This window comes from Anas platyrhynchos, chromosome 9 (genome assembly GCF_047663525.1).
Source record: "Anas platyrhynchos isolate ZD024472 breed Pekin duck chromosome 9, IASCAAS_PekinDuck_T2T, whole genome shotgun sequence".
NCBI lineage: Eukaryota > Metazoa > Chordata > Aves > Anseriformes > Anatidae > Anas > Anas platyrhynchos.
In genome coordinates, this window is record NC_092595.1 from 10,200,854 (window position 1) to 10,306,157 (window position 105,304).

Consider the following 105,304-nt stretch of genomic DNA (forward strand, 5'->3'; position numbering starts at 1 on the left):
CTCTAACTGGGAGGCAAGGAAATACTTCTCCCGTTCTGTAGAAAACTTGCGTGCACAGTCTGAGGTTGTAAACATTTATTGCTCAGCCCTGAAAATCGGTCGTTCTGCGATGGAGGCAACGACAGGTCACAGTAAGGGCTGCCAGTTATTTGCCTTTAGCATGTAGTCTGCTGTACAAGTGCCTTGCATGGGTCAGATCTCCATCTGAGGATCTAGTTTGGAGCCACTACTACATCACTGTGCTGTACGCTCTGACACGCCACTGAAGAACAATAAAATCCCTCAAAGTAGGTGGTGAAGATAAAAATAGGAATGTACAAAAATGAAACAGACTCTGCATTTTATTTCCAATAAAAATTTAGATCCTAGACGGGTACAGCATCTGTAAAACACAAGAACAGAATCACATTAGATACCTTGTTATGGGACTGATTTTAAACAAGCTTCTCTTCAACTGCTATAAAAGCAACTCCCCCATTTACACAAGAGGTACAGGCTCCCCCACAGCTGTCAGCTCTCCAGCTCACTGAGAGGAAGAGGCTTCATGTGTCTGGTTTCAGGATTTAACCATGCTGCTCCTACTGTGCTTTTTCTAAGGCACAGGAGAAAGACAAATGAGGAATCAACATCTCCCTGTGATGCTTCTTTGGGCAAAATCACTAGGAAGGTAATTGTCCCTCAGTTAAAAACAAACTACGTATACAAGATGCAAGGAAAAGAAATAAAAATATATTTACAAGGGAGCTGAAGAGTCCAGGAGTTTTAAGAGCCTTTGGAGGCAGCCTGAACAAGCACACAAAACCCTTCACAACAACAAATCCTCTCAGCACAAGCAGCCAGCAATAAACCTCTCCTAGCTTTGCAAGGAATACACAACAGCAACAGAACACAATCAGAGTTCAGGCTTTCCCTCCCAGTCAGGGGGATTAAAATGCACCCCGAAAGCTGCCAATGAATGCCTCGTTGCTGAACCCGAACTACTCACCACTCGGATTCTGTGTCCAATGGCCTTGGCAGGGAGGTTGGAACGGAACTTGGCACGAACCATGCCGCTGTTCCCATGGGCACGGGTTACCTTCCCCCAGATCACTCGTGTCCTGTTGGGCTTGCCACCAGGGGTTGCGGTGTTGCTGAGGAAACAGAAAAGGTTTTGAACACACAAATTGCACCGTGCCTTCCAAATGGGGTAAGTGCTGCAGCTGGTAGATTGTCACAAGCTCCAAAGAACTCTTAACAAACCGTAAAGCTTAATAGGGAAAACATCGATATTAAGATCTGAGAACTCCTCAATTTCTATTCTGAAGAAAACACAACATTTTTTTTTCTAAGATTTTGCCAGAAACACCACACGCATGAGCCTAAGGCACTGGGACCGGCCACAACTACCTTAGAAGAAAAGCCACGTCATTTTCAAAATGATGCTGGTCACACAAACAGCCTGATAAGTTTTATTCAAGATAATTCTCAACTTCTGTATCAACAATTATGCTCAAAGAACAAAAAAAATAAGTGGAAAGCAATAAGCAACCACTCTGAAGACCTCCACCGATGCCAGCACAGCAGAAGCGCTCTGACATGGACATGCCAAAGCCAGGATAAACTCCTCCAACCTTCACAAAATATTCTGCCATTAAATATCCCAATAACAGTGTTCACCACAAGTTCATCACACCTCCATCTGCTCTATCAACCTGCCTTTAGTTTTTGCCAGACCCAAGCAAAGATTGCTTTTCTTCCTGTTTGCCCTTTAATACATCCTTTGTAACAGTGACTGATTATTATACATTAGGTTCATGATCTGAATGATGGACACATAGGTCAACTAATTAAAAAACAACAAACGACTTCAAACTTAAGAACAAACAAGGAAACTGCTCTACACAATACTGTATGGACATTGTTTGCAAGCTGAGCTTTCTCTTTTTGTTCTATCTCAAGATACCTAAGTAGACTGCTCACACCCCAGCATTTGCAAAACCTGGCATAGAAGTTGACAGATTTAGTTTAGCAGTAAAAATGACTTACTTTTTTGCTTTGTACACATAAGCACACCTCTTGCCCAAGTAGAACTCTGTCTCCTGGCGAGCATAGACCCCTTCAATTTTCAGAAGGGCGGTGTGCTCCCGCTGGTTTCGGAGGCCACGTTTGTAGCCAGCAAAAATGGCCTTAGACCACAACCTAAAGACATTGAAAATGTACAAATTAACTCAGTCCAAAACGTTAAAGATAAAGCCAAACAACGTGCTCATTCAGAACAAACTATTTCCACACCAATAGAAATTTAGCTGGAGGAAAAAAAACAGTTCTACCAATTCTACCAGTTACTGCAGTTCTACCAATTACTGCAAGTCTTTACATTCAAGGAAGAAAGCTAAGTAACTGGGACAGTAGTCTACACACGTATACCACATAGAGTTTCTTGTGCTGCAGTTAAGCATGAGCTGCTGCAGCCAAAGATATTAGCAGCAATTCATTTGCAGCCTCAAACTGCAGTTTATGCGGACAGGCAGAAATAGAGGCCTACAACTCAGCGCACATGTGCTGGACTAACACAAACTCAACAATTCTCTATGACAAAAACTTGTGTTATACGCTTAAACCAATGGCATGGCTTATTCCACAAAACATGACCGTGTCACAACTGTATACAGCAACCATAATACCATGGTATTAAGCTAAATAACCCAATTCTATCTTCCACACAAAATAAACTGCATATAAATATTAAAACAAAACCCTAAGATTCAGTGTTAATCCCTCCACTATCTGTGAACCCAATCCTCCCTGTATCTATAGAAGAACACATCAGTGCTACAGAACCTCCATTAATCAATGAAACACTAAGATCAAAACCAAGACTACTCCAACTAATATTAACAGTCAACAATCTACTGACAGGCGTGGGACAAAACAAACAGCTACAAGCAGTTCAAGGCAAGGATTTCAGAATACGCATACCCAATTGTGGCGGTCTGACAGACACCCAGGATACTCAGGTGTACTGGCTAGAGAAGCTGCCGTGGAAGACCAGAGCAAGCACAAAACACAACCCACTGCCCGCAGCTTTAGCCAAACACTCACAAACGCCCCGTTTTTAGCAGAACCTGCCAAATCACGCAGCGTGGGGCGGCTCACTCACCTCCCGCTCATGGTGTCCTCCTGCAGCCCTGGTCCCGGCAGGCCTAGAACGACACACACACACCCCGTCAGCCTCCCCCGGCCCTGCCCGACCGCTACCTCCACCCCCGGGGCCTGCCCCTGCCTCACAGCGGGGGTGCGGGGGAGCCCTCGGCCGCCTCCCGGCACCGGCCGCTCCAGGCCTCAGGCGGCCTCCCGGCACCATCCGCCGCGCATCGGCGCCATCCCGCCCGCTCCTCGTCCCGCACGGCGCCAGACGGAACGCCCCGGGGGCCCCGCACCCGCCGGCAGCCCGATGGCGGGGGCAGCCCCCCCCGGTCCCGGCCCGGTGCCGCCGCGGCCCCGCTCACCCCTATGGCTGCGCACCAAGATGGCGGCGAAAGGGAGAACCCCGCGCGCTGCCTGCCGGGATACTCTCCGAGAAGGCCCCCACCGGCGGGCGGCCCCAATAGAGCCTGAGTGAAAAAAATAAATAGAAGCGACCCCAACAGCGCGCGGACACCGGCCCCGGGTCTCCGAGTGTCCGGTTTGGCGTCCGTTTTATTTTACTGGGGGGGAAGAACGGAGGGGAGTCGCTATAACCGTTGTTCAGGCAGTCCCACGGGCAGCCCCGCAAGGCCCCCGGAGCCGGGCGGTTGCCATGGAGACGGGGCCGCGGGGCCCGGTGAGCGCCGGGCCTGGGCCGGGAGGGGGGGGGAGCGGGGTTTGTGTGTGTGTGAGCGGGGATAAAATATAAACAGGGCTTTTTCTTACAGATCGGAGTGGAGGAGGGATGGAGGATTGTGAATTCTCCGAATTCTTCTGTTAGCTTCTGTTTTGAGGAAGGAATAAAGCAAAGTTCGCTCAGGTACCAGTGAGGAGCGCCCACCGCTCAGATATTCCTGATTTAAGGCCCAGCTGCTGCCGCTGTGGGGATTCAGAATTTTATTTATTTATTTATTTATTTATTTTTTCAAAACTGAGCTGTCAGAGATGTGACATTCTCAGCTTTGAGTTTTCTCATTGGTGTTTGTTAGTATATTCTTAAATAACTAAAAGAAATGCTGCAAAAAAAAAAAATGCTGCCCTTGAAGCCACTTCAGTTTGTCAGGGAGGATGGGAGAAATGTGCCTCCACGAATCTCACACAGCAGAGGGAGTTGCAATCCCCAGAGGAACAAGGCCAGACCTTTTATCCAGTTGTTTTAAAAATTATGTCTTGATATGTTTTTCTTTCCCTTTAGATCAGCAGAGAAAGAATGTCAGCCTAAGCTCTTGGGGGAAGCTGAATCCCTCACATACCTCTCTTTTTATTAATAGAGCTTAGCGAAGGAGTTCAGCAAAGCTCAGAGATTAAGGTCAATGTCAATATCAGGATGGTCTGCGGGCACTGCGTTAATACTAAAATCCAGTGAGAGCACCTCGCTGCTTGTAGCATTTCTAAATGCCCCAGACAGTGGTTTCCTTCCCACTTCCAAGTCAACATAAGCCCAGGCAGAGCTTACTGGTTTGGCACAAGCATTTGCTGAGTGAGTATATGCCTGTTAGAGCAGCTGTAAGAGGAGATATGTAGGAGGAGCAAACCAGCAAGTTTTAGAGAAACATTCCTGCTGTGAAGTTTTCTTAACACACATTAACAGCTTGAGTTAACTCTCTGCTGGACAGAAGTTGTTCATGCAATAGGGGAAAAGCATTCCATCTGCCTTTACTTCCAGCTAAGTCACTTTTTCCTGTGAGAGCTGCAAGCGTTATTTCTACTTTGAAGAATGCTGTCATAGTCATCGGTGAAAGCTCTCTCACAACAATGCTTTTTTCTCCATATTTTTAGCATTAAGACTCCACATGAATTAGATTATTCACTGTTATTTAATCTCAATATGTAGATAATAGATTTCTTAAAAAGATAAAAATGTATGAGAAATTTAAAAAATCATTTTATTAGTGCCTGTTAGCTGGAAACAAATACATAAAATCTACACTTTTATTTCATTCTAACTGTTATGGTATTAACAGACATCTCATAGACCTTAACTAAAAAGTGACCGTATATTCCACTCCAGTGAAATTAATTTCATGCTGTAGTTGTAAATTACTCTATTTTCTTCAACAGAAACAACAAAGAGATAGAAAGACAAATGGTACCAGTTTCTGAACTCGCACAGCAAATATGCCTATTTTTTAAACATTTGTAAAGTTGCTTATGAAAAATCACTGATTCCCAGTGATCCAGGGCATGTCTGCATCTAAACCTTTTTGGTTTTTAGTAGACTACAGACATGTTTTATCCCGTTAGTCAGGTTAACAGGCATTGTCTGATGCATTTCCATGGTTTGCTTACAGATTGGGCTGTAATATTCTGCAGGCCTGGAGTATGTTTATGCAAGGGTTTTACAGATGGCAGAAACTCAGTCGTAGGAACAGCAGCCAAAATGTTAGTAGATGTCGATGCTTCCATTGCGATGACATGCGGGATCTCAGCCATCTCAGGCTCCCCCTGTGCTAGGTGCTCTACCAGAAATACCTGTTTTAGGAGCAGAGGGATTGTCTAATAGCTTACCAAAACTCATTAAAAGCCTCGGATAATTTCTCTTATTTTGTATGCACGTTTTCTTATGCATTTTTCTAAAAGGACCAATCTCACTTGGTTTAACGGTGAATTTCCACCATGCTCTAGATGCACTGTCACAATATTCCATCTGCAAGCAAGGCAGATGGAATATTGTAAATGCAGAAGGGATGCAGGTCTGTTCCATGTTTGAAAAGCAATTAAAATAAAACAAAATCGAACACAGAGCATTAAAGATAGTTTACTTAGTCCGGATATTGGTTCTGGTTTGACTTTCAAAGTCTTGAGGTGGTAACAATTCCTCCTGAGGAGTTTGGGATCATAAAAATGATAAGGCTACACAGTAATAATAGAGAGTAATTAGAACAGGAGTGTCTGCCAACTGAGATTTTATAAGAGGTGTGGTTTTTTTTTTTTTCCTTTTACAAAGGCAACTTCGTTCGGTTGTTTCCCAAAGTACAAAGTCCAGCATGAAGCACTTCTGCCCCCTCCGACTGACTGGTGAGGCCACCTCACCCAATTTGTGCAATCTGTGTTTATTCCTTTCTCATCTTGTCTACCCAGATCTGCTCTAGGAGGGACCAGGACCTGCTTTGTTCTGTGAAAGCTAAACATTCCTTGAATGCAGCCATTAGCAGAGCACAGCTCCTCTTATAAACAGTGTTTGAAAGACTATAAACAAAGCTAGGGAAGTGTATAAAAGGCTGCAAGTAAGGCTATTTCAGGTCTACCTTAGTTTATATTACAGTTACTAACATGATAGGGTAATTCTCATTGGCATCTCGTCTTTGTTCCTCTTAGCAAGAACACAGAGACTAAAGACATGGAAAAATTCACTCGGCTGGAAGCTCTGCTGTTTACTGCTGTGCTGGAGAATTGCGTTGATCAGCTCTCAATCCTTGGATGTATCATGCCGGTTCCATATGAGGGCAAGACAGACATCAGCTGCGTATGTGCCTCTTGTCCTCTCTCTTTTAAAAGTACCTCTAATTTTTCTCCTTGTCTTTTATATCTTCTATCAGTACTCTTTAAAAATCGGCTCAGGATTTTTTTTTCCTGCAAAGTGCCCCATGACTCTTTGGTGAAGAAACAATAAAAATGCACAGATGACGTTTTAATACATGTATTTACACTGCAACATCATTGAGATGCCTTTGTCAAGACTGTACAAAGAACCCCACTGACCCAAGATGAGGTTCCTGGGCTTGTAACATCTCAGTGGTTAGATGACAAGCAAAGGATTAGTGAAAAAGAAGTAAAACATATCTAGGGGCTTATATAGATACACGGGCATTTTAAAAATACAAATAAAGGGACTTGGAAAGTACCCCAAACCAGAGTAATTCTGTTACTCTAAGTGCATGCTAATCCTCCTCTAGTCCCCACAGACAATGAATTAAGAAAGATTCCACTTCAAAATGTATTAGTAACTCCCCATTCTTAATGACCATTATTAATTAGTTGATTTCTAAGAGGCATCATAGTTAAGTGGATTTGGGCAGAGGCGCGAAGAAGAAAAAGAAGCCATAATGCTCAGGCAGAGGTTTGTTGCTGGGGAGGAAAGTCTTTTAATATGTTACAGTGAATTTCAGGGCATGAACAACGCTTAGACTGTGCAATAGAGGGCACTCCTCCCCTTCCAAGAGTACGATGAGCCAGGCTCCCGTGTTTCCAAAGGATGCTTCTCCCTCACAGATATGGGTGTGAAACCTCTGATGAGCCGGCAGCAAGAACACACAGACAGAGCATGTCTCAAGGATGGCAGGAGTTGCTCTCCTTCACCTCCTTCAGAGGTTCATAGACATACATAAGTTACATTTAAATTATAGAGAAAATGCCTTATTTTTTCTCTCCAAGCACCGAGGCTCATTTTTACCAAGCGATTTCTTAAAACACAATTTTCCCACAGACTGTAAACCTCAGTTGTATTGCTAAAGATTCCAAAACAAATCGAGGAGGAAACAATTTAGAAACAAGATGATGACCTAAGGGAAGCTACCTGCTGAATCTAGTGCTCTTTAATTCACTGTTTCTCCCTGTTCTCAGTTTGCCTTTGTCTGTTATCACTGTATTTGTAGACCTGTACTTGCAAAGCACCTTACATGCTACTGGAGCTCTGTCAGTCAAACAGATCAATGACATTTTCGTAGATTGACATTTCATAGATTGACAATCTACATTTCAGTTGACATTTTTGAGAGGGTTAGTCACGGTGTTGGTCAGCACCTCACTGATTTTCTACATCAGGGACTCTGTGAATCGCTTCATGCAGTGCATACCCCAGAAGAAGGCAGCCTTTCTATTTGCTGATTTTGGAGCAAAAGGCTAGCAAAAGATAAACAGGTAGGAGAGTACACTGATGGCACCACATTCAGTTTACAAAGTCCTTGCTCTTCCGTAGTTATTTGGTAATTATTAGTGCTTAATTCCCTACTGTTTACAGACAACCCAGTTATAACCTGTTTTGAACTTTCCCAGACATTATAAACATCTATCAGAGCATTCATAAAATCTACATCATATTAAAAGTTTGTTTGCCTAAATTAGCTATTTCTGAAGTACAGCCTTCACTGAAAACTATTTTAAACTTTTTTTTTTTTCCTAATTAACTGTGTAATTTTAATTGCTCTGTATATACTTTGCATGGCATTCATTTAATGTAAATTCAACTGTCCAAAAAGTAAGCATGTAGCCAGCTAGACTCCTTCTGTAGTCAGTGGCGAGTTGGGCACTTCCAGAGGCTGGTTCATCTCCTCGTGAGCTGTATGTGTATTCAGGATGAAGCAGCCCTGTGCAGTGCCCTGCTCGCTGCCCCCACTGCCTGCAGTAGGATCACAGAACATGATCGGAGCCTTGCTGCACCAGGAGCTTCTTGGAATTACTGCTAGCATGCACCATGGCTGCTCTGACCGCTTGTTTTCACTCTGCCCTTGGTGCTGTGTTGGCACAAAGATTTTTGTGGTTGTGAAGTGATCTGGACTGAGAACTGGTGCTGTTAAAAATATTTTTTTTTTCCCCTTCTTTGCTGGAAAATGTTTCAGCTCAGTGAGTTCTCTTTTCCATTTCACCAAGCAGCCAGAGTGGAGAGTAGGCAGCTCTGGACTAGGATTAGGGCTGGAAATGACTGCATTATTTGGCTTCAGTGGTACTGCTATAAACTGTGGTGCTTAGCCACAGGCTAAGATGACATGCAAACTCTGAGATGTCTGTAGGTGAGCAAGAAAATTTTCTCTTTTAATGCCCCAGTGTATACACCTGCATTCTTACCCACAGCACGTTAAGCAGGGGAATTCCTAGAAGCAAGGCCTCAGTTGATTTTATATTGTGCTTTTTCTTTTTCAGGGCTTTTTTTGCTTGAAGAATTGTACACAGTTGGAAGATATCTTCCCATAAAAGATTGCTGCTAGTATTTTGTATTTCCTCTCTGAATTCACGTTATACCTCTTCTGCTGTTACTCTCACAAGCAGCAGCTAAGCAGATAGCTGATGCCTATCATTTATTTCCATGCATTGCAGCTCTTGTTCTAACAAAAATATTGTAGGCAAAGGTCCTGGTGACATAAAAGGGGAAATGGCAAAGATGGAAAGAAGGCTGAGGGGAAACAGACTAACAAGCTTCCCATACATAAAAGCTGCTGCAAAGAAGGAAGGAATATTTTTTTCTCTGTGTCTACAGATACTAGGACAAGAAGTCAGAGGTTCAGCTGCAGACAAGGACTTTCAGAAAAATCTTCCTTACAGTACAGATAGCTGTGACATGCTGGGACTGGCTGCAGACTGTGCAGTCTCCCTTGCTGGAGGTCTTTAAAAACATCTCAGACAAATGTCTACTTAGTATATCTGCATTCTTGTTTATTATTAATTGTTGCTCCTCTCACATAAATTTGCAGAGGATTTATTTCAACTGCCCAATGTGCAAGCAGGTCTCTTGTACTCCCTTTTAGATTGAGAGCCAGGAAATGAAAGAAATTGGAGACAACAAGAAGGAGCTGGACATTGACCATCAAGAGCTTACATCTGCAAGGCAAGGGGGTGGGGAAACGGTGACCTCCAAGCCTCTGAAAAGCACTGAGCACAAGCAGCAGCTGGGGAATTCTGTGGATCTGAAAAGAGCCCATCATATTTCCAACAAGGCCATGAAACACAGTGCTCTGCCTGCAGATACTCTCAGAAAAATTCAGGCTGACAGGTGAGTGAAGCACAGATATAATGGCTGTGGGGGATGCTCAGTGCTTTAAAGTTCTCAGTCTCTCTAAAAAGGAAAAATACAGGGTTCCCACTCTCCCACTTATAAATTACTGTTGTATACATTTTCTTCCTGGCAGGCAGTATGCAAGCGATGTAATTACTGCAACTATGAAAGAGATGCAGGAATCAGGAACATTTAACAGCCTAATAGAAGCTAATGGGAGAGAGAATGCAAAGAAGAACAAGTTTCATGACACCCTCATCAGGTCAGAGTTGACTTCAGTATTTTTCTGCTTCACTGCTCAGAGCCAAAGCCCATTCCCCCTCAGCAGATGCTATAAAAAGGAAATAAACAAAAACAAACAAAAACACTAAATCAAGATATAGAAAGGATGCCACTTTTTCAGCTTAAATTATCCTGACTGCTTTACAAATTGCACTTCTTTCCCGTTGAGAGAGAAATAACTGATGGTACTGATACTAATCACATTAGGGAATTGGCTCAGCTTGGACCACAGTGGACACCAGTGTCTGCATTAATGCAAATGCTGCTCCATAATCAATTAAAACATAATGTGATATAGGAGATCCCCGATCTTTAACTCCCTGTCCCCAGAGGAAGCCAGAGATGCAAATAATCTGCTCAAACCAGGGTCAGCAACACATGGCCTTTAGGTTAGATGATGCCCAGGAGGATCTGCTTTGACCCATATGCTAATGTGCTCCCTTTAACCACTGACAGCAAGGGGCTAGCACAGATGGCAGCAGAGGCAATTGTCTTTCAAGCACAAAACCCACCTCTTCCACTGTCTAAAACCAAGGGATTTATTGTTTATCCATGGAAGGGACAGAAAGCAAAAATGAAAGCAGCAATTGCTTGTGGAATCACTGATCAATACTGGAAAATGGAAAGGGGCAGACAAATCATAACTGGAATGGACATAATCATTTTATTCCAGTCCATAAACCATATCTAATCACTGTGCTGCCTGATCTACTATACATTCTTTTCATGGAATGAACTTGGTCTGTATTTCAATATACTATAACTTCCCTGGGTTTGTGTCAATATACTGGTCTGAAAGCAGTCTGCAGCAAGGCTGGAACTCCTAATCAGGAGCTTCAGTGCATCACAGTCACCCAGCTGAGGACTCTGAAAATGAAATGTGTGTTTGCATGTAAGGTTGGGAGTGGGTTCAAAGCCTCAGGCAGCAATTCTTTTTACTGGCTTTAACATCAAATGATAGGCATAAGAGCTTAGAAAAGCACTCAGGGTGAAATAAGATAGCAATGAAACCTAGAATATTACTGCATCCATTTTGTTTTAAACAGGTAAATACTTACGTAGGTTTTGATGTGGTTCCCCAGGGTTTTGGTTCATTCTGCCTCTCTCTCCCATCCTCCTTGCTCAGTCTATGCATCTTTTCTTTAAGGATTTACTTACCAAATCACTGGCTTTGGTGAGGAGCCTCTGCTTCTGACTTGCAGCTGTGCTGCCTCCTCAAGAATCGGAGTGAAGGGACGAATGCCTTTTCTGCTACCCAGCTACAGAAAGCAGCTATCTGCTGTTCTGAAGAAGCAGGGCAAGCTTTTGTGCATGCTGGTTTTAGTTCAGCTGTTACAAACTCACCAATTAGCAGGTTAAGTGGGGCAGTGTTCAGCTAGGTGCACTGATGTATCAGGAGATAGGAAATTCCCTATCTAGGTACACAACTCCTGCCTTTCTTGGTGTATTCAAGTGATTGTATTTTCCCATTTTCCTTCAGGGAGGAGGAAGGAAAGAAGGAGATAAAGTCACTCCAGAAACAGCTGCAAGATGTCAAGAAGGAAACTGAAACAGAACTTCAGGTGAGGTTACTTAACAGTGGGCATCACACAAAGGGGAAATCTACTAGCAGAGATCCTGGAAATGCATAAGGTGCACTGGGAAGTGTAGCAAGATGAAAAGAACACTAGAAAAAAAACGTGGGCATAACAGAGAGGAGAAAGAAGTCATTGAAGGAAATGGAAAGTTAGCAAGTTAGGAAAAAGAAACAAGGAAGAATAGTTGTGGAAAGTGAAGGAGAAACGAAGAATTAAGTTTATTTTTTTTTCCCTTACAGAATTGAACATCTAAACATCTAAAACATCTAACATCTAAAAAGATGTAAAGGTCAGACCCAGGACTGAAAAGGGAAGCTGTATATTTCAATATATACTTACTCCCACTGAAAGTGGGTTGGGAGACTATTTCTAGGCCCTGTGGGATAACCCAAATTCCCGTGACATCTGTGTGGCACTTAAATGAAATAAGCTGGATAGTTTGTCAGGCTCACAACACCATATTTTGTCTGTTTGTTTCTGCACAATGTCCTGTCTCACTCAGCTTCTGATGGCTCCTGGGAAGCTTCTTTTCTCCCTCTCCCCAAGCTCATGAATATGATGAAGTATTTTGCCTTCTGTGTAGCGCTTCACAAACCTCAGTGTCTGTGCACACGACATAGGTGTCCAGCTCTGGTTTAATACCTTCCCTGGGACCAGTATATGGGCTGTAATCATCCCTTCTCTCACTAGCAGCAATGTCCTGGCACTGCAGTCAGGCTTGGCATTTCTCTGTCTTGCCTTGCACCTCTCCTTGCTCTTGCAGTCTTCGGAAGGTGTGTAGCTCCCATGCTGAGGTGACCTTCTCTGTGTTTTTTTAATACCTTATGCTAATTGGGTTCTTGCGTTTTGCCTCATCAAGTGGGACCTGCACTCATTTGGGATTTTGTTTTTATGTTTCCAGCCTAAAAATCCTTTTCTGGGTTTCCTTATAGTTTCAGCTTTGATAACAAATCAAAGACAAGACTACTTTCAAGTACTGCTTTCCTCCTGTGCCAAAAATAATGGTGTCTCACTCCGTCTCCCGAGGGAGAATAATTTATTTTTGCTTAATATGGGATTTTCCCATCGGCAGTTTTACAGACACTTGCATGATTTGTCACCTTGCCAACTAATTAGAAGCAAAAATACAGCTTGCTGATTTTGGAGCACTTTGAACAATAATAACACACAGACCTGTAGACAAAAGCCTGCATGGCTGTCTCCAGTGCAGTGGATGAGAAAACAAAAGCAAGCAAATCTAATCATGGAACCAGAAAAACACGGTCATTGATTCACACATGTTGCTTGCATGTTTTTATTTTCAGTCTTACTAGTTCTTAATGAGATGCTAATTAATGCTGTATTAGCCTGCTCTGCTCATTTTTCTTTCTAATAGAACACAAGTCAAATGCTAAATGTTCTCACATTTCGTTTTCTTTCCTTTTGGAAATCACTGGTGTCTCAAAAGGAGCTGAGATGATCATTCTGTTTTTATTCCAGACTGTTTTGTTATGATGTTCCTCCGTAAAGGAACATCACCGATACCTGTAGTTTGGCTGCAGGAGTTCTGTTTGCTGCTACAGCTTTCGTTTCCGAGCTTGCAGAAAAATACTCACTTTCTCAGATCTCCTGGACAAGAGATGGCCATCATACAGATTTTGAAACAAGTTAATATTGTATAAAATTATATAGTTTATACAGGTTAACAAAAAAAAGGCGGGGGGGAGGGGAGAATGTAAACTTTTAACTTCCCACATTGCTGTTCTCACAGAGACTTTTTATGACCTGTAGTTTTTTTGTTAAATTCATGCCATAAATGTATGCAAGTTATGGTATAATTTTATAACACAATAATATTTCAGGCTACATACTAGACAGAAAACCAAGATGTTACATCATGGTGCCAGTGCAAATAGGTCCATTATTTTTTACTCTCTCAGAGCTCTGTTAAGACAACCAGCTCCGGTATCAGTGTGCCACTCAGTAGTGCTTTCAGCAGTGACTAAAATCTGTCACATTTCTTCCCTTAGCCTCCCCCAGGAAGACAAATCCATCAAATAACTGTTCAGGGGGAATATCTTAACTGCATATACCCCTAAACTGATGCATGTTTGTGCTGGAGAAACGTACGAGATGACTGTAGTGAAAGGCAAGAGGTTTGCGATGGCCCTGGGCTATTTCATCCCAGTGCTGGAACAGCCCCCGAGGCAGCTCAGCAGGAGCCAGAGCTGGTGCATTAGATCCAAACGTGGTGCCACAGGGGACAGGGTCTTTGACAAGGGTGCCACTGCCAACAGGTCTGGTCCCTCTGCCAGCAAACTGCCCCTCAGACATGGCACAGCCTTGTTGGTATTGAGGTGAGCTAGCGGAGGGCTGCAGAAGTCCTTATGGTAGGAGAATGGGTGACCCTCCAGCCCTGCTGTACTTTCAGCTGAAGCATTCCTCAGGGGGGTGCAGCACAGGGACATTCTGGCAGCTAGGACAGAGCTGTGTGTTTTCAGGGGATGCAAGTCCAGGCTGCAGCAGGTGTGTAGATCTAAGCATAACTCCAGGCTTTGCAGGCTGAGCTATCGCAGCTGCCAGTGGAAAGATTTGAGCTCATCCACACTCGGCGTGGAAGCAAGGAGGCAGGCAGCGGGGCGCCCTGCAGGCTCACTAACTGCCCCCACACAGCACAGCACCCCCTCCCCTGCTCCCTCCAAACGGTGGGCACCGGGTGAGCTGCTGGCAGCAGGGAGTTTACCCCAAGGCTGTAGGAATCACACAGACTCTTTGCTGCTGGTTGTTATTTCTGTAACCAGCTGTATTTTAAGGGACTGGAAATGCTAATTGCTGTGGAAGAACTGAGAGATGCAGGGGGCACTTGCAAGGCAGATAAATCAAAGTAAATGAAAACACATGAGCATGCGTACCCTTTCCAGCTCCAGTGCAGTTGCTTTTGCTGCCAAACAGCATCTGTGGGGCAGAATCCTATGGCACCAGAGAACAGCAGCAGACAGCCCTCTGAGCTGATGTCTGCGAGCTGAGAGATCAGAGAAAAAAAAAGCTTGTTTACCTGCTAGCAGAGCAGACTGGCTCTTAACAAGTATTTCCTGGGTTTTGATCTCGGTCTCTGCCAGTTTGGGGATAGTTTTGGATGCATGATGTATGATTTTGCATCTTTGGTTTGGCAGATTCGAAGCTGAAGTCATCCCAAATAAGCAGCCCAGAGGTTTACTGCATTAACCGTGAAAGCACGCAGTGTCCTGGCTGAGCCCTTTGCTAGAATAAACCAGAATGAATAAATATTAACTCGTTTTCCCCGTACCTGCCTCTGAACTTCAGGGACCAGCACGGTCCACAGATGGCGCCCACGGCTTGTGGGTGGCAGCAGCAGTCACAGCCCGCGATGTCACACCAAAAACGCCCCGGTTCTGCAGCTCCCGGCCCCCCAGCGGGGCTGCAGTAGCTGCCCACATGCCTGCAGGAGACTTTCCCTCTCCAAGTGAGTGCATTACTGTAAACCACCAGCGGGGTTTTGCATTTCACTTCCCGTCTGCTTCGGGTTGTGTAACCAAGCCCCCAGACTCCCCGCTTCTATCAGAGCTGTTTTACACCACCAAATCCAAACCACAAACATGCCGTGCAGCCAAGAAAACAAACAGAGCAGGCGGGCCCCTCTCCCAGCTGAGGCCTGGGGCTCTGAAATCAAAAGCTTTTTTTCCCCTATCAAAATAAAAATAAAAAAGAAAATAGCGTGGTGTTTGTGCTCTGCCCCACCTCTCCGAATACTTTGTAACCTAGGCTGAACCCTTCTTTTCTGGCCTGTTTCCAGATCCTTAGCAGATAGCAGCAAGACCCTGACTTCAGCAGCACTTGGTTTTGCAGAGCCTCAGTGCCACAAAACCTTGGGGTTTTTCATTAGCATCTCCCCGCTCTGTCTGCCAGCCCCTGGATTTAGCCGTGCTTCCACCACAACACAGCAAGACAACCTCAGGATAAAGTGGTGTAGTCACCTCCCACGTCTACTGAGAAGGAACACAACCACTCCCAATGCCTAGCAGAATTTCACATCAAGGAGAATAAAAGCCATTACCAGAAACCTTAATGGGGCATAAATAGGTCGTGTCTGTAGCTGTCTGCAGTCATATGATGATACGGCTGTTAAAAAAAATATCTGATCTTGGAAACCTTCACAAATTTTGAATGCATGACTTTTAAAACCACAGAACTGCACCAACCAAGGCCCTAATTGTCCTGGGCCTTATAAATATACTTTCCTCTTCCTAGCTATGTCCGACAAGGGGTGCAGAGGGAAGGATTTTCTTTTAACTGTTCCAAACTCTTCTTATAAGGAAACCTTTCCAAATGAGTCACGCTGCGAAGGCTTTCAAACGCAGCGCTATTGAGCTGGCTCCTTCCTGTGGCATTTTTCCATGTTTACACAGCTAAGGAATGCAAGGGTGCTTCAGAGACAAGATACGTGGGCTTCAACCCATTTAAATGCCAACACTTCGGTATTTCATCTTCAGCTGCAAGGTTTGGCTGATGAATGTCAAACCCGTCACAGCATGGCAGGAGAGCAAAGAGAGAGGCTGTAATGGAGCAACTGGGAGCCAGCCCAGAGGCATGACTGCTGCTCTTGCATAATTACACAGGGGACTTTGATGACCTTTTTAACTCGCAATGCAGTCTAGAGTTTTTCATTTTACGGGAGGTTCTTCCAAGTCCCAACCCTTGATTGATGAGCTTTTATCTGCTATTCAAATAAAATCATTAAAAAGGAGTACGGAAACTAACAATCCCAGATCAAGCAAATGCACTTTGCTGCCTGAGCACACACAAAAAGCTGGACAAATGGGGCACGTTGGCCTGGGGGTAAATTTCCCGGAGACACAACTCCCCCAGGAAAGCTCAGCTCCGCTGTGAAACAAGGTGTGGGGAGAGGCTGGGAGCTCACCGCCAGCTTTTCCTTGGCACTCCTTACTTACCCTGGGTGTGTGCTTTTATTAACAAAGTGGGCAGCATTTTCTTGATAAGATTTCAAGAAAGAACTGTTTAAACATATGAGTGAGTCAAGATTAGATTTTCACCTGTTCATAGGGCTGTATTTTTACAGTTGCTGTATAACTAAGAAAAAAAAATCACATCGCAAACCAAAAACCATCAATAAATCCAAGGAATAGACCATACTTTAAGAAATCAGACTTGGGCATATAGGGGGTTGAGGTATCATCCTCTTGTTACAGATGCCCACTCACTGAGACAGCCTAATCCAAGTAGTTAGCAAAGCCTCCCTTTAACAGTTGAAATTAGTGGGCTATTTTCATGCTTATAATAAGCATGTCTGAATCTCTTCCTGAACCAAAGCCCACCAGGCCTGGTTTCTTGTCCCACTCTGTTCACCACTCCACCTTCTCCGGGGGTTATCACTCCTCACTGATGAGTTTATTGCCTTCTTGTATGGGTTGTAAATCAAACTTCCATTTGAAGCACAGTTTAAAATGGGTCAACAGTCAGGGAAAGTGTGAAGCCTACAGCCTTTGATTCTTTTGCATTTATCAGGGAGTGGAGAGATTAAGAAACAGAGAGCTGATTTCAGTCTCCAGGCTTGCTTTTTTGCTTATTCTGTCTCCCCCCCTAGAACCGAGATAATACAATTCTCTACCTCAAAGAGGAGTTGCAAGAGTTGAAAGCCAAAACAGACATGGAGAAATGCTACGTAAAAAAACACACAGACCTCCAGGTCCACCAAACCCAGAAGAAGTGCAGCAATGCAGAAAATGGACTGAACAAGGAAATCGAGGTAAGCTCTTCCCCACAGCCCTTACTGAAAAGTACCTGCAGCTTGTGAGGAAAAAGTCAGCTCAGCGGGTTGTCTGTTGTTCAGGACAGGAGGACTCAGCACTGTGCTGGGAACAATTCTTGTCTCAGAAGGATCTTCTCCTAGGACTCTAGCGATGCTTCTGCTTGTCTGGTGCCCCATTTTTACACCACATTATCCTTTTTTTCTCTAAAACGATAACCATCCCCCTCCCTTGGAATCGCAGCTGAAGTATGGTGAGCTGCACAAGCAGCAGTTTTTCAGATCTGTAGGGGAGGGATTTACAATGAACTTTTTACTGAAAAAGCCAAAGAAAGAAAGAAAGAAAAGAAAGGAAGAAAGAAAAAAAGAAAGAAAGAATGAAAATAAGGCCAGTGTTTGGCCTCAGCATGGACAGGTAGCTGTCTTGGGGGCTTTCCTGGAGAAATGCTTGATCAGAGAACTTAGATGACGACAGGTGGTTGTCTGCCACCAGAACTATCATGTGGACTGTGGACGCAAAGCTTTCTAGATCAGACCTCAAACAGGTAAAACAAGGCTAAGTACTTTACTTATTTGGTTCCTTTAAAGGTGATTCAAGTCAAATGGATTTATTTTAAATATATTTCCCCATATTCATTTTAATGCTGCAAGTTCATGCTCCACTTGCATACAGTTACAGTGCTATTTAGCAACTTCAGCAGCTTAAACTCCTAGCATTGCTTGCAGCATGTTATGCTGGTAGAGCTGTTAGGTAGCCACAGGGTGAACTTCTGCCTCAGTCAGTTTGGGCACTGGGAAAAAGGCAAAAATGCGTGTGGACTGCACAGAGAGTTCCACGTGCATGTGCACCAGCTGGGCTCTGAGCAGCAAAGGTACACACACAGATGCAGTAACATCATCTCACATTTCTGTTGCATCAATCCCAGGACTTGAAGAAGGAAACTGATGAGGAGATTCGAGTCCACGTGGAGACTGAAAATTTCCTCAGGCAATACTATAAGGTGTGTTTGGCTTTTTATGTTAGTACCTGAAATATCAACCAATAACTATTACATCACTGATTAGTGTCTAAACAAAACCAGTTATTGCTCCATCACGATTGCTGCTGTTTGAATTACTGCTTCCCTTCAAGTCGGAATTAAGCTGGCTCTCCCTGATTTGTGATTTGCTAGATTGCACACATTTTCTTAAAATTAGAGTTCATATGATTGGGATTTTTTATCCTGTTGTTACAGATTTTCCCTCCCTCAGATAGCTGTATTCAGCTATCAGGGACTTTGTGTAGACCTTTGGCAGGAGCTGGGAATTCCACAACGCAGTGAAGAGTGCTCTTGCACTAAGTTAGGGCAACAAATCACACACCCAAGTGTTGCAGAGAGTGAAAGACAGAAGCTGCTAGAATAATTATGCCTTTTCTTAATCTGAGCAAGAATTGGGGTTGGATAATTGCTAGCTCATGATTATTGTACCTGATCTGAGCAGCTACCAACCATGAATGTCCCTGTGCGGCTGATCCAAAGGTTCAGAGATTTTCTGTCATCAACAGCAGTGCTCATAACAGCAAATAACATTGGTAAGCGTCATAAATGTCTCACATATGGCTGGAAGAAAACCTGTTCTTCTGCAGGGTACCTAGCATCACTGCCAGAGTGAAATTTAAGAAAAGAGATTCATATTTTTAAAATACGACTGCAGAAAAGTGCCGTATCTTCAGAGCAATTAAAGCATGAGCTCCCTATCCCAGGACCATAGTCTGACCAAGGTTTCAGAGTGAGATGACTTCCTACGTACATCCTACGCCTCTCTGTACTCAGCCAGCAGCTGCTGGTGGCTTTACGGTGGCCCACAGAGAAGAGGCTGACCATGCCCTCCACTTCCCTCGTGCGTCCAGCTGTGAGGTTGTGATGAGATTGATGCTTTTCCTCAGACTATTTTTCCATGCAGGCAATCATGGCTGTTGCTATGGAGAAGTTACTCATGAATGGGAGGAAATCATCTGGCACGATGTTTCAGAAACACCTGCCCTCCTATTAATGAGTGTGACAAAGCCAAGTTCACAACCTGAAAAAGCGTGAGCTGCTGACCCATGGGACCTTACTCTGGGTGCACTGAGTTTAATCCAGAAAGCAGCTAGGCAGTCATGCAGAGGATAAAAGGTTTCTCACTGTGACACTGTGTTTCCTAAACTCCCCTTCCTATGCGCACACACAAAGAATGGCTTCTGGTTGTCATTTACTGCACCAAGATTGTGCACAAAACTAACTCCCAGGGCTACTCCATTCTTTGTGCACCTCTGCAAGGCTGAGCCAGTCTCTTTTAACGTCCAGGCCAGTGCTGGGGCTTCCATGGTGTCCCCCAGGGAGTGCACCCCCTGTACGCTCCTTGTACCATGCTGAACGCTTCTCTGTCCCCATGCAGAAGGTGGAAGAGAAGCTGGAATACTGGGTGGACAAGTATGAAAATGACACAGATGCTAAAGACGCAGAACTTGAAGCCCTAAAAGAATCAAAGGCAAACAACCTGGAAATGCTGCAGAGGTTTGCCAGTGAGGTAAGGCGGCAGCAGCAGCTCAGCCATGCAAAACCACGTCCTGGCTTTTTCCTGTCATTCAGATAAGGAACAAGGACCACGGGGAAAAATCAGTAATCTAGAAGTGTAGGATGGGGTTATGAGCACAGGTCCTGGGAAGGCATGACATCAAGGAAGGATGGTGATGTTATCCCTGAGCTATTTTTGAATACCAGCAGGTAATTAGAAAACTATTGATAGCCTTTGTGAGGGGCAAAGGCACTGCCCCATCCCGTCAGTATGCCTCACCTTAGTTTGCTGCCGTAGCCAGAACAAGCTCGTTCCTTCTAGCGATGTGTGGGTATGACAAGCTGAGCCTGAAAGAAGCAGTTCCTTCCCCTCCTGGAGATGTGTGTTCACAGCTGCGCAGTGCTCTGTTATCAGGAGACCGATTCCAGTTAAAATCATTCCTACCCCACACCAGTTTCTTGGTTAACTGCTGGGCTTTGATCACAGACACACAGGCACATCAGAGCAGGCAGCACAGGGCAAAATGAAGTGTCTGGTAAAAAGGGCGCTAGAAGGAATTCACTTGTGATCATTCCTTATTGTCACTGGGCCTGAGATGCTGGGCTTGAGTTAGATGTTTCCCTGCTTGTGGGCTCATTTTTCACTCTGTACTGTCAGCTGGGTGTCCCAAGCCTTTCAATTCATCATCTGCTGCCTAGCCTGGGGGAGCACGGGTCCTTCCTACCGACATCTGTTGCCTGAGACACCAGCAGACAGCCATGTTACAGCACAGGATCGGGGGGTTAATTACACCCAGGCCACGAGCGGTTTCACTTTGGCAGCAGCTCTCAGTGCCTTTAGGAGCGGTGGTAATGAGCAACATTTGCCATCTGGATTCAGGAAAAGATCAAATAAAGGAGGTGGGGGAGGAAGGTCCAGGCTTACACATTACCCGTGGGCTGCCATGGAGCAGAGATGTCCCTGGCTGTTTTTTTTCATGTGGCTGCTGAACTACCCCTCTGCTACCTCGCAGTGCCAGATGTTTGAGGAAACCATCATCGCTGATCGGGCAGAAAAGGAGGCTAAAAGAAGAAAACTAGAGCGGGATGCCCTGGAACTGAAGAGCATCCTGAAGGTAAAGGGGAACGAAACTGAGGCAGTGCTGCTCCATCAGCAGCTGGGAGTTAATTATTTGCACCACAGGCTGCGTTCAGGCAGAAAATGGCCTGAGAAAGTTGGCTGGTACGGGGTGGCACAAGCAAGGGACAGATTAAAGCTGTCCCCGTCTACTGGGGCAGACACAAAGCCAGCAGCTGGCTGCAGAATGATTAAGAAGGGAACAACAGGAGAAAAGCCAGCCTCCTCGAATGATCTGGGGCTGTGCCCATCACAGCAGCCCCACTGCATGGGTGATACAAGAGGGGAGTCACGGGGCTGTTCCCCTACTCCTCCTCTTGCCCTCAGCTTATACACAGATGCCTTCAGTGTCATCAGCAGAGGCCCAGCTGCTGCTGCATGGGCCGGGGGTTTCCCCCTGCAGCTGGGAAGTGCAGGAGAGACACTCTGTCCATTTTACTGTACCCGGATTTCCCCTGCAACCGATTTCCCCTAAGACCTCTCTCTCCTACTTCCAGCTGCAGGCCTGGTGGAGAGGTACAATGGTCCGCAGATACCTTGGCCCCTACCAGAACCTCAAGAAGAATCGAGAGAAGCAGCTGTCAAAGCAGACAAACAAAAAGGAAAAACCTGGAGCAAAGAAAAAGAAATGATAAGTAAGAAACCCGGCCACAGACGCGCTCCGGGGCTGCTGCTGGGCAGGGCACTGCTCTCTGCGTGTCCATCAGGACAAAATAAACCACGTCATAGATCTTGGGCTATTCTGGAGAACGTGGTTTGTGAAGGTGAAGCTCCAGTGACCTGAAACTGTCTTTGTACAGCAGAGATGTTGCTTCCCCAGTAGTAGCTTTATGGAAACATTAAAGCTAGCGGGATGTAACCCTATGAACAGCTCCAGAACTCACCAGATGAGGTGCTCTGCACAGAGAGGCTCCTTTGCAGTCCTCCACAGCACTGGCCATGGAAGGGATGGTGTTTGCTGTGGCTCTGAGCGAGGCAGGGAAGGCATCACCCACATCTGGGCTCAAGCAGCGCTCTCCCCGGTGTCAGTGCCAGCATTAGGTCGGCCAGGGGAAAACTGCTGACACTTTGCAGTGTAAACACGAGGGCAGGCGAAGCAAGCAGGTTTCCATTCCCACAGCCCTGCAAAGTGTCAGCACCGAGACAGAAAAGCTCTCAGTGCCCTCCTACAGAGGGAAGCAACAATGGAAAAAGACAGCTGGCCGCACGGCCCAGAGGAGCTGCTCTGTCACAGCCGTACCCACCACGACTGCGACCTCCATGCAGGGATGTCAGGCAGGGAACAAAGCTGGTGGGGAGCAAAGTTCTGGGTTTGTGGGTTTTTTTTGTCCCTTTCTCCCGACACCACTGTCACTCACCCATGGCTGAGCCGGCTGCTTTCTGACACTCCCGCACAGGGAAGAGAGCTCAAACCATACAAACTCATCCCCATCTGTGCTTTTTGTGACCAGGCTGTGCTGGCCCCATCCAAACATCCTTGTGTCCAGGTTGAACCGTGCCAAAAGCTCTAAAGTTCAAGCAGGATTACTGAAATCACGAGCAAAGAGCCTTTGGCTCAGAACCCTGTCTGAAGGGAAGGGAAGGAAAGGGGCTGGTGCCTGACTATCAGGCTGAGCTGGTTATCAAGGGAGTGCTGAAACTGCAGACACTACACAAACTCTAGTTAGAAATATTGGCATTGCTGCTGGGGGCACTGCTGCTTAAACCACAATGCGTTCCCATTCCAACATGTACCAAATCCATGAAAATGCTCACTTGCTTTCCATGGTCCCCACGGGGAGGCAACAACAGGGGTTGCTGCCAGTCCCGTGCTGGCAGGAGCGAGCTAAGCCTGGGCTGACATCACCCATCTGCACCACGGCTCCTTGCAGAGGGCACTGCAGAGCCATCGGATGTTCCTAATTCTCAATCTCCTTCCTCATGCTTATGCCTTTGCTTGCTTTTCAGCACAGAACAAAATATAACTGAATTTGTGTAAGTCCTCCTCAGCCTCCGCAGCAAGCCCCAGTTCCTGATGGCAGGGTAACACAGCACTTGCACTCAGGGTACATCAGGTGCCCCAGAGCTGCAGTGAGCAAGCCCATAGCAAGTTACACGCTGCACTGGATCATGAAATAATTCAAAATTTCAGTTTCAGTACCTAGTGTCTTGAAGAGAAACGAAGCAACACCCCCAAACCACAAATTGCTTGGGCACAGCAAAGCACACTTCCAAACTTAGCCAGCTGTGAACCCTCATGTAATGGGAAGGGCTACTCTTTCAAAAATAATTTAACAAAAATCTGTATCAAAGTAACAGTGGGACTGGCTTTGCTGTTCTCATAAGGATGGGGGTACCAAAATCCCTGGAGTCCCAAGGCGAGCATCCTGGCTGCTGGGTGACGCTGCCCTGAGGTGGGCAGAGGCTTTTACCCTGACCTAACCCATGTGAGCTTACCCCTTCCAGGTGAGAGCAGCCCCCTCCTGCCTGCAGACTCCACTCATGCTGCCATCCATCTGGCTCCTCCGGGCCTTCTCCGCTGCATCGGTTGAGAGCCACTGCTCTCTGTATGAGCCTCTCCTTGCTGGGTCAGAAATCAGAGCTGGTCCCTGCTGCTTGGCTGTCCAGCTGCTGAATAAAGCTGAGCATCCCCAGTGACTGGAGCTGGGAGCACCATCTCACAACATGGCACTGCTCGTTTTTTCCAGCTGTGGAGAGACAGGATCACAGCACACAGCCGAGGTGTTTTCTGCAGGAAATCCCAGCGATCAGGAGCCCTTTGGACAGACTGGTTTCCAAGGAGGTGAGTGGAGGAGAAAGAAAGGCAGGAGACAGAAGCTAGGGGAGAAATGAAACCTGGAGAGAGCTGGGCACCCCTGAAGAAGGCAGGATGGGAGCTGAAGAGGAGCGAATATTTTGGCTAACAGGAACAAACCTTGCAGATAAAGGGGAGGGGACAGGCATGAAGCACAGTGACAAATTTTACAGACTGAACCAAGACAGGATAAAATCAAGCAGAAGATGAGAACTGCAAAGAGCACAAATACAGGCAGCAAACCGCCTATACCCTGAAGGTACATTTTACTGCTCGCTTTGAGAAGGTTTAAAAAAAAAACAAAAAAAACAACTTGATGATTTGGAGGGTGAATACACACACCTGGCACACAGGATGTGACATTCATTCATACAACAGAAGAACATCAGAAAAACATACTGCAGTTCATGTAAGTCTTAAAACTTTATTTCAAATTACCCATGGTTTCCTTTTATATTATTAATGTGCTAGAAGTTCACACTACTGGCAGAATACAGGCAATTTAAAATAAAGTGTACAATATTCAAACATATTTATACTTAACAGACTTAGAAATTATGGAATGTATTTACAGACATACAGCATGGGATGAAGCTTTAAAATCCTTTACTCTATTAATTACACGTTTACACTGTTTTCAGAAATAACAAAATTAGATTGCTTTGTAAAACATCACACTATTTATACAAAAGAATTTTTAATGTCCAAATTCACTGTAAAAGTCCTGTTTCTAAAACATTTTTTTCAAAAGGACCACTTACAAAAGGATAAAAATACTATTTGCTGTTGTGTCACTACCAAGCACAACAGAGGAGTTCTTGGTGCTGTAAAAAATTGTCTCTGATCTATTTTAAGCAGGCCACCGAAGCTCCCCCCCTTCACAAGGGGGAAGAATCAAATCCCAGTCGCTTTGACCTGATCATTTCAATGCCATCAGGGACTCCTGAGTGCCAGTGCCACTTGATTTCAAGCCTGTGAGGCTGCTGAGCCTCAAACACTGCTCAGTGCTCGGCATCGTTTTGAGGGAGGGTGGTGGAACAATGGGGTCAGTATACGGACACCGGCAAGCACGAAACACTCAGCTGGTTTCCTCCCACATCCTCCAACACAAATGCCCCAGAAAGGAAAAAACAATCGCCTCTTTAACACAAAATAGAATTTTATACACAGTTTCTTTAAAATATTCTTTTCACTGGACACAACAAAAATTGCACATAAATACACTAAAAAAAAAATCTCCCAACCTATTTTGTAAAATGAAACCGAAGTGTTTTTTTTTGTTTTGCTTTTGTTTTTGTTTGGTATAATAATTACTACAATGAAACTTCAGGTCTGGATTTTTGTCCTAAACATCTGGTCAACATTTAGTGTTTGCCAGCATGAACACACACGACTCTAAGGGTTAAACTAACATGACCAAATACATCTGAAACCGGCAGAGCGAACTGCTGCTTCTAACAAGGTAAGTGATGTTCGGACATACACACACCAGCCCAGTCCTGCAAACACTGCTTTTCACATGAATTCGGCTGCTGTGTGCATGCACTGCCCATGTACATGAATTGCTCTTTTAACCAGACAATAAAAGTGGCCGTTTCTTGCAGTTCAGACCTCATTAATTCCTAAAAGCTAGCATTAATGAAATGTCAAGCTTCCACCAACCTGAATACTGTTAAGTTTTAGTTTCTCTAAGTGCTGGAAGCCGGACTGAAGCAAACAACACACCCTCACAGTCCCCTGAAGGGAACGGTTTTCTTCAAACAGGAACATTTAAATAGCCTACGAAGGGTGCGCTATGAAAACGTAACGTGCCTCTGTACGATACAAATGACCTCATGGTGAAAACTAAGAGGAATTCACTGCCCCCCTCTTTCAAATTACATGAGACACGAAGACAAGAAACATTTGTGGGCTGTACTGTTTGCTGCGAGTGGCACGATCATCTGCACAACAAACTACAGCAGAGACTTCTGACACCTACGTAACCGTTCAACAATTACCAGCAGACCTTGCACGTGAAAACAAGGGAAACACAAGAGCTACTCGAGGAGGAAAGCAGGTCACTATGGGACTGCTCTCTGCTCTATGCATTGCAAGTTATTGGCATTTGCATTTCTTGCAGAGCTCAGGGCAACATGCTAGGTGGTATGAAAAGGTTTCCTTTCACACGTGCTTGCACCGTGATCAGCCAATGCCAATAAGAAGCAGCTGGAGTCATTGTGTGAACCGGGGATACAACACTCACCACAACGAGTCCTGAAAGCAAACCGTGAAGCAAAACAGTGGAAAGAAACTGAAAATCAAAAGGGGAAAAATCCAGCTACGAGCAGGTTTTGTCAGTGTTCCTGTGGCAGGTTTACTTCAGCAAAACTGGCTTTTAGCCAGCCACTCCCCAGTCCTTCTCCTTCCTTTGTCCCCATTCAATCCTCTTGGTGCACTCTGCTTCAGATGTACCTCCAACGCCTGATGTTGGTCCCAGACCCCGTACAACACGTTAGTGGCACGCTGTTCTGGGATACTGAAATGGGTCAGGAACTAGCAAAAGAACTGCAGAGGTGGAGAACTGCATTTTACAAGGTCTTTTTTGGGGAAAAACACGTGTTGTGAGTGATCTGGTAGTGAGCCTGGCCTGGTCACTGTGCCTAAAGCACAGGGCTGGTCTTTGTTTTGCAGGTCAGCTTTCAAGCAAAACGTAAAACTTGCCTGCTGCCTCTCCCATTCCTGTACACTGAATTTCCATTTTCTTGGTAAAGAAAGAGGAAGAAATTACTGGTAGTTTTGTAAACCAGTGCATCTGTGTGAATACTGTGATATGTAGAAGCTACCTTCTGCAGCATTGCTGTGTTAGCCGTATGCAGCCCACCGGTGGAAATTCCCTAACTTTGTTCTTAAAATGATGAATTTCTCAGTGGCTGGGACACTCACCAGTGCTGGCATGTCTGCATGGGAAGCTCCAGTCCCTTCCGAATGTATTATCTGATACTGGATTTCTAAGGACCTGCATGGCAGGCTGTAATTCTTCGCACTGCAGTGAAAACATGCACATGATTCTTGACAGTCATTTGAAAAAAACACTGAGTAACCAAATGCATCCTTACCTGACCAGGAGGGGAGATTTAAGTAGCTCTGGTTTTTTTTTATTTTTATTTTTTTATTTTTTAATTACTAAGATATTTCTTGTGGAGAAAACATGCAGTACTTTTTCCCTTGGAGAAAAAAAAATCCCCCTTCAAATATTAAGTAACGAGGACATGCCAACATGAGTGAAAGCTGCACAAGGTTTGATTCTTACGAAACACTGTGCAGATTAAGATTGTGTTGCAATATATATATATTTTAAATATATATATCTATATAATGGAAAGAGATGTTCTCTGGAGGCAAAGAAACTCCCTTTCTTTGAATCCCGTGGAGAAGGAATGAAATTTCATTCCCCTTGTGCCCATTGCAGCAACATCCTTTTTTTTTTTTATTTTTTTTAAAACAAATTAACTCCTGTAGGAACAGCTTTCCAAACTGTGTACACCAACGTCTTCAAACTACAAGGTCAGTTTCTACAGCTGGCTCCAACAGCTGGCCACTGCAAGTCCCTGCCCTCACAACAACCTGTTTTTTTTTTTTTTTTTTTTTTTCCCAGTAGGGGGCAAAAATATCAATAATAAAAACGTTATTGGAAACTGTTGTCATCTCCAAAAAAAATGGAGAAACGAAGCACAAACATTCCTGTCAGGAATCACGGGAACTCCTTTCCTTAGGACAGAGCTCTGTGTGTGGGGATGCACTGCATGGGCAGTAAAGTCTTGACGTCCTTCTGCTTAGCCAAGGTAACCCAAAAGGTCCCGGAGGTCTTTACACAGCAGACAGGTGGTGAAGCTGCTGCTGCTTTGGGGGTGCCAGCTCCAGGAGCGCCTGCACAGTCACAGCTACCTGTGTCAAACCTTTCTCTTCTAAAATATGCAGAGGCAAACATAATTGCTCCTGAATGGGGAACAAAACAAAAGACAAAAAACAAAATGGATGAAAAACACTCAACCGAAACAAAAAATTAAGCAAAAGGAGACTGAAATATGAAATGTTACGGACAGCTAGCACGCACACACACAAATGAAATGAAATTTCTACTGGTGAATACAGAACTGAACGTGGTTACTTAAAACAGGAGTTCTTGGGCTAATCGTTGTGTTTATTTATGTGGCATCATGCAGAAAACGTGTATGAATAATGAGAATTTGGAAAAGGATTATAGGAAAACTGTGAAACAGCAAAATCCTTTATCTCTGCCCACACTGAAATGGCAGCAGCTTGTGAAACCAAAATTCGACTGACTTAAGGAGAGGGAAAGCTTTGCTTCAACGTGAATCTGCAGAGGAGAGAAGGAACCACGGCTTCCTTTCCCAAACAGAATTGACTTGTTGAGAGTCATCACATAGCAAGCCTTGTTCAGCCACCAAGTGAATACCAATTTAAGGCAGAGAATGAAGTACTGATGTGTGCCATGGAAACACTGCAACAAGGCTAAGAGGAAATGTCACGCTTAAAATCAGTTCTCGTAAGGAGACGCTGCACATCTGAGATCCTTCTGTCCAGATGTACGGCCTGGTCTCCATTTCCCAAATTCTTTGGGAGACACGCAAAAAAAAATAGAAAGTACGGGTTGTTTTAAGAAGGAACCCCCCGACTTGCTTCTGTGTATTAGTAACTGTGATAACAGATGTAGAAAATGTAATTTCTCCTGTTCAAGGCAATGAGAAATCGGCAGTTTTTAAAGGCAAATATCCCTCCGATATTCTGTATGAGTTGCTACTGCCTTTTTTTTTTTTAAAACCTTTCAGAGGGCAGCCTACTGAACAGTCACTTGCACAACCATTCTGAAGAGTAAGAGTAATACACCGAGTGCAAAAAGAGGTTTCAAATCGTTTATTAAGAATTGTGCTATTCTCAGCATCAGGTGGATTTAAAGCCTCATCCTACACATAAGTCCTTGGCACACCTGGGCCATCCTCACCCCACAACAATCATCCAGGGACAGGATGCATGTCCAACAGTCCTCTGTATCTCTAGAAATAACCAAGTTGTGTCCTTCCTATAGAGCTGCAGAGATTTCCCTTTTCACACGTTATTTCCACTGCAATATGAATTTTCCACTCTTTGCGTCTTTACTGATATTTTTTGATATTAAATCCTTCAGAATAACAGCAGCCAATGCCTCCCGCACAGCTCAGAGTGGAGAAAAAGCAAATGAACACAGACAAATTCTTGCAGTAAGCCAGACGATCAAGCCGAAATGCATTTTCCTTTCAGCAAAATTGTTATTTTGAAAAAAAATGTGCTTTTTGAGAAATACTTGTAAACCAGAGCAAATATTTATCAGTTTTCTTATGTATGCAAATAGATAAGGGGGAGAAGCTTTGGAATGACTCCATACCACAGAGACAGCCGTGACAAACAAAATTTAAAGACTGGAAGGCACTGTTAGTGTAAGACCCCTTGCAGCTTTTATCACAGTGTTCATTAGAAGAAGTTAAGAAACATAGGAACCGAGTTCATTTCAGTTCACGCCAGTAAACAGTGCAAAAATAGCTTGTTGAAAAATAAAATCGTCTCTCCCCCTTGCCAAAGGTCCCCTCTTGCAGCAGAAATGTTTTGCTTGGACAGAACGCTTTGTGCCAGTCACAGTGTGGTTCAGGAAGAGGGCATTAACTCCTCTGCTCGCTCCTTTGTTAAATACTCATTTTATGTTACAAGAGCTTGTGAGATCCACGTACACAACACATCTTTACTGGTAGTGCCCTCGTTTGCAGCTAAACTCCTGCATATCTGAAACCGTGCTCCGGAGTTTGTGCCAGGTTAGTGCTGGAATGCTACCACCACTTGGACAGGGCTCACAGGCCAGTTACTGGATATTCAGGTATAACAAATTTATTGAAACAACATTCGGAACAGCCATTTCACCTAACACTTACCTGGAACTGAGCTCTGAACAGCGTGCCCTGAACCGACCTACACTCTGAGGAGACATGGTCTTTTCTACACAACACGAGGAGGGCCCTGAAGTTCAGAGGTGTCCCTGAGAAATGAGAGAGCCAGGATGCTTCTCCAGGGAGGGAAAAGCTTTGAGCGTTGTGGAAGACTACCTGAGTTTTGTAAAACAGCGAAGAGGGAACGGAATGTGCAGCCAGGACTTGTGTTTCTGTAGCTGTGTGATATACAAGTTTCTGAAAATGACTGGATAGGAGGAAAAAGGGAATGACCATAGTCTGGGGTCCCACAGCTGAGTGGCAACTCAAGAAGCCTTTGTTAAGTTTTAGTCGGAGCACCATAAAATGCTGCAGCAGTCCTGTGGCATCTGATAGAACCTTAAAGTTTTCTCCTGTGCCAGAAGAGCTCCCGCTGAGTTGACAGAGGAGCTCACTCTGAAAATTTCCTGCTTGACCTGTTCCAAAGCCCAAGTAGCTGAGGATTCACTGACAGTTATTTTAAAAATCCTGACTGAGAAGTAATACATTGGTCTACAAATGTGAAAGTCGTATCTCCTCAGAAGCAGGATAAGGAGCTGGGGTAAGAACAAACCCCAACGTCTTGTGGACAAAACTGATCAGACCATGTCTCCTAAGACTGTGAGATCTCATCAAGAACACTAATGTTGAGAAGAAAAACTTTGCATTTGTTAACATTTTTCATCAGATAATCCCAAAGCAATTCACCGAAGTGGTGCAATTCCTATTATACAGACAGGGAAACCCAGGCACAAACTGACTGCAGTGCTCCCAGTGCTACATCACTCGGCAGCAGTCAGACTACAGCACGCACCTACACGTCCCTACACCTCAGTCCCTTGCTCTAGCCCATGGACAGCACTTCCCCCCTTCGCGTTACATCTGCTAAATATCACACAGCAAATACAAATGTGAGTTATGTCACAGATGGAGGCGTGTCACCTCTGTCCCATAAGTGGGAAGGAAAGCGCTTCGCACGCGGGGTCTTGACAAAGCCCCAAATCCTTTAACCAAGCGCTGGAGGGAGGAAGCAGCGACACTATCCTTCAGCTAGAGAAAGAAGACCCAGCGATAGACCATACAGAGCGTTAGCATTAGAGTACAGTAAAACACCACAAAGCCCCAGAGCTGAATGGAAAGGGAGACAAGACTGGATTCTTCTGAATCTGTCCCCAGGGAAAGAAGAGTCTCAACTGTTCTTTTAACGCTGAGGTTTAGCTGAAGAATGTCAGAAGGGGAACAAAGATTGTCCTGTCCAGAGTGTGTGAGCAGGAAGGGAAAACAGACAGAAAAAAAAGGTCAGTTAGCCATAGCAACATCCACGGAGCAGTCAGACATCAGACATTTCAGATACATCCTACATGTTCAAGCAGCACGTGGCAGCAGGTTAATTCTCCAAAAGAATCTGTGTGACAAAGAACGTGCTCAATGCGACTACCTGGAGTTTAGTATCTGTCACCTGTGCACCTTACACATGTACCAATCTTTGCTGTTAAAAACACAGCAGTTTACATGTGCCTTAGGGAAAAACATTTTTTTCAGGGGAAACAGACTGCAGCTTTTTGGCACCGAGTACTCACACTGTATCTTAATTAACAGAAACAGTACAAGGCGTTATTTGTACGTAATTGATGCTCCGGTGCAGTACTCTACAGAAACATCTTTTACAAATTACTGTTTAATCTATTACTAATTAGTTTGTGTTCTATAACTATTCCCACTGGGTACCATTTCACAGAGGTAACTGCTGTAAATCAATGAAATTTAGATGCACATGCCAATCTGTTTAACTTTGGTTTCTTTTGATGCAAGAGCTCTAACTAGCAAACTCCTACAGAAATAGCTGCTTCACTGCGGTAATTACCACTTTCTAAAGTAGCTTTTTACATAAAGTAGCCTTCCTCTAAGAAGGTAAGTATTTCTACATAGATCCATACTTCCAGAAAGCCTTTTATTTTTGTAATCACAATTTAAATGAAAGGAAATACCTGCAGGCATCTTTTTAGCAAAGAAATGTATTAGGTTGCCATGCCATTCATTCATACAGATATCTTACCGTCTCATCTCAGTAGACATGTAACGGAGATATGTGAGAGCAACTTAGAATTCAGCTGGGGGTATTTCAGTAACTTTCCCTGGAGACATTCTCCTTGAACTCTTTCACGTGACAGCAGGAGAAATCAGAAAAATAGGAGGATCCTAGATAGTAGCTGTAGCAGCTGTAGCAGACTGGGTCTATAGGGGAATTCCTGCTGGAGTGTTATTTTGTTTTGTTTTTAAATTTGGGTCATTTCAGTGATCTGCTTTGTATTCTAGCCCGAAAAAAAAAAGTTAATCTACTTATCTGAGAGAGCTATAAATAGGGAAGCTGGGATGGAATTGAACAATTTTGCCCCAGAAGAATTTATATTGTACAGTCCCTCTGGGAAGCAAAGTCTCAACTTTCTTAGAGAAACCAAAATAGCGAAGAATCTCAGAGCACTAATGACCAGTTTTGACTCCCTCCAACGTTCCAATGCCATTCACCAGTGAGCCATGTCAAATTGCTAGACAGCTCAATAAATTTGCTATCCAAAAATCCCAATTGCTCAAATGCCTTCCAGCGAAACTATCAGATAGTACTGCATGACTGACTCGAGAGCATTGCTTTTAGAAACAGCAGGGCAATGAGTCACTGGATCTACTTTTCCCTTTCATAATACAGAAAAGAGCACCTACAGCAAAAACACTAATACTTAGCAGCATAAGAAACCAATCCAATTAATGCACTAGAAGAAAAATAAAGAAAAACATGACGTATCAAAATTATTTGTACTGAAACAGCTGCTGAATAAGACAAAGTTGAAAGGATAGGATAGCATAAAACATGATAGCTGGACTCAGATTATTTAATATGTTCCTACCTCTTAGCTATTCCAGTTTCAAAGGGAAAAGGAATACCAGAAGGTAAGAGTTCTACCACTGGTACGTAACAAGAAGAATTAGGATCTATGCAAAGATAGCTACCATTAGAGAAAGGCCAACAACAGTGTGACTTCTTGGTAAGACAGTACAGATGCTCGTGTTAAAGGATTATTCTGAAGGAAAGCCAAATGTTTTAGAATGGTAGTAACACATGCAGAACACCACCCAAATTTTATCCCACCTAGTATCTAATCTTGAGAAAACTTCATTGTCTTTATAGATGTACCTTGCAGTTCTAAAGCAAGCTCAAGCTGCAGCCAACTGTTAAGAACTTAAGGCACATCAGTAAGTGAATCAAACCTCTATATAAACTATTTCCAACTTTTTTTTATTCTAGAAGACAATGCAAGGTAAGTCTGATCTACAAAGTACAGCGCACCTCATGCCATCTAAACTTTTAATCAACTTATTTTCATAAACTTATTCAAAGAAGGTTTTAGAACTGCACCTGAAACGTAACATGAAAGTAACAGAAATATGTACCTGAGGCACTCCAATCCTTCTGCAAGCTTCCAAGAAATTCTCCACGTTTCGTCTGCATTTTGCCATCGTAAGTTTAGGCTGCAAAGGAGGCAGGCAGAGTGTTCTTAATTGGAAGGATTTCTTTATTTAAAGAAAACTCTTAATAGAACTCTTTGCCAAAAACATACCACACTGACAAACGTGTCTAATTCAAACCAGGCTCTGTTGCAGTTTCAAAATTTCAAAAATTTCCAAGCCAATTTATGAATGATAGATGTTCAAAAAAGGACAATTCTAACCTCTGCAATATGTTACAACAGGCTAACACTTTCAGTGACTACAATATGATAATTAAAAAAGCATTTTGAATGAAGCACACGTGTGTAGCTCCTGCGCTGTGATTTCTGAGTGATTTCATGGTATGAAGCAATCTGGAGTTTATTCTGGATCACTATATTATACAAATATTTCAAACTTTATTTCAACTAACAACAATAAAAAATGCAGGCTAGATGAAACCAGAGATTAATGGAATACAACCGAAACTGAGACTTGCTGCACATAAGCCTCCTGCAGGTGGGTTTGATACAGCTGCTTCAGTTGAACTCACTGGCATTTTTTTCAAGTCTTTTTTTTCTATATACTTAACTCTCACAACTACACAGACATACCACTGCAGAGGCTCAGTCTTCTTTCTATTCTTGAAGCTTATTCTTTTCTGATTAAAAAGACACAAGCTTCCTGTTCTTTTGTACAAGCTACCCAGTCTACGTAGCAGCAGGTGGCAGCTTCTACGAGTTCAGTATTTTTCCGTGAGGGAAACTTAGACTGGTGGTTTTTTTCCTCTGTCCCATCAGTGTGCCATATTTCCCCACCAAGAAAGCAGGTTAAAGGGTATTGCTGACTTCTTCTGAAGGATGAAAGGAATACAAAGATCCCAGTGTGAGGAAAGACATGATGCCTCTTCTGCTCCTGGAGCCGTCCAGCTACAGGCTGCCTCTTCCTTGAGATCTCTGACAAAGCCACGATTTAATTTGCAACACAGAATATGCCACAGCACATAAAACCAGGCCATTGAAAAGATATTCTTAATGACATGAGTCTTCTGAATAGCGGCTGTATGCCTCTTCTCTTAATGATTCCACGATCTGCCTAAAATGCTGGCGTGTCCAGCTCAATCATTCTCAAAATAATGAAGACAGCCGCTTGTTCACATAACTCCAAGCGAGAAGAACCGCAGTGATACAGTACGCAGCAGTGCCAGTTCAAATTCCAACACAAGAACTGACTCCAAAATAAGTAAAAGCAAACAACATGCTTGTTTCAACTTCTTGCCCCAGGAGAATTTTTTTTCCCTATTTACATAATTTTAAGAAAATGTGAAGGTGCATAACAGGCATTTTGTCTCTCCATACTACCTTCAAGCAGCTGATCCTAAATATTTTCACTGAACTTTGACTGCCAGAGATTTTTCTGGGGGGTTGAGATTAGGTAAATAATTTGTATGTCACAGTTCTTGACCTTTCTCTCATTTTGTGCTTTCCCCATGTGATTCAGAGTAATACACCTATAAATATATTATCATCATTGCTTTCCAGAAACACTGTAGTTAGACAGAGTATTTCCAACTTCTCTGTGTAGTTCTTTCCTTGCTCTGACCAGCCCCCAAATACAAAGTAAACTTTTTTTTTTCCTGTTATCACAAAGGTATGATTGGATTTACTTTGTTCCAGGAGATGGTGTTCTCCAAGCACGTGCAACTGTAGCTCAAGTGTGCTCTGCTGAAATTCCTAAGCAGAGAAATTTATCTTGCTGTGAAGTGGACATACATCAATTTGGCTTCTCTGCCCATTTGTGCTCTCGTGTGGTGGGATTGTAAGTATTGTAAAGAACGTTATGTTTCCCTGTTTTCCTGAACTGCTCAGACCTTTTGATCTTCTGAAATATCCTACTTCAGTTTTCACACTGAACTGTCTTTCATTTCATTAGTTTTCAAGTTAATGTAGCAAGGGCTTGAAAATCTTAATGTTTTCTTAAAATCTGTATTAGAAGTAACTTTACTTACATGAAACAAACCTGAACATAATGCATTTTTAACGAAGCTACAGACACTGTTCAGACAAAACAGTTATTTTTTGTCATGTATGATCACAGATGAGAATGATGAATTTAGCACTTGCCTGTATTACAGAACTTTGCAGGATGGCATTTTGGACATTTGTAAAATACTACCATTAGTACATACTTACAACAGCAGGTGAAGGGACATGAATGCTGGGAACAGACCGAGGACGCACATGATTAGCTAAATGGCACAGAACAACACCATCGGTGAGAGCTGCTCCAAGATCACTGGGCAGTGACACTTTCAACCGTGATTCAATATTCTGTGAAAAATGAATGTGGACACACAAAATGTAAGGGCTGTTTCCAGTTGTTTCACTCTGCAGAACATTTTATAAGAGGCAGAAGCATTTGCATTACAACACTGTCCATCCTCAGGACACTCCTGTAACACCAAGAAAGGTTCTGCACAGCACTGGGCCAGAGCTGAACACAGTCTGGGAGCAGCTGAGTTCCATGACGAACAGCTTTCACTGCACAGCACAGGGGATTAATACAACCTTTACTCAAAAATAACGGAAGTCAGAGTCTAAGAACAGTATTCCTAATCCCACACATTCTCAATGAATGGTTCTGCCAAGAGAACTTAAAATAATCGTGTTTGTGGGTTGGAGGACAACACAGCTAACAAAAGTCTCTGTAAAGAAAAAAACAAACTACTTTGTGCTAATAGTTTTAAAAACCAAGGTAGTTAACAGTTGTTTCAGGGAATTAATACAAATTCAAATCAGGCATTTCATCTTATGTCATATGTTGCGTGAGTTTCTCTGAGCTATGCTGTATCTTAAATTTTAAGAATACAAAAGAAGATTTAAGCTTACCCAGGAAGCAGAACAAGAGAGACTGCATACAAAGCATTCCAAGATAAGAGATCAAAGGCTCTACAAACATCATCAAGTTTTCTTTCATTTTACTTAAGAGAACTTTCTCTTCAGAGAAAGCAGATTGTCCTTACTTCAAAATTTGCAAAGAGAAGGAACTCTCTCTGTCCATCTGGGACGCTTATGGCTTTTAAAATTGGCATTAACAAACAGGAATTCTTTTTCCTTGAGAAAGCTCAAAGCATTAAAGCACTTCAGGGAAGCCCTTCAAGCTCACCAGAAACACGTCTGGGGCAAAGCAGAGCAGTACCTTAATGGCACTTGGTGTATTCACCACTGTACCTGGGCACAAAGCAGGGCCTACCGACCCTAAACAGACAAAAAGCACAAGCACAAGGAATGCTCATGCTACAGGTATTCTACACTTAACTAAGGATAGCTAAAGCAAGAAGCAATGGATGGAATCAGAACACACAAGGACACCACACTGTCAGCATTACTGGCAGCAGCCTCTGCATTCTGCTTGCTGTTCTGTGGGGGCTTTACAGCTGAGTTTTTAAAAACTGATTAAAAGGAAGACATTGTGGGAGCTTTCCAGACTTCCTAACAAGTGGGAAGGGTGATAAGGAAGAAAGTACATATTTATTTTAAAAGCAGAGATCATTGGCTGTTCAAAAGTGATAGTCAGGACTGTATATTCTAGAGCAATTAAGCTAACTTTATTCCCCCACAACAAAGCGACCACCACTGCATCCATCTGAAAGGAACACTCAGATCGCACGGTGCCATTTCATTTTGGTCAACCCCTCGCCATAAATGGTTCACTGAAATCAGTCCAAAACACAAGGGCAGCCTTAACATGATGGCATGCAACGAATGCATTTACCAAGACATCCACACACTGCTTTCTGTAAGCACTTACCTTACGGAGCTGCTCTATTAGCTCCAGCTCCTCTTCACGCTGTTTGGAGTTTTGTCTGACCCTGGGGTCTGCACAGTCATTAGCGGGAGACAAGGCGTGTGTAGAAGATGAAGTAACCACTGAAAAGTAGCATGAAGGAAAGAAGAACCAATAAGCATGGTTTGGCTGACTGTCCTTCCCTGCTGCACTACACAGCACACACAGTGTTCCAGAAGGGGTACAGTGTATTCCTTTTCTCAAATCTGTTTCTTTCATTAGCTTATTAATCTATCAAGCTAATGATCTACTAATCTAAATGAGGTGTTTCCATAACACAAGTTCCTTTTCATTTAGATTTTTTTGTTTCTATTGGCTAATAATCATTCACGAAAAGATGACAAGGTTTTGACAGATGAATTATGTTGAAAGAGTTCAGTCTTTCTACAGAAACGGCAATTTTGTTATGTGCTACTATATCGAGCTGCCCTCCCCACTTGTTGAAGGCTTGTGTGGCATGTCCTTAAGTGTAAGCACAGACCAGGAAGAACAAATTCCCACGTTTCCGCAAATATGATAAAAGAATATTTGGCAGCTCTAAATAAAAAACTGCTTATTCACAAAGTATTTAATGCTATGTGTCTATAAATGGAACTCGAAAACTAGTTTGACAATAACGACCTGAAATAATAGAACAGTGCAAACCCTAGGCAAGGCAGATATTAAGAAAATGTAGCAAAACTAGCTAATTTCTGAGCTATGTAACCTACCTTTGTTTGCTTCATCCCTGACAGCTGTTCGGAAAAGGAAACTCTCAGGTCGCTGGGAAGGGTTTCTATAGGAAGGCGGGGCTGCATGACCAGGATATGGAGGGGAAAGGTGGACTAAACAAACGCGGGAAGGCACAGGAAAGGAGGAAGAAGGAAACGGTTAGAGTTTAAATAGAAAATGGGTTCAGCAATGTGGTAAATTAAAAGAACAAAACAAAAATTTTAATATAATGACAAAATAAATTACATGCATGCATGATAAAAGCATAGAGCAGGAAAAGGCGCTTTCAAGGACACTTGCATGCAAAGCACATTCCACATACCACTTCCAACAACTGTTCTGACTGCTGCTGAATGCATCTGTGGGCCAAAGCTTGCAGGAAAGCCTAAAGCAGCCAAACCCTACGCTCTCCCTGAAGACATGCTTCACCCCTGCTGTCTCTTCCCTCTTGTGTTTCCAAGGAGACCCAAATAAGTGGGTAAACTACCAAGCACAGCAGTGCCACATCCAGAGATGGGAAGCTATGCTCCCTTCTTCTTACAGCACAAATATGCAAGCAGGCATTTTGATCTCTTTTTTTTTTTTCCCCTCTTTTTTTCCCAGAAACTTTACTGCCTTTCCCTGTTACCTGTCTGAGTGGTAGGTGATCCAGGAGAGATGGTAGATCTGTCATCACTCTGTGGATAAACAAGTAAAAGAGTATAAATGGTCCTAATCTGGAAAAGCTGTGAGCACATTTTCATTTGATAGGTTTTAAAATAGGCTCCATCCATCTAAATATGCTTCAGAAAAAAAAACAAACGTGAAAGAAACACAAACCACATTGTTCCCCACATCTCATCTCTGCAGAAAGCAATGAAGCTTTTTCTTTTGCAGAAATGGCACAATTGTTCTTCTCCAAGGAAAAAAAAAACAAAGATTAAACAGCACTGACAGTGCAATGACAGATCTATATTTACTCTTCCATCTAACCCAAAATTTCAAAGTATTCTTTGCAAAATGGACACAGAAAAGCAGATAATTAAATTAACATGCAGAACTTGCATAACAGCAACGCTGAAGAATACACAGCCTCTTTGACATCTTTGGTAATGCAAAACTGCTATTCACTGAACATCACTCTCCCTAGAGAAACACACTGTGGTTTACTACAGTGCTTAACATAGGCTGGTTACTTATGATGAATGCATTCAGTTTAGCAGTTTCCACAAAAGAGAAAGAAATAAAGGATACCTATATTCACTGATAAGGTGGTAAAGAATAGAACAAAAGCATTTTTGATAAACTCAACTTGGTCAAGAAAAAAAAATCATCTTGTAAATAAAAAGCAACATCAAAGACAACCAAGAACCCCTCGGAGCAGAGCTGGGTTACCATGTTTTTATAGCTTAGGCCTCCTCTAGACACAGCCTAAAGCTAAGATGAGGTAATACCTACTACAATTTAATCAGTTAAATCAGATTCATCCCCTACCTGAACTTTTGACTAGAAGCTGACAGACTAACACCTGCTAAAACAGATGTGTGGATCCAAGAGCTTTTTGTTGGCTTTATTGGTGAATGATAATAGCGAGAGATACCTTGAGAGGACTGAAGGTAGGAGCATTGGGCAGGCTAGTAGCACAGCTCTCCTGATTCAACCCTGAGAGAGACTGAATGCAGAAAGAAAGAGAAGGCAGTAGCAGCGTTAGCAAACGGCTGAAAGGTCACGTGCAAAGGTGGAATCGAGTAGACGAGTTAGAATGGAAAAAGTGGTCATCACGGTCACGTTCTCAGAAACATTCAGCAGGCAGAACACAGAAACAACACAAAATGACTCGCTGAGCTAAACTGCTTGCAGAGCTGAAGCCTTCCTATTCTCCTGAACTTTCTGGCTAACAAGCTTGGGAGATGAAACATTCCTTTTTAAACACAAAGTGACATCAGAAGCAGAACTAAATAATAAATAGGTAAGACCTTACTAAAGAAACACCTGTGCCATCAGACTCTAGACCCAAAAGAAAAGTTTACCCTGTAGCAGTTCGTCCTGAGCCACTATTCAAAGCAAAAGCTTTCTTTTTAATGTTTCAAGTATGCTATGGATTTTAGTAAGTTAATTTCTCATCAGTTTCGTAAAATTAGAGAAACTTGCATCTAATGGACTAAGGAATGCACATTTGCTCTGCCACAAACACTTAATCCTGATCTTTGCGAGTTACAGAGAAAGTAATAAAGATTCTGTGGGTGAAATTTAGCTCTTGGAGAAGACGTCAGTGCGAAGATTTACAGTGTTGTCCAAAATAAAGCACTGTCAAACTTCAATTCTAACCACTAGATTAAAAAACACCAAAACCAAACAAAAAACAACAAATAACTTTTAATGTTTCCAGAATGGGAGCTCCAGTGTGCCAATACTCATCTGTCACTGACAGGCGGATCTCGAAGGCCAAATTCTGCATCTCCATGAACCCTTCAGCCAACGCTGCTGTTAAGGTACATGCAAGTGGTGTGGCAGCACAACACGGAAAACAACAGCTACAATGAAAGCCCACATTTTAAAGATGTAACAGCTGCCCAGACCAAACTTACATCACGGAAAAGCCCAGCAAAGGATATGTGGGGTGCTTAAAGTCTCAAGCACTTCAAATAAAAAGCTAAGCCTTTCCTTTAAATTTTAATTTCTTCCCCTCTGGTTATTGCAAGCATACTTAAAACATTGACATCTGAGGACTGAATGACGCGAGAACGAACTGATACTTTCTGAAATAGCATTCAAATAGTGAAGTGGAAATTCGGCACAGGAAAAACACACCAAATGACACCTAGAAACTTCATAGACATCAACTACATGCTTTGGGGTGTTCGTATTTTCAAAGGTTTGCAACTATTCTGTCGCTTCAGAACAGCACAGCCAGGAAGGACTTGAAGGAGATGCTCTGCACAGGACAAGCCTTACACAAACATCTTCAGGTCCTATGTAGACTTAGTAGCTGATCCTGAAAACAGCCTCTTCTCTGTAGCAGTGCAAACATTTTTTATTGGTTTTTGTTTGAAGAGTTTCAAAATACCACTTCCACAAATAACACATTAGCAAGTATTTAAAACAATATAAAACAATATGCTGCTCTGTAACATTCATGTAACTGTTTATTCCTACATGAAAAGGACAGGACAACCTTGACACAGACTAACAAGTAGTTGTCACAATCCATGAAGCCACCAGCAGGCAAAGAAAGGGGGAACACAGCACACCATAGGGCAAGACAACCACAACAGCAACACACCGCATGCTCTTCACCTGTTTGCGAGTCCCTGGCCTTCTTTTAATGGTATTGGTGTTATTGTCAATCTCAAACACAAAGAGAGGCTCAAAGCCATTCTGTCAGGGACAGCAAGGGAAGAAAGGGAGGGAAGAGAGGAAGAAGTGAGGCAGAGAGCAACTGTAAGAGAAGGTAGCCACAATACAGAAGGAACCAGGATGCTGCAAATTCAGCCTCACAACGCTCTGCTGCACATGCTGAACTGCAGCTCTGAAGTCAGAGAAACCTCCCCACGCCAGAAACGACCGTAGATACAGGGGATGCCAAAGCAGTGCCCAACCACGACTCTGTGCTAACCAAATATAGGCATTTGAAGTGATTTTGATTATTAGTTGCCTAAATACACAAAGGGATGCCAACTGACAGAAAACTCCAGGGAACAGGTTAGTATAATTCACGTCCTGCTTACGTTACTCACACCGTTACTACTTGTAGCACACTGATGCCCCAAGGCCTTATCTTAAAATGTTTCAGAAATCCTCTGTTAACTGTGAAGATATTTGGGGAAAATGAGATTCATAAGCAATCGGGGTTGAAGACTTTAGCCAAGTCTGAAGCCTCAATGTTGCGTTAACAAAAAATTTCAATTGTAATGAATGAGCCTGCGCTGGTGAGAACAGCAAGCAGGATATGACTAATACAAGACTTTGAGGTCTGCTGCAAATTTTCTCAAGAGAGGCCATTGATTATATTTCTTCAGCAAAGTTTTAGCTAGCCTGGCTATTATAAATCAACACATGAAATCTGTCAGAGCGCACGCTGAAGTCCTATAACCAAAACCCATTTTGCATCAAATCACAAGCATGTTGAAGAAACATAGAAGTAAACTATTAATATTCACAGCAAGTATGCAAAGTCATTTTGTAAGTTGAAACAGACTGTCCCCAAAGTGTTTATAAGCAGAAAGAAACAGAGTAACATGTGCAAAGTGAATGCATTTTAATTTGTGATAAACGACAACATAGAAGACCACCAAAAGAAACATAATGTAAGATTCACAAAGGAGATTCACAACCTGAATTTTGCTTTTTAAGGAAGTTTCTGTAAAAGCTGTAACTGCACCAGAAAAGAGAAGAATCAAAATAAAGGAGAGCTCTCTTGCCTTTTACCTATTGGATTTTTTCTCCATTACATCTGAGCTGAATATGAGTTTTGGAGGAAAAAAAAAAAAAAAGTAACTGCTCAGTTTATAGAATTCTCATCTTTACTATAATTATATTATTCCTGCACCTTAAAACTGGAATAAACAGTGGAAAAACTATCGGTACACAACTTTATTATTATTTTTTTAAATTAGCCTATCTGCAAGTTTCTGTATCCAAAAGTTTCTGAAATTAATAGGTGAAGTTTATACCACTGCATGCAGTCTTTAGGCAGAGAGATAAAATAATCAAGAGGAAAGTATGTCAATGGAAAATGTGCACTGAGAACTGCCGTTAGCAAATGGTATTTTGCTATGAAATGCCCCTATACTTCGCTTCCCTAAAAAAAAAAATAAAATTATCCTAATAAATTAGATCTAGCTAAATTTCAAATCCATAAGGACAGGAGAAATGCCAAATGAAATGCAAAAATTAAAAAAGGTAAAAGAATTTCGATTCTTATAACAGAATCATTTTTTAAGGAAACTAATGAACATTTCCTTGTTGTTGACCAAGTTTTAATAATACATTTGTGGAAAAAAACCCCTACAAATTCATGACCTAGCCAGAGCTTAATGTTCTAGTTACAATAATCACCAGAAACAGCTGTTATGGTTATGTCATCATTAGGCACAGTATGTATTTCCACTACAATAGATCTGCAGATCATAATTCAGCAGTTCAGAAAACCAACGTTTCATATACTGAAACCACCATGTACAGGATGTGCAGTTTAGCACTGCTGAAAAGAGCAAGGAATTAAAAGCAAAATGAACACAGAATTGATCATTTTCAAATCCAGTTCGATCTTTCCCTATCAGCCTGGGAAGGGGCAAGGGAAGAGAGGGAGTGTGTATGTGCATGAGAGAGAGAAGTGCAAGGATATAACTTCAAGACACAAAAGAAATCAACATGGATGGAAGCCCAGTAAAATAATTTCTGAAAATTCTTAGTCACGTCTACAACCTAAAATTCAATATATTAATTTACAACAAAAACATGAGAATCACACAAACAAAAAGAAATGGGGTCCTTAAAATGTATCTTTAAAAGACATTCCAAAGATGAATTCACTGACAACAGAACATCAACATTTAACATGAACCACATCTACTCTTCTCCTGGTTCTTATAATCTAAATATCGAGCACATTTTTATATGCTGATTGTGCTTTCTCTAAAAAGGCACATGCATGATCACAACTAAATCTCTCCACAACATTATGAGCCTTCTTCTTCTCCCTCACAGTGCTGGTCATGTGATAGCAGGAAAACCAAAAAGTCTGAATAAAGAGACTGTAAACACCTTGACCAACATGTTCTGAAGAGATCTATCCTAACCAAGAGCACTGCCTAAAGAAAATTTAGGTAGATAGTGGATGTGCATAAATTAAGAAAACAAATCTCAGGCATGCAGTCATGCAACAGCAGGCAAATCAAGTGTATTTTTCTTTTATAGACAATGATTGTGGCATTAATTATGTTCTTTAATTATGCTACATCACTAAGGTGCCATAAAAGAAAAAATAGCATAAAACATGAAAGTGAGTACATAAATGTTTTTATTTTTACTAGTGCTCAACATCTTCATCAACAAATAGTAAGAGGGCATGAGGAATATTTCATGACTTTTAGTATTGACATACAGCAGTTTTTCCCTTTGCTATGATATGGTTACCATGACACTAAGCTTTTCTAAGGTCCAGGTGCAGGATGCAAACGAAGTTGAAGTAGAAGGCTGTATTCAAAGCATTAAAATTGTTTACTTGACGCTGAAGAGCTCATCAATTAGGAAGCAAGCTAAACGGAGAAGAAATCAAACTGGAACTACTAGAGGAGGATTTTGAATTTCATAAGCTGTTCTTCACTATCAGTTTCTTCTTCTCTAAACTTTAATTCTTTTACGAAAAACATCACTATATTATTATAACAAATAGCTGATGGTACAAATATCGATATATTCGAACTTTTTGAAGATAGTCATGTTTTATGCTATTTAGATTAGCTCTAAAATAGTTTGTCTAATCTGAGGCAACCATAACATGTAGCTATTTTTATGCTCTAGAATCTGCCAGATAAAAAGGCCATTGCGTGCAGGATCTTACCACTAACAAGGCACTATCATCAGTATGCTGAGACCTTCTGGATGGAAAGGGACACTGGGAGGCGGGAGAGATGGAGTAATGTCAGAAACAAACAGAATGACACAGTTGTGAACAGACAGACATTCAGGGACACGTACTGCTTGTTTATAGCATTTTGAGGCATTATTTCTGCAGTTCTATACAGTATACACAACCGTGTAGGAATATATAGCCACATGACCCATGAATTACAGTATATTCATATCACTTAAGGAATCAATTATTCTGCTCTGTGTTGTCTCAAGCAAATACAGACAACTACGTATTCACAATTCTTACTGTGGCAGAACAAAGGACTCTTTAAAAGAATCAATTAAGAACAGAAGAACATTAAGAAGGAAAAGAAGCAAAAACTATTTCAAATACCCCATGTTTCAGTAATTTTCAAACACAAAAAAAAGGTGAAAAATGCTTCTGAAGAGCTATTTGTAAGCGTTAGGCTATTAAAGGTTTTGATCTGATTAACACTGCCACATGAATTATCTTCCCCAGACAAAAGTGAGGATGGCAAGCAGTAGAAGAGCTATTACCAAACAGAAACTTGTTGCAGAGAACAAACAGATGTCATTGGCTCAGGTCTATATTATTATAGAAGGCTGAGCCTCATATAATTTTTATCCCCTATTTACTCGCTGCTTTTGACTATAAAACTACACTAAAAGAAACCTTTTTTTAAAAAAATAAATGTATAACCCTCAAAATAAAAATGGTCAATCTTTCTGGGATAATTGGTAATCACAGAATCACAGAATAATAGGGATTGGAAGGGAACTTGAAAGATCATCTAGTCCAATCCCCCTGCCGGAGCAGGAACACCTAGATCAGGTCACACAGGATATGAGAGGCAAATAGGAGAAAATTGAGCAATGAAGGAGAAACGACTGCAAAACAAAATCTTGTTTGAATACTCCCATTAGAAATTTAACTGCACTGCTTCCAAGCAGCATTTTAAAATGGAACATGAAATCTATTTTCTGTATAGAACATAGAAAACATACAAAAAACAACAAAACACTCAGCCAAGCAATCTACACGAACAGAAGGAAATACTAAATTGGTCCATAAGCAAAAAGAAAAAAAAAAAAAAAGACCAACTCAGGGTCTGTTAGATGTAAAAACCTATGTTATAAACCATTCCTGAAGAGTTCTCCACAATCAGGAAAATCTCTCTGATCTCTGATGGAGAGAGCTAAGAATTAAGGTACTGCCTAACCCAATTAATACTTATATTGGAGTCTTACCTCACTATCCAGAGGACTTTGCTTCTGGGTACTTAAAGATGCTTTTTGCTATAGAGAAAAAGGAAAAACAAAAGACAAATTTAAAAGGATGTGACAGAAAAACAAAAGCTCTGAACAGAACAGAGTAATTTAGAGTGTTTTAAAACACATGAAGTCCTAGTTTTTAAATAAAATATGTACTGGGGAAATTCAAGTTTCCACTGAGATGAAAACACTAATACTATTAGTCAAAAAATAGCTTTCATTCTGCATGAAAACAAAAACCCAAATTGTTTTTGCATATTAAAAGATGCATAATAAACCCAAAATATAACCCAAGGGAGTAATTTCATTGCTGAGAACAAAGTGCTCATGAATAACAAAGGCAACAGAAGAAGAAAAAGAAAAAAGGCTTGTCAATGAACAAAATGCATCCTAAAAATCTTAAGTCTGACTGAAAGACTGAGCTGAATCTTTAATAAAAGCACCTTTTCTGCAAAACATTGCCAGGAGTCTGAGATTAGTTGGTGATAATGAACATTTTTGTTTCAGGCAGCTAGAAACCTTTTTTTCTACAATTACAATTTCACAATTGTAATTTTACAATTACAACTATTTTCTGCAATATTCAAGTGTTAATGATCTTGCCAACTAATTTCCATTAAGAGAATCAGAAAAGATAAAGGTTTGGAATCAAGTAGGTACTAAAAGGAGGTACTTTAACAAAGTCAAGAACAGCTTCTCTCTGAATCTGTTTCGTTCTCATCCTTTCCTCCTCGTACTGAAGGGCTGCTAGCTGTGCCTCTCGACGTGTACGCTCTATGTGCCTGCGGTGCAGCTCGGGATCTGTACTGGGCACCTGGAACAAAACAGTGCACTATGCTGTTAAGACAGAACTACAGCAGGTAAGACAGAAGGGTTACAGAGCAATAGTCCACATCTTCTGGCTTACACAAGTTTGGTTTTGCACCAAGCTTAGCCAGAAGAATAGAACAGTACAGTTCAATGCGTTACCTGACTGTGATGACTTGGTAGAGAGAGAAGATAAGGTGAATCAGCTGGGGGCCTGACAAATGGAAAAAACAGAGAGTAAGTATATTTAAAACTTAAATTAAAAAAATAATTCATACATGTTCATCACTGACAACTCATATCTCATCAACTCTAGGAAAGTAACTATTTAGTAAGCTGCTTAACTGCTGCAATTATGATTTAAATTATTGTTACTGCTTGGTAGATTTTGTGCAGTCATTTCTACCTCTTCTCCCGAACTGTGATAAAAATCCTTCTGCAGCTAAGGATGTATCAAAGGGTTTGTACATTTGGCCTATTATATTGAGATATCCAGAATCTCAAAACTTATTTCTCCAGGAGCTGATTAACCAATATAGGAACTTTTCAGATGATCCTCATGTAGAGGAACAACTGGTTACAATAGCTGTTTAGCAGAAAAGAAAAAAAAAAAGTAGAAACTATGCGTTTCTTTTCCCTACCTCTCTGTCCTGTCCACACAACTCCTTAGTACTTGGTGATGCTCTCTGTCCTGCACCAAATTTAGAGTTTCAGGTCTTCGTAATTCATCAGTATCCCTGCAGGTAAACACCAGGTGGAAGGGGGATTGGCCAGTGATGCATTAACACTACTGTCAGGTGAGTTCTTCTCTAGACTACAGCTGTTTATGAAAGTAATTGCCTAGACAATTAGCTTCAGATAACCACAAAGGTGAAATTTAAGATGACTAAAGAAAATACATTGTGATGCCAAGTTAGATCACAATTACTACAGCTCATAATTTAATAAATGTAACTTGCTTCAGTAACAGAATGTTTTCAAAACACACAAAAAGGGAATTTCTCAAGATTATATTCTGGTGATTGCAGGCCTTATTTTTTTCAGGAAAGAAAAAATGTTTTTAAAACTTTATCATCCTCTGATATTTTCAGAACAAATCTCATTTCACCAATCAAATGATGACTTCCTAACCACCAGTGATGTAAGCCATCAAAGTCACAAGATAACAATAACTGAGCTGTCTCATACCTATCATACTAATAATAAAAGAGAAATTTTGCTGTAAGGTCTTAGCTAGAACGTAGCTGTGAGCACTGAAACAATTCCTAGGGTCTACAATTCCAGTCTACAACATGTTCCCTGCCATGCTGGTTTCATACAAGAAGGCAGATGGAAATCCAGTAGGTTACTCTGGTAGCCTAGGCTAAGCAACCCTTGCTCCTGAATCAGCCATGGAAGAGGGAAAGACTTCTCAATGCACTTTGAAAAACATTATTCCTGCTGCCTGTGTGCAGACTGATTCTACACCTACTCTCTGTGGAGAAGCTTAAAAGATGTGGAAGATGCATGCGCCACAGGTTTCCCCTGTTACTTGAGTTAGCACTGATGCACAACATGACAAATCCACTACTGCAGAGCTGTGAATAGACAGGACTGGGTTCAACGAAGTGCTAAGAAGCATATTCAGACTAGAGTACACACAGCTTTGTTGTATCAGAAACGAACCACAGTCTGTCCAGAGGCAAAAACCTTATTTACTGAACTGAATCAACTAATGTAAGTACTCTTAAGATGAAGCCTGCATTACATCCAACTCTTCAAGGGTTTTAATGGCTTCAGCATGCTGAAGAAAAAAAAAAAATAAAAAGAGGCTGCCTGCCAAGGCATTTGCAATGAATTATTGTGGAAGCAGTTTACAGCTTGTGGTTGGCACAAATGAAATATTTGACTAATATATGCTTAAATTTTTTTAATTTATTTTTTAAAAAGACTAGTTGTCATATGTCTGTTTTTCCATAATCTTGAGGGAAACATAACCTGTTTTTAGTGCCTCATTTCACTCTGCTGCACCAGAATAAGAACAATCTACAATTCCTTTAGGTCTTTAATTAATTACTTGCACATCAAGATCCACTGCCATTCCCATGTAAAATTTTGATAACAATGGACACCCTAAGTGAGATACAACTTCCTTTATCATTAAAATCTGTGTATGTAAACAGCAGCTCACTCCTGGCTAGCTAGCAGTCTCGTCTTATTTTCTGTAGATATTTCTTGGAATCCAGTGTTTGTCTAATTACTTCCATGTTGACCACAAATGTTCAAATAAGAAAAAAAATAAAAATCAGTCTTTCAAACCAAAAGCACTTCATTTGGGAAGAACACGTCAGACTGTTATATTATTTTATGCTTTACTCGTAGACACTAGAGGGTAAGGAATGCCAATATATGCTGAAGGAGTTACCCTCCACTATATCAATACAACTGCTATATTTACACACTGACTGTACATTTCAAAATCTCTACTAAAACACTGCCATAACTCTGGAGAAATTTAAACATTATTCTTGATTTCATTTTCTCTTTGAAGACTGTTTTTGAACGCCTATAAACTTACTGACTGCATAAATAATGACATACCTAAGGCTAGCAGTTCTCTCTCTCTTTTTAAACATTCCTAGTCCGATTGAACTGGTTTTCTGCTGATTCCTTCACATTCATTTTCACTCCACAGAATACTGAAATCCTTCAATAGTATATGTAGGGTTCTGCCAGTTTTGATTTTAGTTGCATTAGAAGAAGCTATACATTTGCCTATCTCCTGTTCTTTCAACCCAGACATCTCTTCTCAAACCTAATCACCTCATTTATATCCTGTCCGGCTCTGACCCATGTTTTATGGATAAGCACTAATCCTTCGACAAGCCAAGCAATCACTAAGAAGTATGGGCATACTTCAGAAAGGTCAACTTTGTTAAACTAAGTGACCATGCAGTTTTTCCATTGTCATCAGTGACTTCCAATCTAGCCCTTCTTCCCCTGATGTTTTAACCAATATACTTCAATCTAAGCACTGGTATAGAACAGTCAAGCCTTTTGGTTGTTGTCATTATTAGAATATGAATTCCAAATCTAGAGCAATAAATTATTTGTAAAGGACCATGTACATTTCTGGTGAAGCAACAGAAAACGTCATTAAAAAAAAAACATTCAGTAAATATCTGCTTTGCATTCATCATGAAACTTTGCACAAAATTACTGCTACCACATATTCTTACCTATTTTGGTGTAAATATCTGTTTTCTGTTTTTTGAAATTCTCTTACGGATACAGGCTTTACTGGGGAGCCCTATGCAGAATAACACAGAAGACTAAATTAGCCATGTATTCGTAACACTGTACATTAAAGTCATACATACATACAAAGTATTCAAAATACCCAACAAAGAACAACAAAACACAGCTCAAAGATTTTTGTTTCCAGCTAGGCAAGCTCACTTTTTTTTTCCTCTGCTATTTAAAGAAATTAATTTCAAGACTTAATATGCTTACTGTTTAAATGAGTTTTAAAACCTCCACTATTAAGGATAATGCAGAGAAGTAAACGTAGGTAGAAAATAATTAACATCACTTAGAAGAAATGGAGAATTAAGCTCTGAAGAAGGCATATAGAACTGTAGAGCAATGTAGTCTGGAAACTCAGAAGTACAGGACACAATAGCTGATGCCCTAAAGACAGGTCACAGGTGAATAAAAAAGCAAAAAAAAAATGGTAAGGAAAAGAACACCTATGGCTTCATTTGAGCTATTAAGTCATTTATCCTACTGGGAACAGAGACATACATGTATTCCTCTTCTCCTGATACCCGCTAACATAGGGAAATGGAAGCTTCAAGATCAACTTGTCAATTTTCACTCTTGCCCATATGGATATTGTTATGTTGCATACAGCTAGACTACTACCTAGGTTAGAGTTTTTGATTGTTTGTCTTTTCAGAGAAACTGCAAAAAGCTTAATTTTTATGAATAGGTTGAACCCTATGAAAAATTTTTTTTTGATGTTGATCAATGCCTTTTCATTATGTACACTGAAGAGTCCTTGAGAACTTGTGAGATTTACAAAACAAATGCATCTCCAATAGATATTTGTGTCACTGATTTTTAACACAGTGAACAGTACCATAAAGTGGACAAAACAGGCACAAGGCTCCTATGTGAATACTAAAGACCCATGGCTCCTTCTTTCCCCAAAGAGCAAATATCTTTTTGCTTCAAAACACAAAACAATATGAAAGGACAAGTTTGAATTGCAGCATAATAGCTACTGTTTAAGCGTATCAACCACAAGGATTTTCTCAGACAGGTTGTTCATGTAGCATATACAATGAGCCACTGAATTGTGAAGCTGTGTACACAGGCAGTAAGACTCATAGAAAGAAACATTATATAGCTGAAAATCCACTTCTGTAGTTCGATTTCTGAGGATACTCTCCAATGTCTACCATCCAAGCGGTGGGCATTGGTGACTTAACAGGGAACAGTCTTCTCTGTGTGTTTGTTCACAGCAGTGGCTACTACAACTGGAACAAAGACAGTTTCCAGTTTTGGTGATTCACACAATTTCAAAGCAACTTTAGTGAATTTTGATCAAGTGCACGCTAATCCTTGTGCAGTTAGAAAGCAATGAAAGGACGTGAACAAAAGAAAAATGACGGTAACTTCACAGAAATCATTGCCTTTGTCTGCTCTTGGACTTCATCTGGCTATAGTAAGCTGCCAATAAAAGCAGCTATTATTACCATGCTATATTGTGAATGTGCAAAGTAATTAAGTTCTTCGTCCCTATGTTGCAGGGAGATGGGTGCATGTGTTGTGACTCTCAGGAATTATATTACAGTTACTGTGATTTCTGAAATGCAGCATTCCAGTACAAGTATTGCATACCATCTTAAATAGAAAGACTCTTGAGAACAAAAAAAGAAGGATACTGTTTAGACTTGTTGGGAAACAAGAACAGAGGCTTCTTTGCCCCCCCTCTTTTTTTTTTTGCCTGTGTGTGAAAGAAGAAAATAGGGCAATGTCTGCAGCCACTCATGCCTGCTTCCAGATATTTGAAAAAGCAGTCCGGATAACTTTCCAACCTGTCTAGCAATGCTTTCATATATTGCTCATTTAACTGTACACTTCTACTCACTGAGAACAATTTAGTGCCAGATTTATCTTGAACTACTGACGATAGCTTTTGTTCAAAAAGGTGACTATATACATATCCGAGTCTGTAACCTGTGGTGACACTTCAGAGCCTTGCTCAAAATGGAGAAATTGTTTTCTGTAAACAGCAGGCTTTCTGAAAAGTCTGAGTATTGACGTTAGTCTAAACTTAAAATGGATGCTTAAGACAGTAAGTTTAGTGGCAAATAACTCATAATCAATACGAACAGCCAGATTAACGGAGTTCCAAAATTCCTGAAGTATGTCTAAGCTGATAACAGTGAACTTTTTCCCCTTAAAAAAAGACATCTATTCAGCAAGTAATTCACCAAGTAAACATGAACAATTTCCTAGGTATCACCAATTACCAAATGGAAGCATCAAATGTGCTTTCCGATGAAAACACTCCTTTGGAAAAACATTCACTTCACATATGCTTAAAGCAAAAGCTTGCAAGAACCCCCAGGACAGGAGAACAGAGTGGCCGTGTTGGACTCATTCCACATATCCCAAAGGGCGCTTGAGAGCAACTTAACATCCCAGTTCTGACCCTCCACAGAGCACAACACTGTGCTCTTCCTCCAGATCAATTAGTGTTTTTTTTGGCATTGTTTTGTTGTTTCCTTTTTTTAAAAACTAAAGAAAACCTCTGAGGACAAGAAACATTAGTATCATCACAAAGGCTTTCCTGTGGCATATGAATTTAACTAGTTTAAGTAAAAGCACCACCTCATTAGAGATTCGCCGCTGGTCAATATATGCCATGAATTGTGAGCTGAGGCTGTCTGAGTCCATGCACTTGGGTTGCCTCACCTCTTCCTCCTCCTCTTCTGTGGCACAGCTATCAATATAGTCGATCTGATCGAGATCATGTTCCACTTGACATACATACACAAAGGAAACACCCATAATTAGATGACCAACAGGAGGGGAAAAATAAACAACAAAAACAGTGTCAGGAACTAAGACCATACTGTTTTTCTTCCATCTGGGAAAGCTCAGCCTGAAAAGTACTGAATTCTGCCTGGCCCACTAACATTTGTTAAACATCAGATTTGGAAATAATGATAAAATTAATGGTTTTTAAGAAGCAATGATAAACATATCAAGCATGTAGCTTTAAATTGCCAGCTGCAGATAATTTAGTAGTGACTAAATGAATTTTTTACTTTCTCAATGCTGAAAAGTATTTATCAAAATCTATCACCTAACATCAAGACTGCACAATGAGTTGTGTATGTTTAGAGCAATTTATCTTGTTGCTAAATCATCTCCTTCAGACAAATTAGGATGGATGTGACATACTTCTACTAGTACTTTATTACTAGAACAACAAAAGAGGACAGTGTGACTGAGTTACCAGGATGCAAATGCAAAGAATAAAAAATGTGGAAATAATGGTAGGTAGTACAGAAAGCAACAGAAACCTCAAAAGCACCTAAAAGCACCTCCAAATTTTATTTTATAAACCTAGAATGTGCCTTCTGCCCAAGAATTCTGAGAAGCATGACATCTAGTAAACTACCTAGGTGAAAAATACTGCGCCATGGGTGCAGGGTAAGGCATGAGCTCTTTTTCTGAGCGCTGGTTCTCATTCTTAAAACTGTCCCCAAACTTTCTCTAGACTCTCTTGCAGACATTCTTTTTCTACTCCCCCGCCCCTTTCCTGCTTGTCTAAAACAGACTTCTCTTTGCTTCACCACACAATCTAGCAACTGTTACTGCCAAAGCCACCTCCTCTGCTACTACACCCATCCAAAACAGCATTCCTATACATTTTGGCTTCATTAAATCTCCATCTCAGTTTCAAATATTTAAAAAACAAAATTAAAAAAAAACACACAACAAAAACCACACCACAACAACCACCACCTTATTAAACTTTAACAACAACAATACAGCAGAGGGTGAAAGGCATTAGTAACTGTGTTAGGAACACAAAATTGGAAAGGATCTCCTGGATCACTGACAGCACATGCTATGGCTTGTACTGCTCTCCAGTACTCCTACTCGTGAACTGACTGAACTCCAACTTAAAGGACTAGTGAGGCCTTTTGAAATGCCTGGCGTACAAAACCCAAAGAACAAAGTTAGTCTTAGAGGTAAAGCTGGCACAGTGTTACCTGCTATTAAGGCTGCCCACAGCTTCCTATAACATCATGTTTTCAATTCCTCTAGCTTTGCCAGAATGTAACCGTTTGAACTAATTTTTCTAATCTATTAATGTGTAGAGGAGTGTGAGTTAAAAAAGTTTCAGGTATTTCTACATGCTAGTGAAGAAAACAAAACCACTGTAGCAGAAAAGAATAAGACCAAGAAAAGAAGATGGCAAAAGTTGAATAGGGTGAGGAGGGAAGAAGAGGGAAGAGAACACTTTCCCTTGCAAGAGAGAGGTTAAAAATATTTTTATTTATAATAAAAGAGTGAGTGAGACTCAGGGTACATGAACTGGAACCCTTAGGGGAAATGGAAAACAGAGAGCAGCTAAGCAAAAAGAAAACTTAATCAGTGTATGTGGTGATGAGAGATACGATAACCAGTACTGTGTGAAATGGAGAATATGGAATGACTGAAAAAACAGACAAACTAACAAGCCTGAAAGAACGCTAACACAGGTCATAGTAACAAGAAGAGGACTGAACTGCAAGCCAGTGTTAGCAGGGGATTATTGTAAGTTAAAATAGAGAAGGACCGTGGAAATCAAGACACGTGGGAAGGACTGTCATCTATTGACCAAATAGGAGGGTGCTGCTTTCAGACTGCAGGACAACAAATTGAGGAAGTACAGAAAAACAAGCTCATGTGTTTGTGTTAAAACCTACGATTCCTGAACAAGGCACATCTGCTGCTTGAAAACATGGAATTCCCTGACAAAACTGCTCGTCCAGTTCTGACAGCAGTCAACATAGAGCACAGCCAATTTACAAATTCTCCCAGTAGCTCAAGCAGCAAACCTCCATGAACTGAAGTTCAAGATTCCTACGTACTGTTCAAATTATTTGGCAATTTTACCCTAGCACATATGCAGAAACTAACATAATGTTTCCCAGATAATCCTAATTTCAATGCTAATTGAGTTTGCCTTGCAACATACTTAACATTCTGTTTACACAACAGTCTTTCAGAATAATTCTATCTATATCTTTCTCCTTTTTTTTTTGTCTTTAGACAACCTATTGTTTACAGCAAATATTCTGAAATATATAATAACAACAATAAATACTATTAGTCAAAGATCACTACTTACCTCCACCATTAGTTACAACTGTGCTCCCCCGGTTTTCTTGATACTGACTTTCTCTTCGCAGTCTCTGTTCTTTAGTGATTTCTGCCACACGTAAAGGGAGGTCTGAAAACTCATCTGTTGGCTTTAGAAAAACAAACGGTGAAGAAACATTTTCTTGGGAAACATCTTGCAAGTTGCTATCTCTTGATTTGTGTTTTTACTTCAACTGTCTTCTTTTGCATGTATAAAACACTATCAAAATATAGCTAAGGTGTATTGTTTAGGAAAGCTTATTTAATGACAAAGTAAAAATCAAACAAAACACAGTTTGACTACAGCTTTTCTCTGGAATAATTGCAAGTGCTTGAGAACATCCCAGGACAAAACTCCTACAACTCTTCCTAAAACCAAGCTAGGAGCACAAAGAGGCATACAGAAAGCAGTTCAAGGAAGCACATTAGATCTTGGCTACTGCCTTTTCTACCTGTCCCAAGAGAAAAAGGGTGCTGATTCCTGGGATGAAAAATTGACAACCTCCTTGCTAGGAGACACTGTTTTGAAGCTCAATTTTTGTGTTCAGATTTTATTGAGACAACTACTCATAAGTAAATGAAGATGACTCATTATTTTAATGACATCTAAGACTTTTTTTTTAAATGAGGAACTCCCTTTTCCTCATCTTTTGTGCTCCAGTAAATTCATCTGTCATGCACATTTCTAACTTCATGTGCATCCCATATAAAATTATGCTTGATTTACTTGAATAAATCTACAAATATTGGATGAATGCAATTTCCATACTAACATATACACATTCCCTACTGAATATGCTTCCAGATGTATACTTACTATTTTTCTTTCCTGTAAAATATGGCACTCAAAAAAGTTGCAACACTTACTTCATTCCCTGACCATCTTTTGTCTCCACTGTCCACACTGTTGAAGCCAGAATCAAGCGCTCCATAAGGACGACTGGAATAAAGTTCCTCGTGGCTGTCAAACACAATGGTTTAGTTAGTGCAACATAGAAGTCACTGAAAAGTTGTGAGCTACTACAGAACTAGAGGTAGAACAGGCTACCAAGCACAGTTGCAGTGTTTTCACAAGCTCAGCATATTAGAAAGCATCGTGCTGCATTTGCCATGTAGAACAAGAGGCATGAGCTCAGTCAGCTGTTCACCTGCATTTTAAGAGCTGATCTGACCAAAGCATTTATTCATACTGCAAACGTTTCCCAAACAGAAATTCTGACAAAGAAAACAGGAAAGTGGTCTCATTATTACTTCACAGTTCAGCATGTCAAGCTTTCATTTTCCACTACTCGTATGTTTTGGTTGAAAACCACTTTTGTTTACTTCTCACAAAGTTTTTCCTCAAACATGCAAAAAGCAAGTAAAATTACAAAAAATACAGGCATAGCAAAATGTATTTATTCTACACAAAGTTACCTAGAATGTATTATGTGATTATCTTCTGTATCCTAATTATCTACCTAAGACGTAGTACAGAAAGCAGGGCAGTATTTCAAATATTTCAAAATATATTAAAGTATGGCTTCCATCTACAGAGTCTGACTTTGTCGATGACACGTCTAGACAAAGGCATTAAACATGTGCCTGGTGTTACAATACACACAAACAAACAGCCATACAAGATCCCTAAATTTCTGGGCTCAGAAACTACACAATTCAGCAGTACAGCCATCACAGATGTCAAGCCTGGCAACTGCTGCAGATAGCTGCAGTAAAGAGACAATGGGACTTGTCTGACCCACTGCAGATGGCGTTTCACAATGGCTCAACTGTCCTACTGGCACTCGATGCCCCAGGGAGAACTGCAGCAGTAATTACTACATAATACACAAGGAAGAACTTCAGGAAGCTAATTGGTTCACCCCATCATAACCAAATTGCCAGGCATTTTCTCACTGGTATTGCTCTCAAGTTGCTGCTCCCCTCTAAAAATCCCTCTTTCAGGAAATACTTATTTTTAAATTACTCATTACTATTATTTAAGCAGCACATATGCATGCATGGGGCTTTCAAAACTTACAGACCCAGGGCTACTTACATTTTCAGATAGACATTTAAAAAAAAAAAAGCGAAGTTATAGGAGGGATGGGGAGCTACAGATGAGAAATATTAGGCTATCCATCTACTTCTGTGCAGTTAAAACTTCTGCAAACAGACACCAAAAGACAAGTTCTTGCACCTGCATGGAGTTCAGGTTAACTCAGGAGAGTCACACTATTATGGTCTAGTATTTGAACAGAAAGATCATCTGCATAAAAAGCCTCTGCAAGAAATAAGGGGAAAAAAGTACCTCCCTTCTTTAGGGTTGGGAAGAAAAAAGACAAAACTGCTGAGTGCAGTTAATGAGCTATAAATTTGAGACACTGATGACAGAACAACACTTACACTGATAGTTCACAATACTTAACGGTTGTAAAACATGGCTCAGAGAAGAAAAAAAAAATCTATCTGCAGTTTAATTACATTTTAAATACATCCATATTCCTAGGAGCTGTGAGAACCCTGTTCTAAGTTGATCAGTTACAAAGAATTGAAGAGCATCAAAATGGCTCCTTGGCTACATCTCAAAAATGGAAAAGCATTTTGATACAATTTTTCTCTTTTTGCATTCATATTTCCAAGCTATGATTAAAACAAAAATTATCCTTTCAGAAAAGCAATTATTGAAAACCTTGACAGTAATACAACAGTCAGTAAGTGAGAACCCTTTTTTGGGATTTTCTCTAAAAAAAGAGATCATAGATTGTCTTTTAGAGCCTCTTCTTTTCAATAGCAGGATGGTATCCCAAGTATTGCACAGAGACTGTCAGCAACAGCATATATTCTAGGAAAGTGAGGAGCACCCAAAATATTCAATTCATATGTTGACTTCAGACAGAAAATAATTTAAGACAGTCAGTGCTGATAAGAAATCATTCTGTCAGTTCCTCGTGCAAATTCTTCTTCACAAATCTGACTCGTGATGATTTATTGTGAGGCCCCCTGATCTGTGTTTTACTGCTGCAGTACATCCTTTAGCAACTTACTCCTCCACACATTATTACCACCTTCCAAGACGACTGAGGTAACTTTTATATACACTTAGTTTCATACTTCACTGACTCCCTTTCTTCTCTATCATATAACAGAAATAAATCTCAACTCCTGCTTTTCTCTAGACATCTTAATTTAGCAGCTGATACGGCTGACTGTTCCAATATTTGTGTTACAAAGCTAAGCAATACTGCCAAGTGAAAGCTTGCCAAGAATAACAATTTACTAACCGGGTGGAGATCAGCATTTACACCTGCAGTTTGAGCGTAGCAGCTATAAAATTCTGTACAACAGGTTAAAAATCACAGCAGGGATATATTTCAGCAAGTATGTGGAATATATTGAGATCTTATAAACTGAACATGTTAACAACAAGACAGCATGCCCCCATACTAAGAATATGCTTTATACTGTACAATTAACTCTAGTACTGCCTTTCATATGATATTGCTAAGGTTTCTTCTGAACATCTCTTTGTTTCTTAAATAGTAGTACCTCGCTAGAATGTACCATGATAAAAAAAAATTACATTCTTCAAAGCTACCTCCATCAATGAACTTACCAAAGAACAATCCTTGGGTCTATTTTGTTTTCAAATTCAGATTGCTGACAAAACTTTCCTGAATGACATCAAAACTGGAAACCTTGATGGTGCAAAACTTACCAAGATCCAAATCCCATTGGTCTCCTATCATAATCGGGCAAGTCTGGAGCTATCTTGCATGCTTCTATGTTCAGGTATTTAAATATGTGGATTTTTCCTTTTATACATATCTATGAATTTAAAAAAAAAAAAAAAAAAAAAAGGAAAGAACTATAATTTTACAACATACTTTCAAAATACTCTAACAGAGATTTAACCTGCAGTGCAGGGTGATAAATGAGCACATTTATGTCAACCAATGCATCTTTTCTTTTAACCTCTGTGCATTTTACATGAACAGTTGTAGTGGAGAGTCACGAGATGCCTGTTAAACAAATGGATGCTGTCCTCCAAGTACATCTGGTCTGCATACAACTCTGTCAGCTGGATGCTGAAACTTCATCATGAAAAATAGACTTAAGTATGTACAAGTACTAGAATTTATACCCTTGGCATCAGAACAGATGCATCCTACCCATGTCCTGCTTTGAATGGCAGTGGCAGACTGCCAAAGCAAGCTCTTACTTAAAGTGACTGAAGACAATCACAGTTTTGCTTTCTAAAGGGAGGCAAAAGCCTGTGGAAACTACAGATTTCAGCAAGTACCACTGTAGATTCAGAAGCAGAAGCTCACAGCAGAATCTGTAATTCTCAATGGCTAATATACCTGCATTCAAAATTAGTCACTAGCCATACTGCAGTTTCTAGTTCCAATGCCAAATTGATCATTCTGCTGCAAAGTGAATTGGTGCACAGCAGCACCGAGGCCTCAGTCAAAATTTTGACATTTGAGTGGCACAAAAACAGCTTTCCATAACAGAGTTTCCTCCCTCCCACACATCTCCTAAAGCTATTTGGTATCTTCAGCTAATATTAGCAGAATGTTAATAGTGGATTTTTTAGTATAATCCCACAGCTGAGATTTCTAATGCAATAAATAAAAGAAAAAGGGATTTTTCAAGCTGTGCTGTATATTTAACACTTGCAGGGAATACAATTTATGTAAAGTCCTCTTGTTCTTAAAGGTTCTAATAAAATTTATTCAGCTTTTAACTTTGTTCCACCCTTTTTAATTGACCTAGTTATCTGAATTCCCAGCTGCAGTTTACCTGTGCAGGGGGTGACTGGAGAGGGTTGTTCTCTAACATGATGGTTTGCAGATGTCTGAGGTTCCTATAACAAACTGGGATTGTTGTAATTTTATTGCAGGAGAAATCTAACCGAATCAAAGGCAACTCAGCGAGCTCTGCAGATAGAAAATAAACAATAATTCAGCAGAGTTAAAAGCAAGAGTATAAAAAACCCTGTACATGTACTTTACAAAATAATTAAGTGTATCTGCTTCTAGTTCTCAGGGGAAGAAAAAGGCATTAAAAATACAGAAGTGCTTGAAGTTTCTGCTGTTACAACTGACAGCCTTTATCTCACCTTCAGGTAAACGCACCAGATGATTTCTTCTGACATTTAGGTCCCGTAAAGATTCCAAATTGCCAATCTGCGGAGGTATTGTTTGTATTTCATTACAGCTCACATCCTACAAAGCACGAGTGAAGAGTGTGTTAGTACACTCCACACAACATAACTGGAGATACTAGAGTAGATAGAGAACCTTCTTAGACTAAAAGCAGATTTAAATAACTTGCTGCTGCATGCAATGACTGGTTTACAATCACAAAGTTCTTAACAGAATGTTAATCTCGCAGATCCCCAGATAGGATCCCAATTACTGCCCTGTTTTTAGCAGTTTATCTGAAGAACATCTGAACCTATTACGCATAGTTAAATCAATTTAATTCATTTAATTAAGTCAATTAAATTAAAGATCAAATATTGGTGGTTAAAGAATAATTGTATACTCACAAGCTCTGTCAGCTGTCGGAGCTGTCCTATTTCTTCAGGTATTGAAACCAATTTATTATTGCTTGCTATCAAAACTTTTAGTGGTAGACTACAGAGGTGTACTGGCAACGTTGAGAGCTGGTTTCGGCTTTTTGGACAGAAGGAAAACAAGAGCATTACAACTCTCATGACAGCTCACCTCTCAAAAGCAATGAAAATGCAATGCAAGATATACACAAAAAGCACACTCCGTTTTGACAATCAACTCTTTTTTTTTTTTTTTAAATAATATAATTACTGTAAAACTAGTTCCATGAAAACTTCCTTGCTCCCTGAACCATTACTTGCTTTATCCAGCTGTGTCTGAACACACTTAGAATGTCAAATACCAAGCCTGATCTGATGCTTTTGAACTCAGCTATACAAAATATTTTTGGGACTTTTGAAAACGGGGCATTCTCTGTCACAACTTAGTATGTTTGAACATGGTGCGAAAGCCTTTCAGGTGGGTAGCATTGCAGGTCAGCACATACAGAACTCCACTGAGAAATTCAATAGATACACAATTAGAAATACACTTGAAATATTCAGGAAGTCATGAGGATCACAAGTCTTGCCAGGATGGATTTGGTTGTTTCAAAATCCAGTGTTGTACATTTCACAACAGACTACTATTAAAGCAAGTATGAGATCATATGACTCGACTGTAACCTCAGACGAGAATCAAGTAGGATGAGAATGGATTATAAAAGGAGAAAGACTATCTTTCAAAATAAAACATAGCAAAGAGCAAAGCATGGATGTTTACAATGAAAGTTATTATGACTGTAGCTAAGGATCTTAACTAAGGCTTTGATCAGATGTTGACATTTACCAAAATATGCTGTTTTTTCATGCCTGAAGCCCAGATTTCCTTGCTATTAAAAATATCTGAGCAGTAGCTGAATCAACAATAGCTTTTCAAAGGATTATACTTGGACTGTACCTGCTAGAGATCAGAGCGATAGGAAATCCATACCTTATTTATATCCTATTCCTATAACTCTCACCAGCAATAAAAAGCAAGCTAACTAAATTGGCAGAAGTACGACACCAGAATGAAAAAGCCTGACATTCTTCTTGATTGCTATCAGTGACAATTTGTAATTGAGACCTTTCATCACCTCTTAAAAGACTGTTTTTAGAAACGGAGAATACTGTACACAGCTGAATTTTATCCATAGGATACACTGCACCAATTAGCTTTTAGCACTGGCAGGTAGGTGTTCCTGCTTGAGAAAGCTGTTTAAAAGCCACTAGTACAGTGAAGGTCAATTCCATAAAGCTTATTCAGGTGCTCAAATTTGAAATTTACAGATTAGCCAACAACTCTATCCTCTCTTTTCAGTCAGCATGGATGTATTTCACATGAGAATTACTGGAACTTATTATGAGTAATGCAAGTTGGAATAAGCTTTCCTCTTCATACTCCACTTCTACAAGCTGCTGTTTAATCCTTGTGTTCCATCATCTACCCAAGTGAGACTGGTACAGGCTGCCTTGTTTCAATGACACACAATATAACAATGTGATGATCACACACTGTGCCTGTATTATTTATGGATGCACCAAAGTTGATCAACCCAGATTACCGATGCTAAAGCAAAGTTTTAAAGACAATTGTTACCTGATATTTAGAAACGTTAAAGACTGTAAGTTCAAAACAGCCTCTGGGATGTATCGAATGCAGTTCTGGTACACATTAAGGCTCTCAAGGGAGACAAAGTGACATGCTTCTGCTGGAAGCTCTGACAGTCTGTTCCGTGACAAATCTGAAGGGGAAGAAAAAAAAATTCCGTGAAGCTATGTTAAAATTTAATGAGGGCAAGTATTATCTGTATGTTTGCCATGACATAGTGGGAAGAGTTGGACAGGAAGCAGTTTTGCCATCCTGCCTGCAAAGTTTTCAAGATTAGAAAGTGATTTACACATTACACAGGAAATAAATTAACATCTTAAAATCTCGTAGTGACAATGAGAAAGAGAGACAAATGCTCCATTCCTTTCACAGTCACGCTTTTGCATCCCTAACCACTTAAAGCTTAAGGGAGTTAGTTTAAGATGTTGAAAGCCCAGCTTCAAATCTGCTCCAGGACCAGCTCCTCCACCTTTAGATTATGGATTTTGTATAGGGTGAGTGGTGCTGTAATGAAACACAAACAAAACCCTCAAGTACTCTTCTCTCAGCCCCCTGCTAGGCTACTCTGTCACATGAAAATCTCAGCTTCTAGTTCAACTTCTAGTCTAAAATATTCACTTTACACGGTGCACATTTATATATAACAGCTCCAGTAAGGGAAGCATGGGGCACACACCATATATGAGCCTTCTATATCACGGCCAAAGCATCCCCCCATTCACAAAGACACCAGTTCAATCCTGAAATCCCGATCACGTAATGCAATAACCAGTTGTCCTGGTAGCAGAGAAATGCCTGCTCACCACTAGCAGCAAGATTTACTATTTCTATGTGATCAAACATTCTCTGCTGGGCAAGAGGCAAAGTTTAATCAAAACTACCACCAAATATTTGTATTTGAAGAATCAACATTTTTCCTCAGCCAGTCCAAACTCAAGTCCTACGTGTATCCATCAGCGTTACTTGGAGGAGTCCAAGGGTGAAAGCTGCATTGTGATAAATAACACGGCTCAAAGTGTTATTTTCTCCTTAAAGGTCAAGCCAAGCTCTCGGTTATGAATGCCAAAGGACAGTTCTCACAAACACACACCAGTAGCTCCCACTTCCTAACACACCCAGATCTGACAGGGGTTATGGTCACCATTAAGAGCACAAGAAAGATGACTTTGCACCAGGAAGGAGTTTTAGAGATACCGCCTGGTAATAAACTGACTTCACCCACACCTTTTTAAGCAGGCAGACATTCACTGTAAAAGCTCAACTAATCTAAATCAGCGTTGTGAATGATCAAAGCAAATATCCAAATGGAATTGCTATATTCTTTATTGGTTCTTATCCTTTATGAGTTTTGGGGTTATCCTTCAAATAAAATAAGCTTTATTCCACAAAGGAACCATCCGATACAGATTACTTTTTAAAGGCTGACAATTCAGGTAGGTCTCATGAGTCTTGGACTATTATTGTTATTTTTAAACAAAGGGAAGCTTTTACAGAGTAAAAAAGCCCTCCCTGCAGAGCTCTTGTCTACCACTCTGTTTCAGTGTATGCGGCTCTATGGTGCTGAAGGAAAAAAGGTTACTCCTAGGGCAGCTGGAGCTGATGCTATGTCTGTCTCAATTTTTACAACTTTGGTCAGAAAAAGCCACAAGCTACTGTTGATAGAGAACCAGCAATTAAAAATCTCAGAAGAAAGAAGCACCACACTGAACTTTGCAGGGAAAAACTCTTGGATGTATTGTAGTGTAAGTGGTAAGAGACCATATTATCCAATCTACGGATAAGACCAAAGTCAACTATAGCAAAGAATACAACGGATACAAAATAAGCTTGTGTAAGGCACACACAAGAAAACATGAAGATCAAGGAAACCTCTAATCCATGGATATAAAAGAGTAATGGGGAACATAACAAAACTCATTGCCTGTTCAGCAAAAAGTAGGAAAAATCACACCAAGGGTTTTCTTTTCAGTTTATATCAACATCAATCTTGCCTTCAGCTTAAACTAACTTTGAACTTGACTTTGGAAAGTCACCATTTTTAATTCAACGTTTCTGACCAGCTCTAACAGTGGGAGCTAAAACTACAAACCAAAAGAAGCCATTAACATTAAGTCTGCAGTGAATATCTAGAATGGCCTTTTAACAAATCAGGATTATGGATTTTCCTCTTTTTTCTATTTTTTGAGAAAGAGGTCAAGCTTTTTTTTTTTTTTTTTTTTTTGAGAAAAAACCTGCACTTACTGATTGCTGAAGACAGCTTCCATAAACATCCTAATCTTACCATGTCCTAATCCTGATAAATCATCAGATAAACACGTCAAATGCCAAGCCAGACCACCGTGATGGATCCTACTTCCCGTTCCTGCCAGACCCCGAGATTTCTTACTTCCATTGCTCGCCCCAGGCCCTTTTTATTGCCACAATTTGTGGGAATTAAACCTAGTTTTTCTGATCAACCAAACTCTACGTGAGCAGCAGGGAAACGGTGGTGCAGGTGGCAGAGCTCCTTGTTCTGCTGGCAGGGATTCCTTTTGCTGCCTTAAACTCCGAACTCCAGCCTAAGCGCAGACAGAGAACAAATTAAGACTGATCAGAATCTGCAGACAGTAAAGGAAGCAATAAAATATCCGTGTATACCCTGCAGGGACACGGTGTACACTTTCAAAGTGAATTTACGCAGTGGGCACACTTTGTACGAGCCATCTCCTGTAAGACACAAGCCTGTCCCGGGGTTTATTTTGCTTTACTTCCCTAATTTAATTCTCATTAGTGATTTACTAAAAATGACAGCAAACCCCAACCCACTTCCCTCTGAATAAAAGCCATATAGCTGCAGCAGATTTAAGGCAGAGGAATAGCACTAAAACTAGGCAACAATGCGATGGCCAGAATTGCGACATCCCCTGGGGAACCTCTTCTGTGCCAACATTGTCCTAAAATGTAGGAGAAGAGTGATTTCCAAACAAACACAGCCCCAACACAAACAAAAGTGATGCATCCTGCAAATTTCATAGTAAGCACAGCCAACCACAGCAGTTGCAATCACTGAACTCATCTCTAATATGACTTTGCATAAGGTTTCGCAGCACAGTTGTTTGTCACATATTGGAAAGGGAAAATAATGCAAATTATTTCAGAAATAAGCACGAGTAATGTAGAAGAATGCTCAGCTTCTCCATTGCCCACATGCTTAAGCGTCTATTTTAAATAATTACTTACAACTTTGGTCCTCATCTAAGGGTTAAGGTGTTTTTTTTGTTGTTTATTAGGGACCTTGGGGGCTGGGACTGAGTTGTACCACAGGATACTGACATCCTCCAGCACGCAGCTTTTTCCCTCCTTCGCACAGCTGCGCTGCCTGTTTTCAATACTACTCATTTTAACAAAGAACGAGACTTCCCAAGTAATGAACCATGTTTTCTGGCAGAAGAGCCACAGAGAAAAAGTTTGTTTTCACTGTTTTGGAAAGGCTTTAACCACAAACATGAGAAGTCTCTCAATTACTTTTTGTTTCGCTTTATCTTTCCAAAGAATATTTAAAATCCCGTGTTTACACATTGTACTATTGCCTAGACCCTCATAGCATCCAGTACTAGACACAAACTGTATTTTCTGAGCTATGATTCAGTATTTCTTTAGAAATAACTCCCTGCAAAATAAGATTAGGTAGGAAGAAATGAAAATACACTTTTTTAAACAACAAATGAGCTCAGAGCGTGATAGAAAAGAGACATCAAAGCCGGTTAGCAGCAACGACTAAGTTTTTCCAGACTTCTCTCAATCTACAGTGATTTTTAAAACTCGGCATTTTGGTCTAGGACTCATTCAATGGAAAGCAGATCAAGCTGGAGCTAAATTTGGGACAGCGGCACAGTCCCTTAAATCATTCAAAAGTGGTCTAACCAATTACAAGTTTGGTTGATAATGCTGCAGCATTTACTCACATGATAGTCATGACAATGTCATCTCACACAACGTAACTATGATTTCATGTGCTCAAAGGGAGAATTAAGGAGATCTGCCAGGAACATTAAAAAAAAGGCAAGTACTATAAAAGTAGGTAGAGCTGTAGAATAAAACAAGAGCACTTCAAGAATAAGAAGGAAGCAAATTTATTATAAAACAGAGCGAGAGCTCTAAATCTGCAAATGAAGAACTGCTTTTGGTAATTTGCAATTCTCTCCTGTCCTGCAGGAGACTCCAACAAGAATTTAAGCTTTCCACGACCGCATCCTAAGCCTCAGCGACATTTCTGATTTTGGCCACTTCCTCTGGAAGTCTCCCCCCTCCAAAACCTTCAATGGGAGCAGAAACAGGGCTGAGTACAGCAGTCATTGTACGAAGCAATTCAACTCCATCCTCTTCCCCACCTTCTTCCTAAAAATATCTGAATGAAAGGAACAGCTCTAACAAAACTGGGAGGTAAATATTTAAAGAAAAAAGCACTCCAGGCTATATACCTGCAGGATGGCAGCATCTGGTGCTTTTCCAAAAGAGGAAGTGGAAGTGAGGTAAACGAAAAAAAAAGCCATTTCATCAAAAATATCTTGACAACTATGACTTGTTTTAGTTATAAATATTCTCCTGTCACTGCAGGTATAAAGTAACTGGTTAGTAACAACCAAAAAATAAAAAGGTGTTAATAGTATGAACTGTTGTGCAAGCTAAAATTTGTACAAAGATTTCTCTCCATTTCTCAGAAAAGTGGCAATGCTGCACTGAGATATTATTTACATTTTAATATATATATATTTTTTTTTACAAATATTGTAGCATGAACTAAGAAGTAATTGATAACCGCCAAATCAAGCAAGCAATAATCAGTGTGATGCAGAATAGTTGAATTAATATGTGTAAACCCTTTTTTCCTTGACATACCACAAAATGCAGAGAGCAAGCACACTAATTCCCTCTCAAAAGCACAAATGCTGAATTTTATTATAACGAAACAAATGAGTAAAATACAGCTACTGTAATTTGAACCAGGAATGAATTGTGTTCGGCTTTAATGGGTTAAAGTAACCATCTAAAGGAATCTGTTTAAAAAAAAAAAAAAAAGGTTCTCCTTGCCTGCTAAAAATGGATGCATTTCCTTGAAGGCACGATCTTGTGGAATTTTGGCAAAGGGGAAACGTTCTTTGGAGCTAAGCTCTTTGTGGAAGATAAAACAGCCAGCAGCACAAACACAAAACGAAATCTCAGAGCAGAGTCAGATCACTGACCTTTTCCATCCTAATTGGGATTCCACTCAGAAGGCCAGCAAAGCCAGGGGTAAATGCAAATCGAGAATACGCTACGTTAAAGTTGCATCACTCAGCATCAAATGTAAACTTCTGCTCAAAGAAGAATGTGACAGTAATACCCAACAAGATGTGCCAACAGAGCCCTGCTGAAGTTCAGCTGTAACACAAACGTGTCTCCGACAAACCCCGATGCACCAAGACCAAGTTTAAGGTACCGGGTGCTTGAACCCGCTGCCCAGGCTGGGCCGGGAGGGAGCTGCAGCTCAGCTGCTGCTGGCACTCAAACCATCAGGGTGGTGGCAAATTCCAGCTCCTGGGGAGATGATCAGCCTGCCCAGCCTGCTGCAGCGGGAGCACGGCGTCTCATTCCAACCGACTGTGACAACGAAAGGCAGCCCTAAGCCTGGCCTGGGATACAAAACTTTGTTGGTAAAAATCAGAATTCTGTCACTGCAGACTTGCCTGCGTTCCATAAAGGTTTTATTTCTTTTAAACTAAAAATGTAAACCAGCAAAACCGAGATCTTTGTCTATCACATCCCAAAAGTCAGCAACCACCGTAACACCCCCTGGCAAAATGCTGATGTGAAAGATTGTGACAAGGACAGCAGCTGCAAGGCATGGGCTCCCAGTCGTGACGTGTCATGACATCAGCTGTGACGGCGCTCAGTGAAGGAATGAGACTGGTGTCTGTGACGTGGTTGAATCCTGGCAATCCTAGCATCGCTGCCTGCTGCTGTACACTGACCTCAGCTGAGATTATACCTCACCGAAGGGCAAGAAAACGTTCTGCTTTCCCTGTGTTGTAAATGAAAAGCACTCTCACGGTTTTCCTTTTACGCCAGATGAATCTAAGATACATTAGCCTGAAGATGACAGACAAAATCTATTTTAAAATAAATAATTAAGTCAACCAACCCATGACCAGGAGGCTGATAGCCAGGGTAACGACAGACAGAAAGAGGCAGCAGGAACTGCTTTACGGTGACAAAGGCCAGCTGGTCAAGAACCACGGTCAAAATCTCTGTGCAGATGGGTTTCTTCACATACACAGCTTAAAAACCGGCAGCAAACTCCACGGTTTCACAACGATAACACGACTTCTGTTATCATCAGCTTCTTGTAAAACAGCGAAGTAGCTGATGTCATCTCGCAGACATGAAAGCAGCTCACCTGAACAGCTCCTTTACAACCGCTGCTCCTGAAGGCAGCCTGCTCCCTGGGAATTCACTGCTGAGGTTACAAGCCTCATCTTGCAGATAATGTCACAAAACAGACCTTTTGAGGAGCTTCCTGGTGTCATCTGATAGCTCAAGTGTGACACTGAGGGCCAGCTCTCTCAGGACGATTACTTACAGTTCCAAATGCATTCGAAGCACATCGTTATACAAACCGTAACTCCAATTTCGTTAGTTTGTCATCCATGCCATTAGCCAAATAAATTCATGCATGCTGATACTGTTTTCATGACTTGGTGTGTTTCACCTCTCAAACATTTCAGAAACTGAAATGAAAACCTAGGAGCAATACTTGCAGCCCTACTGATTTTTAGGAAAACATTCCCATAAAGCTACTAAAAGAAAATGAATAAAACGAAAGCACAGCCCTAAGCAGATGAGTTACTGCTATTATTACATGTTTTTCCTATGCAAGAAAACTAAAAAAAAAATAAATCATAAAAAACACCTGTGCTATAAATCTAATACTGATGGTCTCGCTACATAGGAATAGCTTTCTTTTTAAGCACTGCAAACTCTGGCATGCTTACAGCTTCAGTTCATACTTGGAGGATTTCCTGGCACAGGACGGGTGATTTTACCTCTTCCTGTCTGCTGTGATGTAACACCACCACTTTTGTCATACCCTAATTTAAAACAAACCTCAGAAATGTCATCTCTTGACTTACCCTCTACCTGCTAGTCCTGTCAGACCTGAACTTTTCCCAATTATTTCCCCACGCATCTTAGATACACCTCTCAGAAACCTATTAAGTCAAGGAGAAAGAGGGTGGCACTTACTGGCCTGAGCTGAAACTGTTCCTTCTTTTCCTTTTTTCCTTTAACCTACATGATTTTTGTAGCCCTATATTCCTAGTTTCAATTTCCAATATTTCATGAGGTTAGGCAAGTTAGACTGACACGCAATTTGACCTTGATACACTTCTCGCATTTCAATTCTCAGCAGACCCGCTCTTGGTGCGTACGATCACATCCTGCCTTAGCAGGAATACCAGCAGCATTCAACTCTTTTAACCATTTCCAGGGACTACCATTTTGGAGCCAAGAACCAGCTTGCTTTTTACAAGACGAACAGGCTATCATTTCTGCAGATACAAAAAGCAAGACAAAAGTCAGCGGTTTGTTCCAAACGTCAGCTCGGCGGTGCTGTGCCTCGAACACAGAGGTGCTCACCACCGAGGTCTGTTTCACCACCTTGAGACCACACCGTGTAGCACACAGAACGAACCAAAAGACTGCACTCTGCACTGGAATCAGCCCTCTAGATTTCCTGCCTCGTGTGCTGCACACAAAGGTTGTAAAGACAAGGTTTGCAAGAACGCTTCTACCCAACGCTGCTTAACGCTGCCCTTTGTAAAAAGGGCTTCGCATCATTGCCAAACCATTGTCAAGTTTCAGATGTGTGGATCAAAGTTTCTCATATGGTATTTCCTCTGGATATGCTTTGTTTTCATGATATTTTTACAAAATAAATCAAGTTTCTTGCCAACTATTTGAAACAAAACAAGAAAACCCCTCACTTCCCCTGAAGAGTTCTTACAAATCCTTTGCATGTAGCGATTTTGGCCAAAGCATTCACCTCTTGCTTCAACACAGAGGTTACCAAATGAAACCTCTTTTTTTTATTTTTAGCTCAGAAACATCTTACTAAGAGTCATACAACAGAATTTTGCAGACTCTGGTCCCCAGTTACTTGAACTACGCTAAGTTTTTAACTTTAAGTTGCCCCTTCAACTCGTCTCCACTAAACCACATCACTTGCATAAGAAATTAATCAAATAAAACTGAGGTTAGTCTCTGTAGTATTCACTATCCACCGTTCAGACTAGGAAAATCTGTGTACAAAGATCTGTAAGAACTTTAATTCTGCTTCTATTTATATTCTACCAAATCAAGAAAAATCTGGGATCAAGGAGGAAAACAGAAGACTAGGAACTCGTTCCCATGTTCCCTCCATTTTTGCTCTCCGTGTTATTTTACTGCATATTTGCTGTGGTTTAGCTTTTTCTTTTGCACATGATGAATGAAAACCTCACAGGTGTCACCATAAAAAAGAAAAAGAAACACTGACTAAACATGTAAACATGTATTTTACAGTCTCACACTTCGGACCAGATGCTGTACATCCTTTGACAAGAAAGCACATCCCCCCGGGACAGCACGATTTTCTCACTGCAGCAGATCACGAGTACTGCAAGAGGAGGATAAACATCCGAATCAGAGTAACAGCCTGGAATAAAATGCTGTTTTCTCTGAGAAATAATTTCACTTTCCTTTTGCAAGGAAAATATATATATATTTTTTGACTAACACAAAAAAGTGGAAACTGCAGAACACCATTACACAGCTGTTCTCGTGGTTACTAGCAAACAGGCAAAGCAAGAGGCTCTAGTCCCAGCAAGGAGCTGAGAATTCCTAATATTCCACAAACTTCGGTTGCTTTTCCTCTAGTTGGCTCTTGCGCAGGCGAATCAGTAGCCTAGACAAACCGAACTTATGTCAAGCCTTATTTATGTTTCAACGTAGATTGTGGCTTTGCAGGCAGCCAATCTAAGCCGGCAGGACCACGGAAGGGAACAATTCCTCGCTGGCCTCATCATCATCCCCTCCCTCGCGCCAGCGCTGCTGATTGCACAGCCACACAGCCAGTTGGATCTCATTACTGTGAACAAATCCTGAAAGAAAGAAAAAAAAAACAACAAAACACAAAGCCACAAATAGTTTTCAGCCCTTCTGAGGCATGATCTGATTCATAGTTCTGTTGTGTAAGCTCTTACATCAACGCAAGGGAGAAGAGGAGAATGTGTGGCTATGTGTGTAGGGAAGAAGGAGACCACGACTTCTGCCAGGCACTGGGATTTGGACCAGCTGCTTTATGATAACCACAAAACCGTGCTTCCCTGGTTCCTTACCATCCACACTCCTAATAAAACAGGGATCGTTTCAGAAGAGCAAAGTCAGGGTCACGACCAGGGATTTATTCCCGGGTTTTGCTCCTTGCACGTATGTACTTGTGGACACAGCACAGTATGTTAAGGACGGCACGTGGTGGAGCGAAGCAGACACTTCAGGAACGAGATGCCACTGCTTCTCAGATGAGTGGGGAGAAGAAACCAGCGACTTGAGGAGGGAGCCATGCAGGAGGAAGTCCCATGACCCAGCAGCTGGGCCTTATGATCTGTCAGTAACCAAGAGGACAGACTACAGACAGAATACACACTGCGACTGGATGCGCTGCTACAGCACAGACACAAGCAAAGCAGAACTGTTTATCCACATCTGAAAAAGAAGGATTAATTCCAACCCTTTCCTAAGGAGCTGTCAGCTGAAGAAGTTCATATATATCTTCCCCACCCCCTCATATCTTCTATCTTCCAGCTATTTTATTCCATTTCCTCACTGAACGTGGGCATCCAGCCAACAGAATAATCACGCGTCTCTTTCAAACAACCCTAAAATATCAAGCCAAACAAACTGAAATAAGTGAAAGTCAGAGAAGCAATGTCACGAGAGATCTAACGCCGGGGAAATGAACCAGGGTCTCCAGCTCACCAACTCTGCTTACTCTGGGGAAGCTCTGTTCCTGGCTGGCTGGCTGCACTGCACATCCCCGTGTTTATTTGTATAAAACATGCATACAGGATTTGTCTCCAGGAAAAGCAGCCTTTGGATGACACCTACAAAGCTGGTAAGGCAGCACACACCCCTTCATTGATAAACCCGGTTTAAAGGCGGCTACTTTGGCTTGACCCAAAGCTACTCTTAGTTGACTTAAGCTAAACTAAAACAAAGAATGAAGTCAAATCACGGCATGAAACCTGTATGCCCAGATTTTTACACTATTATAATCAAAACAGTACACAATCAAACCTGAAAGCCTTGGAGAGGCACCCTCTGGCACCCCATTACACTGGCATGAAATGATCACAGCTGTTGGGTACTCCTCACCACACCCCCCCTTGCAGTAAGCTACTGATTCTGCAACGCTTGGGTGAGCATTTCCCCATCCACACCAGAAAAGAAAACAGTCAAGTTAGCTCATCCTGGTTTTTAAGTTGTTAAAACTCTGCTTGCAACTTTTGCCTGAAGCTAACATGGGGAGGACCCCTATGAACTTTATTCTCTAGCACTCCTGTGAAGTCACCAGCACTGACAAACAAGTAGAAGCCCTGCCTCTGTGAAAATGCTTAGAAGATGGGAAGAAAGAAGGCGACTTTGGGGAAAAAAAAAAGTATCTGTAATCGGGATTATCTAAACAGACTACTTGGAATCGGATCAGAGACCTCATTACTTAAACATTCTGTTTTCTTTCATCATTAAGCAGCCATCTTTGCTAGAACAGAAGCAAAATGTCCTCACTAGAAAGGAGACTAAGCTCATGTTGCAGGTTGTTTGCTGCACCACCTCCATTTGGAATCATTGCCTGTTTCAGATAAATAGATTCAGTCCCTTAATCCCAGCAAACACAGGGTGAAATTTAGCTCTTCTGCATTTCTTCCTCGCATTTAATTTAAGAGATCTGCTTTTCTGGGTTCTCATTCTCTGAACTGTGGAAAAACTATCATGCTTCAGAATGAGTATGAGTAAATGCACAAAATTCCACCAAACATTTCGGTGCTTTTCACTATTTTTGCTTCCCATAGGCCTGAGCTGCCCTTTTCCCATACTATTTAGGACAGACATACCTCCCTTCCATGGGCTCTCTTCCCTTGTCAGGAAGCAATTTCTCATTTTCTTTCACAGTTCTTTCCTTTTCCTGTTAGCACACCAGGACAAGTGACAGCTCAAGACCTGCATACCACTTCTTATTTTCACGGGGCAGAACCAACCTAGCAGTGACTTGTTCGTAGCAATATCTGGTTTCCAGCACGGAGCAGAGAAGCACTGAACCGCTGTGCAAAAACAGGAACGAACGTGGCAAAGGGCCACAACTTCTTCAGCCTGCTGCGACTGTGCCTCTTGAAACTACACGCCAGCTTCATCAAACCTCAGCTGAAGACATTTGCTTGTAGGCTGGAGTCAGAATGTCACGCCACATAGTAATACGTATTTTTAATCTTACTTTTAATGAGAAAATGTGTTGCTGTCCTTCTGTCACAGTAGGCTGCATTGAGAAGTGTGCTTCATTACAGGACAAATGCCAGGCTGCCACCTCCCGAACAGGTGGCTAAGCTGTGCTGTAAGGGGGAGACGTCTGCTTGTTAGCAGAGAGGAGGCTGCGAGTTCCACTTGGCAACGTTTCATTTCCTTACTTCTGTAAGTTTAAAGAAACATTTTTCTCACAGTCTGAGGCCTGCCAGTAAGCACTTCTAGGTTTTCACGTACATCATCTCCTTCAGTTCCATTTATCACTTTTGCTTTTTTTACAGCGAAAGCCTATAACTTACGGTATGTACACAAGGTACTGCACACGCAAGACGTTACGTAAAATAGAAAAGACTCTTGCCAAGAAATTACATTACATTACACACAACTCCCCACAGAAGATAAATGTATGATAAATATTAGCTTCCACACTTCATGATTAAGCTCTAGATATTATGCCAGATACCACAGCATCAAATCCACTGACAAGTCAAAATGGGGGGATGTGGGGAGGGGGCAGATAAAGTGGGTAAAGCAAAACCACAGGTTAATACAAAACAATGCAGATGACGTACAATGCTCAGTAATGACACTGCTGACAGAAGAGTACCAAGACCTCCCAGGCAGCTCTGACCCAGCCTAGAAACCCCCTGGCAGGCAGCAGAGTGCCTCTTCACCAGAGGTTTGCTGTCTGACCTGGTGGTCCCGTAACCAGCTCAGGTACCCCAAGTGCACTTACTGCTCTGTGAAACCACCCCAAGCAATCTGCTCATAGCTACGGAGAGTTCTCCCAGCGAGAAGATCGTATGTTACTGTCACTTTGCTTAATGCTCTGCTGTGGCTTTCATCTGTATCAGTGAGATACATCACACATTCAGCGGTTCCAACAGCTTGGCAACCGAACGGGAACTCAGGGAGGGAGACCTGGCATGCAATAAAGACAAGAATAAGGCAGTCAGAAGGGCTGGAAATGTAAAATGCAACCAACAAAGGATGTGTATTTCCACCGTTCATCTATTTGTTTTACTAAATGCTAGCAATTTCAATTCATCTTAATATTGTACATATCGTTCTCTACCTACAAGAATGCTCACATGTAACCATTTCAGCTAACAGGACAGGGATATTAGCAGCAGCTGCAACTTAACCCAGTATCACGCTAGCTTTGCATATTCCCCTCTGTATTTTTCACCAAGAAGTTAAAAATACATTACCTGACTACATTTCCTTTTCTCCCCCTACAGACAATTTATGTCAAATGATATAATAAAGTCAGTAATAGACGGACAGTGCAAAGAAGTTTTAGCTAAAAAAGCAGCTTGGAATGTCTTTCATGGAGAATTAGAAACAAACCAGCTCAAACCTGAACTGAAAATTCAGAGGTCTTAAAAAAAAAAAAAAAAAAAAAGTAATTTCACAATAAAAGGCCAATTATTTTCAGAGAAAGGCAAGCATTTCTATAAATTTTTTATGCCTGTTATTAACGCATTTCTGCAAAGTTCTTAATTGAGTGCCTCCATACTTCTGGCATTTAGCTACAGCTTCATCAGACTGTGCAGTAAGGTCACCAAATACATCTCATGCCACTGCAGACACTGATCTGTCTTCAGCAGGATGGTATTTTATTGAAAAGTCAATAAAGTCCTAGCAGTCAAAAGTCCTATGTTCTCTTAATGACTCCTTGAGGCCATCTCTCATGCTGACATCACTGCTAACAAAAAAAGCCTGTTACACTTTACACAAGCAGCGCTGCAGTTTTCAATAGGACAATTATAGCCAGAATCCTAGAAAAGGAGATGGAGCCTGACCAAGTCATCTGTACAGTACAAGCCATTTCAGTGTCAAGAAATAAAAAAATGGTATAGGATATGCATGGAAAGTATCCCGCATCAAACAGAGAACAGCCAGATGAGGAGATAAATGACAGCAATTGCCAAAACATATGTTCGTAATATAAAATAAATTTTGAATCTGGAAACCATAAAAGTCACCTTCAGTCAAAAACACATCACGCAGACATTAGCAAGGATCAAGGCCTACAGAAGTGGTGGTCGCAATTTCATCCATCTTCATTATGGTAAAAGCTAAGCTGGCTAAGAAACAGTAGCAAGGCGCTCAGAATGAATGGTACCTTCTCAAATTAATATTTGGAACTGGCTTGCATATAACCTTTCACAAAAAAAATCAAACGTTATGAAACCCAGGGCAACAAACAAAACCCAAAGGGATCTGACTGCAGTTGAAAATGTATTTTTTCAAAACCAACCCTGGCTGAACAGTCAACGTTTCTCCTGTGAGTCATTGATGCAAATTCAGCTCAAAGTGCAGTAGTCACTTCGAAAGCTTTGGGCTGGTCTGTGTGGAAGCTGTGGCACCATCCCTGAAGCTCCACGGATGGCTTTGTGCCTAGGCAATCCCAGCTATGCTGGCTCAGGATGAGCTGCAGGGAACATAAGGACCAGGAAAATGAAAGCTGCTTGCCTGATAGGAAAATCCTTGACAAACACTGAGCCCCAGAAAAAAAGCTGCCTGGCGACTGCCTGCACTGCACGATGAGAATCCCACTTCCAGAGATGACCAGCACTCCTCTTAATCATTAATATTTTACCATCTCTTATTTTTAGAGCTCTAACTATGCACAAAACCTTGCAAACAAAGCAGCGTTAACTCGAAAACAAGCAAAAATACAAACCCAACAAAAACACAAATGGAAAATCTCCAAGCTAGCACGCACAAAACAGTTTCTGTAACACGTGGACACGAGCATAAGGACACCCAAAGCCTCCTCCTGCTCCTCAGCAACAGGACACCCTGCCTGCTGCCACCGCTCGAGAAATACTTGACTGCCTTCCAGCAGAGCCAGGTTTCATTTTACACAAGTGCTTCACTGAGTTAGCAGCGAGGGGAAGTGCAAAGCAAATAACTCATCTCTCCCCGTCCCCCAGCCCAGTTAAAATTTCTTTAGGTCCAAAAGGAATCATCTAACCAAGGAAATCTACTTAAAATTAATTTTAAGGCAAATGGCACATAAAAGCTTTGAATATAGAACTAGACATATAGCTAGACTGTAAGACACACAATCCATGTGCAAACCTCTAAACCCATCTATTTTTTTCCTATTAGAAATTACAAGTGTTGTTAAAACCATACATTTAGCATAAATTTAACCCACTTATCTTTTGCCAGAAAAAGCCAATGAAATATGCAGGGGGACAGTTATACACACGTTAATTGGCCCCGCTGAACAACTTTAAAAAAAGGAAACTACATCATAAAACCAGCACATTCAATTATTAATTTAGCTTCATTATAAATATGGAAATGATCAGCAACAAGAAAGCAGTGTGGGTAGGAAAATATTAGTCAAGCAAAAATATTTGAAGTTTATACAAACTGAAAAATGATGCTGAAGCTTTAACAACAGTGATGGTACTGAAGCAGCAGTATTGCTCTTGCCCTGAAAGCAACACTGATCTCATTACTTTGTCATTACTTTAAGCACACGATGACAAAGCATCCTGAGATCACCAGAAACTCAGAAATACATCTGCACTTCTAAGCGAAGTAAAATAAAACTCTTCAGACTGCTATGAAGTAAAGAGGAACTTGTGGAAAGTGCCACCATAAAATGCATTTGAAAATAAAATTGAGTTTATAGCCTGTTTCACCTGATAACATTTACCATTCTTCACAAACAAGACCTTCATCTCTGAGACTGCAGCCACAACCAAAGCAGCAGCAGCTGTTTTAACTGTGACAAGTTATACTACATAAAAAAAAAACATAGAGCACTGTACTTTTGTTGCTAGCATGAATGGCAGAGATCACAAGACGAGATGCCATACGCTGATTAAAAATATGGCAAATGAAAGTTTGCCACTGAAGCTTGGCACCTGCTTAAACAGCTAAAACCAGCCATGCAGCAGGAAGAACTCGTCTGTAACTCCCGAGAGCCACGTGGAAAAGCTGTTATGTGGAAAGTAACACGAGGCAAGCCTGCAAACAGCCAGAGTGCAATAAAGTTTATTACAGTTCAGCTGTGCAACTGCTGCTACTGGTGTTGAGAGATGAAAGCTTTATTTTCAATGTCATACATACAAATGTATTGGATTCTTCTTCATTAATCCTCTCATCTCTGATGATGCTACCTGTCAGAGGTAGGTTGATGCTGGTCTATGAATTAAAGATCTCATTTTTTGCTGATCAAAAAGGGCATCTCCAGCTTTATACCTGTTAACATGCCCAGTTCCCCCTCTGTACTGCTATCCCTGCACAACATGCAGTTTGATGAATTACACAACATAGTAAGTTTCAAATCAACTGGCATGGAAAGAAGCAAGGGCATATAAAACAAAGTGGTTTAACGTATTTTCAATATCAAACTCGAAGTGAAATAAAATTCAAGTCCCCCAGATAAGACAGACACTTTACAATTATTTTTTTTTCCTCCCCCTTCTTCATGGGGCACAAATTGTGTTCTTCAGCTTTAAAATTACATGGCTTTGCCTGGGAAGGAGAACGATATGCCACAAGCTCTTCTCTAAACGTCTCTGACACACACACAGGAATCCCAGGGAGGAAGCGGCACGTACCACACAAGCAGCACAGACAAAGCAAGATGCAAAGAGGTTGGAGAAGCAGCGGTGGAAGGATTTCTGTAAGGTCAGAAACAGAATTGAAACAGAACAGCCAAAAATAAGATGCATTGCTTCTTTGACATACGAACACATTTTCTTCTAATATGATTTAAAAGTAGACCAAAGTGTCCCCAGTGGAGAAACATACGTGTATGAAGTGTGTCTCTAAGTGTGAGGGGTTAGGCAGCCGTGCCAACCTACAAACAGCTTCTCTGCCTCGTATCGGTGCCACACAGGAGCAAAGAGAAGGACTCATGATTCTGGTCAGGCTTTTGTGTTTATTTGCCTTCGTAATCCCCAAGGTCCTGAGCAATTGTCAGGTATCTGATACATTTCTCATTCACTACTACTGAGAAAGCTCCAGAGACATGTGTTGTAGTCATTCATTAGAAAAAGGAAATCCCTCCCCCAAAACAGGGCAGACAATGCCTCATTCAACTTCCACCAGAACCTGCCCAAACAGCTCGTAAAGGACGCTTTGCATGCTTCTAAAAAAAGTCCCTGCATTTCCATCTACTGGATATTCAATACGGTCAAGACTTGAAAAGAACTGCATCACACCGAAGGGATACGGTCAGATTAGAGCCATTTGCTTTGTGCCCTTCCTCCTCAGAGTGCTCCCTGCTTATTAATTAACCGATGGCAGCAAACATGATGCAATTGGAGCAGAATGCCACGGCACGGGAGAAGTTAAACTCCAGGAAAATACACGTAGCACATTTCATAGGGAATTTCGTAAGGAATAAAGATTTCTGGCAAGAAAAGCTGTTTATAACATTCCTTTTATTAGTAGTTTAATACTTTGGTCTAGATGTAATTCTATGAACTGGAAGAGATTCTTGTACCACATAACAAAAAGAGCGTAATCAAGATTTGCGACCCTCCTAGTTTCAGACCCAGGATAAATGCAGTTGGTACCAGACTTTTTATTCATACTTATTTCTCAGATTTATTCACTGCGATCGCAACCATCTGCGTGCTCAGAATGAAAAGCCAGGATTTAATCACCTGCAAAGATGATGAAAAGCTTCTAGGCTTTCCCGGGCACCATATAACTTTTCATGGCAATTACAACAATCTTCTGACACGCTAAACGTTGTGATACGATTTGCACAGCAGCAGCACAGGGCCATAAAACATGCAATACTCGAACACTTTGCAACACATTTATAGCTCAAAGGATCGCTCTGCTGCTTTAGCACAGATGAGTCCCAAAGATAATTTTTTCCCCTACTAAGCAAAAATCCACCTGCCCCTTGGCAGGCCAGCGGAATAAAAGGAAGTAGCAGATCTTTTATGGCCCATAACCACATTCAGTCGTGGCGCTCTACAAAAACATTTATTCCACAGCCGAGCTCGGAGTCAACGCAGTGACAAGCACGTAATTGTGCGGCTATTATTGTGCTCAATGACTCTTTTACTCCTGGGGAACAGTGCCTGTGACAGCAGCTGACAGAAGCCTTTGGCTATGACTGAACCGAGAGGTAATATACACGGCCATAAATAACGGTAAGAGTGAATTAAGCAGGCTTAAATTACAACTTGTCTCATCAGCACCCTAAAATTAATGCTCTCCTTGGATTTAAAAGAAATTTTCTACCAAATGCTAAGATGTAGATTATTCCTCTTTTTCTGCAGTAACAGCTTGGAGAAGAATGGATCTGGGAGGTGGGAGCTGGGCTGAAGCAGATGAGCCAAAAGGGGGACAGAAGAGAAAACGGAGACAACAACACGGTGCTGGGGACACCCAACACGACCGCACGGAGGACAGTCCACCCTGCCCGAGCTGTTCCCTCCGGTACCAGGCGCAGAGCCCAAGCTCTGCACGTGCCCCTACTCCTCTGCTCCCAAACACCAGCACAGCACAGAGGCCGAGCACTGCCCAAAATTGCCCCCAGGGAAGGACAACCCACAGCAGCCCAACTGGGTCAGGAAAGAGACGCAACAGGCGTTTGGACAGTGCTCACGAGTCATGCGGATGCCAGCGTGATTCCGTCTGACTGCATCTAGATATCCAGCCTCTACCCAGGATTCGGCACCAAAACATAACCTGGAAGAGGCACCAAGACTTCATTTTTTCAAAAAAAAAAATAAATTGAACTCTTAGGTAAGACTGGAAACTCAAGCAGACGGAACAGGCTGTAATCAAAGATGCCCACGGAACTAATTTCTCACTTCCTGTGCATTGCTACTGCCCACAGGTCTTTGATTATAACCACACGCCACTTTTCATTCCTCTTCGAGATTTTTCTGTTCAAGCAGATCTCTTCAGACAAGATAAGCTTACTGAAGAACGAGGGCTGATCATAGCAAAGGCCTTCTGCAAGAGCCTGTTGTTGAAAAGCCATCAGGAACACAGCAGAGAACTACAGGAAGAAAAAGGGAAGGCTTACCCCAAAGTGGATGAAGGCTGCTTTGGGAAAATGGATTGCATCCTGTCACTGCCACGTATTTCCTTCACAGCACTAAGCAAATCTTCTAATGTGTTTTTCCAAGGTCTTCAATCGTACATTTCCATTGTTCTAGATGTTGGGCTTGATTTCCAGTACTACTGAGGAGTCACCAAGGTATTGGAAGTTAAGAACTGCATTTTTAAAAGTATATATAAAAAACCTGCAATGTCTGGGTTGCTTAAAACCTCCAGGCACGAAGTGCTTTGAACTTGGCACCCCAAATCAGCGAATGCTTTCAGACTCTGTGTAATTCCAAGATTTGTATCTGTAAAATGCAGTACCATGACCTTGCTTCATTTCAGAGATCACATGGAAAATGGTGTTTGAAGCCTTTTCAACAGTAGGGAGCACTAACCAAAGCCCAAGGCAACAGTAACACAATCTGGGATTCACAGCTAAATTTCAACAGTATGCAGAATAAAGAGAATGAAATTCACATGGTTGGTTGCACAATAGGAGGAAAAAAAAAAAAGAATAGATGCTCACTGATCCCACTGGCCTCTGCGCAGAGCAGGGCATGGTTAAAAACCACGGAGTCAACACCTGGGCTGCACGGAAAGTGGGATTTTTTAGGCACGTCCTCATTTTGGAGTGCTTGGGCTACATTCAGAGAAGACCAGGACTGCAAATATTTTAACTTTCAAATCAATAACATGACCAGCCGGGTAAGAACAAAGGCTCTCCTCACTCTACAGAGACTTCTGTGCTCTGTCATTAACAGCAGTGGTTTGTAGTGTGCAATCATAAGTGATGCTGAAATATAGGACTATAGGAACACTTTGGGGGACTTCAAAGTGAAAAATAAGGCCCTTTTCTTGCATATATATAAAGTGCTAGTTTATGCAAAACAATCCTATAAAAAAAAGATCAGAGTCCTCTTTAAATATGTATAATCCAGAGAACTAAAGAAATACTTGAACTCCTTTTATACACCGAACAGTCTAACCTCCAAGACACTTCTAACATGAATGGGTTTTCCCCCCTGTGCTGTTGGGAGGGGGCTATCAGCAGATAAAAGAAAAAAGCACACTGCTCAGCCCGTGACTTCAGCTAAATACACAACTGCTATTCATCTGGGCTGCTTGGCCAGCCTCGGAAACCATGCGCTCCAAGCCTGATTAATTATTAAAGGCAGAAGAACCCTTGAATGAAGCATAAACCCTTGAGTTGCAGCCTTCTCAACCACGTCATGTCGTTTTTAACACAGGCTGTATAATTTGCAGCATTTGTTGTAGCTAACTCTTTACTGCTGGTTCTTCCACTAGAGAAGCTAATGATGTCTGCTGCAGTCTCCAGCTAAACGCAAACCATCCGTTTAAAATTACTTGCAGAGAACGATGTGTTTAGCCAGATGAAAGCAGGAGATCCAAACCTGTCAGCAATGAAGTTTTACCAAACGCAACCCAGCTCTGTAAGCTGTGCTGTAAAAGAAGAAATTCCCAGGCCCACTGACTCAAAGGCTCACTGTTTTACAAAAATAATTAGCAAATCTACAACAGGTCAGTGGTAAAGGGTTTCAAAATCGAATTAAGGTGTGATTCAGAGTTGATACCAGTTTACATGTCAGCCAAACCAGGCCCTCTATTTCTCCTCACCCCATGTAGTCTTTCCACCCTTGGGTTTGCTGGCAGCCCAACACAGGAAGGCACAGCGAGCTGTCCGAGGGCTTGATCCAACTGCCAAGGAGCTGCTGGCTCAGCTTTCAGCCTGGTAGGTACAAACCAAGCTTGCTGGAAGGCACTGGGAGCACTGGTGTTGACTGTGCAGCAGGAGCTGAAGGCAGAGCTTCCCCTTTTGGCATCAGCAGAGAGCGTGGATGACTCTAGGCTGCGTACTTCCACCTGACTTCAGGGAGCACTTAACACAGGTAAGCCACAGAAGAGGGCTGGAGGACACCGCAAGAGAAACTAAAACATTCATTCACCTGTTTCCTAAACTCAAATCTGTCCTTCAGGAGATTGGAGGAGTTGATGTATTCACCTATCAGTCCCTCTCCATTCTCCTCTCCATGTAGCTACAGTTATATCCAAAACCAACTAACACAGTACGCAGACCAGTCCTGACAATAAAATCTGACCGTGAAGGAGGCAGGGAGGTGGAGGACTACTCGAGAAGTAACCAAAAACACATGCAATCCTGAACACCACTTAGGAGGGTTTGCTGGTAGTAAAAGTCTGACTGTGAGTGCCTTTTTTTTTTTTTTTAAGGTCAACTCACTAAAATAAAGGAACTCCAAATGCCATGTATTAGTTTTATTGCAACAAGGCTTAAAAAATACAAGCTCAGACTCCACTTTCCCAGCTGCTATAAAACATGAAGCAAAAGGACTGCCTGCGTGCCAAGAGGCTCTGAACATTGCTGCGAGCCTCAGCTCTCCATCAAAACCCACCCCAACACCTTCAGCAAAACCCATAAACTACCACAGTCAGCTTCTCCCCATATTTAGAAGGTAACAAAAAAACGAGAGAACTGACCTCAGTTTCCCAAAGCACCTCGCTCAGATAACGCCACGAGCCCTGATTAGGAAGTGCCAGGAGTTATGCACAGAACACACGCGTGGTGCAGACCTTCTAACAGTAGGAAGGAAACAAGAAGGAGCAAGATTCAAGTTAAAAAGGGACTGGCACAGTTTGAAGCTAAGGCTGAAAAACCCAACTGGATGCAACAAGCTAGATTACTGTCTAAAACTAAAGAGCCTTTGTTTGCTAAGCCACTAAGTTTGGGGACAGAGCGTCACCTTCCCTCCCTCTTTCCTTACTTCTGGAAATTCTGGGGAACGTATTTTCATTTGGGATTTGGTAAGGGTGGAGGCAGGTATACACATCTCAGCATGAGTCTGAACTACCCTAATGAAATGCTGAGTTTTGGGTTTTAACGCGGCAACTTTAGGGATAAGCAGCCAACACTGTACGCTCTTGTGACAAAACCCCTGCTGCTTGAATGGAGAACCATCCCGTCCCCCTCCAAGGCATCTTAAAGACCATAATGAAATTACATTCCTACAGTAACCCAGAGTTTTATTCAAACAATTGTTTAATTTTAGCATGGTTTGGACTTTGCTGTTGTGGCTATAAGGATCCATGTTTGGGAGTTATGGACGCTGCTATACGAGCCATGCTGTACTTTTCACGCTGTTTTACATTTCATCAACTAAATTTCTGGCAGAAGTTAAAAATACCAATGAGGCCTCGTACTGCAGAACACTCGTAGTCACTGTAATCCATCTAAAAGCACGCAAGCATTTAGCATACAGAAGTTGCACTGACGCTATGCTCAGCCTTTCCTGTTTCTGTGGAGAGCTGCTAAGAAGAAAACTGCAGCGATACCTTACTGGCAAAGTCTTTCACCATGCAGCAGCAGATAACCTTTTTTTTTTTTCCCCTTTTCAGAGCCCTTATTCTCTATTAATATATTCCAGAAACAAGATAGAGTGCTCAGCACATAGTTATCGTACCAGTCAATTTCCATACAACAGCCATTTTTTATATTGCAAAAAGCCACAGATTCCCATTTTCGCCTTTAAAAATGGAGGCTGAGTGGTTTAGGTAATTACAGCTGTCACGGCGGGTTTGACAAATCATTTCTCTGCTCTATGTATGCTTTAGGCCACTGGGAAAGCTGTCAAATAATGACATCAGAGTCTACATTAGGACTGGCGAAATGCAACTACATTTCCTTTCTTATTTGACTCGGATGGTTTATGGCCCTTCCTTTTCCTATTCCCTTGTTGAAAAGGAGAGTGGAACGAACAAATGGATTATAATTCAACCCAAATTAAACGGAGATAGGTAACAGTGAAGGAGCGTGAAAGAAAAAGAGAAGCACATCCTTGCTTTGGTGACGAAGAAGTTTGCTCATTCTTCATCATCAATAAGTTCTGCAAGCTTGAGTCACTTCCTAGAACTCCAGGCTGTAAGGATGAGCACGAAGACCAGCTGGCTGCCTTCCCCTTGGTCTTCCCTGCTCCTTATGTGATCTTAATTCCAGTCAAAGTGCAAACCAACCACGAACTCGTTATTATTTCAATGCCTTCGTAAGTTACCTACTCAGTTCTGAAAACAACCTTGGGCACCAATCTTGGTTTCAGATGCTCTCCGTGGGTCTCCAGCATCTGGAGGCAGCTGGGGCTCTGATATTTCCACTGACATTTTGTGATTGAGGCAAATGATTAATGAGGAACCTAATTTTCCCACTGATGCTTAACAGAAATATTATATTCATTACTATATTACCAGGGCCAGGTGATGAGAAGTGGGTGCTGCATGCAATTTAGGTCTTATCAGAGGGCTACAGCTCACCTGAAAATGGTATCTCTGTATAGGAACACAGTAGTGGAAACAAAACAGGTAAGACAACTGTAATGGGGTGGGGCGAGAGGGGGATGTAATGATCTCAACACAGTCCAGAGATATCTGAAAGCAGGTATAAGTGGAGAAAAATGAGCTTAAATAAGATTACATAAATTGGAATTTGGTCTAGTAAATGCTTCTGCAATTTTCACTAATGTGAAACCACTGCTTATTTACCTAGTTAATAACTAGAATTAGGAAATGAGTATGCAAAAAGCAGCTACTGGAGCTTGAGCACTCGGGTTAGGAGAACTGTCAGCTCTGAACCCAGGAAAGATCCAAAGAGATGTGCTCTTTACATTCATTTAATACTTCAAAATACATATATATTTTTAGCTGATGTAGAGATTCTGCCCTTGTGCATCACCAACCTTAAAATCTGCACCAAGCACCCAACTAACCTGATCCAGCACCTGATCTCTAGCACCTTGTTCCTCCTGCTGACCTGCTCTGGTGGTTCATTTGCGTTAGCACCTTCCAGGCAAGGCCACTGATTCTGCTAAGGCTTAAGGCTATGCTAGCTGCCAGTTTGCTAGCAGCATAGTTACGTTAATGAGGGATGTGATTAACTCCCACCACTTTAAGATGGATGCAGTAACAGTGACGTGCAATTATTTTTATTACTAAAAGAATTGGAATGAGCTATACCAGTATAACGTGATTCACACTAGAGAGGTGTCTATTCTGGCACATAAAATGGAGTAAGATTTGCATATACGTTCTTTCATCTTCACTTTTACAGTTTGGGAGTAATTCCAATGGTTTTGGGAAAACTCCACACATGCATGCTCCATCTGACGTGCTTCGAGTCCTTGTAGCACAGCACGCAAGGAGGCTATTTTAAGTGTTTATAACACTTCAGACACAATTGCACATTCTGATTTGTGACTGCTACCATATAATTGGAAGCTTCACAGGAAAGATATCAACACAGAGAAGTGCATTAAATTTGTAGCTGAGTATTGGGGGCAGAAACACTCGCACAGATTTTTCCCCACTGCTAGCCTTACACCACCTTACACTAAAAAAAGGCACGAGATGGGAGTTATTCACAGCAGCCTTCAGAACTGAGACTTTAAAAGAGAATGCTCCCCCCTTCACTCAATAAGCTTTGCTTCGTACAAGTTCAGAACAGCCCTAGCTTTTTCTAAGGTTCATTGTGATGATAAACACACAGCAGTGTATGGTATGCACTACCGCTTATTAGAATTTAATGCTTCTTGAACAACTACAATGCGAATGGGCATCACAATAGATGGGAACCTCGGTGGAAACCAGAATTCCCACAAATTGTTTAAGAGTACAGTAAATGAATAGCGTTATAAACAAAAAGCCCAAATCTCTCACGAATGCTTACGTTGCATTTACCCACAGATCAGCCCACTATGCGTTCACTGTGCTACTGCACTTGTGCAAAATCCTTCAAACACAAAAATTACACCCTAACAAGGAGCATTTTCGGCTTACAGATGTGTTTAAGGCAGACAAACCACATTTGTCTTGGATTTTTTTCATATTAGTGAGAGATTTTTGCACGAATAGGACATTCTGTCACAGAGCACCAAGTTGGGCAATTTTAAAGGCTCCATTTTGAAATACTTCACTGGCAGGGCATCAAGACACTCACTAATAAAGACGGTAATTTCCAAAAAGCCACGTTGGGAGTTTATTTTTAAGCTAGTATCTTCAAACAAAAGCAGGGCAACGCAACAGACAAAGTTATAAACACAAAGCATGACAAAATCTAGATGACAGCGTAAGTAAACTAAGCTGAAACCAAACGGCCTGCTGATGCCTCCCAAAACCACTGCAACCTCAGTTACACAACCAGACAGTTAAAATAAACGTAAGCTAAGTTTTCTGTATATAATGCATTAAGAAAACTACTCCATCCTATACAAACCCTCCTTGTTTTTTATCTCTCCAATTAATAAGGAGCCACGTTAACATATGCCACAGGTGTTTTCACGTGTTCTTCCTTACAATTGAGGTGCTCACAGGATAAATATACATTCTTAGTCTACTGGGAACATATTTAGAGAGCAGAGGAGAAAACACAGGCTTATTGAACACTCTACCTTGCAAAATAATTTTTAAAGCCTTAATGTTTTTTCTCCATGCAGAAAGAAGGGGAAGAGGACACGATTCCACCCAGAGCACCTTTCACACCTTGCTTATGGCTGTCAGAAGCGATAATAACAGCAGTGTAAGGGCACGAGAAACACCTGCCTGTAGCTCATACACACCAGCCAGCTTGCAAAGTGATTTTTCCTCTGCCAACAGAGCAAAATGTTGATAGGGAAGGATGCTGAGGGTGTGTATGCACACACACAGATACCCAGCGATGCTCACAGACACACACCTCCGAACGAGCTCCTGCCCTGCTAAAACCCCACCGGCGAGCAGCAGGCGCTGCGACAAACCCCGTAAAACCCTTTTTAAAACTCATTTTCTGAGCAGGGGGACAAGGAGGCGAGGCCCAGCGGAGCAGCCCAGGAGCTCTGCAGAGAGAGGGGCAGAGGCAGGGCGGGGAGGGAGAAGCAGCCCGAGAGGAGCAGCACAAGGAGCATCGCCTCAGGACAGAGCCGGGGAGCGGGGAAGCCCCTCTCTGAGCGCTCCTGAGGGGAGAAAATTAAACGGGGAGAGCGTGGGGGGGTCCCCGCCCCTCCGAGCACCCCCTGAGGCAGCTCCCAACGGGCGAGCCGAGCCTCAACCCCTTCAGATCCCCGGGCAGGGCTGTGGCAGAGGCTGCCCCGTCCCGGTGCCGGTGCCCGCCCCGGTCCCTCACCGGCCCGTGTGGTGTCGCTGAGGTCGTGGTTGGCGGCGCTGGCCCGCGGGTAGTCGCGGAGCTTCCTGCCGCTCAAGCTGAGCGTGCCGCTGGCCGCCGCTTCTTCCAGAGCTCGGTCCAAGGAACGGCTCCACGAGCCGGGGCCCGCCGGAGGAGGAGGACACATCGCCGCCGCCGCAGCCGTCGCCACCGCGGTGCCCAGCGGCATCCCCGCGGAGCCGCCCTCCGGCGCCGCCAGCCCCGCGGCCGCCATTTCCCCGCTGCCGCCGCCGCTTCGGCTTCGTGCCGCGCTGCGCATGCGCGGGGCGCCCCCCGGCCGGGAGGACGGGACCCATGCGCCGGCCATGACAGGGAGGGAGGGGAGTGCGCATGCGCCAAGCGCCCCCCCGCCCCCCCTTCATCCCCTCCCTGCCTGTGAGGGCCATGGCGGGGCCCGCCCTGACACCGCCCTGAACAAAGGCAGGGGTCGGGTTATTCACCGTGCCCAGCGCCTCGTCACATAGACACACGGGCACTATGTTCATCCTGAACCCCTTCCATGGCTTATACTCATCCCTCTGCCAAGCACACTTCCTCAAAACCGCGGCCGCAGAGCTTTATCAGGGTGTTGGTGCTGATCCTGTGAGGCGAGGGTGAGGGTGCAGAGCTCCCGTCAGCAGTGCAAACCCCTGATATATCGTGATATCACCTGTCCGATTGTGGTATCAGCAACTAGTCACACCAGTATACATAAACTTTTACAGCACCACTGCAAAAAGTGATTACTTTTCCCAACACAGGCAATAAACACAAGCCTTCTTCACATTCAACTATTTTTTGTTACATTCTTCAGAACATTTAATGATTAAGTCATTAACAACCCCTTAAATATATGCATTTTCCAATATAACCAACGTATTACTGCCCAAGTGTTATGACAGGGACAAGACAGCATGAAACCTGTAACTTTTTATTTAAAAAAAATTAACAGCTTCAGAATAGATCAAATGTAATAACTTCTCCAAAAAATACCAAAAGGTACAGTGTAAAGCATCTTCTCATTAAATACAAACTAGCTTTTTTTTTTTTTTTGATGCATTGCATCAATGTTTTGCATCTATGTTGATGCAAAAGAGTTTTTTTTTGTTGCATCCTGGCACATGGAAAATGTATACACTGAAACAGAATGACTGACGCCACATTATCTACTCAAATTCTAACAGTGGGACATCTTTCATTTTTCAAAAAAAATCCTACTAGTAATTAAGAAAAAACACCTTAACACCATTATGTTTAATTAATCTCTGCTAAGGTATATTTGTCAACATTAAAAATAAGGGTTTCGGTTCTATATAGCATCAGGGATGCATTCGGACTTTAAAATTGCTGTATGAATGAAAGCCCTTCTGCAGTCAATGCTCTTCAAACATTGAAGTCCCCAGTAAACACCAGTTAACTTGGAATTTGAGATAAAAATGCAAGGAAACCAGTTCTGTAAGAAGTCCAATGTAAACTCTTCAAGAAAAACAAAACGAAGTAAAACCACTTCAAACACCATGAACATTTGTGGATGCAGCAACCAACCATCCTTTTACGTGGCTGTACCTAAACTCCATCGCTACAGAACAGGGTTAAACTCATCAATTCCTGGGCTGGAAGCAGCTTTAACTGTATGTTATTCCTGAACAGGTGCCTCACTTTTAGGAATCATAAATTAATATTGAGAATGCCCCAGTCCTTACCATCCTGCAGATTCGGATACACAAAGCTATGCCTGCAGCAAGCGACTACATGCTCCTGCTCAATGCCTTACGCATGCTGGTAGACTGAGGGCTTTCTTCCAGTGACATTCCCCAGTTTTGGCCAATCTCAAGATGCCTGACAAATTTCAATCAACTTCACATTTTACCTCTCTTTGGTATATACAAGCAAGTGCCGCTAGATTGCATGCCTCTGGCCATTTGTATGAGCCACAGAAAACCCTCTGGGTCAAGGTTTGCAAGATGAAAATCCTGTGTCTGGGAATGCAAGGAACTCTACCATGCCACTGACTTTCTTGTGAACTGTTACATTTATTTCTATGAAATTATCCAAAAATTTGAAGTTATTGCATTAAGTTTGAGAAAATAAAAACTTACAAAAAGAAATAGTAAGCAAAAGTTTAAGAAAAATGGGAGATGTGTAAACTCCATTTGCAGAGGATGCTGATGAACTTGAGATATTTGTAATATAAGTTACTCTCGTACTGCCCACGCAGTACTCCTCCAATATGGTCTGGACCACTTTTAAGGATAAGAGTAGAATAGTCTCCATCCCAATTACATATTACGGGTCTCAGCTAACAGCTTTATTTGTGAAATAGAGAATGCAAAACATTTAGTCTTCAAGAAAGGAAAAAAAAGAACTTCAAAAGCACAAAGAAGTACAACCAATGCTCCCATGAAAAATGTTGCTACATCACTACTAAAGTATTCACGGACTGAGGCTCTGTGCCAAACTGCAGTCCAGAGGAAAGTTCATAGGCAGTCCCTAACATCCTAAAGTGGGATTTGTAATGATACACTGACACAATCTTTACTATAGCAGGGGGTTGAAGAACAGATACCGAGTACTTCTAAACAGAAAGAAAAACCTTTTAACTTCATGTTTAAATATTGGTTGCAAGATGAACCAAAATCGGTGTTTGTTAACAGCTGGGCAACAGAATCTTTTCCAACCAGGTGATGGTGCTACTCCAGTAGATTGGTTTCCCAGTTTTCCCCCTCTCAGGGCAAAATGTCTTTTACTGCTCAAAGTAAAAGTAATAAAAACAGTGCCACCATCTTAGCAAGAAGTCTGGAGAATTTCAGGGACGTACGCCATATTCTTCTGCCCACTTTTATCTCACTTTCTTAAGTAGGTGGGATCAGCACTCAAGTCCATTCGACAGGTTAGCCCACTGTTACAAAACGGCTTCCTTTGTTCTGAGACAGCGCTGTTCTTTGCTCCTTCAGGATCCCAAAACGTTCGTTCAGTGTCATCCCTGTCTGAAAAATAAAATAATTTCATAAACTTAAAAGACGTTAGGTTAATTTAGTCAAAGTAATAAATACAAGAATATTTTTTCCTCCTTTAGTTTCATCACTTGACTTCCTAACTCAAATTCCTAAAACAAAAAAAGGTTTGATTTGGTTTAGTCCTTTCCTCCACAATTTAAAAATCAAGAGCTACTTCTTGGAATTTATTAAGAATACACGGTACACAATGTCAGGACTGACAACCTACTCAGAAAACTGTAAAAAAGTTAAACTGAGGACAGACAGACTGAAAAGGGAACTTTTACTACACCTATTTCCCCATACAGATTCTATGTAACTTCAACAACTACAGCTGTTGAACCACTATAATGCAGTTTGTTTTCCAGTTCATCCAGCTGAGGCTGCAGACTGGATTCTAGGCCAAAAGTTCAAGTAATTTTTCCAATATACTAGTAGACTATTTTTGACATACTGCTTGTTCATTGAAGGAACAAATCCAGACCAATGCCCTGACCCTATGCAGTACTCTGCAGATGGCAGCAAGGAGCTGATTACAAGAACAGCCTCATCTTGTGGTCAAATTCTCCGGCATCTGTCAGCCTGTAAGAATTTCATCAATGGCAGCACTAAGATTTCTGCATCCGATCACTCATCTTCGCTAAACTTTGGAAGAATATTAATCATTCAAGTGTTTGTGTCATAACACTGATCACATCTGATTTTCTCACCCCACCTTTTTTTTTTTTTTTTTTAATGCTAGATGCATAGCAAAAGTCGCCCTATTAAATCAGGTTACATCACCAAATGACACTTGTTCCTGAATTACGCACACTTGCTGATTCAAGCACAGCAGGAACACCAGAAAGGTTTTAGAAACATTCAGCATTTTAAATCCTATTTAAAGCACGTGGGTATTCAAGACGTAAACTAGAGGAACAGGAACAGTGAGTTCAGGCACTTGCTTGGAGTTACACAGCAAGTTAGTGGAAGAACTAGAAGTGGAAATGAAGTCGTCACCAGTTCCCTCATTTTTCACTAGCGAATCTAGGAAAAAAGTGCCTGGCTCATCAGATTTTATCTGTCTTATCTGAAGCTACTTCTACAGTCAAGAAATGAAACTACATTTACCTGTTTTCCAACACTATTAATATCAAACTGCAATGGAACCCCTTTGGGAATCTTCTTCTCTTCAGATTGGTCCCTCTTCATCAGAAATGGGGGCACAGGAGTACGAGTTAATCGTAATTTCTGGGAACTGTGAAAGAAGAACATCAGACAGGACACCGTGAATACATGTTTTATGCAATGAAGCCTTACTGCTGATAGAAAAATTAATTTTTCATCATGCCATTTGATTAGGCCAGCTGAGTAGCTGAAGGACTCAAATTCAAGGAGGTTAAAGTGAAGCAGAACTATGAAAGTTTAGGATTTCTTATTGTTATTAGACAGCAAGTGTCCCAAAAGGAATCAATTTTTTTTTTTTTTTTTTACTGACAACCCCATTATTCAAAGTTAATTATTCTTGTAAATACATAAAATAAAAATTGGTATAGTTTTCCCTGCAGATAAAATATTAATAATGGAAAAAGCAACTCAATTGATTTTTAAAATAAAACACCTAATGAATCAACAGTGCTTCAATTTTATAAAGACAAATACAGCAATGCTTTCTTTAAGTAAAATTCTAGCAGTGTCATTACTGATCAGGCAGAAACTACTACCATCACTCATCGACTAGATGCTAAATTCATTTTCATTCAGATCAGGGAGGAAAACAGCCTTAACAGTCTGATCTAGAACAGGCAGACAAGGTGAAGATCTACCAGCCCACCACCCTTCGACTCTACACAGCAGATCAAGCTCCTAATGAGGAGATGTTTCGGTAAACTCAGCTGTGGTGTTACTAACACACAAATCAGAAATATTCAAAAACAGGACAGATTTGGAAGTCTTCAGAAAAAGCTGTCACGTGAAGTCACATGAAAGACTGTCCAAAACGAACTTGCTAAATGGCTCAGGAACAGAGATTTCATTTATGTTAACATTTCAGAACTATTTCTCAAACTCACACTGGGGCTAGGATTGCTCCCGGGTTGTCGATGGACACAGTCAGAATCCCTCCACTTGTGGTAGAAGTTCGCCATCTAGTTTGAAAACACAGAAATCACAAAAATATTGCTGAAATTTCAGTCAGAATATCTTCAAATGTGCATCCAGAACTCAGGCTAATAAGGAACGTGCAAGTTTTTAGAATGTAGGCCAATACAAAGACCACATGCAGCCAAATTTTCTCAGCCTGCTTTGTTACCAACAACAAAACTACAAAGAGCCTACCAGGCTGAGAATGATAAAAGATGAATATGAAGAGTAAGAGTGGAGGGTGTCCATCTTGTGGCCTGCCTTGCATATTTCCAAACTCCTTCATAGGCTCTATATTTATATCAAATAAAATGGAAATTGCATCACGAGCTTAGGAGAGCACTGACATTTCAGTTTTTCTTCTCATCTACGCAGTATTCATGACAGACTAGTCTGTTCCTCTGAAGCTACCACCTTCCCCCTCATTCCCGCAAGCATCTTACTGCAAACAAACTCCTCCTAGTTAAATAACGAAATAATTTAGAAAACAACTGCGGAAAATAGGGGGAGGATTGCTGTCACTCAGTTGAGATGCCTACAGGGGAACAAAAAAAGCATTCTATTACCATAGCTAGAAGCAGAAGCCAGAATTAAATGGAGGACAGCAGTACAAACAAGAAACTATACTCAAGTTTTCCAAGTGAAATACTTACTGACGAGTTCTCTTTACTGTCTGGTTATCAAGATCATCTGCTGTCTGCACTTGGGCCTGCACCTGAAAGCACATCAATACAGACACTGGATTTGCAAAATGTTTCACAACTCCCATTGTAGCAGCTGGAAATACAGCAGTTCAAAAACAGAAGTTTAAAGTGGTTTATACATGATGCATAAACTGAGCTGTACTTTCAGAGGGACATATAAATAACTATCCTACTAACCTTGTAAGGCACTGGAAGAAAATTACTCTAAGAACCTAAAACGTTTTAAACATCGCCAATAAAGTAACTTAACCAATAAAGAGATGGAAACATCTTTGAGAGCTTCAGCAAACACTACCAACATGCACCAAAGTGTTATCAGGCCAGCAATAAAAGCTATGGCTGTAGTTCTGTAATTCATATGGATAGAAGATGGTAACTACCTACAGTTAAAACAACAGCAGATGTAGAATAAAGGCATAAATGAAAACCAAGAACACCATTCACTGCATATCCACTTTCTATTTTCTTGATCTTATTCAAAATAACTAAAAAAACCCTCTTTGAATACAAATAAGATGAACATATTCAGATTCTGAAACATGTTACTGCTCTATCATTTACCTGAAGGCAGCTGCTGAAAGCTGTGCATTGCTTTCTAACATTTACTTGTGAGAGGAAGAACTAATGGCTTAAAACTATCCTCAAATACTCAGACAAGTTCCATGCCCTTCAGAACAGTCCAGCTACACTGAAATAGGAAGCAAGACTCAATGGGTTATGGTAACTGAAGGGAACTGAAGGGAAGTTTCCAGAAGAACATGTACCCATTTCCCAGTCTCCTTGAAGTTCCTACTTAGATCTGATGATCAAAAGCGATTAATTAATTTCAACATTTTGAGTTATCTCAAAATCTGTGGCATTACTTTGTTTTCAGCAATGTTTATTACCTTCAAGCCTCTTCGAAACAAGAAAGTTGCTTGACGAGTGTCTTTCTGTTGATTTAGTTTGTTTCCAATTCTGGCAAAAGCAGACGGCATGTTATTCCTGTAATATTTAGAAAACATAGTGAAAGGCTCCAAAGATAACATTTGAAAGAGACCACTATGAAGGTCAGGAAATTGCCCAATTGCCCACTAAAGACATCTGCGAAGCTGCCTCTTTGAGGCGGAACATTTCAGTCGCAATAAGCTTCTCACCTACGAGGAAAAAAAACATGTTATTTAAAAATGGAGAAATCTCTAGGACTAGAAATTATAGATCCATAGAATTGTTTAGGTTTGAAGAGACCTCTGAGATCATCAAGTCCAACTATCCTCCTAACGCTACAAATCCACTGGTCAACCATGTCCCTAAGTGCCACATCCACGCATCTCTTAAATACTTCCAGGGATGGTGACTTCACCACCTTCTTGAGCAGCCTGTTTCAATACCTCACCACCCTTCCTGTGACAGAACACTTCCTGACAGCCAGTCTAAACTTCCGCTGGCAGAACTTGATCCTGTCACCTCATGTCCTATCACCTGTCACCTGAGAAAAGAGACTGACACCCTCCTTGCTGCAACCTCCTTTCAGGTAGTTACAGAGAGTGATGACATCTCCTCTCAGCCTTCTTTTCTCCACACTAAACAGCCCTGGTTCCCTCAGCTGCTGTCCTCATGTCTTGTTTTCTCATCCCTTCACCAGCTTTGTTGCTCTTTGCACACGCCTGAGCAACTCAGTGCTTTTCTTGTAGTGATGGGCCCAAAACCAAACACAGTACTTGAAGTGTGGTGTTGGGTACAGAGGGACAATCACTTCCATAGTCCTGCTAGCCACCCTATTTCTGGTGCAGGCCAGGATGCCACTGGGCACCTTGACCACCTGGACATATTGCCAGCTCATATTCAAATATTGGCCAGCACCCCCAGGTCCTTTTTTGCCAGGCAGCTTTCCAGCCACACTCTTCAAAGCCTATACTGCTGCATGGGGCTTTTATGACCCAAGTGCAGCAGTTGGCATTAGGACTCCCATGTCACAGGTCAATAATTCTGTTTCTTCTTTACTGTAATACCCTCCAGCACTTTATATTAGATAAAAACAAAGAGCAGTATTGGTAGCTGTAAACAAGCTGCGTTTACAGTTTCTACAAGAGTCACACAGTGAAAATTTCCATCACAGAGACCAGTTCAGCTGCAGGTTGTAACTGATACAGATCAATTCCGGCATAAATAAAATATGCAATACCTTCCAAGAAACGGAAGATGGCACCAGCTTCCACAAAGACATTTTATTTAGAAAATTCACTAAACCATGGTTGTCACTTTGAAGCTATTATGGAAATCCATCTTGGCTGCCTATGATTTAAATGAAGGCAGAATACCAGACGCTCTCAAATGCAGGTACCTCCCAAGTGTTCTACACGGTAATAAGTACCTGCCTTTGTTCAAGGCCATGTTCAGCTTCAGATCTACTGAACTTCATACACACGACAGTCTTGATAGTACTACAACTGCCAGTACCTACCATTTGCCCTCGGACCCAGTTCTGTCAGAAACAAGACTCATTATAGAAAGTTATCAGGAAGAGCTCAGAAAGCAGACATGGCATTTTACCTTCTGTTTAGTGGAGCAGGCCTCCTGAGGACTGGGATTTGTTTTCTCTGCATATCAGATTGTCTCTGCAAATTTGTTTTCTTTTTCAAAACTGGGTAATTCCGCTGTGCATTCTTAAAAATGAGAAAATAAATAAATGCAATATATATGTATGATGTGTACATACAAACACACACTAAATTGAATTAGGAACAATATAGCTATAACCTGAATATAATTACTGAGTCCTTTCCTATCTCTAAAAAGGGAAGTATTTCATGAATTAGTTGTTAAACTGAAACAGGTATATATTAGAACTGTCATTTAAAAACATCTGCATTTCTCTCCTGTGTGTTGTAACTGTATGCGCTTCTGCTGTTTCAAGCTTTGTCAGTTTTCCTGGAAATTTTTCCTTCAATTTTTGTTTGTTTACAAGCTGCACACAGAACACATTTTGCTTTGCCCACCTTTCACAGCTCACTATAATTTGAGAAATACCATCTATGCTGTTATGAATCATATGTTCCCCTCGTTACCAGGCCAAAAAAAGCAGAACTTAGAAGTTACTTGATTATTTTACCTCCCTATATATAACTGACAATAACTCCTCCACACACCTTTAAAATTATTCTTCACAAATCCAAAAGCAATCCCTGTTCTACAATACCAGAATAGATGGAACAGGCAGGAATGCACTGGAGGAACGCAGAAGAGGGAGGCTGCTGACAGAGGTATTTTGCAAAACTTCATTTTTGTGATAGGCCCATGTTTAACACCTGCATGCATGTTGTACCATTGGTTTGTAGCAAAGCAATATAGATGACAAGAAATCCTAGTAAGTGAGCTTTTCTTGTAAAAATAAAATGCTCACATATTCTCACAGAATGGACTTCTGCGCTTCAATCTACACGGCTTGCTAAGTGTTCAAAACCTTTCAAACCTAGTCACTGTCCATCCCTCTCTCAAAACAAAAAAACACTCAGCCAACACACCTGCAATTTCATAAGAGGTTGTACCAGATGTCTGCACGCTATAGAACCAGTATACTGGAATATATTTCAGTAGCACTAGTCTGAAGCCACTGTGTTCCATTTCTAATGAGTTCTTTTAGCAAAGTCAGAGTTACAGCTAATGCAGACAATTACATGAACCACTGGAACTGCATTAATTACCTTCTCACTAAGCGGCTGTCTGTTCAGAGGACTAATTCCTTTGCGTGAACCCATTGCTTTCTTGGCTGCCAAGCCAGTTTTAACTCCGTAAGAACGCTTCTTCCCTGCTATCTTCTTTCTGTGTCCCAAACGATTTTTACCATAACCTGCAAAATAAAAAATAATTGAAGAGTTCAACAATTCTTACTGAAGTACAAAGTTTGTTGTGTTAAGATTCTATGCAAGCAACGCAGGTTTATTTGGCTGCACACTTCTACCCTTAGAGCAGAAAATATCACTACACTTGGAGACAGTTTGGTCATTCAGTTATTTTATTAAGTCTGGCTCTACAGCTAGCACAACAATAATCACCTCATACAGATGACAATTTTGCTTTCCTTCACTGAATTAATTAACGATGAAAACTTGTTATTTGACACGTCTGCAGGGACAACTTAAGAGTCCTTCTGGCATAGGAAACTACCAAATAAACCAAAATGGACCTTCATCAAGTGCTGAGTAACACAAAATCAAACCAAATAATTCAGGTCCCCAGCAATTCAGCAGACTTTAAATTACCAACTTAATAAAGAAAACAAAAAGAAAGAAAAGAAAAAAAAAAAAAAGAAAAGCAACTTCAAAGCTTATTATGTACATCAGTGGTTCCCAAGACATAACTTAAGAAGAAAAAGAGTATAGCAACTGGCCCACAAAACCATATTAAACAATGTATGAATTACATCACATTTAAAGTGTTTTCAATTAGAAGCCTGCATTCTGCAGTCTACACAAGACTGAGAAATGACAGCTGTCTTTGGATATAAAAGGCTTGCAAGTCTAAGGTCTGTAGTATAAACATCTCAAGTCTCCGGTTACAAGGGTTTGGTTAACCCTGTCTGGAGCCATTTAGCTTCACGTTATGTAAACGCACCACACCTCGTTTTTTTCCCCAAGTTAGGATCCCCTCTCTAGAACCTCAGACTCCAAGATAAATTTAAAACTGAGAAGTCAGCTCTGCAGAAACAGGCACATCTAGTCCTGACATATGTGACTTCGTAGCACTGATGACAGATCTGTGCTTCCTCATGAGACAGGATCACAAGGCAAGCTGTGGATCAGAATCTAGCTTGGATAAATCTGCTGTTGAGAGACTGCTGTGTAACCACACTGTGTAGACAGTAAACAAATGCTCTTCCCCATTAAAAGAAAAGCTGAAAAACGGAGTTATTTAGGCTGGAAGGGACCTCACAAGCTCTCTGGACCAAGCTCTGCTCAATGAAATGACAACTTCGAAGTCAGCTCAGGCAGCCCAGGGTTTTGTGCAGTTGCATTGTGTATCACCAAGGACAACTTTTACTCAAACAGACAATGATCTTCTCTCTGCTTCTCCCCACAAAAGCTGAGAAAGTCCCAGCTCGAGTTCCTTGCTTCCTTTCAGAGAGTTTGGCAGCAACATCTAAAACCAGGGGGAATTGAATGCTGATCATTTGTGGTTTCTGTAGCTGTCCACAAACAAGAGAGGATTTGCCACTTATCAGAATAACTTCAATGGCACTGGAGTAGCAGTAAATCTACTGGTCATAAGTAAGTAATAATTAAGACCCTCAGAGGAACTATTTAATAATACCTTCTGCTCAGAAACAATATAGATGAGGGGTGCTTCAATGGGAGGAAATGTATGGAAACGCATGGACCTGTCTAGAATGGAGCAGTTAAAGCTATTCACAATGTTTCAACAAATGATGAAGCTACCAATTCTGGAAAAAAAAAGTTTGCTTTTTTTTTTTTTCCCCCTAGAACAAGGGCAGACAAGGGAGGAAAGTTCCAAGGGTTGAATGTATTACGGATTTTATATTTGAAGCTCTAGTTCTTCCTGAAATTCTAAATTGTAATACTTGCTTCTTTTGTGCCCTTCAGGTCACGAACAACTGCACTGGAGAACTGTGGTTGTAAATAAAAGCCTTCACTTGATAATCTACCACTTCAATTACTCTCTCACCTCCACAAATAGTCTCACACTTCATCTGACTGACATAAAACATTCTCCTGTATTGCCAACAATTTACCAAAGATGCATAAATTAATTAACACTGTTATGTTGGCCTGTCTGAAAAGCAAAACAACTCTGAGTTATGTGACATTTCATTGATCTCCAAAAGAATACAAACTCCTGCTACAATAAATATTAAGCAGTGACAATGAAAACATGAGATTACTTACTGTGAATACATCAGACAGATGTGCATTTGTTTTAAACAAATGCTACTCAACAAGAAACTGTGTATACTAAACAGCTAGCTCAGGTGGTAAGTGTTCTGTATGGACAGTACCAACCAGTGCTAAAAAGGTACTTTACAAAATTAAACATAAGCAAAAAGTTTTTATTTCTAGCAGGTGCTCTTCATGTACCAGACTAATACCTGGGAATCATCTAAAAATGGCTCCTACTTATTGAAAAATCTGACAGCTACTCAGGAAATCTGCAGTAAAGGTGTTACTGAGCACTTTTCCCCTCTTCAGTTCCTGCCTACGTGATTTTTTCCCCCAACTGCTGTACTCCACTGTAAAAGCACAGACTTAAGAAGGCTGCCATGGTACTTCCTTTGCAACCCAAAGTCTTAACAAGACAAGCCAACTCAGACACCCTGCACTATCCATCTGGATGTCCCAGAGGCAGCGTTACAGACTGCAGTAACAGCTATTTTCGGGAAGCCTACTAGGAGAATTCTACCTAGCATATATAAATCTATTGGCTCTTTTTCACAAAGCTCCAAAGTTTGGCAAGACCTGCGCATTTCCTAATGTACGAGTTTTGGCATGAACACTCTCTATCCACCTCTGTGAGACCAAGTATTAACGCAATTTCCAAAACTGAAAGAAAATGAAAAAAAATCAGAAAAAAAACAATCCTTCCTTGTATCAAGAGAGTCCATGAAATACCTAAGCTCTCTGCTGGCCGGACATCTCAATGCTGTTCTAATACTGAAGCAGAAACAAACCCAAATGTAAATGAATCACAATAAGCTGAATTATAATCAAAATTGTATACCACTATTTGAAAAACACACGTATTGACTGTGTCAATCCATGCTTTTTCAGGAGCTTACATTTCAGCTCAAAAAATATCACAGTCCACATCATATTTGATACACCCACCCTTCTGTTGTTGGATTCCCCACTTGGAGCCTGGTGTCCTGAACTGCCGAGTTCGATTCTGATGAAGCCCTCTTTTCATTTTGGGGGAATATTGCTTTCTCTCTTCTTTCTTGTTCAGCTTAATTATATCATCTGTAAGAAGAGGAAGGAAAAAAAAAAAAAAAGATTTGACATATTGCAGACATATTCTAGTTCTACAGAAGAGAAACCATAGCTGCTTAGAGTTAAGTGAAACAGACCAGTTAATCTTGAGAAACCAGCACATACAAGTTAAGTCCCAATTAGTCTTACAGTCCTCATTTGATAATATAATATAAATATAATATAAAGCAGCTGTTGCACACATTCAGAATATCCAAGATACATGAAAGACCATTAAGTTTCAAAACAAATGATCTGTTAGTTTTTGTAGACCATTGAAGAAAAGGTAATCCCATCGCACTCTCACACCTTCCAGGCTACAGAAAAAATGTTAGTTCAAGCCTTAACTCTTTCACCCTATGTTACTCAATGAAATCACACAAAGGAACTCAGGCTATCGGTTATCTTTATAAGTTCACTGAGGTTCAGATGACAGGAAAAAGCAAGCAAGACTTCTCTCCCCAAGTACCTGCAATCCAAAGCAATCACCTTATCTATTGTCGTAGAGAACAACGTTGAACAAATTATTACTGGGTTTAAGAATACGTGTAAGATTATAAACTGATAAATTCATGAAAAGCAAACAGGTCTGTCAATAGCAAACCGTGTCACACCAGCCTGATTTCATCCACTGATCAGGGAGCTGGATCAGGAGATAAGTGTAAAGTAACAGCTGTGGTATGCCTTTACTTGACTCTTAGCTTGTCTACAAAAACACCATAAAAGAAGATGTCAAATTATACTTTATTGCATCTCAATCGTGGGAGCACAACTGACACTAATGTCATATTCCAGAGAGATTCCACGTATACAGACATTCCCTTCTGAGTCAGGGAGAGAAGGGGCAGGGTTGCTGTATTTAATCAAGTTCAAATGGACTTAGATGGGGTAGAAAAGAGAAAACAGCGAATAGAAAAAAAATCATAAAGTTTCATTCGCAAATGCTTTGTATCCTACTGATAGTGAAGAGAAAATCAGCCTACTTTGCTGCAAAAATGAATGAATATCTGGAAAAAAAAATAGGTAAAGGACTGCTGATACAGGTCACTCAGGTTTCAATTGCTATAGAAGCTTCTTTACCAAAGAGCTCGTCCCTATGGGAAGGATTCCTGAACAAACCTTTCTGTATGACAAAGGAAACTAAAGCCACTTCAGAATGGTATCTAGCTCAAAAATAGCTGAAAATATCACTGACAACTGCAGTACTCAGCTGGAAGCATTGCTCAAGCTTAGTATCAGCGATAAACAGGTGCTGAGCAAAAGATAAAGCTTCCCAACCTTGGACCTCCAGAGCCTTGAAGAGCTGACCCTGGAGCTCTTCAAGAAACATGTAGATGCAGAACTCAGCAGCATAGTTTAGCGCTGGACTTGTCAGTGCACAGTTAAAGGTTGGACTAGATGATCTTAGATGGCTTTTCCAACCTGACTGATTCTGTGACTCTGTGTACTTCTCTATAATGGGTACCTCCCCCCTGGTACCTGTGATGTAAACTATCTATGTTCAGAGAACTTGGATCCTTGTTTCACAGTTCATCTGCTCCATCTTAGATCCCATTCTTGCAAGACAACCAGCTGTTGATGCACACAGGCTTGCAAGTTTTTGAAACAAAAGGACTAAAGTTTCAGCAATTCTCTTATTTGGGGAAACGAAGGTTACCTAGGACATTAAGCTTCATGTCGTCTTAACTAAGGAATGTGTTCTCCTACCTTGTCTGCAATCAGAGATCAAAACTACACCTGGAACAGCAGAATAATTTATGGATATTATCAAACTGGAAGCTTAGCCTCAGATGAGTTGCACACACTAGCAATAAAAACAGGTTTAATCTTTATTAGTACAAGAGAAAGTACTCAACACTAAGTTCTAGATCCTACGATTTCCTGGTTTAGCATCATGACAATTTTTTGTTACCATGACAGATGTGGGACTGAAGCTTATCTTCCTTTACAGCAGGCCGTAAAACTATGACTTAGGAACAGTAGGTGGTGACGAAACTGTTCTCATGTAAGTTTCCCCTGAAATTAAACAAGCTAAGGGACACACCCACCCTCTACAGATTCTTTAACATAAAGTCACCGTGACACCACAACAGTTCTTCGCCATTTGTTACTGGGCAATGCCCAAAAAGAACATGCAGCAGTGGCAAATACAAAAGTTAATTTGGCCAAATAAGAAAATATTTGACTTTATGAAAGTAAGCTAGTCGCTGAGAATCAATGACCTTATTCTTAGTAACCTTGGAAACAAAGACTCAGTATGCTCGTCTATAAATAAAAATAGATTTATTGGAATGCTGTAGTGGGACTTGACATTCAGAAAAACTCTCAACATCATTTCACGAGTCATCACCAGAACAAAGAACTCCACTGGATCCTCTAGAAAGAGAAAAAACGTATATATCCTCGTATTTTAAGGTGATCCACAAAAGCCAAGTCTACCGTTGCATTCAAGCCATGATTTCAGTGTTTGAAGGGAACCTCCTGACGGTACCGATCCACCACATGAGCAGTCTCGGAGCCACACCACCAGGTTTTTGCTGCTGGGGTATTTCTGAACAAACCCTGACTGGAAGACGTACTCCAGGCATCCACCAAGCGTTCCGCCAACTACCAAGCAGGCTCAGCAGCGAGGATCAGAGCAGAATTAGTTTGGAAATGTACAAATAGTGAGGGGGGCAGGTTGCGGGCCCTACCTGAGGGGCAGCAGGCCTGAGGCGGCCCTACTCCTTCCTAACAGGCTGGGAGGGCAGGGGAATGGAGGCAGGACAGGGAAAGGGCAGCAGGTGCGGGCCGTGCCCCGGACACCCCCCTCCCACCCCAGGAACCCACCTCAGGCCTCCGGGCTCGCCCCCAACCGATAACGGCGCCTCCCCCTCCCCCCCCTCACAGCCGTTGGCTCGCTCCGCACCCCCTTTAGCTCAACCCCACGGCCCCGCGGCTCACCCAGGGACATGTCGATCTTCTCCAGGCTGTCGCTGCTCCCGCTCCGGGCCCCAGCAACAGCCGAGGAGGCCGCAAGCGGCGCCGCAGCCCCGAACCCGCTCATGGCCGCCCTGCCTCAGCCGCCTCCCCTCAGCCGCCCCGAACCGACGGCGGGCGGGCCTCGCGCATGCGCACTGCGCACGCGCCGCAGCCCTCCCCTCAGCCCGCGCCCCCTCCCCCCAAAATGGCCGCTGGCGCGTGCGCGCTGAGCGCCCCTCAGTCCGCGGGCCCGTGGTCGGATGCGGGGGCCGAGCCCAAAGTACCACGTTAGGATTAAAGTTGTCATTTAAAAATAAAACGATATGGAAAGTGATGTTTTGTTTGCTTTGGATTTTTTGTCAAAGTTGCTTTCTGCAGGTTTTTGTCAGTCACGATTCTGAAATTCAGGACGATTCATAGAAACACTTTGGTTTTCTTCAATAAACAATCTAGCAGAGCCTTTTTTCTTTTTTTTTTTTTTTTTTTTTTTGTGTATTTCTGTTCTGTGGAGGTGTGTGTACAGCTGAAGGGGCGACAGTACATGCATACCTAGTGGCCAGCTGACTGCTGCTACATGAGGTGTAACAAGGCTGGGACCTTCCTCTTTTTCACAGAATCATTAAAGTTGGAAAAGACCTCTGATTCAAAGAACAAAGCCAAAATTTCTTAGTGACGAAGTATCCTTTATTGTCAGCACTGAGTGCACTGGGGATCCTTCCGCCTAGTGTGCGTGTTCGAAGTGACAAACTATCTCATATTTATACAGCAAAACTATGAATATACAATTAACACATATACGTTTTCATTACCTAAACCTGCCTACTCTTACTTTGTATGCTAATTAGCTTATCAGTCCTTTGCACTTGCGCGAAGCCTTCCAAGAATTGTGAGCAGGGGTCTTCAGGATGTTGGCAGTGGTCTTTGGGAGGAAGACCGTAGGTCTTCCTCATGGTGTGCTTTTCACCTTTTGCTAGAAAATGCTGAGTTGGCTGAATCAGTTATCTTCCAAGCTGCAGGAATGACTAGTTTTAGGGTTTGACTGACTTCATGCAGACTTCAGGCACTATATTGCAAACGCCCTTGGGCAGGAATAAATATTTCCACAGACACAACCTCCCCTTATAGTGCGAACACTCCCACGTTTCATTAACTGCCTACATACAACATATGTTCATTTGCTATAACAAATTTTCCCTAGCAAATACCTCTCTGCCAAAATGCAATACCCAAAGTACCCAGCGCACAACTAAATCCTCATGTATGTAATCCCTGGCACGGTTTTTATCCTTCTATGCCAGGAGGTACCTTAATCTAAATACTAGGCAGTCCTTTGCCCCTTAACTGCAGAATGAGATCTTTTTAGGAGTATAAATCATGAAGAGCAAGAATGACAGGAGAGAACTGAGGATCTGTGCTGCACCATGAACTGTTGACAAGGCCTTTTCCATCCCTTTATGCTCTTTATGCATGTCTTTCCTTTTAAAATAAGGCCAATAACATGCTTCTGGATTCTCC

At 41.6% G+C, this 105,304-nt stretch overlaps 4 protein-coding genes and 1 long non-coding RNA gene across 28 annotated transcripts; 1 reads left to right on the forward strand and 4 right to left on the reverse strand.

Moving 5' to 3' along the window:
- Positions 1-323: 323 nt before the first annotated feature.
- Positions 324-3,599, reverse strand: RPL35A (ribosomal protein L35a). 3 transcript variants are annotated; one of them, XM_027464765.3, is made up of 5 exons: positions 3,489-3,599; positions 3,140-3,182; positions 2,026-2,178; positions 986-1,130; positions 324-382 (listed from the first exon to the last, which is right to left on the reverse strand). In XM_027464765.3, exons 2-5 carry the CDS (start codon positions 3,148-3,150, stop codon positions 359-361), a joined length of 333 nt encoding a protein of 110 aa, XP_027320566.1. In that variant the 5' UTR covers positions 3,151-3,182; positions 3,489-3,599; the 3' UTR covers positions 324-358. The 3 variants fall into 3 exon arrangements, with proteins under 3 accessions (XP_027320566.1, XP_038039558.1, XP_038039557.1); XM_038183630.2 differs by having other exon boundaries at positions 3,505-3,530; XM_038183629.2 differs by having other exon boundaries at positions 3,420-3,505.
- Positions 3,600-3,699: 100 nt separating this feature from the next.
- IQCG (IQ motif containing G) lies at positions 3,700-27,422 on the forward strand. 2 transcript variants are annotated; one of them, XM_027464759.3, is made up of 11 exons: positions 3,740-3,802; positions 3,894-3,985; positions 6,484-6,631; positions 9,627-9,871; positions 10,008-10,136; positions 11,637-11,718; positions 17,336-17,497; positions 18,424-18,498; positions 19,916-20,047; positions 21,048-21,149; positions 21,649-27,422. In XM_027464759.3, exons 1-11 carry the CDS (start codon positions 3,779-3,781, stop codon positions 21,781-21,783), a joined length of 1,326 nt encoding a protein of 441 aa, XP_027320560.3. In that variant the 5' UTR covers positions 3,740-3,778; the 3' UTR covers positions 21,784-27,422. The 2 variants fall into 2 exon arrangements, with proteins under 2 accessions (XP_027320561.3, XP_027320560.3); XM_027464760.3 differs by lacking the exon at positions 3,894-3,985 and having other exon boundaries at positions 3,700-3,802.
- On the reverse strand, positions 24,350-88,355 carry LRCH3 (leucine rich repeats and calponin homology domain containing 3). 20 transcript variants are annotated; one of them, XM_027464743.3, is made up of 23 exons: positions 88,031-88,353; positions 62,227-62,371; positions 60,582-60,708; positions 60,150-60,255; positions 59,831-59,967; positions 58,743-58,852; positions 55,913-56,006; positions 55,035-55,155; positions 52,517-52,665; positions 49,855-49,925; positions 47,278-47,373; positions 46,799-46,850; positions 46,503-46,643; positions 45,806-45,853; positions 44,526-44,579; positions 41,258-41,338; positions 39,561-39,632; positions 38,610-38,658; positions 37,981-38,094; positions 37,235-37,353; positions 35,617-35,754; positions 33,389-33,466; positions 24,350-27,923 (listed from the first exon to the last, which is right to left on the reverse strand). In XM_027464743.3, exons 1-23 carry the CDS (start codon positions 88,326-88,328, stop codon positions 27,795-27,797), a joined length of 2,529 nt encoding a protein of 842 aa, XP_027320544.3. In that variant the 5' UTR covers positions 88,329-88,353; the 3' UTR covers positions 24,350-27,794. The 20 variants fall into 20 exon arrangements, with proteins under 20 accessions (XP_027320544.3, XP_071898646.1, XP_027320554.3 ...); XM_027464745.3 differs by lacking the exon at positions 24,350-27,923 and adding an exon at positions 28,848-31,192 and having other exon boundaries at positions 52,601-52,665; positions 88,031-88,355; XM_027464741.3 differs by lacking the exon at positions 24,350-27,923 and adding an exon at positions 28,848-31,192 and having other exon boundaries at positions 88,031-88,354.
- Positions 71,210-73,541, reverse strand: LOC140003206 (uncharacterized). The gene is made up of 2 exons (XR_011811453.1): positions 71,496-73,541; positions 71,210-71,393 (listed from the first exon to the last, which is right to left on the reverse strand). It is a non-coding gene; the product is annotated as an uncharacterized lncRNA (long non-coding RNA).
- Positions 88,356-88,965: 610 nt separating the features above from the next.
- Positions 88,966-103,957, reverse strand: FYTTD1 (forty-two-three domain containing 1). Of its 2 annotated transcripts, none has more exons than XM_027464293.3 (9): positions 103,772-103,957; positions 100,688-100,819; positions 97,553-97,698; positions 96,402-96,514; positions 94,757-94,826; positions 93,819-93,880; positions 93,096-93,170; positions 92,155-92,281; positions 88,966-91,035 (listed from the first exon to the last, which is right to left on the reverse strand). In XM_027464293.3, exons 1-9 carry the CDS (start codon positions 103,872-103,874, stop codon positions 90,940-90,942), a joined length of 924 nt encoding a protein of 307 aa, XP_027320094.1. In that variant the 5' UTR covers positions 103,875-103,957; the 3' UTR covers positions 88,966-90,939. The 2 variants fall into 2 exon arrangements, with proteins under 2 accessions (XP_027320094.1, XP_027320093.1); XM_027464292.3 differs by having other exon boundaries at positions 94,757-94,853; positions 103,772-103,956.
- Positions 103,958-105,304: the final 1,347 nt, after the last annotated feature.

Coding starts and splice junctions, on each gene's coding strand:
- LRCH3 (XM_027464741.3), bottom strand. CDS start 88,328: ATGCGCAGCGCGGCACGAAGCCGAAGCGGCGGCGGCAGCGGGGAAATG. Junction 56,007..58,742: donor CCAATGGGATTTGGATCTTG/GTAAGTTTTGCA, acceptor TGTGTTTGACAG/CCACGAGGAACTTTATTCCA. Junction 35,755..37,234: donor TAATAGAGCAGCTCCGTAAG/GTAAGTGCTTAC, acceptor CATTTTTCACAG/AATATTGAATCACGGTTGAA.
- RPL35A (XM_027464765.3), bottom strand. Junction 1,131..2,025: donor TATGTGTACAAAGCAAAAAA/GTAAGTCATTTT, acceptor CTGTTTCCTCAG/CAACACCGCAACCCCTGGTG. Junction 383..985: donor TTGGACACAGAATCCGAGTG/GTGAGTAGTTCG, acceptor TGTGTTTTACAG/ATGCTGTACCCGTCTAGGAT.
- FYTTD1 (XM_027464292.3), bottom strand. CDS start 103,874: ATGAGCGGGTTCGGGGCTGCGGCGCCGCTTGCGGCCTCCTCGGCTGTT. Junction 93,881..94,756: donor TGTTTCGAAGAGGCTTGAAG/GTAATAAACATT, acceptor ATGTGCTTTCAG/GTGCAGGCCCAAGTGCAGAC. Junction 93,171..93,818: donor ACAGTAAAGAGAACTCGTCA/GTAAGTATTTCA, acceptor TTTTCAAACTAG/ATGGCGAACTTCTACCACAA.
- IQCG (XM_027464759.3), top strand. CDS start 3,779: ATGGAGACGGGGCCGCGGGGCCCG. Junction 11,719..17,335: donor AAACTGAAACAGAACTTCAG/GTGAGGTTACTT, acceptor CTCCCCCCCTAG/AACCGAGATAATACAATTCT. Junction 17,498..18,423: donor GACTGAACAAGGAAATCGAG/GTAAGCTCTTCC, acceptor CATCAATCCCAG/GACTTGAAGAAGGAAACTGA.